The sequence below is a fragment of the Leopardus geoffroyi genome, chromosome C3 (assembly GCF_018350155.1).
Source record: "Leopardus geoffroyi isolate Oge1 chromosome C3, O.geoffroyi_Oge1_pat1.0, whole genome shotgun sequence".
Lineage (NCBI taxonomy): Eukaryota > Metazoa > Chordata > Mammalia > Carnivora > Felidae > Leopardus > Leopardus geoffroyi.
In genome coordinates this window covers 105220165-105364343 of record NC_059338.1, presented here as the reverse complement: position 1 = coordinate 105364343, position 144179 = coordinate 105220165, and the positions used below count along the sequence as shown (strand labels likewise).

The window sequence follows — 144179 nt, the reverse complement described above, 5'->3', positions numbered from 1 at the left end:
TTAAACAGACCTGCTTCCAAAGAACCCGCTTTCAAAAATTGAATGACCCTGAGGCTCAAAAGTCCCAAACTGGCACCCCCTACCCATCTCTATGGTCATCTCCATAAAAAATTCATTATTCCCAGGGTGCCTGCGTGGCTCTTGATCTCATGGTTGTGAGCTTGAGCCCCATGTTGGGTGGAGAGATTAATTAATTAAATAAAAACTTTTTTAAAAGTTCATTATTCAAAATCAAGGGAAGAAAACAAAAAATAGGTTCAAAAGAGTTTAGCTAACCTCATGACTGGCAGATTCATAAAAGATTGCTAAGGGATGTGGGGAATCAGCAAATTGGAGAGGAAACTCTTACCTCCTCAGGCAACCCTTTCTCTCTTCCTCCTTCAGCTATTGGGTCCTTGCACCATCCGGGGTTGGGCATTGAACAGTATCAGTGGAGTGTGGCCATACGGCACTGTCTAGATTTTCTCACTAAAACCCAACAAGGCCATAGGGTGCCTTTGTGTGTCTCAGAAAAAGGTACCGCTTCCTCAAGACACCTTCCTGACGCTCGCAGGAACAATTGAGCAATAAGCAGTCACACTACAACCAAGCTGTAAATGGCACCCCCACAGTTGTGCAGTGCACAACCTGCACCATCACATGCAGCCACCTCAATGAAAGTCCTCCATTGATCCTTTGAGTTTCACCTTGCTCTGTCTTTCCCACTTCAGACCATGGCCAAGGTTCTCTTTTCCTCTGGGGGGGGGGGGGGTGGTTTGCAACTGGTCCTTGTATTAGTTTCCTAGAGCTGTGGTAACAAATTACCACGAACTGGGTGGCTTAAAACAACAGAAATGTATTCTCTCACAGAAGCTCAAAGGCAGTGTGTCACATGCTCTCTCCAGAGTCTTCCTTCCCGGCCTTGTCCAGCTTCTGGTGGCTCCAGGCCTTCTCTGGTGCGAGGCCGCATCACTCCAACCTTTGCCTCTGTCTCCACATGGCCTTCTCATCCGTATCTGTGAATTATCTTCTGCTCAAAGCACACTTGTCATTGGACCTAGTACACCCTGGATAATCCATGATGCTCTCATCTCAGGATTCCTGATTACATCTGCAAAGATCCTTTGTCCAAATAAGGTCATAGTCCCAGGTTTGGGGGATTAGGACACGGACATACCCTTTGGGAGGCCACCAGCCAACCCACCAGAGTCCTGTTGCATGAGTGTCTTGATTGCAACCTCCAGCTGGTCACACTCAGCAGGCTTCTGACAGATGAGTTGTCCTCCAAACTAGACTGAACCTAAAGGAGAAGTTCTCTCCTGCTACCGGGAGATACACCTCCTCCTGTGCAGGAACGAGGACACTCATCCATCCCAGTGCAGTGGAGGCCGGCTCTCCTTTCCACCTAAGGATCATCTGCAGGGTCCCCACGGCTTCTCCAACACCCGGCACAGGTTCCCTGCCATGTGAGCATCTGCAGATTTCCAAGCCACCCATGCCACCCTCAGCCAGCCTGCCAAGGCTTTGGGAGGACAGTGGGGTGATAAAGATCGAACTGCAGATGTGGGGTAAGAGGGAAGGGGAGAGAGAATAATCATGATAGTAACAACATTGATTGCTACCGACACTTACATGGTGCCTGCCGTGGGCCAAGGCTATTTTCCATCTTTTAGGACTGTTACCACGACAGTCCTTGCAACAACCTTAAGCAGTACGCTTCAGTAGATGTTCTCAACCCACATCAGAGTCAAGGGATCTGAGGCAGAGAGAGATTAAGTAACATGCCCAAGTCTGATAAGTTTCTGAGCCAGGATTAGAACTCAGGCAGTCTGGCTCCGAAACCCACACTCCAGCCAAGAAGAGACATGGTGTAGGCCGGATGGTTCTGGAAACTTGGAGGAGCTACGAATGTGAAAGAAGAAAGGCGCTTCTGAGAAGCACAGCTGAGTTGAGCCTCAGCAGAGGAAGTGCAAGGAGGGCTTGGAAGTCCATTTTAATGACTTTCCTGATAGACAGCGCACTTCTTTGAACAGACCTTGGGCAAAGAGCTGCGTGGGCTGTCCAGCCCAGCCTCCAACCCCTCCTGTGTTTCCCCATCCAGCCAACGTATACGCAGGGCAACCAAACGAATACATGAGTGAGGTTCATGATTAGGAGAAGGAGAACTCTCTCTCTTCCCTCCCAGCTCACCCTGCTCAAGCCTCCCCTCACTTTTTCCCCACCATGCTCAGGACTGGAAGTCTTTTGTCATCTTACTGCTGTGAGGTGTTGAGGGGGGGACGATTAGTTGAGGCGAGGTGGTGTGAGAGTCAGAGAGCAATGGAAACACTGAAAGCCAAAAGGGGAAAACAAGGAAGGCTTGACTCCCTGTGTGCGGAGAGATCTGAGGAGGGCTCAGGTGGCGGGGATAACACCCAGCATTCCTTGTAGGTGGGGAGGACGTCATGGGGGCCTATATCCCACAATCTGACCAAACTCAACCAATCACATGGTTAGATTTAGGAGTTTGATCACCAGGGAGTGTGGTTTTTAGTCTCAGGAATTACCAGGTGAGTCGTGCAAGGGCAGGGACTGGGGACAATTCCCTGTGTGCTGAAACCACCACAGCCTGGCCCTGAGCACCCACTCGGCTCTGTGGGAGGAGGGTTGAGAGCCCGGGAGATGGAGTTCCTGGTGTAGACACAGAGGAGCACAGCTGTGTCCTTTCAGCATTATTTTCTAGTGGAAATTTCAGTCACAGCCAAGTCTTGGAGGTCACGGGGAAGCCAGGAACCTGACAATAACAGAGTAACAGAGTTGACAGTAGATATTTCCTCCTGAGCTAGACCAGAATTTTCCTGGGCAGTCAAATGGAATAGAATGGGCCCAGATTTTGGAGTCAGAGCAGTCTGGGTAGGATTTCTGCCCCCTATCCCCCACCCCCGACCACTTATTAATTGTATGCCCTGAGGAAAGTTCCATAACCTCTCTGGGTCTGTTTCATCTTCTGTAAAAATGGGGTTAAAAGCACCTCACAAGATTATCAGAGAGATGTTCTGCTCATAGGCCGTCCTTCCTTTGTTTCTCAGCACTGCCGTGAATGCTCTGGTCCAACATACAAATTGAAACTTCCCAGAGCCGGCCTGCCCTTTCTCCCTCCCTCTCCTGCCCTGTTCACTGGGAAAGGACACAAGAGCAGCTCCCACACAGCCCTGGGAAAGGCCCCGAGGAGGCCTATACTGCATCAGAGCTAGCATAGCAGGGGGGCTGGGAGGCGGGTGGACCTGCTGCTCTCAGGCCTGGGGGTGGGGGTGGGGGTGGGGGGGCTCCCCGGCCTGTGGAGGAGACTGCCGGACTCTCTCACCCAGTGCTTTCTCCAGGTTCCTGGGTACAGGTGTCCACGCTTCGCTTCCCAGGGTACCTTTGTGCAGTGCACAAATAACTCACCCAGCTCGTGCCCCTGCGTAGGCACTCCAACCTTGCAGGAAAGGCCCAGAGATATTCAGTGACCTCAGCCCCAGAGAATGTGGGGGAATTCAGTGTGAGGCAGGGCTGACACAGCCAGACCTGAAGGGGAGGTCAGTGTAGGCTAGGAAGCTTAGAGGGTCAGCTGAGGCGTGGTGCCGTGTTTCCATACCCCTGGGAGTCAGTGTGACCCCTCAAGCCCGTAGGAGACAAGCCAGACACGTTGCCAAACACCCTGAGCCTATCTTCTCCTGCACTGGCAACTGCCCAGATAAGAACTGTTTTCAGGTTGTTTTCAAGGCTTCCTTCTGCAGCCGTTGGGCCCTGCCTCTTCTGTCCAGGGAGACAGGGCTCCGAGAAGAGGCCCAGAGCTGCTTCCCAGGGCCCCACTGCAGCAGCCCGGGAGCGGGGGGGCCTGGCCTCCCTGGAGTCCCCGTGATTTGGCATAGGCCTACCAGCCTCTTTTCTAGAATTCTCCCCTCTATCTTCCCCTACTGGGGTGGATATGGATAACACCTACCCAAGGTTGCCAAATTGAACAAATACAAATACACAATGAACAGTTAAATTTGAGTGTCAGAGAAACAACGAATAATTGTATTAGGATAGATATATCCCATGCAGTCTTTGGAACATACTTCTACTAACAAAATATTCCTTGTTTTATCTGGCTTTCAAATTTAATAGGCCACCTTGTATTTTAACCCTGGCCACACCTCATTCTTTAAATTCTGAGAATGTCCTTTTTCTCTACATCTTATCTGTGGGGAGACAACCGGACATGAGGGTACACGCAAGGCGTTAGTGCTTCTCATGTTTTACAAATATGTATTAATCGGGCTCACCGGTGAATGGCAAACACTCCCAGTGCATGCATATTCTTGACATTGTGTTCTGGACTTGGAGGATGTGAGGTCTGAGGCCCGATCGATTGGGCCAGGGCCCCAGGGGAGCCTCCAGTTTGGGTATGCTTGGGGATATAAGAACGTATCCTGTCTATTTTTGCCTCCTTGTGCAAAAAGTTAAAAGAAATAGCAATGTTCCAATGTCCAGGGTCACAGGAGTAGGGAGGGGCAAGGGCTCCTCCAGGGCGGGCACAGAAGTCCCGGGTCTCTGCCTCTGGGCAGGTGGCAGGTACCTGAGCCACCTTTGCCACAGCTGAGGTGTTCAAATGCACCTCAGCTTGCAGGGTCTTGCCCTGGCAGCCACCTGGTCCCTCCGAGGCCTAACTCTAGGTCACCAGAGAAGATTTCATGGAAAAATGCGGGTCCTCTCCAGGCAGCACCCTGGCAAGGGACTGGCTTGGGCCCTCCCTGCCCTTGCAGGGAAACAGGCTTCCAGCTGCCCAGCCCAGCTGAGTCTGGAAGCTCAGAAGCCAGTGCCATGACGTAGGCCTTCCTCAGGCACACCAGGCAGGGCCTCCTGGGCTGAACCTCCCGGACTCTAGCAGCAGGCTCGCTCCTCCTTCCCACCCCCCACCCCTTCCCATACCTCTCTCCCGGGATTCCCAAGGACTTTGTCAGTGTCTCAGGCCAGCACCACACCCACCTTGACTCAGAGAGTGTGACAATGTACATGCCACTCAGGGGTAGTTCTGTCCAGCTCAGGGCACGCATCTGCCTTCCCTGAGCACTGGCTGGGGAGGCTTTTCTTCCACTTTCCATCTTCTTCCATCTCTATTAGGAAGCACAGTGGTTAAGCTCTCAGTCTCAGACTGACATTGCTGGGTTCCAATCCTGGCTTTCCCACCTGCTCGGTTAAGTTACTTAACCTGTCTGTGCCTTAGTTTTCTCATCCGTGAAAGGGGGCTGATAATCACCCCTATCTCATAAAGCTGTTGTAAGGATTAAATGAAGCAATGCCTATAAAGAGCTTAGGAAAATGTCTGGCACATAGTGAATGTTTACTAAATGTTACTTATTGGCCATTATCTAGATTTGCCAGGTGTCCTCTGTAGGCATCAATATTTTGTCCCTATAGTGAACAGCACCTAATACTAGGCACTAAAGGGAAGCCATATGAAATGGAAGCTGTGGGGGCACCTGGGTGGCTCAGTCAGTTAGGATCTGACTTCGGCTCAGGTCACGATCTCGAGGTTCGTGGGTCTGAGCCCTGCATCGGGCTCTGTGCTGACAGCTGGGAGCCTGGAGCCTGCTTTGGATTCTGTGTCTCCCTCTCTCTCTGCCCCTCCCCAACTCATGCTCTGTCTCTCTGTCTCTCTGTCTCTCTCTCTTTCAAAAATAAACATTAAAAACAAATTTTTTTTGTTTAATTTTTTTTTTTCAACGTTTATTTATTTTTGGGACAGAGAGAGACAGAGCATGAACGGGGGAGGGGCAGAGAGAGAGGGAGACACAGAATCAGAAACAGGCTCCAGGCTCTGAGCCATCAGCCCAGAGCCTGACGCGGGGCTCGAACTCACGGACCGCGAGATCGTGACCTGGCTGAAGTCGGACGCTCAACCGACTGCGCCACCCAGGCGCCCCAAAAAACAAATTTTTTTTAAAGTAAGAAATGGAAGCTGTTGTCTCCATTCTCTGCTCTTGTGTCCCCTTGGAGAAATCCTGAAAGTACCTGCATAGCATTTCTGTTGTGCTTTGTGGCCATCTTTGCATGAATCCTTTGAAGTTTCTTCCTATATCTGGGGGAAATCCCACAGTAGTGGTCCATGCCTCCCCAAGGTAGAAGCCAGAAACTTGATTTCCCAGCCTGCCTTGCAGCAAAGAGGCACATGATATAGGCTCCACCAATCAGGTGCATTCACATGAGACCTTGAAGAAGCAGGAGATACCAGCTAGGTACCTCAAGGGCAAACGACTCTCCTCCATACTTGCCTAGGCTTTTCTCTAGAGGGTGTCATAAACTGAATCGTGTCTACCCTCCCTCAAAAAAAAAAAAAAAAGATACATTAGCATCCTAACCCTCAGTACCTCAGAATGTGACTTTTTTGGAGATGGAATCTTTTCATAGATAATCAAGTTAATGAGGTCATTAGGGTGGGCTCTAATCCAATATGACTGACGTCCTTACAAAAAGGGAAATTTGGACACTGACAGACACACAGGGAGAAGATGAAGGCAGGAATGGGACGCTGCATCAGGCAGCCAAGGAAGACCAAAGATGGCCAGCGCACCACCAGAAGCTGAGAGACAGGCATGGAACAGATTCTCCCTTGCAGTCCCCAGAAGGAACCACGATGCCAAGACCTTGATCTCAGATTGCCAGCTTCCAGAACTGGGTGAAAATACGTTTCTGTTGTTTAAGCCACCCAGTTTGCGGTACTTTGTTACAGCAGCCCCAGGAAATGAACACAGAGGGGAAGTTCCTATGCTTTTGTGTCAAATGGAAACTCCCAGGAGCAGGCAATTTTATCTGGTTTATTTACTGACACATCGATGGTGCCAAAGAAATACATGTTCAACAAATGAGTGTCTTCTTCCTCGTTCACAGCTCAGGCCATACAGGACAGAGAAAGGTCCTACCTTCACAGATGGCGATTTTATCCATTACCATCCAGCTCAGCTGTGGTCCAGGAGGGAACCCACCTGCCAGACATCTGCAGAGCTCCGTGATGCGACGGGGTCTCAGGCCCTGTGCGGGCAGCAGGTTCTGGTGGATGGCCGCCTGGCCTTGTGGCTTTCAGGCCTGGACTGATTACTGAAGAGACTTTAGAAATCCTACTTGCACTCTTTCATTTTAAAACCCATGAGGCTCAGTGAGGGTTTAAATACCTTCCTGACCCATCCCTTACCACGGCATGGCATAGCCACGCAGATAAACCTCAGGTTCTGCTAAAACATACATCAGCATGGACCTTTTCAATATGTCTTCCATGCTATTTTGCTTACCCCAAAGTTTCTCCCTTCCCTTCCCTTCCCTTCCCTTCCCTTCCCTTCCCTTCCCTTCCCTTCCCTTCCCTTCCCTTCTTTCATGCAATGCAGAGTCACAATGAGAAGGTGCCTGGTGGCAGGGAGAGACTCCAAGTTCTAAAGAAAAAAATGATAATTATGCCTGTGGCCAGTACGGTGGTTCTTGTTGCATACTTGCTAGCCTGATTTCTTTGAGACCTAGTCTAATTTCTCCGTGACAATGACTTGGGGGTGGGGGCAAATGTCTGCACAGCATGTTTGACTAGTCTAAGTATGGCTGGAGATCTTCTCTCATTTAGACTGAGTGTATGATTGCATGGATGTGAGTATATGTGTCTGAGAAAGAGAGAGTGTGTGTGCGTTGTGGGGGGTAGACCTAGGAAGGCTCTCTCCCAGAGGACGAAGAGGCAATTGCCCATGTCCTGTGATGTTAAGCTGCCTGCCCAGGCCTCTCTCTATCTTCGTGTGCAGACCAGATCATAATGAGGACTGAAGTCACCCAGACGGGTCACCAGGAGTCCACAGGGCCCTACCCAGCAGGGTTCAGCCTACAGGCCACACCCAAGCCCGTCTGGGAATGGGCCTCCCTGTGGTAAGAAACGTGAGCCTCCCTGATTGCACAGGGGCTAGGCGTGTCCCTCACAGAGCGTCCTTTGTGCCCGGGAGAGGATTGGCCCGGTTTGTTCTGGCAGACTTCCAGGCACTGCCCACCTCCAGCCACCCTGCCCCGGAGCTCCCCGCCTTTCCTCTCCAGCTGGGCCTCCCTTCCTCACAAAGTGCAACCACCTTACTGAGGTGCTTGGGGGGAGGCCTGTGCCACAAATGTGACCCTGGAGCCCCTGGCTAGAGGTCAGGGTGACTCCAAGGACTGCTGTCACGGAGAGGAGAAGCTTCTGGGGCCAGCTCACATGACTGGGGCTGCTGACAGGCCCACCCTGGGGCACCGGGGACAAGAAAGAGCCTGCTGTCGGGATGGAGGAGAGAATACTGGAGCAGAAAAGCCCCTCTCGTTCAACCTGCCTGCACAGGGGTGAGATACAGCATCTGGTTTGCTGCTGGGGAGACACCATCACTGAAGGTCCACAATTACAATTGCAACTGTTCGTGTTCCTTTAAAAAATTAAATTAAAAAAAAGCCCACTAGAAATCTCATGCTTGTCAGAGCCTTCCTCCCCCGCCGTCGGCTCCCATTATGAATCCATGGCATCTTCTGCTGAGAGTTAATTACATGTTGTGTGAAAGATACAGGGCTTCCTTTTACATTTTTTTTTCCTCCTTGATGGGTCCTAACCCTTTCGGCTGTCTGCCTCTGCTTATTCCCTGTGCTGCAGGAAAGAGGGGCACACGGCGAGGAGGAGCAAGCCCGACTTCAGGCCCTGTGCTTCTCAGAGCCTGGCTCTCAGATGCTGACAGCTCAGGGCCTCCCTGCACCAGTGAGCTGGCGACAGCCCTACCCATCCAGGTCCCCCTGCGCCACTGCAGGGAGATCCCAAGTGCCAGGGATTATGACAAAGCGCAAATGGAAGGTGTTGTTTAGGTGCCCGGCACTTCGCCCCTCTGGAACCTACCTCCTTTTGCCCTCCTCCCCCACAAGCAGGGGCATCAGGTGGAGGGCATCCTGAAGCCATCTGCGTGAAGGCACAGAAAGGGAATAGGACCCCTTCCAGGAGGCTTGATTCAGAGTTTCACAGTTGCTCTTCTTCTTGGTTCTTTTCTCCGATTGCTCCCACACATAGCCAGATATTTCATTCTTGAGATGGCTCACCTTTTCTCTTAAGAGGCTATGACCAACTCCGGAAGCAACAAGTGTGGACTGATACCTTGAATTATTGTCTCTTTGAGGTGTTGAATTTCACCTACAGATGACATGGCTAATTGCACAGCTGTTGGGCCCTCTCCGAGCATGCTACAACTCCCCTTGGCCTTGACAAGTCGCAGCACTGCAGGGCTGAAGGGCGCTCTTGGCCAAACCCCGCCCCAAGGCAAGACACACCTTAAAGTGGAGAACTTTCTACCATCCTCCAATATCATTCCAGTAAAACAGGCAATAAAGGAAACCTCAAGGTTGTGAGTTAAAAGCAATCAGGTCTATAATTATGATTCTCAACTAACTGCGCACAGATTAACCACTTTTTAATGGGGCAAACCTTTCATTGCGGGCTGATGTCTTCCTGCAACTACTTTTCCTAATTCCAAATTAGGGCCCAGTCTGGGAATGTTAATTCATTTTAATTATTAGCCTTGCCTAGTTTAAGAAGCGCAATCTGCTGCTACTGGATTCCAAAATAAAATACAAACGTGAATTAATTCTATTCTTCTGAATATGGTGTTTTGCAGCTTCCCGTCTTAGGTACAACCAAGAGTAGACTTCGTAAAAAAAAAAAAAACTCCTCTGTTTGGCTTGATTCTTCAAAGCCCAGTGTAGGCTGAGAGGGCATACATGGCTGGTGTGACAAACCACACTGGATTACTGATGAGTGGGTTGTCCCCAGCCTTTAAGGCAGGGGGAACTCAGCCCAAATGTGCAGAGCCTGTGAGAATGCCAATTCCTGGGCCCTGCGCCCAGAGATCCTGATTTGGTGGGTCTGGGGTGGGGCCTAGAATTCTGCATTTTAAAATAAAAATAAAATAAAATAAAATAAAAATAAAAAAGCACCATGGGTAATTCTGATGCAAGTAGCCACAGGTTAAAAAACTCCAGAGGGCTATGGCTGTGGCTTATAAGCATAGAAATCAGCTGGGCACCCAGCATGCTGCTCTACTCCCAGCCAGAACCTTCCTGGAGTGTATATTCCAGGAAACTATTTATATATCTATTTTTTCAATGACATAATTTTTTCCCCTTGGTTATAAAGCGATTGCAGAGAACTTATATAATGCCATAATAAAAAAAAAAATAACAGCCACTCATAATCTCTCCAAAAGGGGTGGGACTATCAGCATCACGTTGTGGTTTTTTTCTTCTTTGTGTATTTTTTATAAAGTTGACAACATACTGAACAGATCATGTTATTTCATTTTCCCTCGTGTCACTATTTTTTCCTGAATATACCATTTCTGAGGCTACATAATATCCCCCTCGTGTGGATGTGACTTATTTTAATAACCACCCTTACCTGTTAGATGTTGAACAATAATTAATGATTGTAATATTGAGTCAGATGTCTCTACGCATAAAGTTTTATCAACATTTTTGCTGACTTCCGATAGCTAGGTTCCTAGAATTGGATCACTGGATTAAAGGATGTGAATGTTTTTGACGCTTCTGATAAAGAGATTGCCAACGTGCTGTTCCAATTTGCCCCCTCGCTGGCATATAGTGGAATGCCCCCGTGTTGACTAGCCCTCAGCCTGTACCACAGCCTGTTACCAAAGATATTACTCTTACTGTATGTTATGAGTTGAATTATTTTCCCTAAAAAAAAAAAAAAAAAAAAAAAAAAATTTGTGGAGTCCTAACCTTATTTGGAAACAGGGTCTTTGCAGAGGCAATCAAGTTAAGAAGAGGTAATTAGGGTGAGCCTTTGTCCAATATGACAGGTGTCCTTACTAAGAGGAGAATGCCACGTGAAGTCACAGATACACAGGGAGGGCATCACGTGCTAAAGGAGGCAGAGACTGGAGTGATGTTTCTGCGTGCCACGGAATGTGGCCTGAAGCTAGGAAGCGACAAGGAAGGCTTCCACCCAGAGTCTCAGTGGGAGCATAGCCCTGGTGACACCTTGATTTCAGACTTCTAACCTCCAGAATTCTGAGCAAATCAATTTCTGTTGTTTAAAGCAAGTAAATTTCTGTAGCACTTGGTTATGCATTCCTGGGAAATGAATACACGTGTATTTCCTGGATTGGTGTCACCTCGACCAGAAACGGCTGAGGTGCAAAGGACAGAAGAGTGTCCAGTGCAGCCAGTTAATCTGTCCTTCCCGGGAGCATTTCCTGCTCCTGTGCACAGGAGTAAGAGTCCAGGGCCCAGCATGGGACTCTGGGGCCCATAATCCATTAGAGCATCTATTTCCCTCAGTCACATCTCATGGTAGACGGGCACACAAAACATGAACTTTGCATTTTTCTTTCAAACTCTTGGATTGGACTCAATGGAATAAGGATTTATTGGGCTCTTTCAACACCTCCTGGATTAAAGCCTTGTTCAGCGGTTCAGACATGCCTAAGTGTCGGCGCAAAGGTCATCTTTGTCACTGATAAGGCCTCAGACTGATTCAGGATCAGGTTTCTCCCAGGCCCCAAACCCACGATTGGTCAGTAGATTATGCTGCAATTAAATTCCTTACTTCTAGAAATGTTGGTCTTTACTCCACTGGCTTCTGAAAAAAAGCCTGTTTCTCTCTCAAGTTGACCTTCTTGACCCTGGACATAACCTGGACCTAAAGAACCCCAAGTGGAAAAAATTATACACGCTAAGGAAGTTTTTACACCCACAGTTTGAAAATCTAAAACACGTTAAACTACTCTTTACTGAGCATCCCTGACTTCTGGTCCTCACAAGAGCCCTGTGGGTGTGTATAATGATCTCTGTTTTACAGGAAAAGAACCCAAGGCCCCAGCAGATCAGCCGGCAGATGGCCCAAGGTAGCAGAGCTCAGACATGGCAGAGCCAGACGTGGAGCCAAGATTTTCTAAAACAGTGTCCTGGGCCCTCTGGTCTATTATGTGGCCAAGGAAGGCTTAGGGAAGGTTAGCTCCTCAGTGGAGCGATAAATGCTACCAGAGCAAGCCAGATGTTTTGAGGAGTTATGCCCAACTTTCGGAGGCAGATATTCCTAATTTAGCTCAGTCTCATGCCCAAATTTTCTGGTATCTGCAGTAATACAGAATTTTGTTACATGACCCCTGAAAATAGTCTAATCTCTGCTAGTTCATCTTTTGATCTTATATCTCACTTTCAATATATCTGCTCCACAAGAGTTGCCAAAAAAAAAAAAAAAGTAAGCCCTCTAAATGCAGATGAGGACTCTTACATTTAATGGAATGCTTTGAAAAAAGTTTTGTGATGAGACAGAGCCCCTCAGGGGGGAAAAGAGAGAGAGACAGCCCCTAAAATTTTTTTGTATTAATGAACGTATTTACACATGACATGTTAGCTTTAACGAAGTCCATCGGTATTCTTGAGTATGGACTTACACACGATGGGCTAGCTCTAGTGAGGTGCCCTTATATTCCACTGGCCCTCTGCCCTAGTTCCAACTGCTAAGGGAAGGAGCAAAGGCTCTTCCTGCCGAATGGCCGCTAGGAATCAATGAGGATGATGAGCCAGGGGGCGCAGAGGCTGAGCTCAAGCCAAGAGCAGACTGGGTCAAAACCCAAGCTGAGGCTCTCATGGAAGCAGACACGGCAAGCAGGAAGCCCCGTCAGACACAAAGGAAGAGTATCAGGCCAAGCGTGGGGCAGAGGAGGGCAGAGATGACAGCTAATTCGTTTCTTCAGGGGTTCCACCAAGGGGGAGCTGCAAAGATGAAACCCTGGGCCTCCCCGTGGGCCTCCGGGTGGAGAAAGAAGTTGAATTCAGCAAAACTGCTCAGGCCAAGCAAAGCAAAGTAAGAGTTACGTGGATGCGTTTAGAGCCAAGTGCACTCAGGCAGGCAGGAGAAAAGAGTTTTGCAGAGAAAGTGGCAACTGAACTGGGCCCAAACCAGAAACATGAAAAATCGGAATGTGAAACAGTGGAGGAGGCAAATCCTACCCAAGGGAGTTCTCAGCCTGAAAAAAAAGATGTGGAAGTTGGGGGTGGCAGTGTCTGTGGCTTAGGTATCCGGCCACAGCTCCCCTCCTGCACCTGGCCTTAGCTCCCAGGATAACCCCCACTGGTCCAGCCCACCAGCTTCCCCGAAGGGCCACCACACAGGGCCCAGGACCTTCCACCACTAACACTTTCCATACCAATCCCTGGCCACTATTTCTGCCCTCTGATGTCACAGGGCTCTGCATCCTGACCCATCTCGGCAAATTAGACCTCTCGACTTCCCAAGAGCTGTCATTCTTAACTCTTTTCTGCAGAGGCCTATAGCGCAGAGCTTCCCAGAAGTCTGGTTCAGTGCTATTTTGAGCGGGACTGGATTGGCAGAAATGAGCCACCCACCCGCACACTTGGGAAAAGGCTGCCCAAGGAGAAGGGGGCCAGGAGCTCCCACTCTGCACGAGTTTGAGTGAGGGTCATATGGGGCAAGCAGCAGCTCACGTGGCCCCTGTCGAGGCTGTACCCACAAACAGCTCTGGACAGATCCGGGCGGGTTCTGTTCACCCAGCTGTTGCGCTACTTCTCCTGCAAGATGAGACACGGACACCCCCCTCCCCGGGGTTGGCATCACTTGTTGAGCCGTGGCTTTGGAAAGAACAGCAAGTTAAATCCCGGAAAGAGACTGAGAATGAAATCCAGCTGGAGGCCCACCAACGACAGTTGTGTCTTGCTCATCCTGGCGGCCACAGCCCCCCTCCTGCACCTGGCCTTAGCTCCCAGGATAACTCCCACTGGTCCAGCCCACCAGCTTCCCCGGAAGGGCCACCACCCAGGGCCCAGGGTGGTGGGGGCGGGGTGGGATGGACAGGGAGTAGAGGAAGCCCAAGCACCTGTGGGGCTCCTCTGCCTTCCTTCCTGTCTGACACGGGCAGGGAAACCTATCAGGGTTAAAGCAGCTTCCGGGTGCCTCTTAGGCCACTGCAAGTGGGTGCTTTTTAAAGGGTCTTTTGTCCTCCGTGAGCACCCTAGAACCACAGGATGCAGCCTCCCTGAGTGGTTACTGAACACCGACTCAGGGGCAGACCATAGCGCCCAGAGCCGCTACAGCCTTGTTATCCAGACCTAGGCCAGACTCCTTCGCATGTCTCATTCCTGCCTACAGCTAACCCGTCTTCTGTCCTCAAGGGGCTTTGACCTAACATCTCAGGTAGGAAGCAGCTCACTTTCCCAGGAGCCCAGTCATGTTCTTCACACGTTCTTAATATTCTTCCTTCCTCTTTTCATACAGCGGCTTCCTTCCATCTTCCTATCACCACCCCCTTCACTAAACCACCACCCACCTTCTATTTCCTGAGGTTCTGGAAAGCCTTTCGGCTAGGATACACGTCCTCTTTGAAGGGTGTGAGGTGGGGGGAGTCACCAGCCTCAACCCCATCCCACCAGGGGGCAGGGGAGGGAGGGAGGCTAGGCCAGTGCCCCTCTTCAGGCTCGGCTAGAGCCGCTCCCACCGAAGGGAGCTGGACCACCTCCTCCAGACTCACGAGCTCCCCGGTGCCCCCGGGGCCAGGGTGTTCACCCGGGCTCCCCTCCCTCCCCCGGAAACTCGGCCTGCGGCCTTTCCCAGCATGCCCCCCTTCCCCAGGCCAGTGTGGGGCGGGTCCAGCCACCCACCCAGAGCCGGCTTCAGCACGTGGCTGTGGGGCGGCAGGTTTCCTCTCCGCCCGGCTGCACCGCGGGGCGGTTCTCACCCTCTTTCGCCCCTACCCCCCGTGACTTCTTGTAAAATGCTGCGCCCGTCCCCACCCACCTCCGCCCTCCCGCGGCTGCCAGACCGGGGCCGGCCCCCCACCGCCTCCCCCGGAGGCAGCGCTTTCTCCGCCCCTGGCAGCGGGATCCGCTTCGGAAACTGTTGACTCAGAGGGTGGCCGGGCGGCCAGCGTCTGATGTCAGCTTGGAGTGGGGCCAGGGGAGAGGGGGCGGGAACGCTGGGGGCTGGAGGCGCGGGGCGCGGGGCAGGGCCCACGGGCGCCGGGCCGCGGCGGGGGGCTGTGCGGCTCGCTCGGCGGCTGCGGCGGCCCGGGCGCCCGTGAGTCACTGTGCGTCACCGGAGCAGATGCCCGGGGCGGCCGGAGGCTCCCGGGCTCCCGCTGACTCATCAGAAAGCCCTGCTGCACAGCCCGGGGGGCGGGACGGCGCGGCGGGGGACGGGGAGGGGGGGGGAGTGAGACGAAAGGGGGGACGGAGGGAGTGAGGCAGGGGACAGAGGGAAGCAGGGGGAGGCAGGGGAAGGGGGAGGCGGGGGTGTGTGTGTGTGGCGGAGAGGCTCGGGCCGGCGGCGGCCGAGGTCGTCTGAGGCGCGCGGGGCCGGAAAACCCCAAGAAGGCGGCCGCGGCGAGGGCGCTGGGGCCGGCTGGCAGCTGCAGGGGTCACCTGCAGCGCGGACGGGCGGCGGGCGACCGGAGAGGGAACAAGTCCCCGCCTCCCCGCAGCCGGCGCGCCGCGTCAGGGGCCTACCCAGCCCCCCGTGCGCAGTCTGTCCCGGCGAGCGGGCCCCCGCAGGGTGCGGTGGGGGCGAGGGCTGCGGGAGGCCCCTCGCCCCATGTCGCACACGCCCAGCTATCGGGAGAAGGCGGTCCCGAGACACCAGGGCTGGCCTCTGTGGCGCCCGAGGTCGCGGGGTTCTTCCCTCCGCCCCCTAAGAAAGCCTTTCTGTGTGTCTGGGAAGAGACAGCACCAGCATGCAGGTCCTCGACCATGCATTCCTGGCCTCACTCTTTATACCCCTTCCCTCTCCTGGGGCGTCTACCCTGGTGCTGTAGCCACCACGTGCTGGGTCAAGGCCTGGTTCCAGGGCTTTGCTGTCACTGTTGGCTACCTACAAGACCCCGTGGCTCTCAGAAAATTGAACAGAGGGACCAGAGAACTTCAGGAAGGCTCATGAGCCGGGAGAATTTCTCTGGGTGACTGTCCACCCTGTCCTGCAACAGGGATAAATTCTGTAGCATTCAAGAAATAGGAGACTCTTCTATGCAAGGCGCTCCCCATCCCCTGTGACAAGTGGGGGAAGAAGAGGCACAGAAGAGTCTAATGGTTCTCACTCTGCACCATACAACCTAACCAGGGAGGCACCCAGGGCACACGTTGAGCAGAATGGGGGTCAGGGGTAACAAGAGCACACAGAAACCCTGGTGGAGGCTCCCTGGTGGGGCTGGCATTAGGGTAGGGACCTTGAAGAGGAATGATTTGAACAGATGGGGAAAGGACATTCCAGACAGAAACAAATGCCTGGAACCAAAACCTAGAGGCGGGAAGGAGCAGGGTGAGTTCTGGGAATGGCAAGCAATCTAGTTGGACCGGAAGAACGGAGGCTCACAGGAGCATCAGCGGCTTGGCCCAGCAGACAGATGTGGATCTCAGAAGCAGGCACAGTGGCCCAGAGGGACCTGGAGCCACAGGGTTCCGCCCTCTGCCCCAGGGCACCGAGTCATGCCAGTTCCCAGACAGATGGATTCCTTCCAAGAATTCCATAGTCCTGCTCAGTCACAGCTGCTGGAACCTCCCTGCTTTGGATGGCTTTTATTACTTGGTGTCTAATGCAAATCCTCTTTTGTTCAGATTTCAAACTTTCCTATTCTGTCCCTTGATCACTATCTAGATGTATTGCTCTCCCTCAGTGTTTCTCGATCCCAGCACATTAGAATTACCTGGGGGTGCTTCCGAAAACAAAAATTTAGATGCATGGGACCCCCTCCCTGAAATTCTACTTCCTTTTTCTGGGGTGGAGCCCAGGCATCAGCTTTCTTTCAATGGGCAGCCAGGGATGAAAAGTACGGATGCAGATGTCACCACTGAGTGCGTCCAGGTCAGGCCCACCCTCAGAGTGGGGCCTCCTGGCCTTCAGACTTCCCAACTCCGACAAACCCGGAGAACGGCCTTGGCAGGTCTCCAGGAGCAGTCGGACTCCCTGAAGCTGGAGTTGAAATGTGTTTCCCAGGCATCCACTCTGTAGCTGAGCCCAAAGTTTCCAACAGGAAGGGAGGGTGAGGCTTCTGTTTGCTTCCCAAGAGGCAACTGGCGTTTTAAGAGCCAGTGATAGCTAGCCACCATGAGCCCCACCAGCAGAACTGGGCATCAGTGGGACCTGCAGGCAGGTCCCATTGACCCCACATGCCTGGTAGGGGGCTTAGATGTGGCACCATCTCCTGCCACACCGGCCCTCAGAAGTAGAAGAGCACCACTGGGGATAGACTGGGGACCCGGCCTATAGGTCCTCTCTTTCTTACAGGCAAAATGGAAGGGATGGTTCCTGCCCCTGTGAGGATCTTGAGCTAAGTCACCTCAGCATAGGGAAGGTTTTCAGTAAACATTCTCTTCTTCCTGTTTTGCTAGTAACTCTTTTCACAAATGTAGGAAAACTCTCCAAATCTGGGCCTCACAACTCCCTCGGTATTTGTCCACCCCCACCTCCCCAGTCCACAGCTTTGGGGAGGAACCTGAAGCCATATCTAAGGCCCTGTGGTAGGAAGGTCAGGCTTAGGAACTTGGCAGTGGCCTCCCTGCTGCAAGGGAAATGGCATCGACTAACAAGAGGGTAACCAGCCAACCTCTCCCAGGACTAAGAAGCAGAATTATGGCCTTGAGTCCAGGGAGGATTTAGACCTAAAGGGAGAATTTCCTGACAAATGACAATGTTGCCTATAGGACTCATGGAGTCCCTAACAGTTTGAGATCCATCCTGAGCACCTGACCCTGTCCCCACCAAGCAGTGTTGTTCCCATTTGACAGCTGAGAAAACGGAGGGTGAGAGACATTCAGTAACTTGGTGAAGCAGCCACGTCCAGCGGCAGGCGGCAGGAAGGAGACTGGAATCTGAAGAGCTGCAGTTGAAAGTAGTGTGGCCATCTCTCCCTGCCTTTGGACTCTTCAAATATCCTAGGATTTTGCGTTTTTCATCTCAAGCCTTGCACCCAGAGTCCTAGAGAGGCCACACTTAATCCTACGGTGGGGGCATTAAACCCAAGGGGAGTCAATGACATGCTGGACACTCTTCTCCCTTTGAATCCCCATCACGCTAGAGGAAATGCTATAAAGGTAACCAGTGGTTACTGGAAGGTCTTTCCTGGCCAAACTGAAGGCAAGCTAGAGAGTGTCCAAGGTCTCGAGAAATGCAGCAGAGGCGCCACGAGACGGCCCTTTGTCGGATTTCCGCATGGACAATTCTGTTCTCCCTCTGGATTCTACCGGGCACCTCTCCTTACAGCGTCGCAAGCTTCCCGGTGTGGAAGCTCCAATTTTACAGATTAGAAACTTGAGGCTGGACAGAGATACCACTGGGAAACAACTGTGTCTGGATGGGACGCCACCGGTTCCCTCCCCCGTCGCGTCCCGAAGCCAGGCCCGACCACCTACTGCGGACAGGACCGGTAATCCGGGCGCCCTCCCAGGTCTGGCCCTCCGGGCTGCACGGCGGCCCAGGGCGCGGCGGGGCAAACAGGACGCACCTTCTCGCCGCGCGCGCACAAGCCCAAGCCTAGGGCCGGGGCCCCGAGCGCCGGGGAGGAGCCCATTTCCCTTCCCCTTCCCCTGGGAACCGGCCGCTGGCGGTGGGGGTGGCCGCTGCCCTCCCCACCCGGCCCGGCCGCCAGGTGCCCAGAAACTCGGCCTCCCTCTCCCGCCCCCGCGGCTGCTCTCCGCGCGGCCCGCGTCTCGGCGGTCACGTCTCCCCATTCGGCTCCAAAGTACTAGTCAGCCGCTGCCCCGCCGACCCGGCAGAGAGGCGGGGGCCGGGGGAGGGGAAGGGCGGGGCGGGGGCGGAGGGGGCAGGGGAAGGAGAGGCGGCCGGGACGGGCGGCTCAGTGCGCTCGGCCCCCTTTCCCTCCCGCTCAGCGCGGGCGCGGGCGCGGCCGGGCCCCGCCCACTGTGCCCCAGTCGGCCCGAGCCCCCGGGGCGAGGCGTGGGCAGGGCCGCAGCAGCGCGGCCACCGCCCCTGCCGGGCGCTCCGCGGGCGGGGGGCGGGGCGAGGGGAGGCCCCGCCGGGGAAGCCGCGAGGCCGCGCTTCTGGAGCGGCGCGCGGGCCGGTGTTGCTGGGGAGAAAAGCGCCGCCGCGGCCCCGCCCCGAGCCCAGGGGGCGCTGCGCCCTCTGCTGGTACAGCCTCAGAACTGCACCTACAGCGACGACCGGCCTTTGGACCCTGAGGGGGCTGCTCGGGTCTGGTCAGTAGAAACTACTGGTTAATTAAAGATCATAATCCCCCCCCCCCCCAAAAAAAAAATCCGATTTCAAAATCGAGTCCTCGGCATTTCAGGAAAATTTGGAAATTTGGAGAAGAATAAAATCACTCATAGTTCCTGTATCTAGAAAGGAACACTGTTAGGAGTTTTCATGTCTACCCTTACGGTGCTTCACATCGGCAAATCTGTGTGTGTGCACTCTTTATAGAATAAAAAACACAATATTGCCAGCTCTGTGAACGCAGAGGCCTTATTTTATTCATTGCTCCGTCCTCAGTGTTTAGAACACTGGCAGCATTCTAGATGCTGAGAAACCATTCCTCTCTATCTACAGGGGATCAGGCTTTAAACGCTATCAGGATCGTCGTTGTTATCATGCTTAAATTTTCTTTTATGATCCCCTGACCCCACAGATGTGAGTATGAAAGGGATTGATGGTAAAACGGTCCACTAGCCCTCGTGGCAGATGTGCTTGGGGTTCACAAGTATTCACAGTACACATATAAGGTACCCCCCCCCCCACACACACACACCTGGAATCTGGACAACACCCTGTAATCAAACACACGACTCCTGCAGCAAAATGCATGGCTATTCACACCAAGTAGGATACACAAACACCATAAACAGCTGCATGTCAGTTCAGTCAAGTTTTGAGGCCAAATGGGTTTTCGCCAAACCAAACTAAAAACTTTGGGTTTCCCGAGCAATTTGAATTTTGAATTTGTAGACACTGTGGACCCTGCACCAACCTCTGGCCACACCCGAGGGTAGACGACACAAGTCTCTGCTATGAGCTCATGCTTTCCCGTGCGCCTGTCTCTTGCATCCTCGGTGTGCCTCGTAACTCCAGACAATTGAAGTGCCAAGTGATGAGATGTGATTGAATCTGGGATGTGGGATGTGAAGGAGTGGGATTTAGTGGGGTTGGACTTTTGGACATGGTCACACCTCCTTCCCTACTCGCAGCTGCCTTCGAACCAATGGACCTCAGCACGTGTGCGGTCACGTCTTCTTCCTGGACTCGCTTCCAGAGCGAAGCTGGCCCCAGTGGACCTCCCCTGGGGATTTTGAAAGAGAGGAGCCCAGCTTCCCCCGAACACCCCCACCCTCCCAGAGCACTACCGGGACAAAAAGGACACTGCTGTAACTTCTCAAGAAAGGTATGGGAACCAAGGCATTCATCTCTGTGGCCTTTGTGTCTGGCATGTCTCCAAGCTCCAGACTGAAGATCCAACCTCCTACTGACATTGCCACTTGATTCCCACCCCCAAATTTACCTTAAATGTGATATGCCCAAGACCACACTCACAAACCTCCCCTCAAACCCTGGTCCTCTTCTGTTGGGACCCGTGTCAGTGATGAAGCCTGTCATCCATGCAGTTACACCAGCTAGAAACTTGGGCATCTTCTGCTTCCTTTTCCTCCGGCCTTTTTTGGGACTCATCTCATGTCTTTGCCCATTTACCTCTGAAACAGCCCTCCCACCCTTCCCTGCTCTCCACCTCCACCTCTGCCAATGCAAGGGCCTAACCAGTCTCCACTTCCAGCTCTCGATTTACTCAGGTCTTTTCTCCACAATGCAACGTGACGAATGCCTTTGAAATACAAACTCAGTTATGTCACACAAAGACACATTCCAGGGCCACCAGGAGCAGCTGCCCAGGAATACGAGCTCACCTCGGATTCTGCGGCACGTGACCTGCAAAACGCACATCGTTTGACAGCTCTGAGGCGCACCCCACCCGTAGCTATAAAAACGGTAACGTCTTTCCCATTTCTCCTGGAATAAAAATGCATGGTGACTGCATTTTGAGCCTCTATAAGGCTTTTATAATTGGCCGCCTTCCTCAGTCCCTCGAGTTTCCACCCCAGGACCTTTGCACACGCTGTGCCCCTTACATGGACCATTCTCCCTCCATCTCTTCACCTGTTTAACTCCCACTCTTCCTTCACATCTCAGTGCAGCTATTCTCTAACCAGGAAATCTTTCTAATCAAGCCAAATGCCCATCGAATGCTCTTCAACACCAGGTGCTACTCCTCCATAACCGTGACTCTCGTAGGCTTCCATGTATTGGCTCGACACTCATCTCCCTCAGGATACTGGCACTTCTGGTTTGCCCATAATGGTGTTGCCAGCACCTGGCCCAGAGCCATAAATATGTGTTCGGTAAACATGTGAATGAACAGATGATGGCTACCCTCCCTGTTTGCTCACCTCTGGGGTAGCGTGTGGCGTTCTGCTCACCCATCTCAGGACAAGCCCAGGAAGAGAAGCAGAAGCAGAGGAAGGAGGGGGAGTTTGTGAGTTCCGACAAAGAGCATCTGTTATGTGCCGGGCTCTGGGGATACGGAAAAGATGTAGCCATGTCCTCAGGAGATGGCACACTGAGAAACCAATTCACGGAATGCCTTCAAGATCTTAACTCTTAGGGGCGCCTGGGTGGCGCAGTCGGTTAAGCGTCCGACTTCAGCCAGGTCATGATCTCGCGGTCCGTGAGTTCGAGCCCCACGTCGGGCTCTGGGCTGATGGCTCAGAGCCTGGAGCCTGTTTCCGATTCTGTGTCTCCCTCTCTCTCTGACCCTCCCCCGTTCATGCTCTATCTCTCTCTGTCCCAAAAATAAATAAACGTTGAAAAAAAAAAATTAAAAAAAAAAAAAAGATCTTAACTCCTAAATCACAAAAACCAAACCCATGGATCTTGCAAAGCCACAACCACACAGGGAACTTTCCCCCACAGACAAAAGGTCCCTTCTTTGAGCCCGAACCAATCAGCAAAAAATCTCCTTTCTCCCCACCAACCAACCAGTCCTAAGGGTTCCCTGCTTTATGAGTGCCTCAACCACCTCCGAAAAGCCCATCCTAACCCTATCAGGTTGAGAGGCTCTGAAGGCTTGCCTGGTGTAGGAGTTCCTTGCATGTGTCAAGCTAAGTAAACTTGGCTTGTGGGGCCACACGCCTGTCCTTGGCGGGCCTGGCATTCTAGCTTGAAGGAGTTCAAAACCCACCTGGAAAAAGCCACGCAAAAGTTTACCAACCACATCCCTTGAGCATCCAGGTCTTCTAGCCTTTTGTTACATTCTCACACCCAGGAACACCAGCTCACATTGGGCTCAGGGGTCCAGAAGTTGTCACAGTACCTGGAAACCTGCACTTAGTTTGGGATTTACAGTGGCAAAGGCTGTTGTTTCTAGTAGTGGGTATATGGGGGAAGGTGGGGAAAGTGAGGCAGGAATGCCTGCTTCCTCCTAGCTCCTCCCCACTACAAACCCCACTGTAGCAATGCAAAGGGTGGAAAGGCGGGAGCACTCTTGAAGTTCAGAAACATGAAAGAACATTAGAACTTAATATTAAGTGAAATCAGCTTAAGCACATTGGGGGGAAAAATGGGGTAACGTCATAGGCACTAAGCAAAAGGTAATCCACGAGCGCCATCTAGTGGGAATATCTGTCACTGCCGTCCTCCCCGTAAACTAAGCTGTGGTGCACCGCGTGAGATACCAGAATTTTTCCCATCAGGAAGTAGACCCGCCTGGGTCCTCATCAGAGAAAACTTGTTGAGCTTCATTACCCCTATCGCTGCGCTCTGCGTTGTAAAAAGGAAGCCAAGAAAGCCTCACTCATCACCTATAGGTGCTTTAAATTTTGTTAAACTTCTTTAAAAATTTGACTTAGATGGGATTTTCCTCTAACTATGGCTGCTAGGAATCTCCGAGCCAAAACGGGGCCAATCTTTATCAGGACCTTACAATGATCACTTTTGTATTAACCCCACCTTCGTTTTATCTCATTTTTATGGTTCCCCCCCCCCCCCAACGCCCCACTTCATTGCCGTTTTCCTTATCTAGTTTCTAGCTTACATGAAAAATATTTTTTTCAAATCTTTGGGAAAAGTTGGAGTCATCCGTATTTCACACAGACTCCCCGTCACCTTCCTAAACATCTTATCCAGGAGTCATCAGGAATGAGAGGGTTCAGAACCCCAGGATACATCAAGCTAAAATTCAGTGAGCAGAAACAAGGGAGGCATAATGGCTACCACATATCGAACCTTTACTATACACTGGGCACTTTTTTAAGCACTAAATGCAAAATTCATTGAATTCTTACAATTTTTGTAGGTGGGGAAATGAAGCTCAGAGAGTTTGGGGGCAGTTTTCTATGCAGCATTAAATAACTAATATGCCCTTTTTATGGAAGAGGTAACTGAGGCTCAGAGAGGTTACATAACTCGTCCAAGGGCACACAGCTAGTAAGTGGTAGAAACAAAGTTGGAATGCAATGCCCCAAGTCCACATTCTCAAGCTCCACTGCTTTATGAGCTCTGTGTCAGACATCAGCCAAAGCCAGAGTGGGGGGAAGCGGGGCTCTGTTTTAGGGTCACAGGCTGGAAGAGGAACTTGCCAGCAGAGAGGGGTGGGGGCTGTGATACAGTCACCTGAAGTTTGCTTGGTATGTGATTGGGGTTGTGTGGATATTAGTGTCGTTTCCTCCTGCCCAGCCTGGCATCCTGGACGAGAGATATGGGGCACCTACAAGGTCAGACCATTTGCTCGGCCAGGTCCAAAGATCCAGCAGAAGCTGGTTTGTCTGTCAGACATTACCTAGAAGTCAGTTGAAAGGGTCAGTTGAAAGAAGTCAGTTGGCTCCCTGGAAGGGAAGTGCCACGTGGCAGGGATTTAGGGCTATTTTGTTTACTGTTGTCCGAGTGTTAAGAGTGTCTGGCCTCTAAATATCAAAAGGTACTTGGAGAATAAATGATCAACCGAGTGAATGAATCAGTGAAGTTGGACCCTCCCTCAAGCTTTGCCCTGCAGGAATCAAGCTATTTGACAGGTGATGAGGGATCTCATGGGATGGGTAACAAGATGGTTCCTAAGGCCGACTGAGGCCTGCCTGGAGAGCACAGATCCCAAACAGAATCTTCCCAAACAGAAGATTGTAAAGTGGCCCAGTCATCCCATCAGACCAGTGACAGAAGCCCACTTTGCAGCCCTAAGGATGGTGGGCTGAGGGGGAGTTCTAGGGGCAAGGAGACCAGGTAGGAACTATTGCAATAGTCCAGTGAAGAGACAGGAGGGAGTCAATCTGGCAAGTCTCTAAGAACCAGGCGTGGTTTCTGGTGTGCCTGTTGCCCTCACCTGGGTGTCTGGGTAAGTCTGGTGCTGCGTATCCTCTGGGTCACGCAGTACATGGAGGTGGTCAGCAGGCTGGAGCTGGGAATGGTGAGTGAGGTACAAGGAAATGGGTGAGGGCCTTCTGAGCTGCTGGTCTGGGGGCCGGGTTACGGGGAGGGAGACGTTAAAATGCTGGGAGTGAAAAGTGGCCACTCAGACTGAAGAAAACTAGTTCTTGGACAGAATCTCATGCCCTCAGCTACAGGTGCCCTCTGGGCTAGGCCATGGAGGTCTGCGCCCTGGGCTTCCCCTTCCCCTAGAGAACCATCTGGAGAGTTGCAAAGTAGCCACACCCCTTTGGTACAATTCGAACCCACCATTTCCAGGTGTACCCGAGGGCTCACCCGAGGGGTGGACTCACTTCAGAGCGTCTCTCTGGATTTTCTTCTCCGGAGTCACAGACCCCTGTAACACTCAAAGCCAGTTCACTGCACTATTGGAGGAAAAAAAACGATTGGAAATGGCAGAAGTAAAATGCTGGGCCCTCAAGTGTTAATGAAGCCATACTTTTCCCAGGAGGAAATGGAGGGCTGGAATGTTGAGGTGGAAACGGAGGTGTCTGGAAGCCAGCGCCACACGGCATTAAAAGCATTTGTCAAGAGTTTTCAGGTGATTTTTAAAAGCGGTCTTCTTTATACCTTTCTGTATTATTGGAATTTTTAGAACAAAATCACTTCATAATGGGAAAAAACAAAGATCTCTGTAGGAAAAAAGGAAGATAGACAAGACAAAGAAGGAAAGCTGGAGAACGTAACAGGCAATGGAAAGGGAGGGGACAGAAGAAAGGAGCAGCCGCTGAGAGGAAAGGAGTTGACAGGCAGGCACACTGAGGCAGTCAGGCCAGGGTCCCAGGGTCAAGGTGTTGCCCCATTCGGATTGGCAGCATACCTGTTGTTAGTCTTGTACTCCTAAAATTCATGTTGAAGTCTTAATGCTCAGTACCTCAGAAAACGACCTTACTTGGAAATAGGGTAATTGCAGATGTAATTGAAGTTAACATGAGGTCATTAGGGTGGACCCTAATCCAATGTAACTGGTGTCCTTACAAAAGGGCAAATTTGGGCACAGACGCACATACAGGGAGAATGCTAGGTGTACGTGAAAATGGCCATCTACAAGGCAAGGAAAGAGGGAACAGATCCTTCCCTCACAGCCCTCGAAGCAACCAACACTTACCCTGACCTTGGAATGCTAGCCTCTAGGACCGAGACAATGAATGAATCTCTGTTGTTGAAGGCCCCCAATTTGTGGTACTTTGTTACGGCAGCCCTAGCAGCTGCTAGACTTCTTAGCAGAAGCTGCTTTTGACCTTAAACAGACATTAAACACGATCTAGCCTTTTTCTTTTAAGGACCGGATACTGTGGTGCTCCTCCAAGGTTTCCTGCAAGGCTGATGGGACTCATCCCCCACTACCAGGAGTATCAGGTGCGTCTTAAGACTCACAACTAACGGCTTAAGACTCGCAGCTAATGGCTTCATTCTCCACTTGGAATTGGCTCACAACATTGTCCAGAGAATTGTCCTTTGCCACAGGGAACTGCTCACCCAAACTTAACGTCTTGCAAAGTGCAGCCCGTAGCCAGCCAGTGACTGGCTGATACTGTGATACAAAGTCCCAGCCCCCGCTTTTCAATTTGTTTTAACTCTGAAGAGCCATCCTAGCTCCAGGACTGCCTGTAGCATCAGCTGAGGCCTCCTCTGGAACTGCATTGTTGCAACTTCCTCCTCTGTCCATTCCTGCCTCCCATCTCCCAAGAGCACTTCCGACCAACATTCTGCATGTGGCTGTGCATCCGGGAAACCCAATTGAAGACAATGACACAGGTTTATCAAGTATTAAGCTCAAATCTCTGCTCTGACATGTTTTAGCCGTAAAAATCTCAGGCTAATTCCTTAACCTATCTGGGTATCCCAGATGTCTTCAAATGCAAAATCAAGGAAGTTAGAGAGAAACCCTTAGGACACTTGGAGCTTCTCATTTGTGTCACACAATAGTGTCCCGAGGCTGTTGAGATGTTGGTCCTTACACAGCTTAAGCCTAGGCTTTTAGTTCCAATGTCTGTATCCTTTTTTAATCTTCTCGATTGCCGCAAAACTGCCGTCACTTGAGAGTAGGGTTGCTGATAGCTAAGGCTTGAGCCTAATCCTTTATTATTGGTACTTTTCAACCCTACTCCCTCCTGGGAGGTATTTTGAAACCGCTTTGTCCCAAGGTGATTGGTTTTATTAGGGATCAATGTTAAGATAATTTTGCACTGACAAAGTGTTGTGCTCTAAACCCCACATTTTCCCCAAGGGCCCATGGTACAATTTCAGTGCACTTTTTTTTTTTTTTTTTTTGAAAGAGAGCACAAGCAGGGGAGGGGCGGAGAGACGGAGACACAGAATCCGAAGCAGGCTCCAGACTGAGCGGTCAGCACAAAGCCCAACGCAGGGCACCAACTTTGGACTGGTGAGATCCCAAGACCTGAGCCAAAGGGGGACGCTTAACCAACTTAACCCAGGTGCCCCTCAGTGTAAACATGTTTAAGTAAGAATGTCAAGTTAGAGCAAAAATGTACCTAAAAGGGAGGGGGCAATCGTGTCATGCTATTTGTGAATATTTTCCTCCTCAATATGAACTTATGTCCAGCTCTATACCCTAATGCCCTCCCCCTTCAGTCTCTCAACCCAGTTCTTATTGGGGCAACATGATATAACACATTCATAAACATTTTTAAATGCTTTTCTTTTGGGAACCACTAAAGTTCTCCCTCTCCCAGCAAACTCTTGAAGTGTTATTACATCTTTTTTTGAGAGAGAAAATCCAAGCAGGGTCCACACTCAGCACAGACCTCAGCACGGGGCTCAGTGTCACCATCCAGAGATCATGACCTGAGCCAAAATCAAGAGTCGGAAGCTCAACTGACTGAGCCACCCAGGCACCCCAAGTGTGTTGCATCCTTGTAGAATTAGAGGAAACTGAACTTGGAAAATGCTCTTGCTTCATTGTTGTTGAGAACTTAAAAGGAAGGAAAAATATGAGTAGGTTTAAGTCATGAAGAAATCAGGGACAGTCTCCTGGATAAAAGATACTGCACCCTTAGCTTGGAAATTAAAAAGTTGCCAAAGTGAAAAATAGACTTGGAATATGGAGCGGAGAAGACCTCCTAGAAAGCAATTTGAGACACCAAGTGGATGGGAGGAAATCAATAAAACCCAGAGAATTAAAATTCCTAACCTTTAGTTGTATGTCTTCTGCATACTACTGCTAAAAATCGAGGTAGTGTCAAAATTGTAGATATAGGCACACACCGGACAGCCTGGCACCATTATTTAGGAAAAGCTTTTAAGTTATCTGGCCCTAAATTGAATCTGAATAATATCCTACTAGTTTACTACAAGATTTTCTTTTGCACTCTTACAAAATCTTTTGAGGGGTGGTGGGTACACCAATGCACAGTTCATCGGTCAACTGCAGATTCTTTTTAACTTCCCATAGTTAATCCAGTAGTAATCTTCTCACTAGGCCATCAACTGCACAGGTTTTAACAGGCATAAGCAGTGTTATGGTACAATCAGGATTAGAAGGACCAATTACCAAAGAATATGCATTTGAAGTCAAGATAGGTCAAGGGATGCAGAAGTTAAGAGATGGTTCTTACCTGCTCCAAGACAACACACAAAATGAGCATGTTGGGTAGGTTAAACCTTCTACTCATTGCCATTAAAAAAAAAAGTTTGCCATTTTCAACAGATAAAACATAAATCCTTCCACTGTGCAACACTGGACAGAGTGCCTGTAGCAGTTCTGTCTTCCCCTACCTACACTGCATTCTGGGTGAAGATAAAAAACTGTGATTAACATACATGTAACACCCACAATCTGTAGTAAGCAAAGGAAAAACAAAGTCCTTCACTAAAGAGTAGGCACTGCTACTTTTCAAGTTAATTTGCCCAAATTGATGATCATACGTTACCAGAATTTCTTCAAACTTAAAATGCTTTCCTATTTCTATACTTTTGAAACCCCATCCTGAATTAGCAACAGACCTAGGGGAAAAAATCTAATCCAAACCATCCTTAACAAATTTGATCGCAATCCCAGCAGAGTAAAAAGGCTTCAGAGATTCGTACTTTTGCTATCAAAAGACCAGAACAAGGTTTTTTGTTTTGTTTTGTTTTGATTCCTAGGCTAGGTTTATTCTCATTATGAAAGCCTCAATCTGCAAATAGACCATTCTTTTATTGTGCCTTCAGCATGGACAAGACAGGAATTATAAAGTATTTGTAGGATTTATTCACAACTTGAATGGGCAAGACTACGGATTTTTCTCCTCTTCTACTGTTTTAGTCAATTAAGCAAGTATTCTTGCTATATAACTGGTCAAGTTGCCAATATCAACAGTGAGAAAACACAAAGTCCCCAAAAAGGGACAAAAAGATTGAACAGTGGCTTTTTAAACACAGTATTTTCAGTGAATGTTATCAGTGCCCACATTTATTTGGAATATCTATTGTAATTCATATAAATCAATTTCATTTAGTTTTCAGTTTAAAATTATTAAAAGGCTCGTGAATTAATGGATCAATCTAGAAAATGTGGCCCTGGAAACATACTCATGCTCACGTATGTATTGAACTTTACCAAAATCTTCCATGTGTAATGCCCAGCATGTTACCGGATTTGCTACTTTATAATTAAGATTCTGAAAGAATAATTGGAAGTTCATAATATTCAGAGTTGAAATGCAGAATTAACTCTTTCACAATAGAAGCCAAAGTAAAACATGAGGAGGAATAAAAACATTTTATCTGTGTATTCAGAATCACACACAAATTACCTTTACAGTTCAATTTACTATATAGAAATCATTTGGGTTTTATATTTTCAGTTAAATTCTGAACTGAGATTACAATATTGTTTAAAAAAAAGATTGTTACATTAATTCAGTACTTTTTAGCATACCAAATTGAAATACATTAGTTCAAACCTCAGATTTTATGGCAAACAGTCTTCAAATACAATACAGACATTTCTTAAGGTTACCATTTCATTCACATGTGGTATTTGCTACTCTGAGCTGTATACATAGAACAGCTCTCCTATGAATATGGCAAAGTTGACAAGCCATGAAAACTCAAAGCTGTTTACTCAAGCCAAGAACTCAAAGTTGTACCATCTTCTAAAAGGTCTGTCAATTCTGGACCACAAAGCACGACATGTAAAGAAGGTTGGGAAGAATTCCTCCTCTTTGTTACGGTTAAAAAAAGTTGCATGTAGCTTGGAACTTTGCATAAAACCCCATATTATGCCTTGGTAAAGTCCAAGGGTAATTAGATGACAATGGACTGGGGTCTTAAATTTAATTAATAGAACCCATGAAATTCAAATGGGCATCAATCAAATCAAAAAATATTAAGCACCTACTGGTTTAGATTGAAATTTATTAGAGATTCATGATCAATTTCTTTCCACCTTGAAATCAAGGTGTAAAAACCAGCTATTAAGTGCATTCCAAACTTCTCCTATGTAGCACAGGTAGAATTTTCTGTCCATTGGCACCAAAGTGAAGTCACATTTCCTCTTGGGAGACAGAAATTCCACATCTGAACATAGAGTAAGTTAGGAAAAAATGACCCCTGTTGTTTGTATTTTATTACTATTGTGATTCTGAGATCTAGGATTACTAATATACTAGCAGTGAACAACGTAAACGCCTGGCAACAACTGTCAGGTTAGTAACGCTAACTCCCTTCCCCCAGTCACAAGATTTTAGTATGAAAAGAATTAAAATTACTAAGCTGAATGGGAAATAACAAGGAATGGAGAGTAACTAAAACAAAGCAAACTCCTAAAGTTTGAAATCATTGCAATTGAGAAACTGAGAACAGGTGTGCTTCACCCCACCCCCTTACAACTCTGAATTTAAATAATGTTCCGTGCAAAAGAGCATCAGGTTTCTGGATATAGATGTAGCCCTTCTTTAAGTTTTAGTGCGCTGCAGACTCTTCTGCAATTTTATTTCCCTCCCCCCAAGTTTATTCAAAGTATTTAATAGAATCTTCCATTTCAGCCGAAAGATTTGTAATTCAAAGATTTACTAAGGTATTCTATGCATTCTATCTATACAGAAACACCTATTAATTACTACAATCAGTTTATGCAGAATTAACATTTTTGGTGTTAAAATTGTTAAAACATCATGCTTACTGCACAGACTCTCCATAATGAATCTGAACTTCACAATGATTTACCAAACATTTTACTTAAATTACTAATTAAATAACTGAAAAAATGTACTGAGCCAAACTAAACTTAAATGGGCTATAAAGGAAAAACAAAAAATAAAAAAACCTTCAAAACAGTCCATATACACATCTATTTCAAAACTACCTTTGCTAGCTAGCCCCTTTCCCAAAGTTTTAGCCTGAAAAAACAGTAAAATCTACACAAAATTTTATTGCAATCATACAAGGGTTACATTAGGTCAAATACAACAAATACTATGATGCAATTTTACATTTATTAAACTACAGTTCAAAGCACAAATTTACACATTCTAAATACACTAAACGTATCTAATGAAGTCACACTGGTCTTCCACTGACATTTAATATATCTGGGTGAAAGACATTAACTTTACACGACTTTTTAACATGAATCCTTAGTATAAAAACTGTGTACTTGTATGTAAACGATTTAATGGGGAACCCAATTAATGGGCTTCCATCTCCACTAAGTCATCCATTTTGTTGCATATTTTATTTTAAATGCTTAAGGGGTAGGACAAACTGGTTAAGTTTAAATCTGGATACATTATCTAAATCTCCCAATTACCCCCCAATGAATTATAGATGAAAGCTGATTTTGTCTGGTCCCAAACAGCTATTACTAATAGATTTTGTTTCCAAGAGAATTAACAGAATAAGATTGTTTGAATTTGTTTCACACTGGAATGTAGACCAGACAAGCTTAACCTGCAACTTCAGATCTAAAGAAGCATTGACGCCTGTTTAAGCTTCAGAGGAAAAGCCATCTTCTTGGCTCAGCTGAATGCAAGAAGGCACAAAGAAGAAGTTCTTCATCATTGTGTCTGAAGTAATTCCAGCATCCTGCATCTCATACCTAACATTTAAAAAAAAAAAAAGTGTAATTCTAAATTTAAGCACAAAGACCACACTACCACATAACAAATGGACAAGACTATAAATATAACTAGTCTTCCAATAATCCTTAACAGAGAGAGGGGCACTTTACTATTTATTGCTTGTTAGGCATTTGTTACAGAATTAAAATTATTAGCCAACATCTTATGTCATCTCAAATATCCAATCAGCTTTAAAATGAAAACAATACCTTACCAATCATTGAATGACATCATGTAGTAAATCGCTGGCCTCTGAAAATCATTAAAAGCAGATGGTTCATGGAGAGAATCTGCTCCCATGTTATCAAAGATAAGCCAATCTCCCACATTCAGCTCAGGAAGAAGACAGTTTTCCACAATTTGATCAAGCTCATCACAGGATGGACCCCAAAGGCTGCTTGTAAACAGAGGCTCATCTTCCTTGTATTTCTGTAGGAAAAGGTTTTATTTCTTCATTAATTTTTACTCGTGTTCATGCAGGTAATGAATCTGAGGGAGGATGAGAGCATTTTTCACTGGGTCAGACCCAATGCACCTATGAAAGGCAGGCCTGGAGCCAGGTGCACTGGTGCTCCTTCTTAACTCCATCTAAGGAGGGCAACTCCTCAAAAAAGGGCAACATTTCCCATCCTAAAGTATATCTCCAAAACTTGGGATGCATCTTTAAAAAAAAAAAAAAAAAAGGGGCTCAGTTTATAAACTGCCAAATAAGCAGCTCTGGTATTTGTAATAAAACTTGCCTTGTGAACCTCTGGAATGGTATTTAAGTCCTCAGACAGTTTACTTGCAAAAGAACCATAAACACCATCATTCATATAATACATGAAGGCTGGTTCATCACTTCCGGTTTTTTCTACTGAAATAAAGCAGAAAAAACAAAGATGAATTTATATTGAAATTTCTAATAGAGTTACTATGCAAGGCATAGCAAACAGACTGAATATTTATAGAGCAGACTTACAGCTTTCACATTTCCCAAATATTTAATTTAAAAAAATATACTGACATACTTTAAAACTGTTAGCCTAAAAAACTGAAAAGACATTTCATTACAGGAAGATAACCAATAGACATGAAAAAAGTTCTCTACAGAAGTTACCAGGTAAATGCAAATTAAAACAATGAGCCATCACCACCACATACCTATTGAATGGAGAAAACTAAAAAGTGACAATACTGAAAACATCCATGAAAGCGGGGAAACAATCAGAACCTGCACATATATACCACCAGGAGGATAAAATACCACTGAAATCTTCGGAAACATCTACTCTGTGACCTGGCAATTCTATTCTTAGTCATTTCCCCCAATGAAATGAAAAATGTCGATAAGACTTACACAAGATTAAGTTTTACTCATAATAGCCCACAACTGGAAACAACCAGTTGTTATTCATTGTTATTCACTGCCAAGGAGAATGAATAAATTGCATATTCACAGTGGAATATTAGTACTGAACGTGAAAAAAAATTGTTCAGACACTATACTGAGCTGTCCTAAAATATATGCTAGAGGATTCCATTTATATGAAGTTTGAGGATAGCCCAAACTAATATATGGTGGAAAAACCATCAGAATGGTGGCTATCTGGCAAAGGAACAAAACTGGAGGGAAATTCTAGGATATGAAATTTATGTTTTTATAGGGATGTCAATATATGCCTTCATTATTTGTCAGATCGTGTATTTAAGACTGTACTCACTGAATAAAAAGGACATGTCAGAAGTAGTGAACACAATCAATACTCTTCTTGGTTTTTAAAATACCACTCTCCATTAAAATGAATTGGAGCTCTTTGGAGAAATGGCCAACTCCAGGTCTGAGGCAGGGTAAGAAGAGCTTGGAACATCTTGATGTACCAGAAAGTAAAGAAGCACTCAGGAAATGATGGGGGCATGTCAAAAGGACCCAAATTTTGGGCAGTAAATAATGAAAAGTAGTAGATTACATAACCTATTGAATAAGTACCTAGGAGTCTAAACTAATATAAATAGGTAGGAAGGTAGAAAGAGAAAGCTATTCTTAAACTGAATAATGAAGTAAAAATATGAAGAGAAAAAGGTTATTTACAACAATCTTTCCAATTCATTATGAAGAAAACTCACTTGATACCATCTTAACCAAGTGATCAAAATGTAAAGTTCCTTGTATCCTTGCAGCTCTTCAAGTTTGAATTTTTTTTTTTTAATTTTTTTTTTTTTTCAACGTTTATTTTTGGGACAGAGAGAGACAGAGCATGAACGGGGGAGGGGCAGAGAGAGAGGGAGACACAGAATCGGAAACAGGCTCCAGGCTCTGAGCCATCAGCCCAGAGCCCGACGCGGGGCTCGAACTCACGGACCGCGAGATCGCGACCTGGCTGAAGTCGGACGCTTAACCGACTGCGCCACCCAGGCGCCCCAAGTTTGAAATTTTTAAAAGACTATTTATAGAAAAAAAAACTTATTCCCGTTAATTTAAGGAAAAAAACTATAGGAATAAGTCTTCTTAATATTCAACAGTCCTTTCTACATTTTTTTTTTCCCCAACGTTTATTTTTGGGACAGAGAGAGACAGAGCATGAACGGGGGAGGGGCAGAGAGGGAGACACAGAATCGGAAACAGGCTCTAGGCTCTGAGCCATCAGCCCAGAGCCCGACGCGGGGCTCGAACCCACGGACCGCGAGATCGTGACCTGGCTGAAGTCGGACGCTTAACCGACTGCGCCACCCAGGCGCCCCCTTTCTACATTTTTTAAAGTAGTATTTGTCAGGAAGACAGACTGACTAGTGCCTTTTTGTTGGTTTGACAAGCGAGATTAAGACTGTTGGCCCTTGTTACAAAAGAAAGCATAAAGTACATTGTCCCCCATGAGTAAAAGTTCCATGACAAGAGACATTACAATAAAACACCAGTTCTTAACAAGATAGGAGAATCAATCAGCTGGGGAAGCTTACCTAAAATATGCTTATCAAAACACCAGAACCAAGAGTTAGATTCAGGAGGTCCTTCACAACATATAAACGTCCATGTCCTACAGTATTTTACACTTGACAAGTATCTGATCATTTCAGGTCATTTGTAGATGAATTGATCTAACAGAAACCAAACTATAAGGGGGCACCTGGGTGGCTCAGTTGGTTAAACGTCCAACTTGGGCTCAGGTCATGATCTCACTGTTCGTGATTTCAAGCCCTGCATCCAGCTGTCAACACAGAACCCGCTTTGGATCTTCTGACCCCCACCTCCGCCCATCCCCTGCTCACACTCTCTCAAAAATGGGGAGGGGGAAAAAAAAAAAAAAAAACTTACCTCCAGAGGAAAATTTATCATTTTCAACAACTTTCTTTGCAATGATATTAACTGCAAGTGTAAATGCAGAAGACACATAGTAGCTTCCGGGTTCTGAAATTATCTTAATGCCAGATCCTTCAGGAAAGTAGACATCCAACAAAGGGCTGATAACATGATTAACCTATAAATTTTAAGCCCCACATTATGATTTCAATATTGAATTAGATAATTCATCACACAGTCATGTTCTATAATCTAACCCTAGCAAATCAGTTTCTAAATATTATAGAATGAGGGATGGAGGGGAGAGCAAGAAGGTGAATAGTAACATACATGTAGATATAACAGCTTAAACTATCCAAATGATAAATTCATTTGTGCCATCAAGTACCCCTAAGGGCAGAAATGCAACTGTATACAAATTTTTTTGTAAGTAAGTTATGTTAGTGTTCACAGAATTTTATTAAGCTTTTCAAAATTAGCTAGGTCTTCTCATTGTCTCTTTATCTTAGAATCAAATTAAAAAATTTTAAAAAATATTTGTTAGAGCATGCGAGCGAGAGCAGGGGAGGGGCAGAGAGAGGGAGACCCAGAATCTGAAGCAGCTCTAGGCTCTGAAACTGACATGGGGCTCCAACTCACAGACCATGAGATCATGACCTGAGCCAAAGTCGGATGCTTAACCAACTGAGCCAGCCAGGTACCCCAGAATCACTTTTAAACAGATAGTACAGGGTTTATTTCCTGCCATTGTTAAACTCTAGTCTATATCTAAAAGAATGAGATTATTCCAGCACGTCCATCCACTGAACAAAGTTTACCTCTTCCAACTGAAATTCAGATCCTGTGAAGCCTCCACCAATGTCTAACATGTTCATTGTGAAGCCAAATTCTCCCTAGAGATAGGAAAAAATACTTCAAATGCTTATCCAAATTGTTATGGCTACAAGGACATTTCAAACACCCCTTCCCAAGGAGGTAAATAAGATCTGTTATAATCTTTAGTATAGCAAGTGCTTTGGTCTCTATTAACCGAAGAAGGTTTACTCAATGGTATATGTATACAGTACAGTCTTCCTGAGGTCTGTCCTGGCTTGTAGTCATATGCAAACAAATTACTATTTCATCCCTTTATCTAGTTAAAAAATGTGACTGTATGGAACTGATTATAAAAAATGATGCAAATGTTTTAAGTACATGAGGGTACTTCAGAGGTAGTAAAAACACTGGATATTAGTCTTAAATAACACCCTGGCTTAAAACATCGAAATAACGTAAGGAAACAACTTACAGCCATGTCAAACACACATCGAGCATCAGACAGAGCATGTACATATACTTGAGATTCTTTGCAAGTACTTGAAACATGAAATCTGGAAGAAAGAGAGTAGTAAATTTAAAGCAACAGCACATCTTAGAGGTCCTTCCTGTCATTCTTTTTCAGTTCTCATTTACCAGACGTAACATTACCAAATATTTAAAGAACTGGAAGCACACGCCTCTAATTATCCAAGTTACAATAGCAGTGTTTTTTTGTTTGGTTGATTTTTTTTGTTTGTTTTTTAAGAAAAGGCAATGTATGGGTAACACTGTAATTTTACAAAGAGTAACACTGTAATTTTACAAAGAATTTAACAATGAGCTGTCAGGCTTCATAACTATCAGAAAGGGACAGGCTTTTATGTATATGAAGCATCAAGCACCACTAATAAAACTGGGTCACAAAATCTTTAATTTGAATGTACAATTTTATCTGACAAAATATAAAAACGTGTCTATTGTAAAATACAAAGGTACTGGGTGGCTCAGTCGGTTGAGTGACCGACTTCAGGTCATGTCTTGCGGTTTGTGGGTTTGAGCCCCGCGTCGGGCTCTGTGCTGACAGCTCAGAGCCTGGAGCCTGCTTCGGATTCTGTGCCTCCTTCTCTCTTTCTGCCCCTCCCCCACTCATGCTCTGTCTCTGTCTCAGAAATAAACATAAAAAAAAATTTAAATACAAATGTACATTAATTCAGCTGAGTAGTACCAACACTTGTTAATGTTACTTATTAAGAGAAACTTAGAGACTTGTAACAGAATACTTAAGACTATGGCAGTGGTTACACAAATCTTTTAAAATTCATACAAAGTCAAATCCAAAAAGTCAATTTCACTGAATGTTCCCTTAAAAAACAGAAATACGAAAACCCTCAAATTGGTCAATATTGTTACCTAAGGCAGAATTAAACTTAACAGTGGTGACTTTTTAATCCATCTTTACGAACAACTTAAAAAGCAAGACTTTGCATTGCAGTGAGACTAACAGTGGACTGGCAACTCAAAAAACGTGGAGCTCTGTGCTCCAAATTTGACCCAGACCATAGTTCTGACATCATGATCAAATCATTAAATCTCTTTGGGCCTCAGTTTCTACACACATAAAAATCAAGAAAAGTGGAACAATGTCTGATTTATTGGAGTGGCCAAGAGATTAAGATGAAAAGGAAAAAAATTTAAAGATGGGAAAAAAAATAAAAGCACACAACTCAAATGAATGCCATCTTGGTATTCATTAGAATTCTAGTACATCCTCTCCCTTCAATTTAAAAAAGCAGGGGGGGGGGTTTAAATTACTAATTGAATTTTTATTTACTATTTTATCTCTTAGGGAAGGGGAAGGTATAGGCACAAAATTACATGAAGGATAAAGCATATTTAGTTGTTTTTCCTAGACTAAGGAAAAAAAATACATTAAACTGAAAGTTGAATCTATTAGAGTTCGTGCAAAAAGTCTTAGAATAAATCAGAAAGACAAAGATTTATCACCATAAAATGAAATTTAAAACAAATACTCACTTAACCCCAATAATTTGGACATCAAGTTCCTTAGCACATTCCAAGAGATGCCTACAGTTCTTCAGGGTAGTGCCAAACTTCATGTTACCCTCTTCGCCTCCAATATTATCTTCTGTTGCAATATGTAGTAAGACCCTAAGAGAAGGGGAAGATGATTGGGGCAGAGTTGGTTTACATCATCATCAGCACATGTGAAGCCTGAAGATTGTAGAAGTATGTTGATTATGTTGCCAGTGCTCCCAAATCCAGCGACGGTTGAATCAGTGAACCTAATGAAAAACAATCCTGTACAGAGAAAAAACTAGCCATTAGGGCCTAAAGCATGAAGCTCACAAGGACGGGAATTTGGAAAATGCAGGAAGTTAAGACTCTGTTGTAGCAGCAAGAGTCAGTTGGGCTCTGTAATGAAAGACGACATTACTTTCAAATGAAGTCCATCAGTCCATAAAACCACCTAGAAAGACTAAATTGAACAGCAATGCCATCATTGTCTTTCGGATGAAAATATCAGGGCTTTAAATGTTTCAAATTTCCTAAATTGTTCTAGCTACCTAAATTTCCACCACTTACTCTGAGAACTCCTAATAATCTCATACATCTTACCAGAAAATTGGCAAACTTGGGAGTTATTTAAGCATCTAAAACAGTAGCCTTTTAAATACTGATTCAACTCTATTTGGTATTTCCTTCCAAATCATGACAACCAAGACAAAATGATCAAGACTGTCTCAGGAGACACACAGTAATCACAAACTACTAAAACCCAAAATATACAAATGCTGTTTGTAAAACTGTTTTCCCAAAGAAGTCCTGATGAGTGACTGATGATCAGAGGGGCCAAGTCTGATAAAAGCAAAATTATTCTTCCTATAGGTATAAATAATCAGCTCTATCAAGAATATAACATCCACTTTACAATTAACAAGGTAAACATCCCTAATCACTGCTGTCTTTAAAAGATCACAGAACAGAAAGATTTTTTGAGAGAGACAAGTGGTTCACTAGAATTTTCCCCAAAAGGCCTTTATTCAAAGTTTTTTAGAGTAATCAATCCTGTCAGGACACCTAAGAGTACCACTGAAGTCAATAAGAAAATTATAAATATACAACGAAAATATGGATATGATACACATTTTCAGGAACACAATGCATTAAAAACAAGCAATTTTGTATTAATACACTACACTTTTAGTATATCCTAAGGTCTTTTTGACGTACCAGTTCATGACAAGATTAAATCTGCTTTTTGCTTTTAAAAAGTACACATTTTAATTTAAAAAATCTTGAGATGCATGCAGGAACAAGTACAAAAAAAAAAAAAAAGTAAACTTCCTATGCAAAGAGAAGAGTGGGCCTTAGAAAAGAAACCCCTTGAATCTACAGAGTAGGCTCCTAAGACACTGTCACTAAGGACAACCATTTAAGAACTACAGCTAAAGGCAGACTAAACCCTCAGCTAACCAGGAAAAAAAGCTGACCAACACATATCCTGTTCCCAGCATGACAACTAGTAGGGTTGATATGATTATGAAAATAGGCTGTGGCCCTCATTTTATTACCTCAAGAACCCCATTTTCTTCCTCGAGTTCAAGATTATAAATTCATATTCCAAACTGCCCTTATCTCCTCCCAACTCTACAAGAAGGATCAGAAATAGGTAGCCAATAAGGTGCTATCAGCATTTTCGATATAGGAACTTATTAAATAAGTTAAAAAAATAATTACAATACAAATCACTACTCTACTAAGCATTGCCTTTTCCCAGGCCAAAGACAAACCCAAACCCTAAAGAGTAAGATAAATATTCCCATGTACTTAGTTTTACACTTACTTGGCATTTGGGTGATTACGTGCAATTTTCTTCAATTCAACTTCATTGTCACATGTCATGATGTTCACTCCAATTTTTGCTGCATACTTTATTTGAGACACTTGTTTGCAAGGACTTATGTAAATGATGTTTTCTGGAGATACACCCAATTCTTGCACCAAAGCCATTTCAGTCTATAAAAATATATTTTAAATAGTGTCATCTAAAAAGCAAAATTTCTATTACCCCTTTTCATTCAATTACCACTTTATAACTTTTATTTTTTGGCTAAATTTAAATCATATTAAGTTAAATTGGGATTGCATAAAGTCACAGTCCTTATTCTGGTAACACTACTCTGTGTTAAAATCCTTTTAAAAGCTATAATTACCACCAGAGAAATCTCCTGGTTTAGAATTATTTTGCTGTCATCAGAAGTAATGGTCTAGCTCTAGCCTAAGAATGAAAAACAAATAAAAAGTTGTTGACAAAAGATAAAGCTTTTCAAAATCTCCTCTCACTGAAACTTTCCTTTCATTGGTACACTTGAAAAGTTTGTAAATTTCCATCAGGCTGCGAATTTACACAAGAGTTTAAAAACACCCAGAAGAGAAACTTCCTTGCAATTTTTCTAACTGCTGTAACCAAAAGTTAAAGTGAGTTCTAAAATGTTGCAGTTCGGTGACAAAATAATGAAAAATACTCACTTTACTGGAACAAGCAAATCCAGTTCCAAGAGCTGCCAAAATCTCAAGTACAGCTGGAGTGGAGTTGCACTTTACTGTGTAGAATGGCTTTATCTGAGCCACTACATTCTGCCACTGACTGTGTTTCTTCACAATCTTTCCAAGATCTCCCACAAAAAATGCATTTTTCCCTGTCTATTATGATCACACACAAAAAAGAGAAATAATAAAGGAACCATTGAAAACAGAGTACCAAAAGTAGTAAAGAACTCCCTTTTCCTCCATAAAGGAGCGAAAATACACATTTACACACACTACTATATTTAAGGCTTAAGAGTAATTAAAGCTAAATAGAGCAAATACAGGAGAATCCAAATACCTTTTTCTTTTTAAAACTTGACTTTTTGCTGTGCTATGCTGCCATATAACATATTCTCTTCTTTGCTTTTTCTAAAAAAACTGTATCAATTGTAGTGACTTTCTACTTTACAACTGCCTCAGTTTGGGGGAGTAAAGGAGAAGAAAACCACCTGTTTCCTTCCATGCTTTTTTCCTACACTGTTTAAAACTACTCTGGTAGTTCAGGACCTGATTTCCTAATACAGTGAGTAGAATCAGGAATGCTAACCAAAATAAGCTATGTATCTCCATTATAAATTGCACGTAAGGACAGGATGGTAAAACGAGAAAGCAAGGACACTAGGAACCGATCTTTAAGGTGACAAAGCTGGTAGTCTGTATACAGAGATGGCAAAATTATATTAAAAAAAAATACAGAAGTACACTAAATACCAGCTGAACTGGAATAAGGATATTCTTCCTTCAAAACTAAGAAAACAGATTTTAATTAGGGATCTGGGGAAATCTGTAATAATTTTAACATGGCTACTCTAGGGTAAGAGAAATGACTGTAACATGTCAGGCAGAGAGAGCATAAATTATTCAATGTTACATGGCAGACCAAATAATCTTATTTAGAATACACAGCTATTGTTTGAAAAGCCAAGACAATATTACTGTTTTCTATTCCTTAATACACATTTGAAAATGTACATTATTGGAAAATACTGATCAGGATATAGACATGATTGGAAATTAAGGTTTTTGCATAGCAGATATGGGACAGTTGTACTCAAATTACTCCATTCTTTCAAGATATACCATCCCTAACGTTCTAGAGACAGAAAATTTATTTTTACTTTAACATGGAAAAAACAAATAAGGCAATTATTATGGCGACCAGCAAACTGGGATTAAAAAACAACAACAACAAGATTTTCAGCTCTAACCGCCCTTGAACCATACAATTAGATGACACTGCTAGGAAAGAAGAGGGCTGTAGACTAACCCTCACTAAATGTGGGATAATTCAACATTGTGGGACAAGAATGAATGAAAGGAATATTTCGAAGATCATTATCTGGCCCACAAAGAATCTTGCAAGAGTTAGAGGACTAAGAGAAAGGTCAGCATACTTCCACGAGGAGGTTCCTAGTGACCTAAGAGAAGGAACTGCAGAATGGCATGGCTATACAATTGACTGAACAGTATGACAAGTGTCACTTTTTTCCCCAAAATTTTGATGCCAGGGGAAAGAGATTTGCTGAGGTATGGGGAGACTGGAGCACACGTGTAAAGGTCAACAAAAGTACTTTGGTATCCTATTACTGAACACCAATAACGTGAAAATCTTTCAATAAATTTGGGGAAATGGGAAATTAGCTCCAACAAATTTTATTAGCAAGATAATAAACAAAGATAGTTCTATTAGTAAGTACATAACAAAAATAATCTTAAGTAGCAATGAATATGAGTCAATAGAAGCTGACATCTGGCGCCAGAGAGTAAACATTTCAGTGTAAGTTACCAAATTCTTAGCCAACATACACGACCAAAATTATATTAAATATAAATTAAAATCTACTCAAGCATATAGTTGAGAAAAACGGAGTAAAAAGCCATAGTGATTACGAGGAACATAATCAAGAAAACAGACCATACAAGAGCTGGGCACAGCAGAGAAAGATTAAATTAGAAAGGCACTTGTTTAAAAAAAATTTTTTTTAAGGTTTTATTTTTAAAAAAAAAAAAATTTTTTTTTTCAACGTTTATTTATTTTTGGGACAGAGAGAGACAGAGCATGAATGGGGGAGGGGCAGAGAGAGAGGGAGACACAGAATCGGAAACAGGCTCCAGGCTCTGAGCCATCAGCCCAGAGCCCGACGCAGGGCTCAAACTCACGGACCGCGAGATCGTGACCTGGCTGAAGTCGGACGCCCAACCGACTGCGCCACCCAGGCGCCCCAAGGTTTTATTTTTTGAGACAATGTGAGAGACAGAGTGCAAGCAGCAGAGGGGCAGACAGAGGGAGGCACAGAATCTGAAGCGGGCTCCAGGGTCTGAGCTATCAGCCCAGAGCCCGACGCCGGGCTCAAAACTCACCAACTGTGAGATCATGACCTGAGCGGAAGTCGGACGCTTAACCGACTAAGCCACTCAGGCGCCCCAGAAAGCCACTTGTTTTAATCTGGGCTAGGAAGAAAACCTCATCACTACGCAAGGGAAGTGGGAGTGTCAAAGACAACCTGGAAAAGCGAACATCTGAAAAAAGTACTTTTATCAGATTAACATCTCAGAGCAATGTTTTAGAATTCAAAAATTTGTAAACACTGAATTTGAGAAATGTGAAACAGCACACTTACCAGGGTGTGCTCATAAACATAATTATCAATCACATTCCCAAGGTTTGTTCCTTCATCCAACAGGCCAACGGAGTAGTTTGCATCGTCAATAAATCCTTTCATCTCAGCCGTATTCCACAAAGCCGAAAGTCATAAACCAGGAAAAACAAGAGACGGGCCACCAAGCCTTATGTCTGGGTCCTTAGAATATGCAACAAACTGTCAAAATAGAAGTTATTTTAAAGTCTGTATTATTTCACTATTAACCTTATAATGTAGGGGATGTCAATGGAAGCATGCTAAGTGCCTAAATTAGTGAGGAATCTGTATCACTTAACACTTGCAGAAACACTGGATCATTCACTATCTTTTAATGCCCATTTTATATATAGTGAATGTGTATTTTATACATTTAAAAACCAAGCTCAGTATGACATAGTTTAAGATAATCCACATATGTGCAATTTATCACCAGTATGGTCACCTTATTGACGTGGAGTTGCAGACCCAGCCTGTATTATTTCTTGTTTTATCGTTCTTCCATAACACAATTTTCAGTGAAAGCACATCCTCATTTTAAGTAAAGGAAGCTAGAGAAATATTATCTGCAGCCAAGAAATTAAAATACTAGTCTAAGCTTCAATATACTGCCAATCACCTCCCAGTGTGTTAGCAGGTAACTGTAGATAAAGGTCTTCTAAATTCTACAGGAGGGGAAAAATGAAGTAACAGAAATGGATAGAAGTGGTAGAGAGTCACTTTAGTGGACAATCTGTAGCTTTGATACAGACTGTCTAGGTCTCACCTCAAGCTCAAATGGTACTGGCTACATCAGGTTAGCAATGTAATTCTCTTATGAGTTAAGCTGACTTAGAGAAATAGAAGTCAGAAAAATCTGGTCATGGCTATGTCATTTAATAGCTGTTAGATCCTAGGTCAACTTCTCTGAACTTCAGTTAATTATCTTAACTACTTCCTCAAAAGGTTGCTGTAAAAAAAAAAAAAGAAAGAAAAGAAAAAGTATAGCATATGAATACAAAAAAAAACCCAAACACTTGTTTAAACGTGTTGATTCAGAATAGAGCTAAAATTAAGTTGCCAATTGCCAGTAACACAAAAATGCCATCACAATTTAAAACTAGGCACAGGCTAGGCACCTGGTATATCCTAGACCATTTACTAAGAGCTCTAAAGGCTGACTAAATCCAACATTTCTCTTAGCAAAGAAATCTTTCCCCTCACTACCCCAGATCACCCATTCTCCTCAGGGCAGCATATACTGACATAAAAGTTTATCTTTGCTGAATTCACTGGTCCTTAAAGGTTACTTTAGGCAAGCATTTAACATAAACAAAAAGTCCGTTAGCAAAACAAGTCTTCCAGACAGGATACTATTTATTGTCTGGTACTGACTTCTGGTTACATTAGTAATGGACACAGACCAGCTATTGGCAACCTATTTCAAAACTTGCACAGCCTTTCCCATGTCTTTGATTCTCCCAATGCTATTCTATGTGCCAGTGTTCACTTTCTGTGATGGCCTTCATCCTAAGGTATACTCCATTTCAATGGTTCCCAAAGTGCATTTTTGAATGCACCAGAACAAACTCATCAGTAGACCATAACATTAGATTCCATGAAATAAGTTTTTTAAACTTTTAAAACATCTTCATCTCCAAGAAGTCAACTACATTCAGTTTAGCTCATCAAATCTCCTTCATGCAACAGCAGAAACAGAAAAGTTTAGAATATTTTTATTTTAACAAAGTAATCAACTTAGGCATATCTACATTAGACTTAATACTTATGCAGTAAAGTCACATTGTAGCCTGGACACTCTCTAAAGGTTGTTATACCAGCAATGATGTAAACCTGCGCCCAGGAAGCAGACATTTTAGGCCTGAGGATACAGATTTATTTTAAACAACCTAACTCCAGTTACAGTAACAATTTCGGGGGCTATTCATCTATGCACTAAGGGAAACAGAAACAATAAAAGCTACTTTTTAAAAAAGATCAAAGGTAAGTATAAGAAAGAGTACAGCAGAAACCTTCAGTTCAGTTTAGCATCAAAAATCTTTTTGGTCCAACAGCTTTCACTTAATTCTATTAATAATGAAAAAAAGATCTTCAGTCTAATTTTTCAGTTCATGAAACTCTTAAGTCTGTATGTACTATTTACCTGGGAACTAAGTTAGGAATTATGGACCTCTACAGGCAACTGCTGCCACATGCAAAAGTCATTTACAGTCACAATGATATGTACCCTCAATTTCCTACAGCTGCAGTCCTTACAGAAAGGGTGATTTTCCTCTAGTAGTAGGATCCTCAGTACTTACAAAAACATCCATCTTACCTGTTGAATGCCTACATTCTTAACAGCAAAGATGTTATGGCAGTGTGCCAAGCACTGTTCTAAGTACTTTATCTATACAACTGCCCACATTTTAGAGGTTAAGACACTGAGGCACAAAACAATTAGCTCCAGAGATGCTGACGATCAAATTATGTTTAAAAGGAAAAAAGTCTCTCCAGCACCCCTAGAAAATACACGATTGCTTTTTTGGATCTCCAACTTACATACAGCATAAAAACATCCTATTACACTTATTCATAGCCTTTTAGCCTCTATGACTAGTCTCTAGATTTTAACCTTGCTGTTCTTCTGTATCTTTGGTCTAATTCTCAGGCAAACCCCAAATTTGAAATTATTTTTCCTTTCTTATCCATCATATCAACAGTTTACATGAAACGACGTGCACCCATTTTGACAAACATATATTATCTGTGTAACCACTAACCATAAAGGTAAGTTCCCTCGTGTCCCTTTTACAGTAAATCCCCAAATCCGCTTCAGGTAACCACTGAGCTCTTTCTGCCACTATAGATCAGACTTTTGTAGAAGTGAAATAATTTTAAAACTAAAACAGTTGACAAGTAATGAATAACATGAACCAAAATACTGGACTGCTCTAAAGGATACAATGCTTGTGGAATGGCTGTATTATTATCATTGAAATCGAACTCTCACTTCAAAAGTAACCCTAGTGTTCACTCACCAATCCCTAGTTGATTCACAAAAGGACTCAGAAGGAAAAATAAAATTCATTTGCTATACTGGCTGTACTTAATGAAAGAATTAAGGGACTAACACACCTAATCCACTAAAACAGATGTAGTACATGTAATATTTGATTTCCTTATTTACACTGAGCACTGCAATAAAATTGTTAGGCCGACACTAATAAAACCTATACATAAAAGATAGTGAGCATAAGTGAGCTCTATCTCTTCTTATATGGTCCCTGAAGGTTTTGATACCTCTATATTTCCTAGCTCAGAATAGGTGCTCACAAACAGATGGGACAAAGGACTTCACAAATCTTAAGAATGGGGAGTTCTTAAACTTAGGGTTGGCTTGTGACAGCAATGAACAACTTCAACTTCCAAGTGTGTTGAAAAAGATGGTCCAGTCCATCTTTCACCTTCTCGAAAGGAGCCCAAAACTTGATACAATAGTGACCCACATGTAAATGCAAAGCTCAAATGTCAGTTACCGTTAAAAGCTAAAAGTTAACATGCAGGAAAAACTAATTCTGCTATAGAATCTGCAAAAGATAAAGGCCTTCAGAAGAGAGGTTTTCTAACACATCTTAAGCCGACAAACCCTTTGTTCACATGAAATGTCACCTGGAAACCCAGTATTTCCAACAGCTGAAAAGGCTGAAGTAGGGGATTATGGGTAGGCTGATCTTCTTTCCTACCTCTAATAATTGTGCCCCTCTCTCACTGAAAGAGTCCTAAAAGTAGTTCATAATCCTACCTCCAGAAGCCTTTGACTAATTTTCTTAACATGTTAGCAAAAAATATTTAAAGCTCCACTACCTCAAAAGGGTTTATGTTCTACACTTCTGCCTTAGAGCACTAAAGAAATACTTTGCTAGTTTCCCAAAAAGCATTTGAAGTTACTTGGTAACAATACATTAAACCAAAAATCTATGACACATACAGTATGTTCTATGGACCCAGAATGAAAATAAGTGTGTATGTGTTGTGGGTGAGCAGAGTTTGTATTGTATGCCAGATCACCAAGTTAATCCACCTTAATTTTAAACACCACAGGGAATTTCCAGACACCTCTCCATTAAGAATGGACTCAAACCCAGGTAATGCCAAACTTCTCCCCAATGCTCCAATCCTAGGTATAATTTCCAACAGACATTGCACCATTTTTTATGGCTTATAAATCAAAAATGGGACTGACTTACTGGCTCCAACACATTATGACCCACTATATACTATGGTCTGGTGCTGCTAGACATTGAAGTATTTACATTAAACTTCAAAAAATCTACCCTATATAGATCTTAGTTAGATTCTCTTCAACTGGAGCAAATTCATTTTCCATAAAAGCTCTCAAGTTTATTTTCATCAACAGATACTAGGAAGTATTCTCTACTTCAAGTCTTTAAGCCATGTTCACAACCAAACACCTTATCAATATATGGTGAAAGCAAACTGTTTATTACAGTAGCACAACGGCTGTAATCACAATACTACTTTTGTAAGGAATTTCCTCTTGGATAGCATAGCTGGGAAGAAAAAAAATGTTTAACATTCCTTATTTACACCTTGGTGTTTTCTGGTAATACATCTTTTAATGAAGAGCTGCCAAAGAAACAAAAGGCTCCAAAGAACTGCACACAGCTCCCTGGAGCCTTCCATGAGGCTGCTGAGTCCTCATGTCCATTGAGAGGGTAGCGCCAAGAGAAGTGGCTGCAGCAGCTGGGCACTTGCCTTGTTACACACCTGCTACAAAGGCTTCTATAGTTGATTGTACTTCAGAAGAAACTGATACATCTCTCAAATAATCACAAGATAATTCTGGCAGCAACAGCCCACTTGACACCAAGCTGGATGAATATGAGTCTTGGATTTCTGAAGTGAAGACCTCCCTGGAAGTAGAACAGGGAGAGCTGAAAGGCTGAGAGTACGGTTTCAGAGACATGTAAGCAGGAAACCCAACCTTAATATATCAACCACTTTTCTAAAAGGACTTTTTACTCATTAAAAAAATGAGAACTTGAGACATTTTGAAACTACTACTGTAAAGAAGCCAAAGAGCTTTTTTTTTTTTTTTTTTACATAGTCAATTGATGACTTAAAACTCAGCTAACAGCTTAAAAAGACACAATGCTGTCAAGGTCACCTCTGTATCCTACCACTGATAGAAATGTTACTTACCACACAGAATACCTTTAGAAATAACTGGGCAGGAGAGTATTAGAAGAGGATTCTAAAGGATGACTTTGGCACTATAGATGGGAGGCCTGGAGTAGGTTCAAACCACCAAAAACAGTGCCAGGAAGCTATATACTGGAAATGGTAGGAAGTTCCAATAAACTGTGCAAAGGCAATATGGATTTTTGCCATACTGGACCAAAAATAAGTGATGGAGAATAACAATAACCTACACAGAGTACTTAGGATAATCAGGACAGAGTATGCTTTCATCAACAGTAAGTGGAAAGCCAGTAATGACAACAGGCACCCTTAAACTTATTTTTCAGGTGATAAGGTGGGGGGAAAAAAAAAGAAAAAAGAAAACCCTAAATAACCCTAGAAAAAGAATATTAAAGGTGACTGCTGAAGAATTATTTTAAAAGACAAGAGCAAAAATGAACAGGAGATATTTAAGGATGGGGGAGAAAAACCCTCAAGGAAATGAGCTCAACGGGCTAAGTTTGAAATGCCTAGGTAAAGGCTGCCACGTGAAAGGTCTCACAATTCTAAAATATGTCTTAATGAGAAAACAAAATACAGGATTTTCATACCATACACTTTTACATGTGGAATTGACAAGATTAGCCTTTTAAAAAAAACTGTCTTGACTATCTGATGTAAAGATTAATTTTTTTCTGGAAGAAGTGTATGTACCCTCACTCAAGGAAAATACTTAAAGGCCTTTTGGTAATTAAGATGTAGTGACATTAAAGATAACTACTGTAATCCACATGAACAGGAAATTTACAACCATAGTAACTTCATGCTTTCTAAGCTTTTCAGGTGCAGTACAGGTACAGAATAACTCTATAAATAAATGCACTTAATTACTATTTTGATTACCTTAGAGCAGATCTCAGTCATCTTTCCAAGAAGAAACCTTAATTATCATATATAAAACACATGTGTAATACGATTATTGCAACAAATACAAGGTTGAGAGAGAGAATACCCTAGAAGCCCTATACAGCTTTCCCAGGTGGCAGTGGTTGCATCTCCCATAGAATAAACATGTTCATGCTTTTCCGATCATCATTCCCTTGTTATTTAATATTTATTGTTCTATGTGCCCCTAAACCATTGGCTTTACTGGTTTTGAACTATAAATAGCATCCCTGTTATTCTTCTACCATGACTGACTTCTTTTGCTCAACTTTAGTCTCAATTCACCCATGCAGATAGACATAACCAAAGTGCATTTATTTTCATTTCTGGGTAGTATTCTGTGTAGGTATGCCATTTATTTATCTGAACTGATCTATGGGTTACTTCCCATTTTTTGCTGTATTCTTTATGTTATTTATGACCTAACTTCTATTACTTATGTACCTAAGGGCAGTGCTATGCAAACTCTACTGTAGTGCAAGAGTCTAGCTTGCTGGCTGGCAGTTTAAGTAGCACTGGTCTAGGGCTACATACTAGAAGTGGAACTGCTAAGTTTTTGGTGAAAAAAGGTCATCAAGTCTTTTGTTCATTTTCCCATTGTTTTTTGCTTTTTCTTGTGGGAGCTCTTCATGAATTTAGGATAGCAAATACCTCACTGAGGATTATTTGGGGATGGTTTTTGTTAGATCGTCCATGTTGAACGTACTAAAGCATTTCATCCTACTTTTGGTCATGCCTAAAATAACATGTTTGGTCATGTTGAACGTAGGTGAACTGAAGTTCATCTAGAACCTAGAACTATACTTATTTAGGAGCTCTTTAGGATATCAGAGGGTCCTTGCAGTAAAAAGCCAAGAAACAGATGAGAAATCACATATTCAACATACACCTAATATTAATTTGTCTACATAAGCACATAAAATCATAGTAGGGAATTACATCCTAACAGCATGATAAAGAATTCAAAATATAAAACTGAAAAGCCCCTACAGTTAAAGGAAATTTTTTATTAAATGAAAGGAGAAAGAAGAGAATGCGTAATTTTTATGCTTATTAATCAATGTTTTAAGATTATTACAGCTAATACTACTCACGTTAATAATACCCCATTTGCAACTACGTGGATGGAACTAGAGGATATTATGCTAAGCGAAATTAGTCAGAGAAAGACAAATATCATATGACTTTACTCATATGAGGAATTTAAGATATAAAACAGACAAACATAAAGGAAAGAAGCAAAGTAATATAAAAACAAGGAGGGGGACAAAACATAAGAGACTCTTAAATACAGAGAACTGAGGGTTGCTGGAGGGGTTGTGGGTGGCGGGATGGGCTTAAATGGTTAAGGGGCATAAGGGAGGACACTTGGGATGAGCACTTGGGTGTTATACACAGGGGATGAATCACCGGAACTACTCCTGAAATCATTACAGCACTATATGCTAACTTGGATGTAAATTTAAAAGAATGGATATACTAAATACAAATAGTTTAAGAAGAGGTTTAAAATTAGTCTGACTTATAATCCATAACAGTTCACATCAATGAGAAAAGAAGAAAACCTAAAATATGCACCTATAATGTTGGTTAATATATACAAATAAATAATCTAGTATAGGTGGTAAACTGCAGGACCTTAAATTCAGGAATGTCAGTTTTCCCATGCTACATACAGACTGCTGAATAAAATTCAATAGTTCCTATGGGGAACAAAACCAAAAACCAAAAATAACAATACCCTAAACAATGCTGTCCAATAGAACTTTCTGTGCTAAATGCAATTTTCTTTATCATTGCCCAAAATAATAGCCATTAGCCACATATAACTCCCCAGCACTCACAATGTGGCACCTGCAACTGAGAATGGAATCTTAAAGTTAGTTTTAACTTTTAAAGCTCACCACCCCCAAATAACTTTGATCAAGGTAACAAAGATCAATTCACAAGCTTACAAAGCTAGACTGTAAGGGCACAAAAAGTAACAAAGTAACAAACTCCACAGCAAATTCTGAAGAGAGATTTAAAATGCATGCTTACATAAGATAATGAAGAAAGGGCAAAAAAAAAAAAAAGTTTGGAGAGGAGCATTCAATAAGAATTTGTTCTCTTGGGTCCTTCTCCAAGTCAGTTAGTTCTAGGCATTTAAGCTCTGATCTCATAGTGGCTGAGTATGGCTGAGGCAGGCTGAACGTCATCAGTGTAATCCTTGTAACTCAGTACAAATATTTTCTATTCCTTTCATAATGTTCTTCACATTATTCATTAGATTAAAGGATGGGTAAATCTTTGCTTCAGTTAGCTTGTGATAAATCATTTAAGTGTACATGGATGACCCTGGAATGAAAGGGAAGGACAAAAAATACTGTCTTCCTACGCCTTACCAATGTGAGAGCACTTCACTTGCAACAGCCTCTTTAGGCTTATCTGAACAACAGTCAGCCTAAAACAGCCTACTATTTACCTAGATTTTATAGCATGCAAGGTACAAATAACTTATTTACTCCTATTTGAAATTAAGAGTATCAAAATTTCAGGGGGTTAGATTAAGAGTCTCAAAAACTCTGAAATAACACCAGGTGAAAAGAGTATAATGGAACACAGACTGGTAGCCACTGTTGATTCTCTTGGCTCAACTGTCTTTTGTGATAAATGCAAGAACCATTTTATGCCCTTTAAAAATTGGTCTACGTTGCTTTCCAATCTTTTTGGCCCTCCCAGAGAAGATTCTAAATTTGCTCAAAAGAAAAAAATCCATGTTTTCCAAATGCTGTTTAATCCATTAGCATATTTCCACATTGTTCTTGTACAGAATACTTTTCCACTAATTTACACAAGCAGTGCAGAACCATCAAACACTATTTTATGTATGCCAGGGGATACATATGCCTTAAAAACTGGTATTTCAAGGATAGTTTTATTTGACTTTTTTGTCAAAGACACTAACAACCATTAATGAGTGTTCTGCTGAATTTGCTTTCATCACAAAATCTGTAAATTACCAAAACCAAATTTTTTTCCAAAGTCAAAAACCTGACTTTACTACTGACAATTAACAGCAAAACACGAGGAAACAATACTAGTACATACATACAGAACATTTTTCCCTTAGTTACAATAATTCTAATTTAGGTAGGATGGGTACTATTAAGGCATATGTAAATATTACCAATCAGGAGACAGAACATGAATATTTAAAATGCTGATGATTCAGGGTGCCTGGGTGGCTCAGTCGGTTAAGCCTCCAGCTTCAGCTCAGGTCATTAATCTTGTGGTTCTTGAGTTCGAGTCCTGCATCAGGCTCTGTGCTGATAGCTAGGAGCCTGGAGCCAGTTTCAAGTTCTGGGTCCCCTCTCTCTCTACCCCTCCCCCACTCGTACGTTCTCAAAAATAAACATGAAAAAAAATTTTTTTTCATAAAAAAACAAAATAAAATGCTAATGATTCTTATTAAGTTCCTACATGAACAGTCAACTGACAACCACAAAATATTTTAGACAAATTTTAAGAGCCCATTTAAACAAATCAATTGTAACCTTTTTCTAGATTTAGATACAACTTACTAAAAAGTGTAAGGAAATGATTAATTCAATCTGACTTCATCACCAGATCTGCTAATAAAAAGCAGTTGGTTAGAAGAGAATTTAGTTTTCTGGAAAGGCCTACTTCAGATTTTTCCATCAGGCTTATTAATTATAAAATGGAGCTCTGGCTAAAATAACTTGAGAATCTAGCCCACTGAAAAATCCACTCCAGCATAAAGCCCTAAGGATTTTTTTTTTAACGGCATGCAAAAGCTTTTCCACAATTAGAGGCCCTTCATTAATTTTAGATACTATTAGTGTTAAAACACCTGTCAAGTATCTTTACAGTGCTCACATATTACATCATACATATATTCTAAAGAAAAGTTTTCAAAGAAAAAGCTCTTATATAAGCAACTACCTAAGTTCCTAAATACTTAATAAACTATCTCAAAATTCACATGGTTACCTGATTTAGAAACCTAACTCTGGAGGGAAATCCTAGAGCTCAGACCACCTGCACAAAACTATTGAAGTATTACAGTGTTCAAATAGAGTTCACATAGCTATATGCTTTGCAATGCTATGCAAATGCAAGGATTTCCTACAAAAGCCAGCGTGTTAAGCCCTTTTAATGACTTCTCGTTTTCCAAACAGTATTGTTGCTCCATAGGATTTTAAATATCCAGCATAACAAACTCCTATTGATATCTAAGGACCTTTCTGGAATGTAAAATTTTCTCTTGCCATTTTCATTAATTCTACTCAAGAACCTTTGGGGCCAGTGATCCTTCTGGAATTTAAAATTTCTCAGATTTTAGAATGGCCAGGAGGTGAAGCCAACACCCTGTAATCACAATATTCTTGCAACAAAATTTAGGAATATTGGCACTACATGGGATAAGATAAAAAGAGCCTCAAGTCAGCTCAGATTCAGGTCAAGTTTTTGTTCCCAAATCAGTTTAGGTTACTATAAGAAGGTCATAAAAAAATTTTTTTTAAGTAACTTTTGAATTTCAGAATTATACACATAAGGGATTACGGACCTGCAGCTTTGCAGCAAAGCACCAAGTACTAAAGTTTCCTTCAACATAATACACATTGTACCTGGGCATAGTAAGTAAAAGTCAGTTACTTTGGCTGCCAGAACCTGCAGAATAAGTATCTTTAATATATTCTATCTGTACTCATCTACCCTCAAAGGAGGTGTTAACTATGGATTTCCCAAGTTCACTATAAATATTAAATATAATGCAAAGTTAAGTTTTCATTAGAGAGTTCAACTAAATGCCTGTTTTAATATGACATTCCTTAAATCATGAAGCTTGTTCTTAAATTTCCATCTTAGAATCTATTCATGACTATGTCATCAACTAGTCCCCACCCCAGAAAAGTTAAATCTCCAGGCCAATGAGGGAGAAACATCAGATATATTGGAAACACACAGATGACTAACAAAAATTAAGAGATAACTGACTTGGTCCTGAGATGGCAGCAATAGTGCTTCTCTTTAATATGCACACAAGACACCTGGTTAAAATGCATTGAGTCAGGTTTGGGTGGGGCTGAGATTCTGCATTTCTGTTGTAGTTGATGCTAATCCCAAAGACCACACTACATTCATTAACAAGGGGTGGTTAATACACTCAAAAAAAAAAAAAAAAAAAAAATCATTGTATCAGTTTAGGGCTAAAGGAACTGTTCTAGTTACAGCTGAAATCTAGTTACAGCTAGATTTTAAAAATAAGTAATTTAGGGGTGCCTGGATGGCTCAGTCGGTTAAGCATCCAACTTCAGCTCAGGTCATGATCTCACAGTCCGTGGGTTCGAACCCCGTGTTGGGCTCTGTGCTGACAGCTCAGAGCCTGAGCCTGCTTCGGATTCTGTGTTTCCCCCTCTCTGCCTCTCCCCTGCTCATGCTCTCTCTGTCTCAAAAATAAATGAAAACATTAAAAAAAAAAAAAAAGTAATTTGCTCAAACTCACACAGCTAAGAGAAAGCCAGTAGGAGAAACCCTCTAGTCAGGTTTCTAAGTCAACAGAACTTTCAAGAAATTTTATTAAACTTATTCCCCCCACTCTTTAGCCTTACAAATGTGTTGAAAACACATTTTAATTAGAGAAAACATTTTTATTCGATACGATCTTTTTAACAAAATCAGACTAAAGGAACACTAAACTGATAACCTATGCTTTCCTGAAAATGTCAATTGTTATTCCAAGTGTCTGCACAACTCAGAAACATGCAAACTTTGGGGCACCTGGGTGGCTCAGTCAGTTAAATGTCGGACTCTTGATTTCAGTTCTGGGTCACATTGGGGAGTTTGAGCCCCACATGGAGCCTGCTTCAGGTCCTCGGTCTTCCTCTCTTTGCCCCTCCCCTACTTGCACGAGTGCTCTTTCAAAAATAAATAAATGTTAAAAAAAAAAAAAAACCGAAACCTCAAAACCCAAATTTCAATTGCAAGAAACCTAAAATAAACTATACAAATCCAGCAGCAAATTCAAATTTAAACATCAGTTTACTGTGGAACTGTATTTTGCACAGACATTCAATTCAAAAGTCAAATCCATACATAGAAAATCAAGTACTGGTAAAAATTATCCAAGAAAATCTGTTCAGAAAATAGCAAGCTAGGAGACGTACATATATCATCCCTCAGTAAGTCCTCTGAAAACAACCAATTTTTCCTCACCAGCTGAGTATTACATAAAGTCATCTTATAAAGCAATTATAAACTCTAGTAGTCACTTTATACCTGGCAAAATGGTCATAACTATACAAGAACTAATATTCACCTCTCCTACACCATGCTGTGAGGTATAGCTTCAGTGAGTAGAATGAACAGAATCTTTTACTCTATTTAAAAATGTCTTTTTTTCTGATTAAGCCCAAATACTTGAAAATTTACCAAATGGTTGAATGATGGAACAAGCCACTGCCTACACATTAAATTACAAAAAAAAAAAAAAAAAAAAAAAAAAAACAACCCACCCAAAACTCTCCAACAACTTATATTAAAACCTGGATTAGTAAGATTTCCTAAAACTTGGTCTACAGTATGTACTTAAGTAGAGTAATACTTGTTATATATTTGAAATAAATTTTAAGTGATTCAGTGATTGGTAAACAATGCATATAAAACTGAATCAGTAAACCCTTAACTGTCAAGCCTTTATTTTTTTATTTTTAGAGAGAGCGTGCGTGTGTACAAGACGAGAGCGAGCACACATAGGGGAGAGAGAGAGAGGGAGGAAGAAAGAGTATTTCAAGCAGGCTCCATGCTCAGCTCAGAGCCTGACACAGGGCTTGATCTCACAACCCTGGAATCATGATCTGAATTGAAATCAAGAGTTGAACTCAACCAACAGACTGAGCCACCCAGGTGCCCCTATTTTAGAACTTTTAAAAAGCACATTAAAGATCACTGCATTTTAAGAGGTAAATACAATTTCAAATTCAGAAAAAGAGTGAGCAACAAGAACTCTCCTTTACTTCAATTTTACAAGACCCCCAGTACAGATGTGAAAATACTTACATGGACAAGTTAGGAGATGGAACCCCCCTATCATCAGCTAGGTTCCCAAGGTGGCTCAGCGTTGAAGTCGAACTGCTCTCTATACAGCACTTCTCCTAGGCCCTCTGGGTAGTTGTATACTCGGTCAGAAAGTTCGCCCTAAAGAAGGAAATAAAAGTAGTAGTAAATAGTCATAAGTTTAAAAATACGTTACACTGTGCTTTTCAAGCAAGTTAAATTGATTTATAGATTAACTATGGGAGTATGTTTTAGTTTTAAAAGTGTTTCATTAATCACATTACACAAATAATGTTTTCAAAGGATTTACCATATTACCAAGTACTTTTTCATGTAGTAAAAATTTCCAAGCTCTTATAGTGCAAAGTTCACAGAACTGGTACCATCTTACCAAGTTGCTTTATCCACCTACTCAGTTTCCAGCCTTCATCTAATTTCATTTTTGCTTTTATTTATCCTCCAAAACCCAAATTTCTCAGTGGACTAAAACTGCAAAATTCCCCAAGTACCCTGGTCAACCTGATGTGTATAATGTTCTAGTATGATTTGTAATCTGCAACTACCCAGAACATTTCTTTTACTCTCCAAATTGCAAGTTCTTCTTTGCTTAAAGTATAAAATCTTACTACATACCAAAAAGAAGATCGAGGACTTAATACATTATGAATGTGAAATAACATTTGAGAATTGCCTTATACATTAAGGCAAGTCACTTGGAAGTTTATACTTCTCTTCCTCATACCTAACCTACCTCGCGTCTTTTTACTATCGCTAGAACAACATACAAATGTTAAAGTTCTTAGCATGTTACAAAACGCTAAGTTTTAGAAATGGTTATTACCTATTATGGTTTGATTGGATGGACTTCTCACCTCTTAACTAAACCGCTACACCTATACTTAGAAATCATAATTCAGTGGTTGCTACTTTTAAAGTAATATAACTGGACAGCATTTGTTAGAAAGGGTGATAAGGAAACCAGAAAAATGATCTAACTAGAGATTATAAGGTTAAGAATCAGAGAAATTTCACAAGTACTCTAGGTATATCTAAATCATCTCAAAAAAATTTTAAATTAAAAATAAAGCATCTCTCATCTCCACCAGAACAGAAGCATCCTTGTGGTTCTTTTAGTTTACTAAAAAAATATGCTCACATATTCTTGATGAGTCAAGAACCCTTACCAACATGCAACGGTGATTATAACCTTACATTAGATTCCAAATAATGTACTCAAAAACAAAGATTTTGAGTCTTCCCACACCAAGATAATTTTAAAAATAAATTAAAAGTTGACTCATGCTGCAAAGACAGAGTTTATAAGGAATAGGATAATTATCCTGGGTGAGACACTCTCATCTGCCCGCCCCCCCCCCCCCCCATGTATCCACATCCACACAACTGTTTTGCTTAATGCAACCTCAAGAGCAGTGATGTAAAATATTAAGGATAGTAAACTTCAGACATTCAAAAATTTTCATCATCTCTAAAACATTTCCATCTAGCAACAACAAAAGAAACTAGTAGGAAATGAAAACCCTAAAATATGAAAAGCACATTTTGGTAAAATAAAAGGGGCATAATAGGGTAAAAGAGCTATTTACATACAGGATAAATATTCGTACAGTTAAGATAAACCATAAAGGAGTTACATGAAAATGTGGAGAAAAGGAGGTACAGGAAAAGATAAGTTATTCTCATTTAGAATGGTATGTGTAAATCCTTTGGTTCATGAACACTGCAATCAAGTTCCTTAACTGAAGACAATGTCTCTCGTTACATCTAGGTGAACAGCACAGAGAGAACTAGTCCTGACTGAAGTCAGCAGTAGGTCACTACCACAAAAAAAAAACCAAGCCTCCCATCACTTTTACAGTACTATCCCAAAGCCTAGTACCCCCAAATCATCAGTATTTCTCTGAACAAAATACATTGCATTTACCAATGACTTTTAAAGTCGCTATGTAGTATCCTGTCCCAAAACCCCAAACTCCAGTCTAATGATGAGAAAAGTAGCAGACAAAGCCAAACTGGGCGACATTCTACTGGGTATCTGGCCACTACTTCTCTATGCTATCAATGACATGAAAAACAAGGTTAAGAAACTGTCACAGATCAGAGAGAACTGGGGAAGATATGACAACTAATGTAACATGGTACCCTGAATTATCCCATAACAGAAAAAGGACATTAAAAACTGATGAAATTCAAATAAAGCCTAGAGTTTAGTTAATAGTAACGAATCAAAGTCAGTATCTTAGTTTTGACAAACGTACCACAGTAAGATGCTAATAATGTGAACTGGGTGAGAAGTATGCAGCTCTATACTATCTTTGCAACTTTTCTGTAAATCTAAGATTATTCCAAAATAGTCTATTTTACAAAATCAAAGTATTCACATAATCGGCTACCACTAAGAAATAAAAGTAACAATCTATTGATATATGCACTTCCGATGACTATCAAAAACATGAATTAAAGAAGTTTTTCAAAGAAAAGAAAGCAAACAGTATAATTCCATTTTAGACAAAGCTAATCTGTGGTTTAAAAAAAAATCAGAATCCTGGTTGCCTCTGAAGAGTGGGGGCTTGTCATTTGAAAGGGCAAAAGAGAACTTGAGGTAAGGCAAATGCTCTACATCTTGATAGGTCTGGATTACACAACTCTATTTTTCGTCAAAACTCATCAAATGATATACTTAAAGATCTGTGCATTTTAAGGTTATGTGGATTTTATCCAAAGATTTTTTTTTTTTTTTAAGAAATAACCAGTATTAGGCTATGATACATGCTCATGAACTGAAGTTGGAGGCGTTAAGTGTTCTGATGTCTCCGACTTTGAAACACATGGGAAAAAACCGACGTGAATTGATGAATGGATAGTAGGATAGCAAAGAAAGCAAAACGTTAAATCTAGGAGAAGATGTAATTCTTTCGCCTTCTATGTTTGAAAATTTACTAAGTTAAACGTGAGTGGCAGGAGAAGGCACTGATATTCCATCACCTGTAATCATTAGAAGCCTACCTTTCTACTAAATGTAAACCCCTCAGGGCTTCTTTGTCTTCTTGACCAGCATCTGCACTCTCACATTTGCAAAAAATTAAAGATTAGGGCCTTGCCCGACAATCCTTAGCCCTATTTCTGCCAGATCACACAGCACTTCTCTCTTCCTTAAGGGTCCTCAGGTTTGCACCCAAGCTGTGGGGCTTAAAGGTGGAAACACGAAGACAGTCAACACCTTAACGGGTCCAAGGCACCACCACAAAATCCAGTTAAGTCTGAACATCAATGGGGCTGTAAATTGTGTACCCGACCTCAGGTTTCCGAACCAGCAGGGTAGCCCAAAAAACAAACGCTCAGAATGTATTTTGGGCAAGAGTTAAAACACGTCACCATCATTCCTGTTGGCAGTCAAAATAGTACTCGATAAGCCACCCAAGCCTACCGTTCTCCCTCTCACTGCCCAGGAATCGTGGCGCGGACGGGAAAACGAAGCCATGGTGACTAATCCTCAGGCTCCAGGAGGTGACTGGGGTGAGTGAAGGCAACTTGGCCCAATCAGGAGAGCCGCAGGGGGCGGAGCAGCAGCCCCGAGGCTTCCAGAAGGGGCCAAGGGCCTCTCGCTAGCTACCTGACACCGGGGCTTCCCTGCCTCCGGGCCCCGAGTGGCGTCAACTTTCCTCCACCAGAGGGGGGCCGCACTCCCCGCACCCCCAAGAACCCGTCCTCCTCCGGCAGCTGTCACAGGAGGCCGCCGCCGGGCCCGCCCCGCTCCATTCATAACCTAAGGCCCCGGCCGTTGCAGCCCTTCGCGCCGCCCGCGGGGATCCCGGAGGCGAAGTCGCAACGCGCCTCCGGGCCGGGGCTGCCAGACCAAGGCCCCTCAGGGCTGCAGCCCGGCCCCCTCCCCGGAAACAGCAATGCACCACGGGAGAGGGGTGGGGGCCGCACGCCGCCGGGAAACGACGCCGAACCCCGGCGGAGACCCCCGCGAGCGCCCCCACACGCACACGCCCCCTCACCTTAACCGCGGTGGCCCCCTGCTCCGCCGCGCGGCAGGCGGCCGCCTGAGGGCCCCGAGGCGCGCCCGCCACCCCAGCCCGCCGCGCCGCCGCCGCGGAGACACCGACCGCCGCCACACACACCGCCGTCCGCCATATTCGAGGCAGCCGGCCGCGGGGCACTGCGGGGCCGCCGGCCGAGTGGCGGGGCCCAGTCTGGAGGCACCCGGCAGCTCCCCGAGGCCGGCCCCGCGCCCCCACGCCCCTCGGGTCAGTACTCACGTGAGATAACGGCCCAAAGAGTCGGGTAAAGCGTCTTCTCTTTTTCGGCGGAATTTTTAAAGAGGGATGTGGTTACCTTGAGCAGAAATACCCAAGGCGGCCTGGGCCATAGGCTGCGGGGACGACGTGGGGGGAAAAGCGCGGCACCGACACCAGCTGTGCAGCAGTGGCGGCGGCGGCCGAAGGGGAGAAATAGAACAACAGCGCAGGTAAAAGAAGAATGGCGAGGACTGGGTGGGGAGAGGATTCGGCCTCGTCACACTGCAGAGCGGAGCAACGAGAAAGGATGAGAAGAGGCAAAGAAGGCGGAAAAAAAAGAAACACTGCAGCCAAGCGAAGAGCCAGAGAGTGTGGGAAGGCGGTGCCGGCGACGCCAGTATTTATAGTAAGTGGGCGTGGTCTTGTGACGTCACAGCCATCCGGGCTGCCGCGCGAGTGGGGCGGAGTCGGGCTGCGGCCCGCGGCGAAGGGAGGCAGCGGAAGAGACAGGCGTGAGACGCGGAGGGGGCGAAAGGGGGCGGGGCGGGCGACCCCGAGTGCAGGTGCCGACCGCCTGGTGGCTTGCTGCCCTCGAGCCGGCTGCAGCTCCCCCGCCGCGGAGCTTCTGACGCGCGGACGTGGGCGGGTGAAGGAGAAGAAACGCGGCTCGTCCGCAGCGCGGCGTGGCCCCGCTTCTCCACCCCCTCAGGTGTCTGTGCTCACGCCCGTCGCTGGCCCCCGCTCATTGGGAGCTGGACCCGGGTCTCTGGTGGCCGCAACGCTGAGTTGTGCTGGGTCAGGGGCGGCGGCATGCTTGCGCTGCCTGGAGAGGCTGTAGGGGAGGCCTGTGAGGGCCTTCGCCGGAGCTCCCACTTCGAGTGCGCTCCGCGTTTTGAGGGTTCCATAGGCTACGCCTGGGGATTGTCCTCCCAAGGTGAAGCTCCGGCACTCGAGGGGATACCCCGGTCCTTTCTGGAAAAGAGTTCCTAATGACCAGGATGGGTTCCTTACTCCAGCGCTGGTGAGGTTACAGAGCCTCGTGACCCCGCGAAAATGTCCCTCGTGTATGTTACAATACGGTGCAGTAGGATTTTTTCTTTAAGCAGTGTAGACTCTGTCCTCATTTGAAGGCAGTCACACCCAGTCCTTATTAATCAAGGACCGGTGTTGGAGAGGGGATTACTGATGTTACAAATGCATATTACTTTAATCCCACACGTCTCATTTTCGCAGTCATTTAAATTTTACTACTGCATAACAAACTTTTTTTTTTTAAACTGGGGAACCTGGTACGACCCACATAGCTTTTAATTTATTCTCATCTTTTAAAAATGTCTTCATACTAGTGATCAGAAATCGTGAGTCTTGTGCTAACTCCAACTCACAGTGTCACAAATGAAATAGGTTTTTACACATCGCTTTCAAGTTAACATCTATGAAATTAAGACCTTGACTTTTTTTTCTTTCATTCTTCCCCACCCTCTATTTTGTGAGCAGCATTGTGGTTGATTAATAAATCATAAATTAGGAAAGAAGAGAAAGAGCTTTCCTGGATGGAAAGGTAACAAACGGTAGCAACGCTGAACTGTGGGGTTTTGGAGGAAAGTATTTGGTAAAAATCGGGAGTCTGGACTCTTCCTAATTTCATTTTTCCATATTTCATTCTAATATATCTTGGCTTCCTCTTTCATTCCTTAAAAATTCTTTTTGATTCAGAACATTTATAAACACAGCATTTTACTAGACCCCCCTGGTGGAAGGAGGAGGCTAGAGATGAATACACTACTTGAAATCTTGCTAACAATCTGGCAGGGGAAATAAAACAACTACACAAAATAACGAAATTGTTGATAGATAAATAGGTAACATGCTGCATGGAACCTAGTGGAGGGAGGAAATGATTACAGCTAAATGAAAGAAGGCTGCTGGGGAAGGGTAGTGATAAATTTTGAGAGCAGATATTCTAGGCAAGGGAAACAAGCGAGAGGAGGCACAGAAATGGGCCAGTCTAGAAAACTGTGAGTGGGCTTTCTGGCTCCAACATAGAGACATGGTTGCATGTGAGATTGAGAAGGTAGGGTCCGATCAAGAAGTGATCAGAGCTTGGACTTTATTCTGGAACCATTTAAGCAGGGACATGATATATTCAAAGATGTTTTTAAAAGATTATTCTGGCATCATGGGATTGGAAAAAGGTAGACAGTTTGGAAGAAACAGTAAAGGAGACCCCAAACAATTAAGAAGAATACTAAGGGATTCAGAATGAATGGGAGGGAGGGGTCCCAGGGTGGCTCAGTAGGTTAAGCGTCCAACTCTTGATTTCCGCTCAGGTCATGTTCTCATGGTTCATGAGATTGAGCCCCACATGGGGCTCCTCACTGATAGCCGACCAGCAGAGCCCACTCTGGATTCCCTCTCTCTGCCCCTACCCCCTGCTCATGTGTACACGCTCTCTCAAAATAAATAAACATAAATAAAAGAATGGATGGGAAGGAAAAGGCATAGCAAAAGCAGAAGGTAATCTTGAATGTCAATGGAGGTAAGAAGGTGTCAAATGATTTGGGGATATTAAGTTAATCAACAGGGAGAATTCTAGAATCAGGAACACAGGTAGAAATAGAAGGTCCCAGTTGGGAGGGAAGAATATGAGCCAGCTTTGAGCATAGTTTAAGCTGTTGATGTAATAATGTCCATGTAAAGATGGTCCAAAGGCTCCCATAAATACAGAGATCTAGAGCCCTTTTGGCTATGAATTTGAGAGCAGACGTGATTATTAAGGAAATGTTGAGGTCTACAGGAAAAGGGATATAAGCACAGGACTTCAAGAAATGCCAGAGCGAAGAGAGACTGGCAGAGAAAACCAAGAGGACCAGCCAGAGAAGTAGAAGGAGAATCACAATAGTACAATGTCAAGCCATGTGAGGAGGAGGGTGATCCAAGATGGAACAAATGATCCAGATGTCCCATCACTCAAACAGGATGGGAAGGGTTCTGATTCTGGCAAATGGCAAATCATTGGTAAACTCTGGTCTCATGTTAAGTTTGGATTTTTGTCTCCCAAATTTTTCAATCACAGGAGTGGTTTGGATTTCAGAAAAAGAATGTGGGGATGGAAAGAAGATGGGCTATGAGTGTATGGCAGAGAGAACACTGGGAAAGGTATTGTAGTGATCCATTGAGAAGAATGATAAAGGCCTGAAAAGAAGTTATCTGTGACCTTTAACTGAGTAATTTCAGTGGAGTGGGAGGTACAGAAGTGAAATTTGAGTGAGGAGCAGCTGAAGTGAAGTCACTGAATGTTAACCACTCTTTCACATGGAAAGTACTGGACCTGAGCCTAATTCAACATCATTATACCATAAAGCGATTCAACAACCTATTATTCAAACTACGTGCCCTCACGATTAGTGTTTGTGTATTCAGAATTAAAGAATAGTGCAGCTAGCTAGCATCATTGTATTTTTTTGTCTTTGATGAATACAATAGAACCTTAAAAACTGTACTGCAATGGACTAGCCAACATAGTGTGTAACCTTAACAGAAAGATAGCTTCCTAATGAGAACAGCATATTTAATTGTGTTTGGGGTTTGAGGTTTTGGGTTTTTTTTGCCAAGTCAGGTTACTCATATACAAAAATACAGGTAATGCCAGGGAAAGTATTATTATTAAACGGAGAGCCCTAAGACAAAATGATACGGTACCATTCACACTTAGATCATCCTGGTCTATTGATTCAACCTCATTTGCTTTTGTGCCAATAGATATAAAAGATGGAATGAATTAGATTTCTGATAAAGACAATCACTCAAAAACAATAGGTATACCTAAAACCGCCAGCCTATAATAAAAATATCTTGTCATCACATAGATCAATGTGACAAATGTAAAGAGTACCATTGTAATCGAAGGTAAGAATACCAGTTTAATGGGAATGTTTAAAGGGAGCTTCATAAGCATTTTTTTTTAATGCTTATTTATTTTTGAGAGAGACAGAGACAGACTCTGAGCGGGTTAGGGGCAGAGAGAGAGGGAGACACAGAATCCAAAGCAGGCTCCAGGCTCCGAGCCGTCAGCACAGAGCCCAACGCGGGGCTCGAACTCACGAGCTGTGAGATCATGACCTGAGCTGAAGTTGGAGGCTCAATCAACTGAGCCACCCAGGTGCCCCAAACTACTTCATAAGTATTTTTATTGCAGGGGTACATTCTTAGAGTACTCCTTATTATATAGAAAACCAAAATATATAGGTTTTGTTTTGGGTATTTTTTTTTTGAGACTTTTAAAGTTTTAATGTGAAGTTTTGCAGGAAACGGTAATACTCTCCGAAATTCAAGCATGTTAGAGAGTGCTTTGTAAAAATAACATTTTCAAACTGATAAACAGGAAAAGAAACATGGCAGATTAATAATTTTTCGCCATACTTCCACAGTTCAAGTTTTCCCAGAGACAAAATATATAGGTTTTGAATAGTTAAAACATTTCCCTTTTTCACAAAAGTAGGGGCATCTGGGTGGCTCCGTTGGTTAAGCATCCACTTGATTTCAGCTCGAGTCATGATCTTGTGGCCGTGAGATGGAGCCCACATCAGGCTCCATACTGAATGTGGAGCCTGCTTAAGATTCTTTCTCTTCTTTCTCTTAATCCCTCTGCCCTTCTTCCCCACTCGAGCTCTTCTCTCTCTCTCTCTCTCCCTCTCTTTCTCAAAAAAAAAAAAGTTTATTTATTTACATATGTGTGTAATCTCTACCCCCAAACATGGGGCTTGAATTCATGACCCCAAGATCAAGAGTCGTGCACTCTTCTGACTGAACCAGCCAGGCGCCCCTAAAACATTCGCATTTTAAGACATGATGATATTTCAGTTGTCTACCACATCTTTTGGTGCACTGATAATCTTCTAAAAAGCTAACTTGCTTTTCAAGGACCTGGTGCTCTGGCTTTTATGTACTGGTAAAAATGGCTAAAAGTGTTTCCAAATTACTTTGCAGAGTACAGAGTTCAGATTATATACCATTCTCTCCTTGGATGGAATAAATATAAGGTGCTGTCCTTTATTTGCTAAATATCTGTTGTTGAAAATCCTATAGAGCTGTAATTCCTTTACCCAGGTTGATTTTCTCCTGAGAAATCACTTAATTTGAAAAGGCATTTTTAATTGTCATGTTTAATTTTTTTTCTCACAGAATTTAGGTACCAGGTTGGTAGGTTTCTAGGGCATTCCAATCCAAGTGCCCTGCATCCCAGCACTGACTTGAAATTGCTCATGTCTGTCACCCATCTTTGTCCACAGAATAATTTAACCTATAGAATGGTGTGCCTGGCAGGCAAAGAGTGATAGAGCCCAGATTCAAACCCTGGTGTAAGGGAGACTTTTTTTTTTCTATTTTCATTGGCCATGTATGTCATTAGATATAGGTCAGCATTTTACCTCTCCCAAGTGACTTAGTGTCTGTGATAAGCAGGTCATAAGCAATACAGTGACGTCTTTTACTACAAATGAAAGTAGTAACAGATTACTCACTTAATTTAAGAGAACTGCTTCAGAAACCTATGTAATCAGCCAAAGCAATAATCCAGTTTTGCCAATTAAGTGTAACATACATGACTAGAATAATTGATGGACATAAACCGTGAGTTTGCTCTCTTATATCTTCATCTAATCCTTGGAAGTGAAGAAATCCTTGGAAAGTTAATTTCATTGTCACTTTGCTGCCAGGCATTATCTGATAACAAGTGTTTTATTTGTTAGGTAATGTATAGTAATATAGGCTTGTATCTCTCTGTCTCAAAACAGCTGGCTGGCAGATATTCCTAAACTTTTTGGTTATGGGCATAGAAAGTAGGAGCTCTGAAATCTATTCTTGTCCAGTTTGAATTATGGTTTACTTTATTTTCTTTAATAAATAACCTAGCCAAGGTGCTGTCACGTGAGCACTTACATGATTGTTAGTAACTGCAAGCTACGTTGTATTTAACAAGAATTTTTAAATTACTTTTGTCATTTGAAGTTTTGCAAGTTCCCTTATAAACATATACATCATTCTGAATTTGCCTTATCTAATTTTAACTAGAAGGAGAAAAGTCCATACAAGAAATAAAACTTCAGTTCTTTACCAAAATAGGGAGAGTAGAAATGACTTGCTTTCACAAAAATAATTAGTCTTTTTGTGCCATTCAATCATCTATTGTATAACAATAGTTTTAAAACCTTCATTTAGTCTTGGCTCTGCTTGACTAAGTCACTTAATTCTAAGCCACCTCTATTTCTTTTACAAAATGTATTCTGGGGCGCCTGGGTAGCTCAGTCAGTTAAGCGTCTGACTCTTGATTTCAGCTCAGGTCTTGATTTCACAGTTTGTGAGTTCAAGCCCAGCATCTGGCTCTGTGCTGATAACTTGGAGCCTTCTTGGGATCCTCTCTCTCCTTCTCTCTCTCTACCTCTCCCCCCTCAAAATAAATAAATAGACATTTTTAAAAAAGTATTCCTTATTCCTTTGGAAGAACTTCTTGCCTGCCATACCCTGAGTTCTTCTGGTAACTGCCATCTTCTTAACCCTGGCCTCCCAAGCCGCAGGAACTGGTCTAAGAGTTAACAGCTTCTCATCGTTGGGGGGCAGGGACAGCTTAATAATCATTGGTCCCTATTGATTTTCAGACCATTCTTTCCTTGGTTGGAGGAATGAGGACTGGACAAGGAAATAATTCAAAAAAAAAATTTTTTTTTTATGGCTCAAGTTATCCATATCAGCTGGTAGTTGCCAGTAACCATGGTCCCAGAAGAAATCTATGTGAGAAAAGGAAGCGAACTCATATCATGAAGAAGGGAGAGTCAGCATTCCAGTTGTCCCATTTTTCTTGCTCTTCAGTTATACCAAATTCGTCTTTCTTGTCTAAGTTAATAGCTTTCTGCCACTTACAACCAAAAAATCCAGGCCTACACAAGAGAAAAAAAGATCTTCGTTTCATTCAAAAAGTCAGTTGCACAAGTAGAAGACAGGAGAGGCCTGATTGTTCTCTATCTAAGCAGCACCTAGAGAAGTAGTCGGCCACAAGCCTGCCATGAACCAACAAAAGCATGGAATTGCTAAAAGCAAAAACAAAAACTCTGAATGCAATCATTTGGGGCTGCATTAATAAACATACAAGTCGGAAGGGAGGTAGCAGTTTGGTTTACTGTTTTGGTTAGACCCCAAATGTAGCTTTTCTGTCTTGGGGTTTGTAAACAACAACCAGTTGTAAATAAAGTTCTGTTGTAAAGTTCTAGGTAGTACAGGAGAGTGAAAACTACACCACTTGGAGGAAGATAGCCATAAAGGAGAGGGGTCTAGAAAGCAACATTATCTTTCAATAAGCCTGCCAGGTGGGTCTTACTGTGCCCAGTGTACAAACAAGAAAACAGGAGTACAGTGAGGTGAAGCAGCTTGCTGAAGGTAACCCACCTGAAAAGAGAGGGCCCAGATTCATATCCAAAGATGTCTAAAGCCCAAGGTCCAGCTTCAAGCCCCTCAGCCATATTGTCTCTTTGAACACATCTAGAAAATGTGTCAAGCTCTGTAGAGAGAAAGAAACTATGGTGACAGTACAGATGGCAAAGCCAGGACCAGTGGGTTCCCTCACCTAGCTGTGCTATCTCATCCCTCCCCCTGAGCTTCCACAAGGTTTGGTTTGTGCCTTTCTATGGCCCTTTTAATTACTTGTCTTATGTTGTTATTGTCTGAACTTAGTGAATAAGGTATTAAGCTTCTTTAGGGCAAGGACTTTGATTTTTTTTTTTTTTTTTTTTTTTTAATCTCACAGAACACTCAGCACGGTGCCTTACACAGAGACCTCTAATTACTTCCTAACAATGTGGTAACTGACAATGTCATGGGATGTCTCATGGAGCAGAAATCTGTCTTGCCACTGGGTTTTGCTCAGAGATGCAGAGGAGATTTCTTCCCTGGGAGGATGTTGGACCAGAGGGACCTCTTAGACACTTTCCTTCTTTAATCACAGTGTAGAGGTGAACCATATTCATTGCTATTCATTATATACTATTTTTTTAAAGCAGAATTTGACATTATTTTAACTTCAAACATTATTTTAACTTCACGATGATTGCATATTGACATATAAAGTTCTGTTTCTTTGTGATTTGTTACTTGCTTATACTAAAATTAGGACGTGTTTTATCTGTGATTGGCCATTTTATTGATTCCTTCTCTTCCCCCTGGGAAATCCATAGCCTACAATAGAAGGAAGGAAGGAAGGAAGGAAGGGAGGGAGGGAGGGAGGGAGGGAGGGAGGGAGGAAGGAAGGAAGGGAGGAAGGAAATGCCTGTGTCTAATTTGAGAGGAAGAATGGTATTTTTAAAATAAATTTTAAATTGTAGTCATGAAAGTGGGAATGAACTGTCAAACAAAAACTGAGATGTTTCATATTATTTGTGTACCAAATTACCAAGAAAAGAGTGTTTGCTATTCAAAGAAAGTGAATGAATAGAAAATGAGGGACAGTATAATAGTACAACATCAAGAATGCTTAAAAAAAAAAAAAAGGCCCCATTGTTCTTTGTACACAAAAACAATAGCTCTTAACAGCATATTGACCTCCTAAATCAAATTTGCAGCTGCCAGCAGCAGCCCTTGAGTGGGAGATGATTTAATGCAGAGGGTGTGTGTTGTGGCATGCCTCCTGTTTCCCAGGCACCTTACCCACTGACAGCAGAGTTACATGACTTTGGAGCACTGGGATCCAACATTTAGTTGCTAATACCAAGTGAAATGATGAACTAAACCTTTTAGTTGTTAGAGAACAATGGTCAGAAAAGCAAAATCAGTATTCTTCCAAAACGATGAGCTGGCATTGCTTAGGGCCTCCCAACAGTGCTTCATCTGCCCTCTGGTTGCTCGGATCTGGGGGAGACAGATCAGATTGGGCCAAAGCCCGGGTGATCAGACAGCCCCAGAGATTAATGCAGACTTGCAGGGAACAATATAGGACAACCTGTTCTATAGTGATGGCCCTAGTTCTAAGAAGAGAAGCCCTTGGAAAACCCATTTAATGTTCTGTCAGTTTTGCCACTTTGGGAAAACTGCCAAACTAGCTTATTTAAAGTTCGACCATACTCTTAAACCTAAGCATCCAGAATACCGAGCCTGGAGGTGAAGAAAGCAAGAAGGTGCTAGAATGTGGGTCAAGTATGGAGGCATACAAAGCTCACAGAATTAGTAAAATTAACCATGAAAAACAAAAGTAGAATATCAGCTTTATTGTAATAGAGTAAGAGCCTTGAAATGGGAGAATAGCCTTTTTATTTTCCCTGGGTACATCTTAATTGTAATCTTAATTTCTAAACAATTTCATGCAAGTTTTTACTAGTGTGTTCATAAAAATATTTTTGGAAAACAGGTGAAACTTAGTGCTAATTTAGTAAACTGGCCTATCAAGATCTCATAGACTGAGTTAAACTATTAGGATTTCTAAAGATATACATTAAAACCTTGGTTTGTGACTCATTCCAGAAACATGCTTGTAATGCAAAGCACTTGTATATCAAAGCGAATTTCCCCGTAAGAAATAATGGAAACTCAGATGATTCGTTCCACAACCTAAAAATATGCATATAAAAGTGATTACAATTTTGTAATATAAACTAATAAAGCAAATACAAAATATAAAGAAAAGTAAACAAATTAACCTTCCTGTCTCTTTTCTACCTCTTGATTCAGTTTTCTGCTATCTCCTCCTATGCCCTCTGTCTTCTCTCCTCACTCTATTCCCTCTCTCTTGAATAATTCATCCATTCTTACAGAATTGTTTGACATGACTATTCATGTGACTCGAAAATGGGTATCACCAGTTTTGTTCTGTCACTGACGTGTAGCTATGAATGGCCAACTGCCTCTGACAGGATGTCCTGTGTCCTTTCAAACTCAAGATTTCTTTATCTATAAAATGTGATAGTTGTTCCATTTGGTCAGATGGAGAGTCTCATTTACCTGTATGATTCAAACAAATCTAGGTCCCAAATCAAAGTCATCACTGCCCTCTCCTTCCCCACAAACTGATCCTGTTCCTTCTTTCTCTCAATCAACCAGGTCCAAAATTTTGAAGGCTTTTAATTCTTTTCATCACCTCATCCATATATAAAACAAGTGCTACTTGTTTTCATTTTGAAACAATGTTTTCATTTTGAAACAATGTTTTCATTTTGAAACTTGTTTTCATTTCTTGTCCTTCCTAGTCCAATCCTACACCGCATCATGTTTAGGTAGAAAAATCGATAGCAAGTCCAATCTTTCCGGCCCCTATCCACTTTTTGCATGGGTTTTTCTCACACTAATCTTCCTTAAATGCTGTTTTCATCTGTCCCTCCACTGGCAAAACCCTGTAATGAACCTGTTTCTTACAAATCATGTCTTTTTTTTTTTTTTTTTTTTGAATTTACATCCAATTTAGTTAGCATATAGTGCCATAATGATTTCAGGAGTAGAATCCAGTGATTCATCCCCTACGTACAACACCCAGTGCTCATCCCAACAAGTGTCATCCTTAATGCCTCTGACCCATTTAGCCCATCTCCCCACCCACAGCCCCTCCAGCAACCCTCAGTTTGTTCTCTGTATTTAAGGGTCTCTTATGTTTTGTCCCCCTCCCTGTTTTTATATTATTTTTGCTTCCCTTCCCTTATGTTCACCTGTTTTGTATCTTAAACCCACATATAAGTGAAGTCATGTGATATTTGTCTTTCTCTGACTAATTTCGCTTAGCATAATACACTGTAGTTTCATCCATGTTGTTGCAAATGGCAAGATTTCATTCTTTTTGCTTGCCGGGTAATACTCCGTTGTATATATATACCACATCTTGTTTATCCTTTCGTCTGTCCACGGACACTTCCTACAAATCATATCTTAACTCCTCTGCTGGCTTTTAAATCTCTTCAGAACCCAGCCGCACCCTTAGGAGATAGCCTTGTAATCCCAGCCCAAACCTTCAGCTTTAGTCTGGTTTGCTCAAGGGCCCTCAAGTAATCCATGCTACCGTCTACTTCTGTGATTTTGTACTGTTGTTTTATCGTCTATCCAGATCCTACCATCCAGTGTCCCAGCTAAAGTCCAGCATCCTGTTCAGATCCCAGGAGGCCTATTCCACCGTTCCTAAACTTGACATCACGGGTGTCTCTGGGCCCTTAAGGCTGCTATTCCTCACTGAACCACGCTGTTTGCATATTAGGTAAGTGCCTCAAATGTAAATGCCTCCAGTCACCCATCTTAACCCTGTACACTAGACCTCATACCACCCTGGGCCTTCCTACGCTCATTCCCTTGCTACTCCTTTCTTTCTCATGCCCTTCTGCTGTTTCCTTTGGATCCCCATTTCATGTTGCACAAGCCCTTCACATCCCTAGACTGTCTCCCATTGCTTGCTTTAACTGAAATCTGGTTATTTTACAAAAACAGTTTCCCTTCCCTCAGTCTTGCATTGAGGGATGTTTGTTCTACCAAGCCTCATATACCTGAGGGTCGGGAAGCAGAGTTAGCCATTTCCCAGCTCCTCAGTACTATTGCCAGACCATTACTCTGAAAATAAATAAGAGATTAATCCAGCTGGCACGCCCACTCCGTATCCATGCCTGTATCATCTAACACCTTCCTGACATTCCCATGATAATTTAAAAAAGGGGGGAGCACCTAGTTCATTATCTTTTTTTCCTATATTAAAGTTCCTATATTACAGCTTTAAGACAATTTTCATTATTCTTTCTCTTTAAAAAGATATTATAATAATAAAATTTTCCTATAATCCCATCTATCTCCAATGCACCCCAGTGGTGAACACCATTCCCAGCCTCGCATGGATCCTTCTGAAACCGTAGACTTGAATCTCCTTGCGAGGAACTTATCTTCATAGATACTTTTGGAGCACCTTAGCCTCCCAGCATTTTTACTGCTCAACTCCAGGGACCTTCACCTGCCCTAAAGTCTTCTGCATTAGAGTTCTTCAAACCCAACGTTCCTCCTTGCCCTTCCCGCTGCCTCATACCACCTGCATACTGGCTCCTCAGACATAATTGCCCAATCTTTAAAAAAAAAAAAAATGGACCTGAAATGTCCATAACCTACAATTAACCATTTTAAAGTGTACAATTTAGTGGCATTTCATGAGTTCAAAATGCTATGTAAATACTACCTGAAGTAATTTACAGATTCAAATATAATTGCTATCAAAATCTTGATGGCTTTTTGGGGGGCAGAAGTAGAAAATAGTACTCCTAAAATTCATATGGAATCTCAAGGGACCCTAAATAGCCAAAACAACCTTGAAAAAGAACAAATTTGGAGGACTCACACTTCCTGATTTCAAAACTTACTACAAAGCTATAGTAATCAAAACAGTGCAATCCTGGTGTAGGACAGACATATAGATCAATGAAAGAAAACAGAGAGCCCAGAAATAAACTCTCAATTATATGATTTTCAAATGATTTTTATAAGGGTGCCAAGACCATTCAATGAGGAAAAGACAGTCTTTTCAACAAATGGTGGTGCTGGGAAAATGTACATCCACATGCAAAAGAATGAGGTTGGACCCTTACTTTACATCATCTACAAAAATTAAATGGATCAAAGACCTTAAACTATAAAACTCTTACCAAAAAAATAGAGGGATATCTTCATGACACTGGATTTGGCAATGATTTCTTGGATATGACACCAAGGCACAGGAAAAAAAGGAAAAAAAAATAGACTACTTTGACTTTATGAAAATTAAATACTTTTGTGCATTAAGAGACACTATTAACAGAATAAAATGGCAACTCATGGAGTAGGAGAAAACATTTGCAAACTATATCTGATAAGGGATTAATATCCAGAATATATAGAGAATTTTTATTTTTTTAAATTTTTTAATGTCTATTTTTGAGAGAGAGAGAGAGAGAGAGAGAGAGAGAAACAGAGATGAGCAGGGCAGGGGGAGAGAGAGAGAGGGAGACACAAAATCTGAAGCAGGCTCCAGGCTCTGAGCTGTCAACACAGAGCCCGACACGGGGCCCAGACCCAAGAGCAGCAAGATCATGACCTGAGCCAAAGTCAGCTGCTTAGCTGACTGAGCCACCCAGGTGCCCCTTAAGAGAATTTTTAAAAGAAGAATGTTATCTTACTATTTTTGTGAGCTAAAAGATAATTAAAATGTAAAGGTTTACTCTTGTATACATATACATATATGTATGTATGTATGTATATGTATGTATGTATATATGTATATGTATGTATACATATACACATATACGCACACATGTGTGTATATAAAATAAAACGGAGAAAAGTATATATAAAACTGTATTATATACACACACACAAAGAAAGACTGTAAATTTCATGAGAATTGGGACTGTGTCTGGCATGCATAACATTTTTTCCTAAGGCCTAGTACAAGGTCTTGGCCCACAGTAAGTTTTCAATATATATTTTTAATGAAATGAATGAAGGAAAGAGAAAGAATACTCTAATCCTCACATTACCACCAGCATTGTTTTTTTATTATTCAGATCTGATCATGCCATTCTTTGCTCAGAATTCCTGCATGACTTCCTGCCCAGCATGGACTTGTTTTGTTTTTTTAAAGATTTTTAAATAATGTCTGCACCCAACAAAGGGCTCAAACTTACAACCCCAAGATCAGGAGTCACGTGCTCTCCCTACTGAACCAGCCAGGCACACCAAGTGTGGACTTGTTATGTAGCAGGAAGACCTCCCTCCATCTGCCCTGTCACCCACTCCACCTCATCCTCATCATGGCACAACGGAGAGAATGGCTTCAGCCTTTGTGCTCTTGGTGAAATAGTGACAGTAGATGCCATCTCAAGGATTGCTGAAAGGATGAAACAAGGGAACGTCTGAAAACATCAGGCGTATAGCTGAGGCCAGTGGGTTCATGCTGGCTTCTTTTTCTCTCCCCTGCACCCTGCTCTTTAGCCACACTTTAGTTTTTGCCCTCTCAGAGTCACACGTAATTTGCTCCCATTTTTTGTTCATTCTTTTCCCATTACTTCATGTGTGTCCTCCTGATCTCCCATCTCTCTCTATAAAAGTTAAATGAATACTTCAAGACATATCTCCGTGGGAATGCAAGCTGGTGCAGCCACTCTGGAAAACAGTATGGAGGTTCCTCAAAAAACTAAAAATAGAACTACCCTAGGACCCAGCCATTGCACTACTAGGCATTTATCCAAGGGATACAGGTGTGCTGTTTCGAAGGGACACATGCACCCCCATGTTTATAGCAGCACTATCGGCAATAGCCAAAGTATGGAAAGAGCCCAAATGTCCATCGGTGGATGAATGGATAAAGAAGATGTGGTGTATATATATAAATATACATATACATACACACACGATGGAGTATTACTCAGCAATCAAAAAGAATGAAATCTTGCCATTTGCAACTACGTGGGTGGAACTGGAGGGGATTATGCTAAGTGAAATTAGCCAGAGAAAGACAAAAATCATACGACTTCACTCATATGAGGACTTTAAGAGACAAAACAGATGAACATAAGGGAAGGGAAACAGAAATAATATAAAAACAGGGAGGGGAACAAAACAGAAGAGACTTATAAATATGGAGAACAAACTGAGGGTTACTGGAGGGGTGGTGGGAGGGGGGATGGGCTAAATGGGTAAGGGGCCCTGAGGAATATACTCCTGAAATTATTGTTGCACTATATGCTAACTAATTTGGATGTAAATTTTTAAAAATAAAAAAGAAAGAAAGAAAGAAACACATTCAGGAAAAGAAAAAAAAAGAGACGTATCTTCAGTTGCACTTACTCAGTGAAACCATCCCACTCCCCCAGGAAATATAATCCTTTTCTATGCTTCCATGTAATTTTGTAAGAGAGTTTTTAAGAAACTTTCATAGACTGTTTTATATTACAGCTATTTGTGGACATATCTCGTAGACCTATGTGTCGATCTTCAGAGCCCGACACAGTATTTATTAAATTGAATTGATTTTTTTTGACCAGGAAATTTGGGTCTTAAATTTCATAATTGAAATTACATCATAAAATCATTCCAAATACACTCTACCTATAAATAGTTCCTCTCTTTCTGTGATAACATCCAGCCTGGCAATTTAGCACCCTTGCCACCCACAGCTCTCTGGAAGCTGCACAAGATAATGTGAGATAATGTGACTTCTAGAGATGGGTGGTGGTGATGGTGGGGGTGGGAAATCCCACAGCTGATTGGACCAGGAGTGAGCACACACCTGACCCAGGAAGAACCAATCACTTGCTCAGAAATGACTTGTCTGATCCAGGCTAATTCCTTCATCCTTGGAGAATTTCAGGGCGGAATGCCAATTGTGGGTGGGTGCTGGAACTTAGTGGTCACAGTATAGGTCCAGGATGAGCAGTCCTGTTGTGTGTGTCTCACAGGATGATTGAATGGAGGAAGGCAGGTAAAATGGAGAAAAGGCTGAGCTGGCTCAGGATCAGAGACCAAGGGACCCAGGGAAGAGCCATCCTATTCCTGAGGGTTTCCCAGTTCTCTGGCCAACTTGAAGGAAGCCCGACCAATACTTTGTTTTCTATCCTTGGATCCTGGGAGAGATCTCTGTATACTCAGTAAGTAACCCTTTGTACCTCAGTGGACTGATGTTTCGTACAGTCACATGCATCCTACTGAAAAAAAGAAATTGTTCTGATGAATCAGTTCCAGCCTCTAACCTGTCCAGTCACTAGAATTTATATCTTATCCTTGGCCCTCCCTTACTAGCTAATTATGACTTTGGGCACATTTTTTGTTCACTCTGTGTCTCAGTTTCTTCAATAGATAAAACGCAGTGATTTCCTAAAGTACCATTTCTGTACTTTCCATGCATTATCTCAGGTGCCTTTTTTAAAAAGTTTCTTAGAATACAGGCAAAGAATTTTTCCCGACATTTTACCAACTTCCCCAAGATCTCACAATTAAGTACTAGCAAAAATGGGACTCAGATACCAGTCTTCTGACTTTCTGCTCAGGTCACCATCAGGTGTAACTCAGAGAATATAAATAATTTCTTAAAAGGATGATAAATTGTAGATTGAATGAATGCATGAATGAATGAATAAACAAGCGAATGAATAAACTCTAAGATCTCTCTCCTGAGAATTTTTGTTGAAAGACCTTCAAGTCAGTAAAGGTAACAGTGACTTCATATTTATAGGAGTCCCATGTCAAAATATATTGATACTGGGTTCAGTAGTAGGGACACTAGATGGGATGCTTATCTAGGATGGTAATCAAGTGCTCTATTTAGAAAAATATGCATAATATTCCTACTTGTGGCATGTACTTCATGAGGATTCCAGTTACCATCTAGAAGTTCAGTTTCAAGGTCACAGGCTCAAGACCTTACGTAGACCCATGGGCAACACCCTGTACTTCCCCACTTTAAAATGTGCGCGCTCAGGTCACAAAGAACTTCCAGTTCAGTTCCCCGGATCTTCTTCACACTGTCCCCAAGCCCACAGACACAGCCTGACCAGGTCTTACCACAGACCGCTTCCTTCCTTTCCTTCCCACAGACCAGGGCTGCCTGTTGGGCTGATTTTGCTCAGAGCACACGCCTCCCTTGCGGCCGGGAAGAGGCTGATCTTTGCTGCTCCTCAGAGTTGCCCCTGCACTGTTCTGCTCACAGCCCTGCTGAGTCACCACCCTTTCCTCCCAGCTGCTGCCACCAGACCACATGGCTTCTTTCTCAATTCCAGCCGAAAGAGAAGAGCACGTTATGCAAACTGATGCCAGCACAAGACTGCAACCCCTTTGGTCCCCTCCCACCAAAAAAGCACACAGAGGGCTTCTTATGTAATTTAGGAATTGGCCAACACCATGCTTGCCTCAGCAACACATATACTGAAAAAAAAAAAAGGGGGATTGACCAACACAGCATGTTGTAATTGCGCCTGTGTGAGAAAGAGGTGGAGGGAGAAAGCAGGTTGGGGGCTAGTTCACTGCTGAAAGGGCTGCCCCCCAATTGACCTGGTCAATACGGCTCAGAGAAAATCACCGAGTGTGTAAGTTGAAGAGATCATAACATTACAAGCTCTTTTGCTATAATGCTGCTATCTACCATTATAGTGATATATAATAACATTAGTAACACTGATGTCTTTACTATATGCCATACCTCGTGTTAATTCCATTATGTGCAGTGTGTATATAGTTTAATACAAGTAAAGCCTTTAACATAGTATCTGACACAGGGGCGCCTGGATGGCTCAGTTGGTTGAGCATATAACTTGGGCTGAGGTCATGATCTCACAGTTCGTGGGTTCGAGCCCAACATTGGGTTCCTGCTGTCAGAGCAAAGCCTGCTTCGGATCCTCTGCCCCCATCTCTCTCTCTGCCCCTCCCCAGCGCACCTGCATGCTCTCTCTCTCTCTCTCTCTCTCTCTCAAAAATAAATAAACATTGGGGCGCCTGGGTGGCTCAGTCGGTTAAGCGGCCGACTTCGGCTCAGGTCACGATCTTGCGGTCCGTGAGTTCGAGCCCCGCGTCGGGCTCTGTGCTGACAGCTCAGAGCCTGGAGCCTGTTTCAGATTCTGTGTCTCCCTCTCTCTGACCCTCCCCATTCATGCTCTGTCTCTCTCTGTCTCAAAAATAAATAAAAGTTAAAAAAAAACTTAAAAAAAATAAATAAACATTAAACAATTTTTTAACATAGTATCTGACACAAAGTAAGTGCTCAATGAATGCCAAGTATAGCAATAATATTATCTTACTTATCCTTAAAACCAACCCCAAATCTTTGCTATGCCTTTGATCTTCCATCAGTCATTTCTTCAGGAAATATGTACTGAGCAGTACTATGTATCAAGCACTACGGCCCTGGGGACACATAGAAGAAAAAGCCCATGTGCTTCCAGACATGGGTTCCAGTTTAGCTCAACCACTATCTTTCTGGGTGATGTTGGGTGTCCTCCTTAAGCTTTCTGAGCTTAAATTAGTTCAACTGTTCAATGAGTACAATAATTTCTATGTCATAGATTGTTGATAGGATTAGAAATCCCATCCAAAGAGTTGAACCCAACACATCACTTATACGAGGAGAAGCTCCTAATACAATCTTAGCATCATTTAATAGAGAATTTTTATACATTATGCTTGAAAGAGAATACTAAGAGAGAATCCCTTTTCAAGCTCATGAAGTAATTAGTAGAACCTGGGAGTTGAACCCTCGTCTACCCATAGGCCACGCTATCAGCCAACGCAATTCAAAGTTTGAAATCAGGATTTCTCTGAGACACACTGGTGTATCTAGATTCCACATCTCCCCTGGACAGATGAGGTACCAATATGCATGGAAAGGAGATTTTTTAAAAACTGAGGAATCCAGGAGCACCTGGATGGCTCAGTCGGTGGAGTGCCCCACGTCAGCTCAGGTCATGATCTCACGTTTGTGAGTTCGAGCCCTGCGTCAGGCTCTGTGCTGACAGCTCAGAGACTGGAGCCTGCTTCAGATTCTGTATCTCTCTCTCTCTCTCCCCCTCCCCTGCTCATGCTCTGCCTCTGTCTCTCAAAAATAAATAAATGTTAAAAAAAAATTTTTTTTTAAATTGAGGAATCCAACTCAAGCATAAAATCGAATCCTGTAGAAATCTTCAGATACTTGGCATGACATGAAGTTAAATACAGCAGCAGCCCTGTCGATGGAAAAATCAATAGCTGTGTAGCCAAACAGACCTCAATAAATGCTCCTTAAAAGAAATTTTGTTGTTGTTGTTGATTACTATTCAGAGATAACATTTTTGGAAATTTTGAACAGAATGAGTTGGTAAGGATAAAACCCTTGCTCCCACCCAACCCTCCAGCCCCTTCCCATATCTCATACTCTAAGAACATTAAAGTCTTTGAATCCGAATGATTTGCAGTCCCAAAAAAGAGACTAAAATCAAAACTGACTTGCGGAAAAGCAGTAACTTTCTGACCTCTTTGTACTCACTCTTCAGGGAATTTTTAATGTCTCTTAGTTTTTTTATTTTTCTTCTTGTTTTGGTCTTATATATGAAATATTCCATCTGTGGATTCATTTTCTGGATTCATTCCCTAGAGTTTTATGTTTGTCAGAGCAATGTTTGTCAGACATTTTTTTGTTCCAATCCACAAATATATTTTACGTAATAGCCTAAATGCACATGTATGTACGTATGTATCTAAAACAAAAGTTTCATGAAATGGTACCATACTATAATGTGTGCACTATGATTTTTAGAATTTTATGCTATCTTACATATAAAAAATTGAACCAGAGGTCCAGGGGGAGTAGGGAAGGGATTACTAGGCTGAGCACGGGACACTTGCAGGGCACTGAGACTATTCTGTGTGATATGGTAATGATGGGCACATGACATAATGCATTGTCAAAACCAACAGGATGAATGACACAAATAGCGAACCCCAGCACATACGATGGACATTAGTTAATAATCCTGTATCAATATTGGTCCATCAGTTAAAGCATATGTACCTTCTGTGCCGTTTTCATATTAACCGAAAACTGCTCTGAAGGATGAAGTCTACTAAAAAAAATTTTTTTAAGTAAAATAAAAATAAAAAGTTGCTTGTAGCTTATAACATTGATTTCACTACGCACTAATGGCTCACTCTCCACAATTTGAAAACTTGTGGTCTAGAGAGAGTGCTCAGGCCTTCTAACCAGCTCTATCAGTCCACGGAGCCTGGCCTTAGACAAACCACATGATACCGTGTCTCACCTTTCTCATCTGAAGAATGGGGTGTCTGATCAGATAAATGCCAAGATTCTTGTTGCATCCACACAACTCCTGAAACAGAATGCTACGGGCACCAGTGTCACAACAAAATTTATTGCAACGAGAGGCAAGGCCAACCGATCGGGACCGCCACTCTTGACCAGAGTGCGGTCTCCAACAGCCGGGTACAGAGTTTTTATAGCCGACCACATCGTCTTATCATCACCTGGGGACAGAACAAAGAAATAGTTCCCAGATGGGGGTGGAAACAGTTCAGATATGCCCTTGCCCCAATCCGATCAAACACTAAACCAGTTGATTTTCCTTAAACTTTTGTTCCCTTGATTGATAGGACAAGGCTGTTATCTCTTAATCTACAGTGTTAAAACAAAGCTGTTATTTCTTAAGGCTACAGGTTAGCCCTACACTACAATTTAACCCTTAACAATTCTTCCCAGCTCCAAAATAGTATAAGTAGAAATTCTCATTTTAAACTGTCTTGGAATGAAAGAAAAGTTTATTAAGCAAAAGTTGTAAATTATATATATATATATACATATACATATATATATAATTATGTAAATTATATACAGTTATAAAATAATTTATAATATAACTTATATAAGCTATGTAAATATATATAATTATGTAAATATATATATGTGTGTATATATATATACACACATATATAAATGCTGTTTAGGCCAACTGTATTTTTACAGACATCTCACGGGCACTCTTATCTCTCCTATTTAAAATAAATAAGATAACAGGGCACCTGGATGGCCCAGTCGGTTAAGCTGCCGACTTCAGCTCAGGTCATGATCTCACAGTCCATGAGTTCGAGCCCCGTATCGGGCTTTGTGCCGACAGCTCGGAGCCTGGAGCCTGCTTCAGATTCTGTGTCTCCCTCTCTCTCTCTGCCCCTCCTCTGCCCACACTCTGTCTCTCTCTCAAAAAAATAAAATAAAATAAAAAAGATGAAAGGTAATGGTTTCTGAGCAAAATATATAGTTACATTTGTCTCTGGGTTCCTAATTCACATCCCTGTGGGTGAAGCAAAGAGCATTTGGGAATGATGCAAACGGTACCTCCTTCTCCCCTACTGCCATGGTCTGGCAAGACTCACCTGAACTCAGTTCTCATTGGCTCCATTTGATGTCTGCCAAGAGCTTGCCATAGGCCAGACCCCATGCTAGGAATAAGCCCCATGCTGTCCCACCTCCTGTAAGTTGGGTCAGGACATGGAAATTAGGTTACCTCATCTCAGATCTTTCTTGCTTTCCTTACCCTAGGACCACCTTGGGAAAGACAGCAAACTGGGAAGAATGCGTGTAGGCTCTGGCCCAGGCAGACCTGGGGTGAATCCCAGTGTTCAGTGCTGCTTCTCAGCGGCTGTTGAACCCCAGGTAAGCTATCTAACCACTCCTCTCAAAGTGAAAATGGGGTAATAAAATCCCATCTCCTAGGACTTTCTGAGAATGAAACAGGGAATGGAGCTGACATCCTGGTCCTGCACTATACTGCAAAGCAGATGTCCTTGGAACACCTTCCCCATTTTTCATATTTGCTCTGCACCCTCTGCACCTCACCCACACTTTCTGCAACCAGCAATGTTACAGACCCACCCCAAACACCCAGTGCTTCCCCTACCCATTTGATTTATTTGCCTTATTTTCTAAGAACGGGTGACCCTAAGTGAGTGTGGAACAAATCACCTTGTATTTCTCCTTCTGTGCCAAGAAGTCCTTGTACGAGAACCCAACTGACATCGAACTTCCCTCTAGGGGGAAAAGTCGTCACTATGAGATGGCAGCTCTCTGGGAGGTGCTGTCCCAGTCTTCCAACTTGGTTTTAGTGGCGCCGCTTTGAGGTTGATTGCATGACTAATAATAATGATAGCAAACACGTTATTATTTAATGAAAGTCTCTAGTAGCTGGGCATGTGTTAAACAGTGTATACAAATACCTCTATGCCTCACAACCGTCTTGAAAGGCTAGGCTTTCCCTTTTACAGATGAAGACATTGAGTCTCAGATTCATTTATTCATTCAGGGAAAATTTTTAATGAATGCTTACTATGTGCCAAACATGAGATTAGACGCTGGGGATAGAAAGCTGAGTAACATGTAGTCCTTGCCCTTGGGAAACTTATGGTCTGGTGGAGGATCTGGTGGATCAAGACAATTGCTGTCCTGGAGTTCACCCAGGGAAGGTCGGAAAACACAGAAGATGGCACCCGACCAGACTGGGGTTGGCAGGGAAGGTAAAGAAGGTATAGAAGCCTAAGTCTTTTCTTAAGCCTAGTTGATCTGAAGTCTCTCCCCTCTTTCACCCCCTTTCCCCCTGCCCTTGTTGGCCCCCACCAATAGAATAAACCTAGAACAATATCTCAAAGTCCCATAAGGACTTTTCTGTACCTTGGACTAGCAAATGCAAGTGCCCAGGGACCAGGCACATCTTAACGGGAGTCCCCCAGACAGAAAGTGTGCTAAAACTAGGAGGACCAGATAGTTCATGCCCAAACCAAGACACTTTTGAGAATGAAAGGGACCCTATTAACAATTATTAGGATAACAGGTATAAACTAGGTGGCAACCTGGAACACAGGCTTAGGTTAAATACAACCTAAAGGAATACTTATAATGAAGAGATACAAGTCTATCTTTGGCTGGATGGTTGATTAGTGGGGAGGATACTTGGGGATACTAGATGTCCCTTGAGCCTTTCCACTAAGCAATGACATGGCCTGAGTGTTGGGTCTATTTCTCTGAGCTCAGGGAGGCCCTGCCTGACAGTGGGTGTGGGGTAGGGAGTGATTGCCTTAGCAACAATCATAGAAGCCCCTCAGGAATAGTTACCAGGGTGAGAGCACCAGCCAGGGGAATACCCGAGAAAGAGCAGCCCCCAGCAGGGAGAGCCTCCCTCGCCGCCACCACAACTGGTAATTGGAATCCAGCAATCACTCTGATTGGCGGTAGTGAGCCAAAGCCACGTCGGCCCTCACTGATGCATGGCTGGGCTGAAGAAAGAGCTCATTGAATAGTTCGTGGAAAAGAGTGGTGCCCAAGAGGCCAGGACTGGAGAATGTGGCCGCCTGGAGCACAGCGCTTGGCAGGACATCAGGGCTGAAAGGTACAGCAAAGGCCGCCCAGAATCGGTGCTTGGGGCAGGGTTTTGCATCACAAACTGGCCATGGCAGGGACAGAAGGGATCTCACGGGCCTGGTCTGTGTGTTTGTGATTCACCGCTGCTGAATGTGTCCAAGGGTGTTTGAGCTGCAGCTTGGCCTTCGTGTGAAAGAGAAAACCCAGACCTGGGTGAGCAGGAGAGGCAAGGCCATGCCCCCAGGGCTTTGTCAGCAGCTCCTTGCTTCTAGTTTCCTAGAAGCTCCCTGCCCAACCTGGAGCCAGAGACCTGGGCGGCCAGATAACTTGGATCTAATCCTCAGATCTAATCTGGCTCCATAGCCTCCCAGCTGGGTGAATGAGGTCACAGTGATAACGCGTGATTTACCGTGTGCTTGGCACTGCTCTAATCACTTTGTGTCTCTTTTCTCACTCTTCGCAGCTACTCTAGGTACTATTACTGTCCCCATTTTACAGATGAGGACACTGAGGCACGGGATACTTAGGGACTCTGCTTAAGGTCACAGGGCCAGATGGTGATGGAATCAGGAGTTGAACCTAGCCACGTGACTCAAGCAACGGCGTGTTGGGCCACAGTCTTCTATGCTGGCTCAGGAGTTGTAAAATGGGGAGGAATGTGATGCCTCCTCCCTAGGGTGTTGTGATATTCAAGTGGGGTAATCCGTTTACAACACGGGGCGGTGTGAGCTACTGTTGGTGTGATTTGTCACAGCCCCTCGGAGGCCTTGTCGCTCTGTTTCTTCTCAGTCTCCTTCAGATGACTTTCTGATTGAACTTCACGAGAGTTGGAGCTTCTGGGGTTTGGACACGTTGTCTGTTTGGCATGTGTGGAGGGGCCGGGCAGCAAAGATCAAAACCCTGTGGATAAGTGGGGATTCTCTACTCACCTAAACAGTGTTCCAGGAATCCTTCAAGGATTGAAGGTTATGTTTAGTCCTCTGCACCGAAGTTTAGAGGTTCTTCTGTAACTTTGTTTAACTGCTGAAAAAAAAAAGAATCTCCATAGCGATAACAACAACCCTCCTGTTTTGTTTTTGTTTTTGTTTTTTGTGGCTCCCATGCACACACAGAAAAACAAAGAAAAGTGATCAACTGAAACTACTTGTATCCAAGGCTCCCATATATAAGGGAAGGAAAGCTTTTCCCTCCGGGGGCAGGCGCAGATATATAGAGGCAGGGGTGGAGGTGGGCTTCCCACCATCCTGGTGCCTCTCTCCAATTCCAAAGCTGAGGTAAGACTGAGTGGCCCGAGAGAAGCCCCAGGGAAACTCCAGGTCTTCCTTCCCTGCATACCAAAGAGATTCTTGGTCTCCTCTTGAGGTAGGCAGCCCCTCCGTGCAGCCCAGCCCTTTTGTTTTTCTTAAATGTTTATTATTTTTGAGAGAGACAGAGACAGAATGCGAGTGGGTTAGGGGCAGAGAGAGAGGGAGACACAGAATCCGAAGCAGGCTCCAGGCTCCGAGCTGTCAGCACAGAGCCCGACGCGGGGCTCGAACTCACAGGCTGTGAGATCATGACCCGAGCTGAAGTCTGTCGCTCAACCGACTGAGCCACCCAGGCCCCCCAAGCCCAGCCCTTTTGTGCGGAGAAGTTCCTGCTCGCTCTCCTCATAAAGAAGGAACGTAGGAGCTTGTAGATGCGGAGACGCTGGGGTTCTTTTTTCGATTTTGGATTCCTTTTCCAGTCCTCTGGGGGCTCATATGCCCCATCGTCTGGTCAGTAAGGAGCTGCGCTCCAGGACACTCAGGTGCTGGGACCAGTGGGCCGCTTCTGAGATTACCCCAAGAGACCTGCAGAGGTTTGGCGGGCTTGAGGATTAAGGACAAGAAAAGAGTCCACAAGCCAGCGACTCAAGACTTCTCCAGCCGTCCCGGGACCGCTCTGGTTGCTAGAGGAGACTGTGCAAGCTTGGAAGCTGTGGCTGGGTTTGCCTTTCCAATCATCTCTACTTCCATTTTTATGCTCTGCAGGGGATGGATGGTGCTGGTTTGCCTTCCTCCAGAAATGTCCACGGAGGGGAACAAAGGAGAAGGAGCTAGGAAAGATGAGGGGAGAGGGAGAGGAGGAGAAAAACCCATAGCCAAGATTGTCTTAGGAGATTTTTTCAGGGAAGGTTAGTCTACAACCGCCCCCCACCCCATCACGAGTTTTGTTTTTAGAGCAGATAACATATCTGTGTATGTATAATTACAGGCCCACTTAGAAATGCCACAGGGAATTTTGTGTCTTCCTAGATCCCCCTTTCCCTTTTGCTCAACAGAAAGCTTCGTTTGGGTTGCACAAAGCAACAGAGGAGTACTGCCGAGTCCTTATGGCCACGTTACCTCCGACTTTCATGAAGCTGGGAGGATGGAACTCCATACTGCCTGGTGGGAGGAAGGACCTCAGGGGGCCTTTGGGCCCCAAAGGCAGCAGCCCCCGGGAACTCCGAGAGGGTCTGGGTCGCCTGAAACTGGCCTGTCTTAAAAGCTTGCCCTCAGCAAAGAAAGGCTGGATTTGGCTAAGAGATAAGCAGGGGCACGTTTGACCCTTTTGTGTCCTTCATTTGATATTAATATAACTAGACAAGGAGGGAGGAGGCTGACCTCAAAGAGATAAAGACTGTTTTCCTATGAGTTAAAGGACCCAAGATCTCTTTGTTTTGTTTCTGTCTGGAAGACTCGAGCTCATTCCAGTCCCGTGAAAGGTCGTCAAATACCCGGCCGGCCGGCCCCGTTGTAGTAACTGTCTCTGTGAACTCACTTCAGAGGACACCATTCTGCTTAATATTGGCGAGAGGCACCTGGGTTTGTTGTTGTTTGTTTTGTTTTGCAAGAGTGGGTATGATGCACAGTTGAGAGTCTGGTTACCCTGGTGCCAAAGACAAATCCTAGTACCGCCTGCTTCTGGCTCAATTGTCCCCAGCCCTCGAGAGTAATTCAGTTAGAACACAGAGAACAGAGAGGCACTGACTTCCCCCTTCCCGTGGGTGGGTTCCATTAGGTCTTTCCCCCCCCCAGATCAGCCAATAGCAGAGCCTGGCATCTAGGACCCTGCCAGGCTGTCCTCACTCCCACCCCACCCCCCCTTCCCCCCTGGTTCAAATGACTTCACAAAACAGCAACAGTTAGCTGCCTGGGGCAAATGGTGCCCTACAATCTGGACAGCTGGAACAGTTTGTCACGAGCTGGTTTGTAATTTTATTTGTGAAATGTGTTTGTTTGTAATTTTAGATGTACCTGCACCCACCCGGATTTCGGCACTTAGTAATTATCCCACTCCTAAAACCTGGAGTCCAGGAGGAAGGAGGGAGCAGGGCTAGGGATTCAGAAGAGCAGCTGCAGGGCCTGGCTGTGCTAGCCTATGCTGGCTAATAATAGCTCCCAGTTATCTCACCCCAGCTCTGCCAGGTATGCAAGGGCTCCTTTATCTCCTGTAATCCTCCCAACAGCCCTGGAAGGTGCAGGTGATCCCCATCGTGATGAGACGGAAACTAAAGCTCTAAGAGAGGGAGCGATCGGCCTAAACTCACCCAGCCAGTGACCGAGAGCAGGTTCGAACTGTCCCGATTCGGCACTTTTCGGCATCAGGCTGCACGGCTGCTTCAAGCTGATGAATTTAACAAGAGTGGGTGCCAGAAAGGCCAGTTGAGCCAGGAAGGGAAGCATTGCCAAGATGCCAAACGCAAAGGGGTTTGAAACCTGAGAACTGGCAGTTTACCACTGGGAAAACACAGGGCGGGTGGAGGTGTTTCTGGGACACCAGGCAGGGACGCAAACAGCAGCCGCCTCACGCCTGTTTGGAAGCACCCTTGGCCACTCCCTGATACTCATTTGGGAATCGCAGGAGTGTAGAGAGCCACAGATGGGTGTTTTTTTGTTTTGTCTTGTTTTGTTTTACAATTTATCTTAATGTAATCTTGCAGGGAAAGGCTGGTGGCAAAACATAATGAAGCCGATGTTGCTGAAGTCAGATGCAAGTATAAACTGGTCTTCTTCCGAGAGATTTTGAATGGAATGAGTGCCCCTCGCCTGGGTACCTCCCAATACCCATTCCCAAGAAGCCCCAGTGAAGCTTCTTTATCCTTCTCCACCTCCGCTTCCTATTCCCACCCCACTGGCTCCAGGTGTCTCTGTGTGATAGTGAGGGTGGCCACTCCGGTAAGTGCCAACATCAAAGCATGCTGCCACGTTATCTTCTCGCTCACCACGCGTCCCGACGTGCTGCTTGGTGGACCTGGGGTCATGCTCTCCATCTGTCTCTCTTTGATAGGTACATTTCTCTTCCATCAATGTGTGTTCCGTGGTTGATGAATCCAGAGCATGACATGTATTTCTAAGAGAAGGCTTACCCTACGCCAGACACTGTTCTCAGCCCGATACACGTATTAACTATTCATCCTCACAAAATAGCATGAAGTGGGCAGTGCCATTGTCTCCACTTTACAGGTGATAATAGTTGAGGCCCAGGGAGGTTAAGCTCCTTGCCCATGTCACACAGCTGGTGAGTAGCAGAACCAGGGCAGGGATCTGGGCCTCCTGACTCTAGTGCTCACATTCTTAGCTGCTCAGCCATAGTGCTTTTGGTCTGAGCCAGGTGTTCATTCATGCATCTCTTCCTGGGCGTTCCATGGTTGGGCCGCTGCCGCCATATCTGGCTCTTGGCTGCAACGCTGAAATTCTATCAGATTCCCAGGTGAATGCCATGCTATTTTGGGCAGTCAAGGAAAATATCACATAGTGCTGTCAATGCTCTCTGCAGGGCGGCTCTGAGGGATTCATTTTCCTCTGGGACAAACTCTTCTCCTCTTTGGATCTGGGCACTGTGACTCAGTTTCTAATGTTATTGAATATGATGCTGGACAAACTGGAAGCATCACTACCTATTTGTAGAACATGCAATCAGCCATCTGGGAAAGGCACAGAGTAGAAAATCATAACAGGAGCAGTGTCTGGGGTCATTCACGGGAACACGCCAATTCCAGAACTTAAGAGGCACCTTGGAAGGAATGAGGATAATAATAGCTAATGCTTATTAAGCCCTCACAACGTGCCATCCCTAGTCAAAGCACATTCCAGGAAGTATCTCATTTAATCCTCACCGCAGCCTTCTGATGTAGATCCTATTATTATCCCCCTTTGGCAGATGAAAAAAATGAGACTGAGAGAATTGATTTGCCAAGATCACAGGGCTCATAAACAGGAGATCCAGGATTCAAAAGCAACCAGTGGCTTCAAAGACTGATCTCAAACATGGCGCTACAACTGATGCTATTTTCTTAGCCGCAGCTCTATTTTGGGGAGATGGGGATTTTCAACCATCTCATCATCAGCTACATTGCCTGCCAGCCTTGAATGAATGAGGCCCCAGAAACAAAATGAAATGAAAGGCTGCCCTGAAATAATGTGAAGTTCCCAGTTGGGGAACAGGGTTGGGGAGGGCAGAAGTTGGGATAGGATATCCTCAGGTGGGCACTAGAAAGGAATCAGAAGAGTCTTTCTCAGTCAACATCCAAGGAAGCAGGGGAAATGGGGAGGGACAACCCAGGGTCTTTCCCTTGACCCTCTGAGTTCTGGTCATCCTTCCCCACCTGCCTTGACCCCACTGGATGCTCATTCTTGTCACCTGTTGCTGTTGGTTGCTTGCCCCCATTTCTGAGGTGCTGACTGGAAGGAATCATGTCTCCCAGCTGGCAACAGAGTTTTCATTTTAGCATTCAAAAGGCTGGACGTCACCACTTTGGTGACTACTAGTTGTAACATTGCTACATTCTTTTGAATGGAGTTTAAAATTTTCTCCACAAATCATGTATCTGATAAGGGATTAATATCCAGGATATCTAAGGAACCTCTACAACTCAACAAGAAAAAAACCTGATTAAAACATGAGGCAAGGACTAGGGGCGCCTGGGTGTCTCAGTTGGTTGGTGTCCAACTTCGGCTCAGGTCACCATCTCATGGTTCATGAGTTCAAGCCCTGTGTTGGGCTCTGTGCTGACGGCTCACAGCCTGGAGCCTCCTTCGGATCCTGTGTCTCCCTCTCTCTCTGCCCCTCCCCTTCTCGTTCTCTCTCTGCCTCTCTCTCAATAATAAATAAACCTTAAAAAATTTTTTAAACAAAACAAAACAGGAGGCAAGGACTTGAACAGGAATTTCTCCAGAGAAGGTATACAAATGGCCAACAAGCACATGGAAAGCAGCTCAACTTCTCTAGTCTTCAGGGAAATGCAAATCAAAACTACACAACCCATTAGGATGGCTCTCACCAAAACAAAACGAACCGAAACAAAACAAAATGTTGGTAAGGTTGTGGAGAAAGTGGGACCCTTGTGCATTGTTTGTGGGAATGTAAACTGGGGGAGCTGCCGTAGAAAACAGTTTGGCGGTTCCTCTAAAAGTTAAACATAGAGTTACCAGATGATACAGCAATTCCACCTCTGAGTATATACCCAAAAGAATTAAAAGCAAGGCCTCAAAAGGTACACCATTGTCCGTCGCAGCATTATTCACAATAGCTAAAAGGTGGCAACAACCGAAATGTCTATCGATGGGTGACAAGAGGAACAAAGTGTGGTATATCCACACGATGAAATTCGGCCATAAAAAGGAATGATGGTCTGGTACCTGCTGCAACATGGACGAACATTAAAAACATCATGCTCCATAAAATAAGCCAAACACAAAAGGACAGATATTGTTTGGTTGTACTTGTATGAGGCACCTAGAGTAGGCAAATTCATAGAAAGAGAAAGTAGAATGGAGGTTATCAGGAACTGGAGGGAAGGGGGTAAATGAGAAATTTAGCGGGGGGCAAAGTCTCTGTTTCGAATAACGCACAAGTTGTGAAAATGGGTAGTGCTTATGCAACATTGTAAATGTACTCAATGCCCTTGAACTCTACTCATGAAATGGATAAAGTGGTAAATTATGTTATGTCTATTTTACCGGAGTACAAAACAAAACAAAACAAAAATCACACAACAAAAGTGTAATGCAAAAAGTTCTGTGGGGTTTAATCATCCAGCAGTTTATAATTCCATTAGCATTCACCTCACCTACCCTGCAGAGAGGAGTACCATGTGAAAACTACACTTGGCTCTCTAACTGGAACTAAAAACACCCCTACTCTACTCCTTGGATTTCCCCCAAAGCGAATCTGTCCACACGTGGTTGCTATTGGACCCTACCTGTTGCTACAGTATCACCATGCTGTTACCAAGAAATGTGACATGTCCTGACTTTCAGAGCATTCACATAGTGCATAAAACCACTCTGTGCCTTGGTATAAGGCCACATCTCCTTCAAGTACTTAATCATTAAAAAAAAAAAAAAAAAAAAAAGTAAGCTAAAGATTTATCTGGCTACAATTTAAACTCCAGTCATTGTTTAGTCAGGGACAGAGCCAATTGTAGTGTTTAAACTTCATTGTTATTTAGACAGGGACAGAGCCAAGTTTGCAGAATTCTGGAAGGCAAGCTTAACCTTAGAGTACCTTAGCAGTTGTTCTCTGTGGCCGGTCCCGAGGATTTAATTTGAAGCAAACCGTTCATCCTTTTACAACCCAAGGTTTTTTTTCTGTGTATTGGAAATAGAAAGACGAAGAGAAAAGTACAGCATAGGGAATACAGTCAATAATATTGTAATAATGTTGTGTGATGGGGGCACCTGGCTGGCTCAGTCAATAGAGCATGTGACTTTCGACCTCAGGGTTTAAGTTTGAGCTGCACATTGGGTATAGAGATTACATAAAATCTTTAAAAAATATATAATGTTGTATGGTGACAGACGGTAACCACACTTATCATGATGAGCATTGATAAAATTGTGAAATCACTATGTTGTACACCTGAAACTAATATAACATTGTATGTCAACTATACTTCAATAATAAAAAAAAAAAATTGGGGGAGCAGGCGGACGGGTGGCTCAGTCGGTTGAGCGTCTGACTTCAGCTCAGGTCACGATCTCACCGTTCGTGAGTTTGAGCCCCACGTTGGGCTCTGTGCCGACAGCTCCAAGCCTGGGGCCTGCTTCAGATTCTGTGTCCCCCTCGCTCTCTGCCCCTCCCCCGCTCATGCTCTGTCTCTCTTTCTCTCTCTCTCAAAAATAAATAACCATTTTAAAAAAGCATAAAAAAAAATGTAGAAATAGTGCTAATAGAGTGAAGTCAGTGTTCATAGGCATGTGTCCAAAGTATTGTGGGGTGAAAGGTCATGGTTGGGGGCAAGAAAAGGGGCCAACATGGGTCACAGACAAGATGGCATTTGAGCCAAATCCTGATGGAAGAATGGAGCTTTCTGGGGTGACAAAACAGGAAGAGGGGCTTCAGGGTGAAGGAATGGCATAGGTGAAGTCGTAGAGTGTGGCAGGATGGGCCATTCGGAAAACTCCCAGCAGCCACGTGTGGGTAGAGCAGGGTGCGTGGGAGAGTTTGAAGAAATTTAGAGGTTATCATATGCTCAGTGGGCAACTGCAAAGGACATTCAGCATGGAGGGGAGCTGGAGGGGCACGATCTGGTTTTCATTTCCAAAAAGAAATTTAAAAAAAAAAATTTTTTTTTTTTAACGTTTATTTATTTTTGAGACAGGGAGAGACAGAGCATGAACAGGGGAGGGGCAGAGAGAGGGAGACACAGAATATGAAGCAGGCTCCAGGCTCTGAGCTGTCAGCACAGAGCCCGACACGGGGCTAGAACTCACGGACCGCATGATCATGATCTGAGCCGAAGTCGGCTGCCTAGCCGACTGAGCCACCCAGGCGCCCCCCAAAAAGGAATTTAAAGTTTGGTGGATGGATTTGAGGGATTAGATGCTTGGCACACGGAAGCCAGTTGGAGGCCTGTCAGAGTTGTGAAGTGAGAGGTAAAGAAAGGCCAAATTTAAGAGCGAGTTCAGAGGTAGCAGAGGCAAGATAATAACGGTAACTATTTTACTAGAGGGAGGTCCAAACTGAGGCCACATTTCTTTGCATCTTGGACTTATGTTACATTCAGGTGAGTCCCACAGGGCTCCTGTGGGAGCCCCAGCCGGGCATAGGAATTGGGTCTGTAACTGCTGCTTCCCCTCCTTCCTCATCTCACCCTTGCCCAACCTCCCTGAATCATTTGAAGACCTGGTTTTTATTTGCTGATTTTAATGTATTCGATTTTATTTTTTGACTCCGTTTTACAGATGCTTCAAAAACCAAGAAAGTGTAAGAAGACGGTGAAGTGTTCCTCTCACCTGTCCTCCATCCGCTCAATTCTACCACGAAAGGTAACCACTGTTTCTAGCTTCTTATGTATCCTTCCAGAGATAGTTTTCAATGTATATCCAAGAAAAGAGGATGATACATTCTTCCTTTCCTCCTTTTATTTCCTTTCCTTCTTGGGGATCCTTCTTAGAATAAGTTTAGGAATCCTAAGAGACCTCATTCAGTCTTAAGGAGTCAGTCCTGGCTACCATTATGTCTACTGATAAGCCTTTCTCCTCCTTTGCTGTTTCAGCACCTAAAGGTATAAGGGCCCCAAAGCAGAAAGGCATCCAGCAGGACGAGGCCTTATCTCATCAGCAGGCCCTGTCCATGCCTGGGCCTACTGCAGTAATTGAGGTATGCATGCTGGCCAGCACCAGGCATTCCAGGCGAGACCCTGAACACGTTGGAAAGAGCAGACATCCCTGAGGCCTCCAGTCTCAGGCTGCGGAGAGAGAAGCCCCGTGTTATGCTTAGATACGACTGCTCCACAGACAAGGGGACCCACGTTTTCAGTGACCATTAGCCATTTTTCCCTGGGCCCACCCGTGAGATTAAGCAGCGAGACCACAGGGGATCAGCCCTGGGCACTGCTCCCAGAGTCAGCTTTCCAAAATGGAGCCCCACTCTGACCCTGAGCCTGCAGAGGGGCACTGCTGGCTGTTCTTTCCTGCCAGCCGGCCTCAGCTCAGGCCACCTCGGTCTGCACCCCAAGGCCACCTCGGTCCGCACCCCAAGGCCATCAGGGATATTACATTAACTTTGAAAGTAAAAGAAGAGCCTATCGGTCTAACTGTTTCCTTCCAGAAAGTTCTTGCAGGTTGCAAACCTGTGTGCCTTTGAGAGGAGCACCACCTCCCTTCATGCACAAAAGCAGCTGAGCCCTGAGGTCTTAGGGACAGGGAGAGGTATTTGATTTCAGATGGTTCTTTTCAGTGTGTTAGGTGGGTAAATTTGTAATAATAAAGGAGGGGGACTGAGTTTGGGGAGGGCCTGGGAGGTGAAATCAGTCCTGAACATGTTGAGTTTGTCCCTGTGATCTCTCAGCCTCCTATTATAAACACAAATCCTGGTTTTAATGAGGTTTCAAATCTGCCCATTATCGAATTTTCTCAAGTCTGTACCTTTCATGGTTAACTTTAAGCTCCTCCTGGATTTTCTTAACTTAAGCAAGTTTACGTATACAGGCTGTGCAAAACAAAAACCAAAAAACAGGGGCGCCTGGGTGGCTCAGTTGGTTAAGCGTCCGACTTCGTCTGGGGTCATGATCTCATGGTTCGTGAGGTTGAGCCCCGCGTCGGGCTCTGTGCTGATGGCTCAGAGCCTGGAGCCTGCTTTGGATTCTGTGTCTCCCTTTCTCTCTGCCCCTCTCCCACTTGCGCTCTGTCTCCTTCCATCGCAAAAATAAATATTAAAAAAAATTAAAAACCACAACAAAAAAAACCTCCCCAAAACTACACCGTACGATGCTCATGGTATACAACTTGACGCCCACCAAATCCAATTATAATAGTGTTTAGTAACCTCACACAGATATTTCAATGCCAATGAAACATGGCACAGGGCAGCTGTGCCAGAGGCTATCATGCCATGTATATAACTGGCATTCAATAACTCTGCTCCAGTGTTAATAATAGCTAATACTTATAAATACTTACTAGGTGCCAGACATCGGTCTAATCATTTTACATGCTCTATCCCTATGAGGAAGGTATTACTACCGTTGCTGTTTCTACTCTTATTTTATTTTCTACAGCACACAGATGGCAAACCTGAGGCCCCTAGAGGTTAAGTAACTTGGTTTTCATCAGTTACTCTGTTAGGATATCAGTTTGGCTGCTAGCAGGGCCCAAAGTAACAATGGCTTAGACAAGACAGAACTTTACTTCTCTGTCACGTGGGTGTCATGGTGAGCGGCCCACGGCCGAGGACGCAGCTCGACCTTGTCGAGGTGGCAGGCTTCTTTCATGTCACCCTGCCTTCCTGAGGGGCTATGCGATTCGCCCTAGTCAACGAGGGAGCGACGTCTCTTCGGTTTTCCAGCTGAGGAAGAAAGGAAATGGAGAATCCAGCCGCCACTTCGAGGGCGGCACCTGGAAGTTGTGTTCAGATCCCAGTGGCCGGATCCCCCGGCTGGGATCTGGATCCCAGTTGTGTTCAGATCCCAGTGGTCACCCGGGACTATGCCTCGTTGCAAAGCAGGCTAGGAAATGTAGTATTTATTCTTGAAGGCCACATGTCCAGTTAAAATTTAGGGAAGAAGGGGAGAATGGATACTGGAGAACAAATAGTGACGTGTGTATAACTGCACTCCTGATGCCTCTCTTTTTTCTCATCCCTGTAAAAACAACTTTGTCTGAACCTCCCAAGACACTTGAGACATGTTTTACACAACCAATTTTAAGAAAGTATTAATTCAATGGAGCATTCCTGGTGTGGCTCTTTCAGCTGTGCAGAATGCCACAGCAGTGAGGAAATTGTTTGTTTCAGAGCGGGAGATGCCAATGCAATGACAGACACTTTTTTAAGGCATGTAGCTGGTGCCTGTTAAATTTACATTTCCTGACATTCATAATGGCCCGTTAGCCACTGGACGTGAGCAGAGAGTTAGTTAATACCCGGGCCTTCATTTTCATAGTGTGCTTAACAATGCAGAGTGCTTTTAAATAATTATTTCATCTAATCTTAACAATAACCCTATGAGATCGGTAGGGACATCTTGGCAACATAAGAACATCCTAAACGTCATTCTCACAAGACAAAGGCCTACTCTTCCTACTTTAGAACACGGGTACTCCCTAGTAAGTAGAAAGCACACTTACATTATTTTATTAATTTATTAATTAATTTATTTATTATTTTTTTATTTGGTGGAGGTACTGGGGATCAAACCCAGGTCCTCATACAATTAAAGTTTATTATTTTCAACAAATATTCACTGAGCCCCTCCTATGGGCCAGGGTGCTGTGAGATGTTGGGGAGCCACAGATGAACAAGACACAGGTGCTTCTCTCAAAGAATTCCACCTGTCAGGGGAAAGATGCGAACACTACCCTCCATCATCTGATGCTAACGGTACCATAACGGATGGTTTCGGGGAAAGCAGGGTGGGGAAGAGAAGGATTCAAAGAATTGGAGGGGATGCTTTTGTTGAGTCCTGAAGCATAAGTAGGGTTCCGCCTGGCAGGGAAGTGCAGGGAGGACATTCTAGAGAGTGGTCACAGCATGTGTGGGGGACAGAGGCACAGACTACCTGATTTCTACAGAGAGTGGAGAGAAGTGGGTGGCTGGAGCGTGGAAAAGGGAGGAGGGACACATTTGATTAGGCAGATGGAGGAGGGCCTTGTTTGCCCTACTGCTGGGTCCGGATTAGTCCTGCCATTCAGAGAGGTAAAGAATAGATCTAGTTGGCTAGAAATCCAGACTCCCGTGGCTTGCTGCGTTGGGGAAGTTACTTAACCATCACCTGTAAAATGGAGGTAATACTCATACTTATGGGTTAGTTTTGAGTATTAATAAGCTCGTGTATGTAAAGTGCTGAACACACAGTAAGTGTTGAGTAACTGTTAACTTTCCTCCAGCTAGTATTTCTTTAACTTTTTGGAATCAGACTTCCTGGAGAATGGATGAATCATCTCCCTACACACAATATTTTGGGTATAATTTAATGGAGTTCACAGATCCTCTTAAATTAGATTCCAAGATAAAAATCCTGACATTTTAGAAAAGATGATTTTTTTTTTCTTTTTTTCTTTCTTTCTTTCTTTCTTTTTTTTTTTTTTTTTTTTTTTTTTGGAGGGAAGCACTGGATACTAGAGAGAGGAACAATCTGTAGTTCTCAAATCTGACTGCCTACTGTAATCAGTTGTGGAAATTTTTAGAAATACCAGTGCTCCAACTTCACCCCTCAGACATTCTGATTTAATTGGTCTACATGAGCCTGGGCATCGGGATTTTTTAAATCTTCTAGGTGATTCCAATGTGTAGCCAGCTTTGAGAACCACCGAGTTAGGCTACTGTTGGTCAGGTGAAAAAAGGATATCAGTCTCGGAGGAGGAACAGAGAAAAAGAAGGAAGATTTCGGAAACATTTTGGAGATAGACTCTACAAGGCTGGGTGACCAATTAGATGTAGTGAGAGAGGAGGATGTGAGGTTATTCCATTAAGGCAGACAGAAGGGGAAGAGGTGTTTGTCTTTTTTTATTGCTTATTGCCTTTTCTTTAATACAAAGGAGATGGGCATGAGCCAGGAAAAAAAAAAACAACAGTTCATTCAACAAATAGGTACTGTATATACATTTATCAAGTGCGAACAGTGGGTCTCAGTTTTGCTTTGGATGTCTCCAGTATGGCTGCAGAACATGGAAATGTCACATAGGCAGCTGCAAATACCAGTTTAAGCTGTCATCAGCCATCAGTTCATGACCATGTGATTGTGGAAGCATAGGGGTGAGATCATCCAGGAGAGGGCAGAGAAGGAGACCAGACCACCAGTTGTGGAACTCAGAGGGTTCTGGACCCCAAGGCCACACTGAGGGAGAGGAAAGCATTTGTGTGGAATGGGGAAGGAGGCGAGAGTTTCCAGAAGGAAGGGGTGATCATTGTGTGAAACGCAGCACTGACACTGCAGAGCCAAGGGCCTCGAGGGGCAGGCCCTGTGTTTGATAGTTAGGAGGTGGCCGTGGCTTTGGAGACAGTGGCAGGGACAGAAGCCAAATTCCAGGGGGTGCAGACGAGAAAGAAAGTGAGGAAGCATGGGCATTGGTGTAGGAAGTTTGGGGTAAAAGCAATGAAAGCAGTAGCTGCAGGGGAGGAAGGGCGGAGGAACAGAGCTTTATTTTAGGTTGGAGTGGCATTATTGTAGTCTGAGGGGAAGGAGCCAGGCTAGAGGAAGCCATCAAAAATGCAGACGAGGGAGGAGACCGCTGTGGAGCCAGGACTCAGCTCGGGAGTCCCAGGGCCCACAAACACTGGGTGAAGAATTCATTGTTCTTGGAGAGGAGTAGGGATGCTTATTTCTTCGAGGTGAAAGTGCGCAAGTTTCCAGAATGGTACAGGCCTTCTGTCTGAGAAGCCGTCCGTGGTCATTTCTGAATCCCAATGTGGCTTCCTCCCTTGTCCCCTTTCCAGGCCCAATTCCCAGAACTCAGTCTGTTTCTTTCTCCCCTCAAATGCTGCCACCACTCCAGGACGTGAAGCTGGCTGGACAGACAGAGCTGTAATATCTGGGGTTTCTGCCCTCTTCACTTTCCCAGGAGAAAAGCACTTGGAGTTGACAGTTGATCACGATGCGTGAGAACCTCGATGTGGTTATACTTATGGATTCTCACAGTGTTCTTCCCCCACTTTGGCTGGGTCTACTTTTCCTTTCCCAGGGGGTGCTCTTCTCTGCTCTCTGGGTCTCTCATACTGCACCTTGCTTCCAGTTATGTGGCTTGCCCACTGCTTCCCCTGCTCATCCTGACTCTACATGTTGGATGCCCAGGGCTCTGTCCTCTGCTGCTTCTCCTCCCCAATTACACTCTCTCCCCGGGCTACCTCCTCCTGTCCTGTCACTTTAAATTGCATCCCAGGCCTGACCAGTTGCCCCAACACCAGAAGTCACCACCTCATGACCGACATTACTACATGCCCACAACATGCTCACCACAGAACTCTGGATTTTTCCCCCTCTATCTGCTCCTTCTCTTGTTGTCTACTCTCAGCATCTGTCGGTGGCATCATTTCTTCAGTTGCTTAACCGAAACCCCAAAGCCATCCTTGATTCTCCTCTTTCCTTCATCCCCCAAGTGCAATCCGTTACCAAGTCCTGTGGGCTCTACTTCCGAAATATGCTGAAATCCGTCCACTTCGTCCATCTCCAGTCTAGACCAACGCTGCTCACAGTGTGATGTGCAGACCAGCAGCGTCAGCACCACCTGGGAGCTGGGTTAGAAACGCGGAAATCTTAAGGGTCCTCTCCAGAACTGGAAACTCTGGGGATGGGATCTTCCAGAGGATTCTGATGCCCTAAAGTTGGGGAAGCACTACTGTGGTCCAAGCCTTCACGGTCTTCAGTCCAAGCCGCTTCAACGACCTCCAGCTGATCTCCATCTTTGCTCCCTCGCCTCACTATTATCTGCTGTCCTCCTAGCAGCCAGCGATTGTTCTTAAACACAATGGAATCAGATTATGTCACACACATACACACACTCCCATCCCCCCACACTGGTTTAAGACCTCCTAGCTCCCCACCGAGCATGGTGGAGTCCAGGTTCTTTCCTGCTCCTCAGAGCCCTGAGGCCGGCGCTGGCTACATCCCTCACAGAACCTCCCTTCTCCTTTCCCTGGGCTCCGGGTAAACCGGCCTCTGCCTTTAGCAGATGTGCTCAGCCTCTCCCCGACTTGGGACCTTGGCACTGACTGCTCTTCTGTCTGCAGCGCCCGTCCCCTGAACCACACCAGCTGGTTCCCTCACGTCATTGGCTTCTGAGTGTCACCGGCACCTCTTCTAGAGAGGCCTTCACCAACTCACGCACCCAAAGTAGCCTCTCTTCACCAAATGACAAGGTTCTAAGGCTCTGCACAGTGTTTGTTATCATCAATGTTTTCCTTGTTTATTTATTGCCCAATATCATAATGTAAGTTTTATGAGGCCAGGAGCCTGGTTTGTCTTGTTCACTGCTGTTTCCGAGGGCCTGGTGCATAATAGATGTTCAATAAATGTTTGTCGAACTAATGAGCTTTACTTCTTCCTTACTCATAGGCCTGTGGTTGCTATCGGTGAACCGAGGTCTGCTCCGATGCCCAATGGCTTCTCGCATGTGGCTGCATTCCTCTCTGTGTCTCATCTCTGTGAGCCCTGGGTCTGTGTGAGAGTGCGGTCTCTGAAGAGCATGTCTCGAAAGGAGGCTGGGACGTGAGAAGACATAACCTGCAAGGAGGTAAGGGTGTGAGAGAACATTAGTAGGCTACCTTCGTGGAATTTCGGGGAGGGAATCTGGGAGTTGGTGCCCAAAGGCCTCTGTTTTTGTTGTGTGGTTGCTGAGTAGTAGGTGAAGTTGCCTCGTTTCTAGGAACACAGACTGTGGTCAATGAAGCCTGTGTTCAAGCCCTGGCACGACCATTTATTGCTCTGCGACCCTGAGTAAGCTACTTCCACGCTCTCTGCCTCAGTTTCCCCATTTGTGAACTGGAGACAGTAATAGTACCTACAACAACAGGACTGTTGAGAGGCGTAAATGAGATGCCTGTAATATCCTAGGCTGGTAATTACCTAGATGGTAAGCCACCCCATAAGCATTAGCTATTAGTATTGTTGTTGTTTATACTGAGAGAGAAAAGTATGAATAGTACTTGAGGACTCAAAAAAGAAAAAAAAAAAGAGAGAAAAGAAAAGAAAAAGGAGGAAAGAAAGGAAGGGCAAAAAAAAAAAAAAAAAAAAAAAAAAGCAGGGGTGGGGTGGGAGTATAGCCATACTCAAATTAAGAAAAATGCAAGCCAGAGGCCCCTGGGTGGCTCAGTTGGTTAAACATCTGACTCTCAATTTTGGCTCGGGTCATGATCTCACGGTTGTGGGATCGAGTCCTGTGTCCGGCTCCGTGCCGACAGCGCGGAGCCTGCTTAGGATTCTCTCTCTCTCCCTCTCTCTCTGCCCCTCCCCCACTTTTGCTCACCCTCAAAATAAATAAATAAGCTTTCAAAAAGGAAAAAGAAAAATGCAAGCTAGAGTTACACTGAGATGTCTGTCATTCATCACCTTCCCAATTGGCAAAGCTTAGAAAGTCAGCTAACAGTGTCGGTGGAGATAAGAGGAAGCTGGTGGAAGGATGAAATGGTACAACCACCTTCCCAGAGAGAACATTGGCAATAGTTCACAGTTTCACATGAACATCCGCATTGGCTCAGCTAATCCACTTCCAGGAATTTATGCTACAGATATTCGGGCACTCGTGGAAAATGATGTCTGTAAAGGTTATTCCTTATGGCCCTGTTTGAGTATCAAAACACTGGAAGCAGCCTCTATGTCTGTGAGCAGGGAGTTGGTTAAACACATCATGGTGCATTATATAATGTAACCAATAAAATGAGAAGCTCCTCTATGCACTCATTTGGAACACCCTCCAGAATAGATTAGCCGCTAAAAGCAAGGTGCAAGGTCCGATGTATAGTTGGGTATAGCAAAAAGCAGGCAGCGGCGGGGGAGGGGGGAATGTACATATTTATGTGTTCTTTTGTATAACCAGAACTCTGAAAGGACAGAGTAGTAGAAAAAAATTTTATTGTATACTCTTTTGTATCTCTTGAATTCTGAACCATGTGAATGCACTATCTGTTGAAAAGATGTCATTTTGGGGGCGCCTGGGTGGCGCAGTCGGTTAAGCGTCTGACTTCAGCCAGGTCACGATCTCGCAGTCCGTGAGTTCGAGCCCCGCGTCGGGCTCTGGTCTGATGGCTCAGAGCCTGGAGCCTGTTTCCGATTCTGTGTCTCCCTCTCTTTCTGCCCCTCCCCCGTTCATGCTCTGTCTCTCTCTGTCCCAAAAATAAATAAACGTTGAAAAAAAAATTAAAAAAAAAAAAAAAGAAAAGATGTCATTTTGATTTTTAAAAACTTAATTGTTAGCATTAACGCTCAATGCTTCTTGTTAGCTGATGACTAGTTCTAGGAATGGTGACTCTCTTTTAAGGTGAATCTGCCTTAATGTCAGAGGGAAGATCATTGATAACAAAGGTACTAAATATCCAGACATTCTTTGGGTTCTGTGCTTGATGGTCTAATAGTTGGCTTGCAAGGGAGATGCCCACAGGCAGATAATAAATGAGGTAATAAACTGTGCCTGTGGGCATGTATATCAGCTTGCAGAGAATGTTCTGAATTTCTCCTAAGTTTTTGAAAACAAATTTTTCCCTCTTGCATTTTTTTTTTCTAGTATTAAAAACAAATAGCATGTATCTGGACGTTTTAGAGCATTATGGTTTTAAATGTGCTCTTTTGGAAAGAAACAAGAAAAAAAAGGGGAATATACTTTTCTTTACGTTTCTTCTGCGTTCCTTTTAGCTAGTGACTGTATGCAAGAACCTAAAGCTTAAAGGAAGGTGAAGTCAGCCTTTCCAAAGGGTGCTGCCTTTCCATTTTGAGAGTTTACCTATCGTTTATCTATTCTTTTAAGTTTATTTATTTACTTTTGAGAGAGAGAGAGCAGTCAGAGAGAGGGAGAGAGAGAATCCCAAGCAGACTCCTCACTGTCAGTGTGGAGCCCAGCTCAGGGCTTGAACCCACGAACCACGAGATCATGACCTAAGACAAAGTCTCAGCCACCCAGGCACCCCTTATCTATTTTTAATTTAAAAAAACTTAAAACAATTTTTTAAATGTTTATTTTGAGAGAGAGACAGAGACACAGAGCATGAGTGGGGGAGGGGTAGAGAGAGAGAAGGAGACACAGAATCCAAAATCCAAAGCAGGCTCCGGGCTCTGAGCTGTCAGCACAGAGCTCGATGCAGGGCTTGAACCCACAAACCGTGAGATCATGACTTGAGCTGAAGTCAGACACAACGGACTGAGCCACCCAGGTGTCCCTATTTTTTTATTTTGAAAGATTTTATTTTTAAGTAATCTCTACAACCAACATGGGACTTGAACCTACAACGCCTGAGATCAAGAGTTGCATGCTCTACCGACTAAGTGGGAAGATCCTCAAGCCCTATATATTCTTTTCCTTGCCTCTGACTTCTTTCTAACCCCTTCACTCCCAGGAAGTCTGGTTGTTGGGCATCTACTACCAAGGCCTCAGGGAATATACATGGGTGTTGACATTAATTAGTTGATTATTTAATTCCATAAACATTGGCTGGTTTCCTACTATGTATCTGGCACCCTATCAGGATCTAGAAACTAAGGCGTAAGAAATGATTCTGATAGTTTTGCCAGATAGCTCACAGTCGTTTGGGAAAACAGAATTATAATACTGTGTGAGAAGCACAGGAGTGATCTGTATGCACCAGAAAGGGCCACCTAACCCAGTTTTGGAGGGAGAAGGGTATTAAGGAGGAGGCGTTCCTGGGGAAGTGAGGTCTGAGAGGCATCTTGAAGGATACGTGGAAGTCGGCATGAGGGGAGAAGGCTCTGGACCGTGAAGGGGGACAAGTCAGGCTTGAGACTGGAGGTGAGGACTAGACTGAGGAAGAGCCTTCCATGGTGATGGCATTGGTAGTTGCACAAGAGCAGAAGCTTGAAAGTGTGTGTATGTGTGTGTGCATGTGTGTATTCCCTCAGTTTAATTAGGGCATGATGACGTACTCAGCAGGATGTGGCAACAGATGAGGCACTAGAGGGTTTCAGGAAGGAGGAAATAACCAGTAATGTCAAATGCAATAGAGGGCCATCCACTGACAAGTAGTAGGTCACAGGTGACCTTTTCTTTCTTTTTTTTTTTTTTTAATTTTTTTTTTTTTAACGTTTATTTATTTTTTTGAGACAGAGAGAGACAGAGCATGAACAGGGGAGGAGCAGAGAGAGAGGGAGACACAGAATCCGAAACAGGCTCCAGGCTCTGAGCTGTCAGCACAGAGCCTGACGCGGGGCTCGAACTCACCGACCGTGAGATCATGACCTGAGCCAAAGTCGGACGCTTAACCGACCGAGCCACCCAGGTGCCCCTCAGGTGACCTTTTCAAAGAAGCATCTCATGAGCCATAAGGCCCTGAGCCAGGTTCTGGTACATTGAAGAATGAAAGAGAGAATGTAGGGCTTAGATAATAGTTAACATTTATTGACCACGTTCTGTATGACAAGGTTCTGTGTTGATGCATTAATTCCTAGAACAACCTAAAAAGCAGGTATTATCCATAGCCTTATTTTACAGAGGAGGAAACTGAAGCACTAGAAAGTTAAACAAAAGATCCTACAGCTAGAGATGGCAGAACTGGGAGCTAAAGTTTCCAGAATCCAAACTTTTGACCACTAGAAAGCTGGAGTTCCAGAAATGTGGCAGTTGCTGGAGAGCGACATGAGGCCAAGGTTATTAATTTTCATTATTTTTTAAGGCTGCTGGAGATTGGAGAACATTTATAGACTGAAAGATAGGTGCCTGGAGATACGGAGAGAATGATGATTAATAGAGCAAGGTCCAGGAAGATAAGGCTAAACTCTGGATGTGGTGATAAGAATGTCACTGGTAACCTTCGAGACCTCAGTTTCAGCAGCGTGGGGGCAGGGAGCGGGGAGTGGGCATGTGGAGGAAGGCCAGGTGGAAGCAGAGTGAGGAGAGCAAGTCCTGGACAGCTGCCACGAGAGCAGAGGGGGTAGGGATGGCCGTGGGTAGGATGGAAACAGCCGACCGCAGACACAGCAGAAAGGCACATGAGGGTGTGACTCACACAAATCTGTGTTTCAGAAAATGTAAAGTTCAGAAACTGGTAGTCCAGGACTTAGGGTGACTGCCTGTCCCAAGGAGCGTACAGGCATTGAACTAGAAACGATACTTAGATCGACCTCAGCTGGATCCCCAGGGCAGCCTGACATTTTCCATTCCTCAAACCTCTTCACCAGAGTGGTCGCCTAACGCTAACTAGCACATTAACTATAATCCTTATTATTAGCCAAAAGGTGCTGGTTTGCGATCGGCATTTAACAATTCTGAGTCATGTTCTGATGATGACAGCCGCTTGCGACTTGGTCGTTTGCTTGTATTAAGCACCCGATTACATGTGTTCAGCCGGCAAAATGCATCAGCCCCTGTACTTTTTCACAGTGAGTGAGGCTGGGCCATTCAGTGACCTGTCTGATCTCTGTGTCTTAGCCAGGAAGCTTCACAGCCAGGATGTAAACCCACATCTATTAGACTCTAAAACCAATAGCTCGGCCACCATGCAAATACACCTGTAATCCACTTTTTCCATCAGATTTCTTTTTGAAGGGTTTTATAGGAGGAATTTTATTTTCTTTTTCAATTTTTTTTTAACGTTTTATTTTATTTTTGAGACAGAGAGAGACAGAGCATGAACGGGGGAGGGTCAGAGAGAGGGAGACACAGAATCCGAAACAGGCTCCAGGCTCTGAGCTGTCAGCACAGAGCCCGACGCGGGGCTCGAACTCACGGACCGTGAGATCATGACCTGAGCCGAAGCCGGCCGCTTAACCGACTGAGCCACCCAGGCGCCCCAATAGGAGAAATTTTAAATGAAAGGCTTAAATGAAGACTCTCCAAGAAAACAGGATATAGTTGCTGTTTTACACTTGCTTCAAAGTACATAAAATACCTTGTTTTTAAACTTTAAGAATTTTTTCATTAGACAAAATTCAAATGTGAATTTCAGATAAAAACCACACAGAATTAACTGTCAAATATTGCTACGTTTCCCCTTAGACTTTCTGTAGGATAAACAGCCTGAATGTGTATATATGCGTGTGCAGCTATGTATTTTTAAATGTACATTTATTTATTTTGAGAGAGAGGGACGGAGAGAGAGAGCAGGGGAGGGGCAGAGAGAGAGGGAAAGAGAGAATCCCAAGCAGGTTCCACCCTGTCAGCACAGAGCCCGGCACAGGCCTCAAATTCATGAACTGTGAGATCACAACCTGAGCCAAAATCAACAGTTGGATGCTTTGGGTGGCTCAGTTGGTTAAGGGTCCGACTTCATCTCAGGTCATGATCTCACAGTCCATGAGTTTAAGCCCCACGTCGGGCTCTGTGCTGACAGCTCAGAGCCTGGAGCCTGCTTCAGATTCTGTGTCTCCCTCATTCTCTGACCCTCTCCCACTTGTGCGTGCTCTCTCTCTCTCTCTCAAAAATAAATAAACATTAATCAAATTAAAAACAAAAAGAGTTGTACGCTTAACCGACTCAGCCACCTAGGTGCCCCGTATTTCTTTACATAAAGAACATCATTGTGAACACATGCACACATAAAAATATAGTTTCAACACCATTTTTGATACCTGCCTTGAAATACTTTTATAACAGACTTATCTGTGCCACAGCGTGCCTGGGAAGAGAAATGATCATGAATAAGAATATTTTGCAATTTACTTAATAGATGCTAGGAGGAAGTCTTTGGATTTTTTTATAATTTTTTTTTGAACGTTTATTTATTTTTGAGACAGAGAGAGACAGAGCGTGAACGGGGGAGGGGCAGAGAGAGAGGGAGACACAGAATCCGAAACAGCTCCAGGCTCTGAGCGGTCAGCACAGAGCCCGACGCGGGGCTCGAACTCACAGACCGTGAGATCGTGACCTGAGCCGAAGTCGGACGCTTAACCGACCGAGCCACCCAGGCGCCCCGGATTTTTTAATAATTTGTATTGCAATGTCCTAACTGTTCTCTATAGATAGGAGGATGGTAGAGGATAGGGTTAAGCATAGAGGCTTTCGGAAGCCAGACTGCCTGGGCTTGAATTCCAGCTCCCAGTGTCCCCATTTATTACTTGTATGACTTTGGGCAACTTTCTTTATCTTCTCATTGCCTCAGTTTCCTGACCTGTACGAAGGGGAATAGTATCTAAATAGTACCTAAATGAGTTAGCCCGTGTAACATGCTAAGAACAATGCCTGGCCCATCATAACATTCAATCAGTGTTTGTGTTTTAAAGCACATTCATCAGTATTATGTAAACATTCAAGCTGGTGAGTCATTTAGTCCAAAAACCCAGAGTCAGTTTGACGCAGCTGGGGCAGATATAGAAGTTTTGGGGGTTGATTCCTGTGGTGGGGACTGGGAGTCTGTATTGTTACAAACCTCTCCAGGTGAGTGGGTCTTAGGATCAGTCAGGTTCGTAAGCCACCGGTCTAGAACACTGGACATAGTTGGACAGAAACTGGATGGTGGGTGAGACCAGAACGATTCAGAACGGTGAGTTTGAGACAGTGCCACTAAGACACATAGTAGCCTTTTGTTAGTAGCATAGCAGGGTGATGTGATATTTAAAATTGGAACTTTGTCAGCTGAGAACCAGTTGAAAGAGGGTCAAAGTAACTGAAAAGGCGGAAGAAACCTTAGTTAGAGTAGGTTTCTTTCTGAGGTTAATCAGAACTTTTTTGCAGGGATAGTTTTCTACTTTTGGTACTTTTTGTTTTTGTCTAGATGATGATGATGATGATGATGATTTTTTAATGTTTATTTATTTATTTTGAGAGACATAGAGAGAGAGAGAGAGAGAGAGAGAGAGACTGCTTTGGTGGGGGAGGAGGGGGCAGAGAGAGAATCCCAAGCAGGCTCCGTGCTGTCAGCACAGAGCCCAATGTGGGGCTCAGTCCCACAAACCATGAGATCATGACCTGAGCCGAAATCAAGAGTCGGTCCTTCAACCAACTGAGCCACCCAAGCGCCCCTGTCTAGATTATTTTTAGAAGTACTCAGAGATACACTTTCTCCTTCTTATGATACAAGCTGATATTTATTTAGCATGTGTTGGGCACTGGGCTAGCAGTTTTTAGGTTTTATTTCATGTAACCTTCCAGTTAGCTGTATGAGGCATGTACCATTGTTCCTGTTTTACAAATGAAAAAAAAAAAAACAAAACAAAACTCTAAAACTTGGGGGAAGTTAAATAACTTGCACAAATTACAATACCCATTTTCTCTTTCTTCTTTAGTAACACAAGGCCAATTATATTTGGGGTGGTAAGGCACCCAGTGAAAAAACTGCGTTTCCCAGTGCCCCTTGCCAGTGGCCGTGTGTCTAGTTCTCGCCAATGAAATGCAAATGAGAGTACTATGTGGGTCTTCTGGGAAGGTTCTTTAAAGGGTATTGACTGTGCCCTGAGGTCCTTCTTCATCCCTCCTTCCTGATGCCTGAAACGCACATGTGGTGCCAGGAGCATCAATAGTCATCTTGGACTTTGAGGCTATAAATTGTGTGTGAGATGATGATGGAGAAAGAAGGAACTTTGGTCCCTGATGACTGTGGACCTGCTGTATCTGCCCTGGGCTGCCTAGCTCTGACTTATATGGGAGATAAACTTCTATCTTACTGAAGTTTCTCTTACCAACTCGTAAGCACAATCCTAATAATAGCTCCTGCTTATATTGTGCTTTATTAAAGCTAGCCGTCTGCCACACACTTTTCTAAGTCGTTTCTATATATTTACTAATTTTGTCCTCGCAACAATCCCATAATGTAGGTAGTATTATTATTCCCATTTTGCAATTGTGGAAGTGGAAGCAAAGAGAGGTCCAGGGGCTTGCCCAAGGTCACATAGCTAGAAGTGGCAGAGCCCACATCACGCAGCTAGTAAGAGTTAGACGTGGGAGTAGAACTCAGGTCTGTCTGACGCCCAAATCCATGCAACACGTGTATTACCCTTGTAGCAACTGTAACTGTCTGTGTGGCCTCCTTCATGCTCAGTGTGAATGTGGGGCCCTTTGTGCTTCTCCTTACCTTAATTTGACCATCTGCTTTAACTCACAACGTGGAGGGCCACTAGCTGGGGGACATGAGAAAGACACCCATGGTTTCTCCGGAAGATCAAAACAGCCTTATTGGGACCCACCTAAGGTCCCTAAACTCCTTAGTGAAACCTCCCAAAGAAATGCCATGGATGGATTCCAAAAAGTTAATTATTTTAAGAAAGCCTTCATGAAATCCCGTTTGCCATTACTGCCATTACAACATTGTTTGGCTTCTTTCATCAAGTAGAACCCCGTCATAAACAGAATGGAGCGCTCCATCCACCCGTCCGTCCACTCAACAAACGGTCGGCAGCTGCTCTCTGCCAGGCACTCTGCCCGGGGGTGGGATAGCGCAGCAATGACAGGCATTCACATTCTGCAGAGAGCGAGGCAGAAAATTAACAAACACACGAGAAAATATCAGGTACGTGCAAGGGCTACAATGGAAAGTGGAGGCTCCTTTAGGAGGGTTTCACTGAGGGGCAGATATTTGAGCTGAGACTTGGAAGTGAAAAGGAAGTTGCTGAGAAGATCAGGGAAGGGCCCTCCAGGCTGAGGGAACAGTGATTCCCTGCGGTCAGAACGAGTGTGGCATGTTCAAAGGACAGACAGCCCATGTGACAGGAGCAGGAGCAAGGAAGAGTGGGGCGAGGTGAGGTCCGAAAGTTTGATGGGTCAGATCATGCCAGCCGTGAAGGCCAAGTTAGGGGATTTTACTCTAAGTGACAGGGAAGCTACTGGACGATTTTAGGCAGCACGGCGGATATTTGTCACTCTGGCTGGCCCGCAAGCAAAAGTTCTTACTGGCGGTAATCACAAAAAGCCACGGAAGGCAGGGTCCCAGTTCTCACAATGGAAGCCAAGACTTAGAAGGGATAATGTCTCCCCTGACACTTAGAACAAGGCCAATCAGATGCTCCAGTGTGGGACTCTGAATCATGAGGGTGTGTTTCAAAGGTACAAGGCCAGTTAGAAGTTATTAGGTGGCCATGGTGCAATCAGGAGCGCACAGAGATGAGTGTCCAAGGGCAGCGGAGTCCAGACTGCGGTGATCGATGGCCACTGACACGTGGCTGCCCTAAGTGTCCTGGGGAAAGGAAATCAGGCCCTGCCTCCTCAGCAAACCGTTCCAGGAGCTTCACTGTGCAAGCCTTCCTCTGTACTTTGTTCCCCAGTCTTCCTCTGGGTTCTCTGGAGTTCCCGAGTACCTTCAATAAATTCCTCTTCTGTTTGAAAGTTAGCCAGTGCCGGTTTCTGTCATTGGAAGCCAACCGCCTTGGCTAGTACAGCAAGGGAGGGATGCAATCTGAGGCACGTTTTCAAAAGATAACTGGCTGCTAAGTGGAAAATGGATTAAAAAGGGAATCAGCCAAGGGCCAATCAGAAACAGAAATCACAGGGGCGCCTGGGTGGTGCAGTCGGTTAAGCGTCCGACTTCAGCCAGGTCACGATCTTGCGGTCCGTGAGTTCAAGCCCTGTGTCAGGCTCTGGGCTGATGGCTCAGAGCCTGGAGCCTGTTTCCGATTCTGTGTCTCCCTCTATCTCTGCCCCTCCCCTGTTCATGCTCTGTCTCTCTCTGTCCCAAAAATAAATAAAAAAACGTTGAAAAAAAATTTTTTTAAATAAAAAAAAAAAGAAACAGAAATCACAAGTGGGTATTTCAAACAGAGGGGCTTTAATATAAAGAAGTGCTTTCACAGGCCTCAGAAGGATGAAAGTAAAAGGAAGAATACGAGAAAGGAAGAGGGTAGTCACCCAGGGATTAGTAACTGCAGAAGGGGCGCTCCTACCTCCTAAGGCTGGAGAACAGGTCATGTCACCTGTACCTAGGAGCTGGGAGGAGGGACTCCATGGCCCTACCTACTCCAAGGAAGAAACGACCCAGTATTTGAAGAAGTCATGATATTCAAATGACTGCTGTTATCAGTAGCTTTGATATGTATGAATATCGCCTGGATCCAGGAACAGCATGCCTTCCATCCCTAAGCATCATGCACTCCTTTCAATGGCGGCTGGCTCTTCCCTTTATGTTATGACAGTTTCTGGAGGGTCAAACATGGTCATATTGAAGTGGTCGTTATTGAAAGAAAAAAGATGGCAAGAGTTGATTTGCGATTAGAGATAGAATTGCCAAGAATTTCCTGCAAGAGCTTGGGTGTGGATTTAGTGTTAACATTATCAAGACAGCTACTGGGTACCCACTGTTGGGCAGGGAAGAGCCCAAGAGGGGATGGAGAAGCACCCAGAAACTCAAGCAGAGGGAAGCTGTTGGCACCTCTTGGCCTGATAGAGCAGGGCAGGGAGCTACAGTCAAGGAAGAGGAGACACCAAAGGAGCTAAGCCTCCCATGGGAGAGTAGGTGCCCGTCTCAGCCTTTCTCTCCCCTCATTCTCAATCTCCTGCTGTATCTCCCAACTGAAGACCAGAGGTCAGAGAGTCCAGCACTGCAGGGGGTGGAGACCACCCTTCCAGGCACCGCGCAGGAGAGACAATGGATCAAAAAGAGAATATCAAATGTATACCTTGTAGGCAATGACTTTTTTCTCTACTTACTACATTGTATTTGTATGGCCCCTGAATGTCTAAGGTAGTTTCAAATCGGTTATTTCATTTTATATACCCAAAAGTACTTGAAGGTTAATTTTATGTGTTGACTTGACTGGGTCACTGGGTGTCCAGACATTTGGTCAAACATTATTCTGGATGCTTCTGGGAAGATGTTTCTGGATGAGATTAACATTTGAATCCATAGACTGACTAAAGCAAATTGCTCTCCCTAATGTGGGTGGGCCTCATCTAATCCGTTGAAGGCCTGAATAGAACAAAAGGGCTGACTCTTCCTTAACTAAGTCCTCTGCCTGACTGCTTTCCAGATGAGGCACCGGGCTTTTTCTTGCATTTGAACTTGAATTGGAACATTGCTCCCCTTGGGTCTTCAGTCTGCTGGCTTTTGGACCAGAAATATACTGTTGACTTCCCTGGGTCCCTGGCTTTCTGACTACTGATCTAGGGCTTTGTCAGCCTCCATACTCATGTGAGCCTATCCTTATAATAAACCTCTCTCTCTCTCTCTCTCTCTCTTTTTCCTCCTTCTATATTCTCCTGTTGGTTTTGTTTCTCTGAAGCATCCTGACCAATCCCTATGAAATAGGTGGGGAGGTTTTATCTCCAGAAAGAGGCAAATAGGACTGTTTGGAAGCCTTAGTAAAAGGACAGAAATTATAATGTAGGTGTTAGCTCTCATTCCTTTGCACCATCTGTTTAAACTATGTTCACTCTGTTTATGGAACTGTCAATAGTGGCAAAGGTCCCAGTGATCATTTTTTCTAAACAGCATCTACCCACTCAGCCAAATAAGACCTCGAAACTCCCTCTCTCTTTTCTTCCCAGCTAAATTGCTACCAAACTTTCCAATGATCCTTTTAATCTGTTCCCTTGCATCTTTTGCCATAATTTAGGCCCTCCCCTTTCTTCCCTGGAGTATGCTCACAGTGAGTACCTACACATCTGTGTGATTGTTGATTAAATTTATCGCCTGCACCAAGCTTAGGGTCCACAACCCACTATTGTGACGCTAACTCTGGTCACAACATATATGTCTCAAAATATTCGTTGTTTAATCGTCTTCCTGTCTAGTCTCTTTCTGTCTCTCATCGTGCTGCCAAGAGTGAACTTTTTGTTTTACTTGTTTTAAGAGTGAACTTTTTTTTTTTTTTTTTTTCAACGTTTATTTATTTTTGGGACAGAGAGAGACAGAGCATGAACGGGGGAGGGGCAGAGAGAGAGGGAGACACAGAATCGGAAACAGGCTCCAGGCTCTGAGCCATCAGCCCAGAGCCTGACGCGGGGCTCGAACTCCCGGACCGCGAGATCGTGACCTGGCTGAAGTCGGACGCTCAACCGACTGCGCCACCCAGGCACCCCAAGAGTGAACTTTTAACATGCAAATATGACCTTTCCATTTATCTGTTCTTCATTCTAGCAGAAGTTGTGAACTAGAGGCCTGTGGGCAAATCTAAAGATGTTTTGTGGGGCACCTGACTCAGGCGGTTAAGCATCTGACTCTTGATTTCGGCCCAGGTCACAATCTCAATTACAGTTCGTGGGTTCAAGCCCCGCGTTGGGCTGTGTGCTGACAATGAAGAGCCTACCTGGGATTCTCTCTGTCCCTCTCTCTCTCTGCTCCTCCCCTGCTTGTGCGATCTCTCTCAAAGTAAATAAATAAACTTAAAAAAATAGTATTTCAAATCTCTTTAAAAAATTAAAATAAATTAAAAATTTTTGAATAATTGCCAACTCTAAAAATCTGGGTCTTTAAAAATCAGGAATTTAAGCTTTTCTGGGCAAGATTTGGTAACCTGGGCAAGTTTCCATGTCTTGTTCTGGCTTCTAGAGCCTTCTATTGTCTCACCCTGCCTCCAGTTCCTCCTGGGCTCCAAATTCGCAGAGATTATTTACAGGGGACGACAGTATGCCTTCCCGCCTCTGTGCTTTTGTCCTGGGAAGTGTTGGATACCCTTCTGACCAATGTCCACATGTCATCATCCACCTTCTGACTTCTGCTCAGCCTACAAGATGGGGCTTGGTTCTTCTCCTCTAGGAAGGCTTCCTCCCTGACAGTAGTCATTCCTCTTCCTAATGGACTCCTCACATTGTTTTGGAATTATTTGCAACTTGTATGGCCTCTTTTACCAGATTAAAGTAGTAATACAATTGCATTTCTTCTGTGTGTTAAATAAATTGCTCATAGCCTTCCTTCACTAATTAGTGGGACTCCAACTTAGAAAATGAACATTAGAAAACCTCATCATGTTGATAATTCCCTAGTAGGCCCCTATTTTACACTATGGCTGATGCTGTTACTACTCTGTAGGGTTGAAATTGAAAATTGGTTTTCGGGGCGCTTGGGTGGCTCAGTCGATTAAGCATCTGACTTGGGCTCAGGTCATGATCTCGTGGTTTATGAGTTCGAGCCTCGCGTCCGGCTCTGTGCTGACAGCTCAGGGCCTGGAGCCTGCTTTGGATTCTGTGTTTCCCTCTCTGTCTGTCCTTCCCTCACTCATGCACTCTCTCTCTCTCTCTCTCTCTCAAAAATAAATAAACTTTAAAAGAAAGAAAGTTGGTTTTGTAAAATAGTATGTTTATCTACTACAGGGATGATAGCCTTGCGAGTTCATATTCCTCAACTGTCCTCTGAGGGGAGATTCCTTCGGGGTTGTCCTTAGTTAGAAATGTTTCTCTTTGACTCTTTAACTTACAGTCTTGTGCTCATCCCTCCTCTCAAAGCCCACCCTGCATACCAGGTCGGCTGGGACAGGAGGGGCTTTCCAGGGACTCCCCCTTTGCCCTCGTTAAGTTCCTCTTTGGGGCCTTTTTCCCCTGTCTCACCAGCGGACCTCAGTAGGGACCATCCCATTTATCAGAGAGATTATAATAACATTGAACCTCACAAAGGAGAGGGTCCAAGCCTCTATTCCTCTCTTCCTGGGAGGCTCCTGGTCTACTATGCAAAATACCCTTTTTCTCCTCAGCAGGCCAACTCCATACACGGGAAGAATGGGGAAGGCCAGGCTTTCTTATGCTGAGAGGAGTGTTCTCTCTTCCTTTAGACCAAAGGGTGCCTTCTTTCCTATATTTACACAAAATAGAGGGACTCTCCAGCTGATTCTTCAAGCAGAGACTTGCCAGCAGAGACTAGTATGTTCTATCTGGAGAGCAGGCTCTGGAAATTTGTGACTATGACAGCTTTACTCGATAAGAATTTTTTTGATTTGTACCTTGTCTTAGGTGGGGTTTTCTGTAAGATAGACTTAGAGGTGGAAATTTGCATGCAGACTGTTTTGGGGAGAATGTTCTCAGGAACAACACCTATAGGTGAGAAGAGAAGCCAGATTGGGCAAAGGGAGGGGCTGGACTGTGATACAGTTGTAGCAAAGACCTCAGCTGATCCCACAAGGAGCTCTGGGGCTAGGATGACCCTTCAGTGTTATCTCCAGGAGGAAGTTGGCCTTATATCCTCTCAATGACCAGTCATTGAACAGTCGAGGATGTGGACTGCCCCGGCTCTCGAGGTCCCTTCCTTGGGGAAGGCAGCTCCCATCAGCCAAGGGCATTTTCTGAGGGTAGACTCATCTGTGACCCTTTAACGTTAACACACTCTCCACAAGCGGGACCAAAGCATCTCAGTCTTATTTATTTGTTTGTTTGCTTACTTACTTATTTAAGTAATACACCCAACCCGGGGCTCAAACTCACAACCCCGAGATCAGGAGTCACCTGCACTACCAACTGAGCCAGCCAGGTACCCCAAAGTGTCTCAGTCTTGAAGGGAAAACCTGGCAGTGCACCACAGTGCCCACTGTATACTTATCCCGACACAGTTTATTTGTAGCTGTCCTCTCTGCTATACCCTAAGCGTCTTGAAGGCAGAAAAACAGGTGTGCCCAACCGAGTACCTGAAATATTATAGCCACTCGATTAGTAAGTAACAGATGAAGAAATGCATGCATGCATGAATGAATAAATGCATGCATGAAAGAGTAAACAGAAGGGCAATGGTTCAATAATAAATTATTATTAGTTGCATTTGTGCAGAACTTTACATATGCAAATTATTCATCTAAATTATGTTATAAATATGTAAGTGCTGCAAGCAATAATTTCTAATAAAACCTGTCATCAAAATGAATTAGTAGTTAGTGGGCACAAACTAGGAGCACGACCCTGCATTAGTCAAGCCTCCCAGAATGCATCTGCCTTAATAGTAGAGCTACCTAAAGGTTTCAGAGCTGACATCCTAATTCATCTCTTAAATTGCTTTTTAGACCCTCTACTTTGTTAGGTAAATTTCCTCTCATCATGCCTAAGTCCTGTTTTCATTATATACTGTTACCAAAGTTTATTGAGCATTTTATCCTTTCTGTCAACTGTCTTATCTTGGCTGTTTTTGCATCTCTTCTGATGTTTGTAATCTTCTCGCCAGTAGTCCAGTTTCTCGTGCACAGTTTTTGTTTTGACTCTCCAGAAGAGCAGCTCCCTTCTTCCGGGAAAAGCCCTGTCACAACCCCATGTAACCCTAGTGAGTCGGGGTTGTCAATCATAGAACCCTGCCCGCCAGGCCACAGTGATTGGCTCATGGGTGAGCACATGACCCAAGCTGGACCAATTACAGTTCTTCCCTGGGAACTTTTTTCTACCTTAGGGAAAAAGGAAAAGAAGCCAGGACAGAAGAGGGCTTTTTTTTTCTCTCAGCTTGTGGGGTTTCTTGTCAGGGTGCACAGAGCTGCCAAAGACCACCCACCACTACCACCACCCTTGAAGGAACCCTCCAACAACAGGAGAAAATGAAGTCAACTCAAGGAGAGAAACAGGATGAGGGGTAGGGGAGTCCTGAGACCTTTCAAATCCCTAATTCCGGGAGCCGAAATCTTAGAGACTCCCTGTTTCCTGAGCTCTCAAGGCTTAGCTGTCAAATTCTTCCTTCATCCTGGGAGCCACCTCAGTCTACTGCCAAAAGTCTCCCTCTCAGCTTAAGCTAGTTTAAGTTGTGTTTCTATCACTTCCTACCCAGAGACTCCTCCCCCAATCCCCTCCTTTTGCTAAGATCACTTTGTAGCTCATTGGATTTAAGTGTTAGTCTGAATACTAACCTTGTGTTATCAAGGCAGGCCACCTACCAGAGGTGACAGAGCACAGGGTTTAAGAGCATCAGCTTAAGAGCCTTGGGTCCACAGCCTCTCTTCACCACCAACTAGCTAAGTGACCTAGAGTAAGGTCCCTGAATTGTCTCTGCCTTAGCTTCTCATCTGTACAATTTGCAAAACTGTAAAAGGGTCATTGTGCACATTAATGGGACTATATCCTTACAGTTCTAGAACAGCACCTGGCACATAGCAAGAACTCAATAAATACAGCTTTTAGAGTCTTTTCCCTCTCTGGTCATCGATGTCTCTCATGGCACCATCACCCTGTGGGATTCAATACACATTGATTCAATACAGGACCTCAAATTTCTTTCACTGTTACTTTCAGATTGTTAAATAAGTGTCTACCTTTGACATTTCATGGCCTTTTTCTTGGACCACGTTCTCCGTCTTTTTCTTTCTGCCCATGGTTCCATCCCAATTTTTGCTCCTTGGTGTTCCTTCTTGGTTCTTTTTAACAGCATCATTGTCTTCCTTCTTTGCAAAATACTTTTTATTATACTCACTCACTGGAACATTCCTACTACAAGGAGCAATTTGCTGTATGTTTATTTTCTCTGGAGTCATCTGTCCTTTATGGAAACAGAGTTATTTATCAACCTATGATTGAGCTCTTCCTGGTTTGGTTAGGGCATGCTGCAAACTGCCCCTATAATTGCATGGCCCTGTGATAATGCTTTTTTTGGCCAGGACACAAACCACAGTCAAAAAGGTCTTCCTGAGTTCCAAAGGTCAAGCAATTAGAATTTTCTCAGGCTTTTAGAGGAGTGGAAGCAAGGCCTCTCCTCGGGGAGCATTTGTTGGTCATTCTTTAAATGAGTGCTGGGCACCTGGGTTCTAATCCTGGTTCTGTACCTCCTCTCAGGGTACCTGACCTCTCGGAGCCTCAGCTGCCTCATGTGCTACACGGATTTACAGCACAATACCCTGATTTTGCAGGAAAGATTAAAATGAAACAATACGGTAGTTTGTGAATTGTAATGTGCTGCCTAAATGGAAGATGCTATTAACGCAAACTTTCGTAGGAACCCGGTGACAGATATAAAATAGGCTCTTGTTTTCTTTAATTTCCTTTGCACACAGGACAAACTCAGGATACTTTGGTGAAAAGCCACACTTAGGATTTTCTTGAGTAAGCCAGAAAAATGTCCCTTTAGAAGCTCCAGAGAAAAGACACATCAAGGGATACTTTCAATTTGTAAACCTCACTGGGGAAAAGGTTTTAGGAGAATAGAAAAACCCACGTTATAGCCTCTCAAAGCGGCCTTCCCTTATTTTATGCTCCTTGCCATCATTCCTGGGTCCTCCATTCTTGCCCAACTAGGCCTGGAAGTGTCATCCAGAAACTCTCTTGCCCCATCTAGCTTATGTAATACAGAATGGTCTAGTGCCCACCTCCAGCCCCACACCTCCCCCCCCCCCCCAACCTTCAGTTGTTATATAGGCTCAGATTTCCCCCACCTGCAAGACGGGAATAGTTAAATCCAGAACGCATGCCTGGACAGAACATTGTGGGAATACAGAGAGGTGACTAACGCTGCCTGGGGAAGAGGGGAAGACTTCACAAAGAAGCTAATTTTAGAGCTAAATCCTGAAGGGGAAGGAGGTGTTGCCACAAGGTAAAGGGCTGGGAAGGAGCCCTGCTCCCTGTGCCCCAGCAGAGAACAGCTTGCCTTTGACAAAAGCATGAAAGAACTTGCTGTGCACAGGAAACAGCAGGTAGTTGCTCCTGGCTGGAGTCAGGGCTGTGTGGGTGGAGATGGGCCTGGTAAGCGAAGGCCGATGGTTGGGGAAGGGGCTAGGGAGTCCGGGCCATGCCAGCCTGCAGCACCCACTGCTCCACAGCTTCCCCGAAAGCTGCAAGGAGGCATCACTTTTCGGTCCCAACCTTTGAGAGGCAGGAGTTAAGAACACGTCCAAGGTGAGCTCCCTAATCAGTCTGAGGTGTCAGGGTTAGGGTGGCTTCATCTCCCTCATATTTTCCGTCGTGAGTCCTCCTTAGTCTTTCTCTCTGGGGACAGAGGGCCTCTTATGCAAATAGGACGCTGGTGGCCTGCTGTAACATCCCAGGGTTGCCGGGGTCAGTATTCAGATCAGGGTTTCACTTCTCCTCTGCTGTGCCCTAGCTGCAGACGGCCGCTGGCCAGACACTTCTCCCTGCCGGCTTCCACGTTGGTTAAGGGGCTTTTACAAGAATTAGATTATGTGTGGGCTCCTCTGCTCCCAGGCTTGCCTCTTTCCCTGTGATCCCTGTCTTGGTGAAAGACGTCAACATTCACCCAATTGCTAAAATCAGAAACCTGAGAGTCGTCCTTAACTAATCCCTCTTCAGAATACCCATCAGCTGGTGCTGTCAGTTCTGCCTCCAAAATCTACCTTTTCTCTCTCCGCCTCTCCTTCCTTAGTCCCAGTCTTATTTGACTACCAGACCATCTCCATAGTGTCCCAACTGCTTTTTTGCCACTCGTCACCGCCACAAAGTAGCCAGAGCAATCACTTTTGTTTGCTTTGTTTTTTGTTTTTTGAGAGAGAGAAAGAGAGAGACAGAGGGAGAGGGAGAATCTCAAGTAGGGTCCACACCCAGTGTCTATCTGGATATCATAACCATGTGCTCATGACCTGAGCCGAAATCAAGAGTCGGATGCTTAACTGACTTGAGTCATCCAGGCGCCCCCAAAGCAACCATCTTAAAATGTTAATCAGATGTATCTCTCCCCGGCTGAAAGCTCTCCAGTGGTTTTCCATCTCACTGATCATAAACTCCAAAGGCCTTACCCTGGGCCTCCAGGTCCCATAGGAGTTGGCATCTGCCTTCCTGTGCCCCGTCCTCATCACTACTTGCCATCCATCTCCACTAGCCTTCAGACAATGCCTAGAACATGCCAAATGCAAAGCGCTTCCATGCCTTGAGAACTTGTCCTTCGCATTCCCTTGAGAACTTGTCCTTCGCATTCCCTCCTCTTGAAATACACTTCCCCTGACTTTTCATATATCTGGTTCCTTCTTGGCTGAAATGTCGCCTCCTTGGGTTGTCTCGTCTGTCCTCCTTGTCTACAGTAGGTCCCTCTATTTTCCTCTGTCACCATATCCCTTTCCTCATAGACTGATCACAGTTATCATTACTGATCATTACTTATTTACTTGCTTGCTGTTTTAGGTCTCTAGGAATAGATCTTGAGAAGAGCATTCAGGTACAAGTGACTTATCAAGGAATGATTTCCAGGGGAGATGGCTAAGGGAGTGGCGGTAGCAGAGTAGGAAGGGGGAAGAGGACAGAGAAGGGTGGGATTTCGGGTAAAGCCCCAGCCTCAACCTGATTCCATAAGGCAGCTCAACAGCATAAATCCTGCCTAAATTTATCTCAACTTGAAGCAGATGCGCCGCATCTTCCCATTCCTTCACCGGTCAGTCATTGGCTAAGGGTTACTGGGGGCGGGGTCAACACCCAAACACTTCCAACTCCCTGCAGCTGCCCAAGAGCAGGTGTGGCCGTCAGGGCAGACACACACAGGATCCAGAGCAGAGGCACACAGAAATAGTGGAAGGGATCCCAAGGAGTAAGGCTAGGATAGGATAGTACTGGCTACACTTGCTGATTGACTGCATCCTGCATAAAAAAGGAAGTCCCCCAGAGCAGATACCTTATCTCCTGTTCACTCTCATATCACAGGTTCTATTTGCATAGCACCTGCCACATAGTTGGCAATCAATACATTTTTTAAATGAATGAACGAATGAATGAAGCTCCCGGTACAGTATGTGGCATAAAGAATGTTCAATTAATATTATTGGAAATTACATGCTTTTCCCCCCTGCTTTTAGGTTTATAACCATAAGAGAGAGATGCTTAGGCATTGGGCTTCAGAAACGTGGGCTATTAAGAAAAAGTTCTGGAAAGAGAGAGACTGACCCTGGAGAGGCATCTGAGGTATTAATAAATGGATATCTCAAGTATAGTTGGAGGCAAGTAATAGAGGTGGGCAGGGGAACAGGGAGAGTCTAACCTCCGGACAGTTGCCCACGTCAGGAAGTCACAGCGTCAGGGTTCCAGGCAACACAGGATCTAATCTCATGTGAGAGAAGGCAGGATTTCAGGGCCTCAGTAGAACAGGCTTGGATTCAGTACAAAGATTTGGTCCTGGCAGGACATGGGAGCACAGAGATCAGATAAAGCAAAAGCCCAGGCCCACATGCTGTGGATTAGGCACCTAAAAGAACAAGGTGCAATGATGCTTTCTGGTCACCCAAGTCACAAGAGTTCTGTTACAATTCCTGGTTGCAAGGTAGGATGATTAATTCATCTGAGGACCCTCTCTGTCCTGGGCAGACCAGGACAGTTGGTCACCCTATTACAACATGTCACAGGTTGGGTTGCCTGGGGAGCGGACTCTGTGACAGAGGTCACCTTGCAGCAGCTACCCCAGGGAGTGGTCTTGGGATCACCACCTAAGGAAGGGAAAAGAAGAGACAGAAGCGGGTGTGGGCAGAGGCAGGAGATGTGCTGAAATGCATTCTGGGTAGAGGCCTCAGTCAATGCCATGGAAGGTTCTGTGGCTGGGATGGACCTTCGGAATTGACTTCAGTTTAGTGTTGCCAGATTGACCGGATAGCAATACAGGATGGCCAGTTAAATTTAAATCTCAGATAAATAATGGATACTTTTTTTTTTTTTTTTTTTGAAGATTTTAAAGTAACCGCTACACCCAATGTGAGGCTTGAACTTACAACCCTGAATCAAGAGACACCTACTCTACCGACTGACCCAGCCAGGTGCTCCAACAATGGATAACTTTTTAACGTAAGTATTTTCACACAGCACTTTTAATATATCTATACTAAAAGAGTGTATCACTGTTTATCTAAAAGTATCTGAACATTGTGTATTTTATCTGGCAATCCCACTTGAATTGGGGTAAGGGGCCAGGTCTTTCTGCCCTATTTTGACCAGTCCCTGGATTCACACTGGTTCAGTAAAGCAGGCGTGACCTTAGGTAATGAGGCTCTTCAGCCGAGGCCGTCCTGAAGCAAGCTGACAGCTGAGGGCCTCCTGCCAGCAGCCCACTCAACAGCTGAGAAAATAAATCCTTCAGACTTGAAAGGGATTTTGGAGAGCCCATCACAGTGTCTACACAGAAACAGGCTCTTGATAACTTGTTTACCGGAAGGTACTAGAAGGGTAGTGTGTTCACAAAATCAATGGGAAGATGGAGAACGGGGCTCAGAAAATAGCCACGAGAGCTGAGCAGCAGGAAAAACATGTCAGGTCACCACAGGAACAACAATCCGAGTTGTGGAGTTACAACTGTAGACGCCACAACCTGTTTTCATCTTCCAGTGGCTCCCAACCCTGCAGCCACCATATTGAATAGTGTGCCTGCACTGGACTGCTGTGTCAGTCCTTAGAGAGGCCACGTCCTGATGTGACATCTGATTGGCTACTTGGGATCACATGTCCACCCTCCGGCTCCTGTGGTCCTGCTTTCCATCTTGTCTGTCACAAATGTGAATTTTCCTAAAAAAATAAAAAGGTTACACCAGGGCCTGGTGCTTGGGGCAATATTAGGGGCCGGCAATGTCTCTAAGACCACCTCATGGTTTGGATTAATCCTCTTCCATTGGCCCCATGGAATGTGATCACAAGACATGGGAGAGAAAACCATGTGTGATCACAGAAGATTTGATTTTCTCAAATATGAGATACAGACAGTCAGGGGGTTACCCTAAGAACTCTAGGAGCAGGAATGAATCTAATTATGTACATGCTTTACTCAAACCCAAGTGTGACTTTACAGTGTGGAGAAAAGTGCCTTTCTTGTGTGGAATTTATTTTCTGTGGCTATAGGACCAGCCTCGCTGTATTTTATATCTGAGAGTGAAGAGAAGACAGAGCACTCTTTCAAATAATAGATAATATCCATCCCATGTTTAAGAAATATTCTTAGGTTTGTATGCTAATATATCAGCAAGGAGTATTAAAAAAATGGGACATTTTTGGGGGCGCCTGGGTGGCTCAGTCAGTTGACTGACTTCAGCCCAGGTCATGATCTCACAGTTCGGGAGTTCAAGCCCCACGTCAGGGCTGACCGCTCGGAGCCTGGAGCCTGCTTCGGATTCTGTGTCTCCCTCTCTCTCTCTGCCCCTCCCCCGCTCATACTCTGTATCTCTTTGTCTCTCAAAAAATGAATAAATATTTTTTTAAAGATGGGACATTTTACAAATGAATGAGTTTGGAAGGACATCCTAGCAAAGGTGTGTAGAGGCTTTTCCAGAATAGGTTTTAGTGGGTAGATGTGACCTGGTGGGGTCACCACACCTCACAGGCCCTCAGTTCTGCAGACTCAGAAACTTTATTTTTTAATCTTTCTTCACCCATGCGTTTATCCACCCATCTTTATATCATCTATGCAGCCATCCAAACATCCATTCAGCGAATGTTTATTAAGTATCTGGTATGTGTTAGACATTGTGGTTGTACTGGGGACGCAATAGTGAACACGATAGTCAGGGTTTTACCTTGTGTATACATTCTACTGGGGAGACAGACAAAAAAGCAAGTAATCAGACAAATTAATTTGCCTGTTTTCATCTGTACGGAAGGAAACAGGAAGCAAGTAAGAGGCTGAAGTAGAAAATAAAGGGTGGGGAGCTGAAGACACTTTGGCCCAGAGAGGTTAAGAACCTTAGTCAAGATCACATGATGGGAGGCGGAGAGCTGAGATTGGAGCCTGGCAGGCTGGCTTTGCATTCACACTCGAAACCACCACACTGCCTCATACAAAATCTCTGTGTCCGATTTCTCTTTTGTGAAGGAAGACCTGCATGTGTCCCCCAAACCCCTGCCCCAGGTTGCTGGTTCTTTTCTGCCCTTGTCCTTCTCACTGGTTGATGAGACCCATCCAGTTAACAGAATTTGTCCTGAGTTAATGCCCACCCCCACTACACGTCTTTAGCTTCACATCTCCCTGCCTACGGTGTGCTTGATAATACCCGTCAGAAGTATCAAGGTCATCAAGAATAAGGCAAGCATAGATGGCAGCTATATTTGTGGTGAGCCCAGCTTCACATACAGAGTTGCCGAATCACTGTGTTGTAAGCTTGAAACTAATGTAATGTTGTGTGTCAACTACACTTCAGTAAACAACAAGGAACCCTGAGAAACTGTCACAGAGGAGCCCAAGGAGACGTGACAACTAAATGCACTGTGGGGGCACCTGGGTGGCTCAGTTGGTTAAGCATCTGACTCTTGATCTCAGCTTAGGTCTTGATCTCAGTGTTGTGAGATCAAGCCCCACCTTGGACTCCATGCTGGGTGTGAAGCCTGCTTTAAAAACTACCATACTGAGGGTATCCTGGATGGGATCCTAGGACAGACACAGGGTCTTGGGTAAAACTAAGGAAATCTGAATAAAGCGATAGTCTTCAGTTAATAATGTTTTAATATTGGTTAATTGTAACACATGTCCCATACTAATGCAACATGTTACGTGTAAGGCTGAGGTATATGAGAAATCTGTTCCAGCTGCTCAATTTTTCTGTGCTTTAAAGATTTTTCGGTAATGTAAAAGTGTTGTTAAAAATGAGGTCTATTTTTTAAAAAATTCCAGGTGGTTCTTGCTTCATAATGGGTTTAAGAATCAAGTGTATCCCGCCCTATTTCCCCACAAACCGATGTTACCAGCTTTGTGGGCATTCATCATTCATTTCTCCATGCCGTAACATCTGATGTAGACACTTCACATATTTGTACTGGGGAATTATGTTATATTTTATTTTAAGCTTTTTAAAAAATGTATTTAAGTAATCTCTACACCCCCTGTGGGGCTCAAACTCACGACTCTGAGATCAAGAGTCACGCGTTCTTCTGATTGAGCCAGCCAGGCACCCCTCATGTTATTTTTAAAATGAAATTATATCCACCTCTCTAGATCTCATTCAACAACAAATATGGAAATCTTTCCAAGTCAATAGAATTCATTTTTTTAAACGTAATTCTTTTTAATAGGTGAATACTATTCTTCACGCAGATGTACCACAAACACTACATTAATGGGCTTTCATGATGTTTCCAAATTTTGCCACTATGAATGTTTTAATAAACATTCTGGTTCTATGGAATATCTTGCTTGGAGAAGGATTACTGGATCAGAGGGTATATTTTTATTGTTTGGCTTATTAAAATATACATACAGAATCAACACATTAAAATATAACATATATAAGTTGTACACCTTGCGGAAATTTTACAAACTGAATATCCCTGTATAACCGACACCTGGATCAAGAAATAGAAGATTACCAAGACCTTAAAAGCATGCTGCAAGGATCTATGTATTTTAAATTTTAACAGAATCGCTTGATTGCTTTCTAACGTTTTTTAATGTTTATTCATTTTTGAGGGGGAGAGAAGGCACAAGAGGGGAGGGGCAGAGAGAGAGGGAGACACAGAATCCGAAGCAGGCTCCAGGCTCTGAGCTGTCAGCACAGAGCCCAACACAGGGCTCAAACTCACAAACCATGAGACCTTGACCTGAGCCAAAGTCGGCTGCTTAACTGACTGAGCCACCCAGGAGCTCCTAGATTGGTTTCTAAAAACCTTCACAATTCCCAGCAGACAACCGAGAACATCCTTTTCCCTCCCTGCACCGGGCTACAAGCTTGATCAAGTTTGGTGGCCTCAAGCTGCACTGTCTGAAGTAGGACACAGAGCCTGAAGGCCATTTGCAGTGGCCCGGGAATTGCTGTCTTTATCACTTTTTAACTTTTCTTGTATTTGTGAAACTGCATCACACTCCTTTGTATGCATTCCTCCTAGCAATTGGAACATGGTAAGCAATTGGTAAACCCTCAAGAAATATTGATGGAAGGGCACCTGGGTGGCTCAGTCAATTAAGTGTCTGACTCTTGACTTAGGCTCAAGTCAAGATCTCACAATTTGGGGGTTCGAGCCCCACTTCCAGCTCTGTGCTGACAGCATACAGCATGCTTGAGATTCTCTCTCTGCACCTCCTCCCCTTGGCACATACACACTCTCTTTCTCTCTCTAAAAATAAATTTAAAAAATATATACATACGTATACACACACACACACACACACACACACACACATATGTGTGTGTATTTGCTGATGGATTGTTAAAATGATAAAAACATGTCCCTTCTTCTTCTCAAAGAAGTTTCTAAAACTTTACCTTTAGGGTTTAGTAGTGGATGTTTTGTTCCATGCAGAGCAGAAAGAAGGTGGAATTTGCAACCAGAACACGTGAACGCAGGCTGCAGTTATGTGATATCTGGAGATCAATGTGCTCTCTGTGAGTCACAAATTGCTTAGTACGTAATACAGAGAAGAAAAAGAAAACCACCAGCAATTATTCCTACCTCACAATTATAAAAGTAAATTTCAAGAATGTATTCGAAAAGCTGTTTGTAAACTGACAAATGCTACTTATATAATATCTATTAGTCTTGATATATTTTTATTGATTATTAAAATACAAGGTTTAGGGGCGCCTGGGTGGCGCAGTCGGTTAAGCGTCCGACTTCAGCCAGGTCACGATCTCACGGTCCGTGAGTTCGAGCCCCGCGTCGGGCTCTGGGCTGATGGCTCAGAGCCTGGAGCCTGTTTCCGATTCTGTGTCTCCCTCTCTCTCTGCCCCTCCCCCGTTCATGCTCTGTCTCTCTCTGTCCCAAAAATAAATAAACGTTGAAAAAATAAATAAATAAAGTAAAATAAAATAAAATACAAGGTTTATTTCTAATTCCACATTTAAACGCATATTTTATTCCTTGAGCATATATTGCCTTGCTCTTCTTATTGATTTGAAAAGAAACTAAAAAATATTTTTCTTTGCTACTTTATTTTTTTTTCTCTGTCTTAATGCAACTACCAGAAGAGGCTTCTAAAAGCTTACGACTTTCTTGTGGGCAGTGAAAGAGTTAAATTTCAGTGACCTTCTGATTGGATTGAAGACAATGAGAACTGATGTCTCTGCCCAGCCCACCCACCCTTCTGGGCCCCCTTCTTCACCTTCTTCTGCCCATTACCTTCTTTGAAAGGCTGCTACGGTTCTTTAAGCTCTTTGACCTTGGGCTACAGTGGCTGCCTGTTCCTTCTTCCTGAGGCTCATCCCCCCCATACTTCAGTTATTCTCCTATTATATTGTGATTTGTGATAATGTATGTCCTTGGTATACACATAGATACAGAGTATTTACATGATGTTTTTACTTTTTTTAATTTTGATTGAGATATTTTACTTTTTAAAATTTTGATTGAGATATAATCAATATATAATAGTGTGTGAGTTTCGTGGTTGATCTGATACATTTATGTTTGCCACATGATTACCACTTTAGTGTTAGCTCATACCTCTGTCTGGTTGCATAATTATTTTTTTGCCAAGGAGGTAATTTTTTTTAATTTAAATCAGCTTACTTTTATAAACTTGCATACATCTGTACCATGATTATATCAATTCATTTTGAAAACTGTGTTTCACTGCTCTAAATGGGTAGTTCAGTTACTGCTAACTGTAAAGACAAGTAGTACAATAGAGATAAAATAACGTCATTGAATTCCAGCTAGATAGCATGACTAACTGCAGGCCTTGAGCCCTAAGACTGTTTTATGTTTATTTTTTTTTTTTTAATTTTTTTTCAACGTTTTTATTTATTTTTTGGGGGACAGAGAGAGACAGAGCATGAACGGGGGAGGGGCAGAGAGAGAGGGAGACACAGAATCGGAAACAGGCTCCAGGCTCTGAGCCATCAGCCCAGAGCCCGACGCGGGGCTCGAACTCACGGACCGCGAGAGATCGTGACCTGGCTGAAGTCGGACGCTTAACCGACTGCGCCACCCAGGCGCCCCAATATATCAATTCATTTTGAAAACTGTGTTTCACTGCTCTAAATGGGTAGTTCAGTTACTGCTAACTGTAAAGACAAGTAGTACAATAGAGATAAAATAACGTCATTGAATTCCAGCTAGATAGCATGACTAACTGCAGGCCTTGAGCCCTAAGACTGTTTTATGTTAAAAAAAAAAAAAAAAAAAAAGTGGCGGGTGCCTGACCGGCTCAGTCTGTAGAGCACGTAGATCTTGATCTCTGGGGTCATGAGTTCTAGCCCCACGTTAAAGGTAGAGACTACTAAAAATAATCATTTAAAAATTAAAAATAGCAAGTGTTAGGAGTCTTGAAGGCAACTAGTGGCTGAGGCTTCCTTCTGGAAGTCATCAAAAAAGGTTTAAAAGGAAAGTTAGAGTCTGTTGAAGCAGCCTACACAATGCAGCTGGGGCCAGGTGATGGTAGGGCCCCAATGCTGGGGCTCTGGGTAGATGGGAACTGGCTGGGAGTGCGAACCTTGTACGGCAAATCTAAATCTTAAAGGAAAAGGAAATGCTAAATGGTACACATCAGCTTAGAATCATTACTAAAGCGTAAGTGCACACACACAAAACCGCAGCCCCAAGGCTGAATCAAAGGAGAAAAATAAATGACCCTTGTTGCCCCTGACTGCCGTGGAACTCTGTGAATCACTTCTTTAGAAAACAGGCACGAATGTTCCAATTAAAGCACATTTTTGCTAATCTGGTAGAGGACCATGATACAGATGTTCACGTAACCATTTCCCTATTTAGAATGAAAATGGCAGCAAGAAGAAACAAGCACGATTGATTTTAATGTATGTCCAGCTTCCTACAGTATCTTGGGTCTTGTCACTCATTACCTTTCAAGGCCTTCAAGGGCAAGAGTTGAGCCTTCCTTAGTTTCTTTGAAACTCCTCCAAGCAAACAACGAAACGTCCTGCAGGCAGTGAGCCTGGATTGATACGGACTCGTGTGAACCAAAGTCTTCAAAAGTGAGAGGTAGCAGTCGAGTGGGAGGACTCCTATTTAGGTTTTCTTTACTCACTCGGGGTCGGGGTCGTCCCAGGAGCACAAATGGCCAACAGCGAACAGCGAACAGCGTCTCTGCAGACAGAGCATTCTAATCAAGCTCTCTGCATTAGAATGCTAGTTGGTATTTGGTGACTAGCATTCAGTCTTATGCATCAGCCTAAATTAAAGTGAAGGTCGTCAGGGCTCCCCTCCTCCCATTTGGTAAGAAAGTGACCTAGTTAAGTATAGGCAAACCAAAGCTGGAGGGCAAAATCTCATCCTGTCACCTGTTTTTGTATGACCTTCAAGCTAAGAATGGTTTTTATGTGCTTAAGTGGTGGAAACAATAAAAACGTATTTTTATGCATGACACATGAAATTATGTGAAATTCAGGTTACAGTGTCCAGGGTCAGTTTTATGGGAATGTGACCACACTCATTCATTCATATATTGGCTTTGGATAGTCTCCTGCTACAATGGCAGAGATGTTGTGATTAAGATAGTATAGCTTAAAGGGGCGCGTGGGCGGCTCAGTCGGTTGAGCATTCGACTTTGGCTCAGGTCATGATCTCACAGTTCGTGAGTTCGAGCCCCGCGTCAGGCTCTGTGCTAACAGCTCAGAGCCTGGAGCCTGCCTTGGATTCTGTGTCTCCCTCTTTCTCTGCCTCTCCCCCACTCACACTTTGTCTCTCCTCTCTCAAAAATAAACATTAAAAAAAAAAAAAAGATAGTATGGCCTATGAAGCCTCAACCATCTACTCTCTGATTCTTTACAGTAAAAGTTTGTGGCTCTGACCTAGACCATTAGTTTCTATATTGGCTGCACATTGGAATCATTTGAGAAACTTAAAAAATACTGATGGTACTGATGCTTGGTCTGATTCTGATTAATTGGTCTAGAAACTGGGACTTTTTTTCTTTTTTTAACATGTATTTATTTATTTATTTATTTATGGTTTTTTTTTTATTTTTTTTATTTATCTTTGAGACGGAGAGACAGAGCATGAGCAGGGGAGTGGCAGAGAGAGAGGGAGACACAGAATCCGAAGCAGGCTCCAGGCTCTGAGCTGGCAGCACAGAGCCCGACGCTGGGCTCAAACTCACGGACCATGAGATCATGACCTGAGCTGAAGTCGGACAATTAACCGACTGAGCCACTCAGGCGGCCCCAACATGTATTTATTTTTGAGACAGAGCATGAACGGGGGAGGGTCACAGAGAGGGAGATGCAGAATCTGAAACAGGCTCCAGGCTCTGAGCTTTCAGCACAGAGCCCGATGCGGGGCTCAAACCCACGGACCGTGAGATCATGACCTGAGCTGAAGTCGGCCGCTTAACCGACTGAGCCACCCAGGCGCCCCTAGAAACTGGAACTTTTAAGAACTGTCTAAGTGATTAGAATGTGCAGCCAAGTTCAACAACACCTGACCTGGACTAGTGCTTCTCAGACTTTAATATGATCTGAATCACCTGGGATCTGGTTAAAGCACAGGTTCTGATGTAGTAGTCCTGGGAAGGGCCTGAGATCCTGCATTTTTAACAAGCTCCCTCGTAGTGCAAGGCTGCTAGTCCGCCGATACTGCTTCGAGTAACAAGGTCCTATTCTAGTTTCCCCCAGAAAGAAAGGGGGAAAAAAAACCCAACCCTTTCCGTGTGTCTTTTATCTTCCCTTAAATATAGGTTAAAAGATGCCACAGAACAAAAATGGCTTATCTCACAGATTTCTTAAGCAACCTCAGTAGATGGGAAATTCACCCTGTAAACTGAAAGGGATTTTGATCCTTTCCCAAAAAATAAATGGCCTTGAATACCTGCCTTCACATCGATCTATTAAGACTTCCCATTTTCACTGAAGCAGTGAAAGAATGATTACAGCTTTCTCCTTTCACCCTCCTGTTCCTAGGAGAAAGGTTTTAAAGAGTGTGTATAAAGAAATCCTCTGTTGGTTAATGGCCTTGAAATTGTGTGTGGATTAACAATTAGTCTGAGTCCAGTGACTGGAGGAACAGCTCCCAGACTGGCTGGAGTTGAACTTTAGGAATTAACTGGTGGAATAGAATGTCTTTCCGGGCATGGAATGTTCTGGAATCTTAGTTGCCCAGCGTCATTTGAAACCCCTCTGGGGTAAAATTGAAGAAGGAGACACTACGAAATCCCGTGAAGACCTTTATCCCTAACTTTTCCACTCTCTGCTATGAAGACGATTAAGAATTTCAGAATCCCTTTCCCTTATTTTATTAAGTCGGTGGACATATCCTTTTAAACACTTTGCTTACCAATTGCTGAGGGTTTATCACCCTAAAGCTGTTTATTGTTGGGATCTACTTAATCTTCTGAAATACAAATATGCTTGGACGATAAATGTTAACATCATGGTGATGAGTTCTATGGAAAAAAGTTCCACTTCCTAGTTCCTGGTCTCTGAAGTCAAAAGCCATCGCAAGGAAACGATTTTATGGCAGCCCTCATCTGCATAGGAGAAGTCTTCTTTCCCTAAGTGTCAGAGGTCTGCTTTTGAGTTGACTGTGACCTGACCGAGACTGAAACTTTGATGACTCAACCCCATATTCCACCCTGCAACTGAACGCCCCGTACAGAATGAAGACCCCAGGATGCCTTAAAGTTATGGTAGTTAATGCGACACGGGGAGGAAGCAGCTCAGCTAGAAACACCCCTGAATTAGCCCGCATCCAAGCAGGTGTCAGTCTCTTTAGATATACCCTGCCCCGCCCCCCCCCCCCCTTCTCCACCTCCAGCCCCTGCTGTTTTTAGAATTTCTTGAATCAGATAAAGGAAAACAATAGTGAGAAGCAGAAGTTTCAAAACATGTGTTCTGTGGTTTTATTGAGATATAATTCACATGCCATAAAGTTCACCCATTTCGAGTGCACCACCCAGTGGCATTTAGTACACTTACAGAGTTGTACAACCATCAGCACCACTCTCATCACCCCCGAAAGAAACCCTGTGTCCATGAGCAGTCACTCCCCATTTCCGTCCTCTCTCCCGCCCTGGCAACCACCAATCTACTTCCTGGCTCAATGGAAGAGGAAGAGGAAGAAGGTTTTTGTAGCCAGAATCCTGGGTGCTAGGTTCAAAGTGTAGGACCCTCAGCTAGCTCTTTTCCTACTTCACGTCTATGGGCGTCAGTTTCCTCAGCTGCCAGATGGGTGGTTCTCAGTCTTGGCTGCCATTAGAATCAGTTGGGGAACTTCGAAGACACGCCGATGTTCAGGCCCTACCCCTAGAGATCCTGATTCACTAGGTCTGGGGTGGGGGCTTAGGCACATGAAATTTTTTTTTAATGTTTATTTTTGAAAGAAAAAGAGAGACAAAGAGTGTGAGCAGGGAAGGGGCAGGGAGAGAGGGAGACACAGAACTCCGAGTGGGCTCCAGGCTCTGAGCTGTCAGCACAGAGCCAGACTCGCGGCTCAAACTCACGAGCCATGAGATCATGACCTGAGCCGAAGTTGGACGCTTAACCGACTGAGCCACCCAGGTGCCCCAGGCAAGGGACATTTTTAAAAGTTCTGTGAGGCACATTTATTCCAAGGCCTTGCTATCAAAACGTGGTCCTGGGACCAGCTGGGAGCTTATTGGAATGCAGACTCCCAGGCCCCTCCCCAGACCCACTGAATCAGTACGTGGGCATTAACAAGACCCCAGGTGATTTGTGTGCACAGTCCAGTGCAGAGAGCTCTGCACCAGCATCCCATCCAGCTCTAACAGTTTGCAGCTTTGTGATCCCTGCTCCTGCCTTCATGGGCCACCAGGTGATTTTAGTGATCGGTTCCCACAAACCAGAGTTTACCCTGAGCTGGAAAATTGGCTCTTCGTCTGCTTGCTGAACAGGATATAGGAATATGCCATTGGCAAAGCCTTACAAGAAGTTTGTTCAGTGATAGTTAATTACACAGTAATTTGGAAGAACATCAAGTCATTTTAGAGTTGTTTTATCTACTGTCCAGAAGCAAAGAATGGTATTTAGGTCTCCACCTGTTGCCAATTTAGTATTCTGTACTTAGCAGACATCATGTGTCAGGCAAGCCGTCAGTTTTCATTTAAGGCTGTGCGAGCAGGGGCGCCTGGGTGACTCGGTCGGTTGAGTGTCCGACTTTGGCCCAGGTCATGATCTCGTGGCTTGTGAGTTTGAGCCCCGTATTGGGCTCTGTGCTGACAGCTCAGAGCCTGGAGCCTGCTTCATATTCTGGGTCTTCCTTTGTCTCTCTCTGCCCTCTCCCACTCATGCTGTCTCTGTCTCTCAAAAATAAATAAACATTAAAAAAAATGTAAAGCTGTGTAAGCGGAGTTTCTCAGCCACGGCTGTCCATTTGAATCGCCTGGGGAACTTTTAAAACTCCAGACAGCCAGGCTCCCCAACCCAGACCAAATAAGCCAGAATCTTGGGAGTTTTTATTTTATTTTTTTAATGTTTATCTATTTAGAGAGGGAGAGAGAGTGTGTGCATGAGCAGGGATGGGGCAGAGAGAGAGGGAGAGAAAAAATCCGAAGCAGGCTCCACACTGTCAGCACCGAGCCCCACGTGGGACTCGAACTCACAAAACCTTGAGATCATGACCTGAGCTGAAACCGAGAGTTGGACGTTTAACCGACAACCACCCAGGTGCCCCAGAATCTTGGTAGTTTTTAAAACTCTCCAGGGGATATCATTACCCTGTTCAGGATGTACTGAAAACTCCTGGTTTTGTCCCTTCTTAAGGTCTAAGGCTGTTTCGAACACGTTATCTTTGGTCTGTTCAGTACCCATGTGCTGAACATCTTCATGTCTCAACCCCACCAGTAGGACTTGAGAGAAGGAGCCTGCCAGTCCCAAAGACGGAGAATGCAACCACCTTGATGGTTTGCTTGACCAAGCTTCTGACAGTGGTAACCCTGACACTTTGTATCGTTTCTCCAGGGTTCCACGTGCAGGAGAGAATCTGCACTGTCAGTCTCGGGAAGTAGATCATTTAGATATACGGGTTTGACTCTTTTGGTCCTCACGTCCATGACGACAGCACTAAAAAGTGAATCAGTCAAAAGATAGGTACTGAAAATGGTGCCCAGCATGAAAGGGAGAGGCTGGAAGAAGAGGCCTCTAGGATCTGACTGATGAAATAAGGCATCCATAAATGGGACAGTTAGCAAGCAGTACATGGAAAAATGCAGTCAAGGGTCCAGTGTGTGGTAAAATCATCAAGGACTGCAGAAATTCAGAGGCTGTGAAATCAGTGCCTCTGGAATAAGATGGAGAAGCGGCATAGCAAAATTAGCTCATAGAGGGGCGACTGACTGGCTCAGTTGGTGGAGCGTTTGACTCTTGATCTCGGGGTCATGAGTTCAAGTCCCGTGTCTAGAGTAAAGTTTAAGTGGAAAAAAAACAAGACGGCTCATGGAGGGAGTGAGGATGGTGTTCTTAGACTATATATTACATAGCATACTATTGGCTACATTTACTATGAGCCAGGCATTGTGCTAAATGATTCCCGTGTATAGTTTTATTTACTCCTCTCAACAACATAAGGTAAGATACTGTAGATGATGAGACCGAGGCAGAGAGAAGTTTAACTTGCCCAAGGTCACGCTGAACCTGGTCTATATGATTCCCAAGTCCATGCACTCCACCATACCATATGTGTGCCAGCAGGCAGATTCCTGACATTATATATATATATATATATATATATATATATATATATATTATCTCATTTAATCCTCAAGATAAGAACGCTTGCTGAGAGGCAGCCCCCGTATTCTCAAGTTCTAGAAAAGGAAATTGGGACACAGAGAAGTGAGGTAGCTAGCCTGAGGTCTAGGGTTACCAGATAAACTGCAGAACAGCTAGTTAAATTTGATACATAACAACGGTTTAATATAAACATTTCATGGGATGTACTTATACTAGAAAGTATTCATTGTATATCGGGCAAATCCAAATGAGTCTCCTGTTGACATTTGTTTGTTTCTGCTAAATCTGGCAAGCCTCCTGAGGTCACGTTGCTGGCAGGTGACAAAGCGAGATTTGGATCACGTGGTCAGACTCTAGGGTCCACACTTTGAACCACCGCGTTTCGGCGCGGCAGAGTGGGTTAGCATGCACGGGAGGAAGGGAGCAGACTTGCCTGCTTGGCTCCGAGGTGAGGCTGAGGGGGAGTGAGAAAGAAACAGCAGTGGAGTCTTCCCCTCTCCCTCACCTCCTGTGCTCTCCTGCTGCTGCTGCTGTCCCCACCTGCTGGTGGTACAAGAGTTCAGGGAGCTGGGCAATGCAGCCTGTGCTAATAAATGCTTGGTGCCGATGCCAAATCCAGAAGGAAAAGGAAAACCGGAAAAAAAATAAGAGAGAGAGAAGGAGAGGGGGAGAGAGGTAGAGGGACGGTATGAGATTCTGCAGGCACTGTCACACTCACCCCTCCCTTTTTAAATCACAGAGCCACCCGTGAGGATACATGCCTATGCCTGGAAAGCGTCACAGCATTGTGTGGCCGAGCCACAGAGGTGGCAGTTACGTGACCGTCTGATGGACCACTATTGACCAGGGAGCTCTCTCAGGGAGCCTTCTGGACAGTCAGCTGACATAGACCCAGGGCCATGGGCCGGGAGTGGGGCTTAGGCCAGGAGGCCTGAGAAAAGTGGGACATCTCCAGGGTAGATGCTGAGTTCAGCAACAACAACACGTACCACCTAGGCAGTCTGGCTCATCACCATGAGCAGCAGGAAGCTGCAGCTGCAAAAACGAACTTTTCTAGTTCGTAGTGAAAAGGGGGTGAGCACTTGCGTCATTGAACATCAAACATATCACAAACACGAGAGCTTAATGGGGCCAGTGTGATACTCAGGAAGAGGCAATAAAAAATTGGTAAGAAGGTAAGCAGAAGCAGATAAACTATTCCCTGTTGCGGAGGAACAGGAATTCATAAAAGAATTCACTGGGTATAAACTCACATTTCTGTTTGAGAAAGCCGCGCATTATGTTGTGTAGTTTGTGTTTAGGAGTGTTTTAAAAATTATGTTTATTTCCTTTTGTCGTTTTCCGGAGACCTGAGTTAAAGAACCCCATGAGATAGGGTATCTATGAGCATGACCGAAATGGCTGAGTTGTGGCCCAGAGATGCCAAGCATTGGCCGTTTAGAGCTCTTTTCAAGACTGTCTTGAAAATTTATTGACCAGTCACCTTCCTCCCAGTCTCTCTGTCCTCTGGCAATTCCTGCATACTGCCGCTAGAATTTAGAGGTAAATCCTGGATGGTTTAGATTGCTATCAATTGCGTAAAAGAGAAAGTTGCAAAAGTTCAATGCCTTTTGTAACCTCTTTCAAAACCGCTTTCCAAATTGGTTCAAGATCTGTTTCTCCCAGTACAGGCTACATCTATCTCGCCTTTGTGGATTTTCTCGTTCAGACCGTGCAAGGTTCTCTGGTTCCATCTCTTTTCCAGACCCTAACTCACACTCTTCAGGACAATAGCCAATTGATCACCAGACATTTTTGGACCTCCACACCTTAGAACGTGCTGTTCCTTCCATCTGTCCTCCAGTGGTATGCTGGAGCTGGCTCTTGCCGGCTCAGGCACATCTCTGGTCCCAACTCTGCTCAGTGGCATCCTGTTGGTACCCTGAAATCTGCCACAGTAGGAGAATGTACGCCGTGGAAATTAGCAAATCCTACTCGTCAGAGCTTCCTCCCTCCCCCCACCGCCCTTGGAGTTCCGGTTGTTAAACATTCACTAGCACACTGCCGTCACCTCCTTCTCTCTGCCTGGAAGATTCCTACTTATTCTTCAAGACAGAGTGCTTCTCTGTGAAGCTTTATTTGACTCCCACAGAGAAACAGGGAGAAGAAAGCAACCCCTCTGTGCTGTGCCTCTGGGCTGGGTGCTTTACATACATAATTGTCATGTCTTTACTAAAGCAGTTGTATCATATTATAATTATTGGTGATTGCCTCCTTGATAAGTGCTAAGTGTAAGGATTGCAGTCTATATTGATCTGTAAAATTTCAAGATACCTTGAAAGTATCTTTTATAAATAGTGAGTTCTTAGTGAATGTCAAGTATTTAATTAAGCAAACACTGGGAGGAAAAATTGGATTGCTTTGTTTCTTCTGTCTCTGTTCTGCCAAAGAGTACCCCCCCCCCCCCCCGCCACAATCAAAGCTGAATATTTGACCAATGTCTTCTGCTGGGTGACTTTTTAAAATTTACAATAGGGGCGCCTGGGTGGCGCAGTCGGTTAAGCATCCGACTTCAGCCAGGTCACGATCTCGCGGTCTGTGAGTTCGAGCCCCGCGTCAGGCTCTGGGCTGATGGCTCAGAGCCTGGAGCCTGTTTCCGATTCTGTGTCTCCCTCTCTCTGCCCCTCCCCCGTTCATGCTCTGTCTCTCTCTGTCCCAAAAATAAACGTTGAAAAAAAAAAATTTACAATAAACAAATTTATACAAAAGTATCACTAAGTATTATACTTGTGGCATGTTTACAAATGTAGAAGGGGCTGTAGGGACTGGTATATAAAGATGGAAATTTTAGGGGCACCTGGCTGGCTCAGACAGAGCATGTGACTCTTGATCTCAGGGTTGTGAGTTCGAGCCCCACATTGGGTGTAGAGGTTACTTAAAACTAAACTCTTTTTAAAAAGATGGAAATTGGGGCGCCTGGGTGGCTCAGTTGGTTAAGCGTCAGACTTGGGCTCAGGTCATGATCTCGTGGTCCGTGAGCTCGAGCCCCACATCGGGCTCTGTGCTGACAGCTCAGAGCCTGGAACCTGCTTCAGATTCTGTGTCTCCCTCTTTCTCTGCCCCTCCTCTGCTCATGCTCTATCCCTCTCTGTCTCTCAAAAACAAACACACAAACAAACAAACAGAATATTAAAAAAAAGATGGAAATTTTAGGTCTATGGGAGGCAGGTGGGGAAGGCATTTTTGGTCAGAGGCGCTTTTTAGTGTCCTCTCTTATTAAATCTGTAGGGGTAAAAGACATGCTTAGCATCATACCTGGCCTGAAATATGGACTTTATAGGTAGCTACCACCGCCACCTCCACCCTCATCATCATCATCATCATCTTCTTCTTCTTCTTCTTCTTCTTCATCATCATCATCATCATCGAATATTCCTGAGGAACAGAGCTAGGCAGAGCTAAGAAGCCATTTGATTGACCTGGAGCTCTGTGTGGAAGCTTGCAAACTCCTTGTTTTGCCCTCTCATTTTCCCTTAAATTTATTAAAGCATCGAAACATTGTGAAGAAAGCTTTTTTTCTTGTGGCTGTTAGGATGCTTTGTACATACGCCTCACCGCGCCCCGCCCCCCCCCCCCCCCACCTGCCAGTGGGAGAAGCAAGCGGTAAATATTACTTTGATCTGATCTGAATAGATGGAGTAAAATGATTGGCTGAAAGGACCTTCCCTGTAATTTATTCAAGCCAACTTAGCCAAAAGCTAGGATGTAGATGAAAGGTTATGTCACATCATCCTTACGAGAGCAAACAGTCTACGCAGAAGCAGCAGTAAAGTTTGCCCGCTGTATTCTGATCTTACGGCTACAGGAATAAGTATTTTGCAGTAACAGTGAAGTATTCTGATCTTACCACTCATCGGTCTCTGTCCAAAGGCCAGAGAGTTGCAGCAATAAAATCAGAACAGAGACAGTTGTGGGTTATGAAGGGGGTTTCATGCAAGAGATGAGACCTGCAGCAGAGGGAGGGATAAATTACGAAGGATGTCCTGAGGGAAGAAAGTTAACTGGGGTAAATATTTTGAATCGCATTTCCTGCTCTGTGCTTTTACAAAAACGGCATTTGGCAAAAAGCATTCTAAGACCAAAGAAGTTTGGGAAATGGTGCATATATCCACCTTGGGTTACGCTATGTATCATAGGCTCTGGGAACACCTGAAGTGAAGAACCCTGATCAGCTCTGTTTAATCTGTTTCCCAGCTGTGCTTGATCGGGGCATCTCCTTTTGGGGAATACCTATTAACATCTTCGAGAATGTTCAAGTACCATCGGGCCTCAGTTGGGACACACTAATTTACAGGATGTTTCTGAAAACTAGCATTTATTTATGCCTTTTTTGAGACCTCAAAAGAGTCCGTCTCATCCTCAGTTCACACTACCTTATGATCACAATTTCAACAGGGCTTCTCGTGTATTTTATCTTTCCCCTTTATCCCCAACCCCCCACTCCCCACCGCAAGTACCCACGTTCATGTGTTTATTATGTTCCTTAAATATGCCTTTATCTCGATTAAAACAGAGAGGGGGGCAAACCATAAGAGACTCTTGGAACAAACTCAGGGTTGCTGGGGGGGAGGTGGGGGGCGATGGGTTAAATGGGTGATGGGCACGAAGGGAGGCACTTTTGGGGATGAGCAGTGGGTAGCATATGTAAGCGATGAATCATTGGGTTCTACTCCTGAAGCCAAGAGTTCACTGTCTGTTAACTAACTTGAATTTAAATTTAAAATAATGTACCTTTGAGAACTGTGCTGCTGCCGAAGCCCAGAGACTTCGGCCGGTGCCAGCCCGCCCCAGAAAAAGTTCACGGGATCGTGTAGCAGCAGCGTTTCAGGGATTATGGCAAATCACAACATATATCTGGCACCAGGCTTCACCCCCAGCGACCTTGTTCCAGCACCAGCAAATGTGGCCGTTCTCCTGGGTCCAGTGGGGCCTTTGCCTGTAGGGAGCCCTTCCAGCAGGGGAACCGCCTCTCCCCGTGTGGCCTGAAGACCCCAGACTTGACACGGCTCCGGAGGATTCGCCTTTCTCACCAGAGCTCCACCAGGCCTGATGCCTGGAAGGGGACAACGATGGATCAATAATCTCACCAGGGTAACATCTGGAGAAACTATTGAATACAGGTGTGAGAATGGTGTTTTGTGCCTGTATTGTGGGTTTCTGCCAGCCAACATTCATTCATTCATTCAGTCAGTCAGTCAGTCACTCACTCACTCACCCATTCATACTTCTAGCTAATAGTATCGGCTACAAGTTACAGCCAAAGCTGCTCACTACCAAAAAAAGGCGGGGAGCTGTGATAACGTCTCACAGACCAACTATAACTTCCTCTGGGAGAAGGAACCTACAGATCTAGAGATCTCTAAATTCTGTCCTCTGGGAAAAATGGAATTTAGGCAACATTTAGACTGTGCATTCAGGGTCCTCAATCTATAGGCATGAAGCTTTGCTTATGACACTTATAAATGCCTGCAAGCCATGAAGGTTAGTCAAGATTGGGCTGCTGCTGCTGCTGCTGAAAGAGGGGAAAGGCAATGAGACTCTGGAAGCTACATGGCAAATGAACCACTTGTGTCTTTTAAGATCTACTGGAAAATCCAAGAGTCCCCGTCAAGGGGGCCACTCCAAGACATCCCTGACGAGGCAGCTTTTCTCCATGAGCCCTGCACTGTGACAGGATATAAGTCCCATTTGGAAGAAATCTTACACCCAGAAACACACTCTCCCGTTGATCTTTGTCTTTGAAGTGTGGGTTCACCCACAACATGTGACTCAAAGACACATAAAAGAAGCGGCAACCCCCATGGCCACGGATAAGGTCATTAACTGGTGAGAGAGGTTAGTTTGGAGATTAGTCACACCTCATGCAGGATAACCTTTGCCATTCTGTGCCCACCTTCATTACAGCTAATTTCAAAACAAATCCTTTTCTTTTTCAAGATGTTTAAAAAAAACAAAGCAACAAAAAAATCTCTGGTCAATTTACATATGTGATTGTATCAGCCTTCACAAGAGTTCAGGCTCATAGCTGGAAATTTGTTTTATTAAGTGATTTGTTGGTTTACCCTGTGATCCTTGTTTACTCCTGATTATATCTCTAATGCAAAGAGAACTTGGGACCTTCAGTTTGTAACTTTATTATATTTTGGCTTCCAAAAATAAGATGGCTGTGGATTTGTGTATCTCCTCTGAAAGCGTTAGTGTTTGCACTTAAACCCCAATGTTTATAGCAGCGCTTTCAACAATAGCCAAATTATGGAAAGAGCCTAAATGTCCATCAACTGACAAATGGATAAAGAAGATGTGGCTTATATATACAATGGAATACTACTTGGCAATGAGAAAGAATGAAATCTGGCCATTTGTAGCAACGGGGATGGAACTGGAGAGTATTATGCTCAGTGAAATAAGTCAGGCAGAGAAAGAGATATCATATTGTTTTACTCATATGTGGATCTTGAGAAACTTAACAGAAGACCATGGGGGAGGTGAAGGGGGGAAAAAGTTACAGAGAGGGAAGGAGGCAAACCATAAGAGACTCTTAAATACTAAGAAGAAACTGAGAGTTGATGGGGGGTGGGGGGAGAGGGGAAAGTGGGTGATGGGCATTGAGAAGGGCACCTGTTGGGATGAGCACTGGGTGTTGTATGGAAACCAATTTGACAATAAATTACAAAAAATAAAAAACAATAAAAATAAAAATAAAATAATGTACCTTTATCTCATACAAGATAGTGTTTTGTGCATATGTGCTTTATGTTTTATTTTTTCCTCTATTTTTTTTCTCACCCAGTACTGTGTTTTAAAGAGCTAAGATTGTTGTCCATTCATCTCATTTGCTGTTTTATCTGCTGCACAGGATTCCACAGTATGCAGCCCACCTACTTATCCATCCCTCCACTAATAGACACCAGGTTTGATGGCGTTGGGGACCTTGAGACTGGGACACCAGAACAGAGAGAATAGTCATGTCTCCTAGATAAATAGTTTGAAAAGTTCTCTTCTATTAAATAATGAAATAACCTGGCCAATTTTGGCAAGCTGACCTGATCAAGTCCTGGTCATTATGAAGAGTGAATTTCAGAAGAAATAGCCTTCAAATAATTTTCTAGAGCAGGCAGGGACTGAAGATCACTTGGTTCAGATTGTCCACATCTGCCATCCAAAACTTTCAACTTTATGCAGTTTTCAAGATTGAGCCCTTAACCTTAACTATGACCGTTGAAAATAAAACATTTTCTTAAAAACACATAAAGGAGAAGAAACAGTCATTATAGCTTGTGGCAAGTGGTCTTGAGCTGGGCGTTGAACAGTCTTCCCAGTTGACCACGTCAGGAGAGCAGGGAGGGATTGGCATAAGGTCCGAAAGAGTCTCATACTGAGGCACCTTGACCTTCTCTCGATTACCCACCCCCAGGACCTTCCAGTTCCCGTTTAGTGTGCTAAACAAAGTATTTAATATTAACCCCTGCTTCAGGTAATAACTATGGAAGAGAATCATGGCAAATTGAGAGAGTCAGAGGAATGCCAACTTTAGAGGAAGCTTCTAATGGTGTTGAACAGGAAGTATCATATAGTTCAAGAACTTCCTAGCAATAGAGGCAACTCTTCCAGGTAATTAAAGTACCTGGAATTTGTTCCTTCAACTTGGACGCTTTTTATTTCCTTCAAAAAGTGAGTGATTGCGAAAGTCCTCTCGATACTCTACCACAGTTCTGATGCACCTCAAGAGCTGCATTTCCAGGCAAAGTGTGTAACAGGACACATGGCTTCAGCCTAAACTGTGAAAAATACATATTGAAGAAGTAGAGATTTCCTCAATTCCAGCGATATGTAGATTCCTGCCATAGCCAATATTAATGAACTCCATTGCCAAAGAGATGGCTGAACTTAGAGAATGAACTTTATGTACAACTGGGGAGAGGATTTTCTGCGGTTGGGATTAACAGCCACTGATTAAACTCTTGAGTGAGGCAGAAAAGGTTTATTGGGCATCAGAAGGAATGGAGCTGGTTGAACCACACAGAGAGACTTCTGGATCAGAATGTCTAAGGGTTTTTACCAATTCACTTAAGAGGGATGATGGGTTCATATAAAAAATTTGCATATTATTTGTAGTGTTGCCTCCTGCCTTGAGCTCAGTAGCTCAGTGCCTAGACTGTAGGAAGCATTCAGTATATTTTTAGAATGAATGAATCAATATAAGCAGCTTAAATTAACTGGTGGCTATTGCTTAGACTTCATTTTATCTACTGATTTATTTATATTATTAAGCTCTCTTTTTTTTTTTAGAACATGTTTAGCTTCACAGAAAAATTGAGGGGAAGGTAACAGCGATTTCTCATATAGCCCCTGCTCCCGTACACATGCATACCCTCCCCCATTAAGAAAATCCCCCAGCAGAGCAGTACATTTGTTACAATTGATGAGCCTACATTGACACATCATAATCATCCAAAGGCCATGGTTTGTCTTTGTGTTCTCACTCTTTGTGTTGTACATTCTGTGGGTTTGGACAAATGTATAATAATGTGTATCTATCATTATAGTATCACACAGAGTGTTTTCACTACCCCCCAAAATCCTCTGTGCTCAGCCTATTCATCCCCCTGCCCATCCACTGAAAACCACTATCTTATGATTCTAGTTGGAATTATGCAATATACAACCTTTTCAGAATGGCTTCCTTTACTTGGTAATATGCATTTAAGATTCCTCCATATCCTTTCATGGCTTGGTAGCTTATTTCTTTAGTGCTGAATAATACTCTATTGTCCGGATGAACCACAGTTTATCTATCCATTCATCTACTGAAAGACATCTTGGTTGCTTCCATGTTTTGGCGATTATGAATAAAGTCGCTAGAAACATCCATGTGTAAGTTTTTGTGTGGATATAAGTTTTTGATTCTTTTGGGTAAATACAGTACCAAGAAGCACAATTGCCACAAGGTGTGGTCAGAGCATGTTTAGTGTGTAAGAAACTGCCAACTGTCTTCCAAAACGGTTGTACCAAGTTCATTTTATTATATACGTTTATAAAGCTGTAAGTCGAAGAACCCCTTTAGATACTTATTGGGTGATCCACACCTAAAAACTGTAGTCAAGACTAGTGACCACAGTGAAAAGGCCAGGTGAACGGCCAACTTACGGAAGGAGGTCTTAACAAGGCTTATTTTTGGTAGGACATGTTGCATGTTGGATTATCCTGGGCGGGGGAAGGAAACCAAATGTTGGACCTAGTACCTATGTTTGATTATTGGATTAGAGTCATTTGATGTCTCTTAAATCATAGGAACAAACACCCCCCATGTCAAGTATGAGATCTCCATGTTTATGTCCTCAGCTGAGGGCCTTTTCCTCTGTCCTGGTATGATATAGTCAAACGAGCTGTGCCGAGATTGGCCTCCAGTGTAATACAGCGCCCGGCCACATCTGTGACTCTGTAGCCAAACACAGCCCAAGCTTTCCAGATGTTTCAGCGGAGCACGCAAGCCATCTGTTCATGGGCACTTTACAGAATCATAATGGGAAAGGGGACAGATGCAAGGGCCTGGCTTCCAGCCCCAACAACAATAGTAATGACTTAAGAGGAATATTTATTTTGTATGTTTACTCAGATGTTTGGAAATGAGCTTCAGAAAAAAGTCAATAAAAATAACACAAACTGTGGGGGAAGTTGGAGAAAATCAATTCCTTCTCCCTGGTGTTGAATTATAATCATCCTATAACTTTACACATTTTGAAGGGGGAAAAAAAAAAAACCTTTATTTAAGTGTTTCTACTCAGGCATGAGTCTAAAATGCAGATAATCTCTTTCCACATATATGTTCCATACACACACACCCACATACATATATCTATTCATGTAATATCTATGTAGATACATATAACATAAATCTATATGTATTACACATATACAGATATATACTTCAACATCTTATAGGTATAGGAGGAGGTAGAGAAAATGTAAGTTACCATCTTTGTCCATTTCTGAGAAAAATTTTTATCTTTGGGCACTCAGTATTTCTACTAATTAACCCCTTCTGCCACGGGTACTTAGTAGAACGGCCTGCATGAGGGGCCAGGATACCTGGACTCCCTCACCCTTCAAGCAAACACTGCAAAGAAGTTGTAATCTTGTGAATGCCATTCATTTTTCTGGATTCAGAAACGAATCATTTAATTTTCTGAAATCACATGAGGGGGTTGGACTGCGGTCACATGGAACACCCTGCCAGTCTGACCTCCTTCTTGACCAGCCTTTCCCCTCTGGAGCATCTGAGGGAAGACTGGGTGGACATTGGTGGTCTCTTTGCCATCTGGCATTTTACGTAGGAAGGAGGATAGAAGCCACGCAGCATCCACGGCCCCTACTGTTGGTAACATTCTGAGTTCCTTTAGGGAAGCCATCCCTGCCCATACTCTCCGCCCATGTGCTTTGTCCGGGACAGGCCTGGACATCAGTGCTCCAAATCCTCCAGGACCCATGGCCAGTCCATCAGAATGAGTCCCAGGACTTTGTCTTTCTACCTGAACCTGCAAGGATGCGAAGCTGGTAGACGTGCAGCAATCTTACCAGCCCAGGGGAGTGCCTGGCTCAGCAATGAGCCAACACAGAAGCAGAAGAGCCCAGAGTTGGGCGAACCTAAGAGATCCCGATGACATAGTCTTGAGTGCCCGAAGCCTTGGACTTCTCAGTTCCTTGAACCAGTAGGTTTTCTTCTTGTCTTAACGCACATTGGGTTTTCTATTAATGTGCAGAAAGAGCCCAGATTTTTCCAAATCTTGTTTCAGTAACACCCAATGTTATTAAAAAGGACTCGATAATTTGAAATGTTAACATCGGTTGTCAGATCCTGACATGACAAGGTAGTTTCCCTTCGTTCACTGTCTACTTGAGCTTCTTCAGGTATTTGGAATTTCTTACATAAAAGACATGTAAACTCACGGTTACAAATAATATGGGGCATCTGGGTGTTTCCGTCGGTTAAGCTTCCGACTCTGGATTTTGGCTCAGGTCATGATCTCATGGCTCGTGGATTTGAGCCCCACATCGGGCTCTGTGCTGATAGCTTGGAGCCTGCTTGGGGTTCTCT

General features: G+C 44.0%; 1 protein-coding gene and 2 long non-coding RNA genes across 7 annotated transcripts; 1 reads left to right on the top strand and 2 right to left on the bottom strand.

The window, feature by feature from the left end:
* Window positions 1-815: 815 nt before the first annotated feature.
* Window positions 816-7340, bottom strand: LOC123585636. The gene is made up of 2 exons (XR_006706327.1): window positions 5998-7340; window positions 816-5099 (listed from the first exon to the last, which is right to left on the bottom strand). It is a non-coding gene; the product is annotated as an uncharacterized LOC123585636 (long non-coding RNA).
* A 21829-nt stretch (window positions 7341-29169) lies between these two features.
* AZIN1 (antizyme inhibitor 1) lies at window positions 29170-60682 on the bottom strand. 5 transcript variants are annotated; one of them, XM_045454006.1, is made up of 13 exons: window positions 60324-60682; window positions 56044-56181; window positions 47611-47768; window positions 42835-43032; window positions 40154-40327; window positions 39468-39640; window positions 37637-37771; window positions 36093-36174; window positions 35623-35697; window positions 34820-34982; window positions 32268-32380; window positions 31742-31956; window positions 29170-31505 (listed from the first exon to the last, which is right to left on the bottom strand). In XM_045454006.1, exons 4-13 carry the CDS (start codon window positions 42934-42936, stop codon window positions 31394-31396), a joined length of 1344 nt encoding a protein of 447 aa, XP_045309962.1. In that variant the 5' UTR covers window positions 42937-43032; window positions 47611-47768; window positions 56044-56181; window positions 60324-60682; the 3' UTR covers window positions 29170-31393. The 5 variants fall into 5 exon arrangements, with proteins under 5 accessions (XP_045309962.1, XP_045309960.1, XP_045309959.1 ...); XM_045454004.1 differs by having other exon boundaries at window positions 32268-32383; window positions 60324-60681; XM_045454003.1 differs by having other exon boundaries at window positions 32268-32383; window positions 47623-47768; window positions 60324-60681.
* LOC123585635 lies at window positions 60600-134366 on the top strand. The gene is made up of 7 exons (XR_006706326.1): window positions 60600-60708; window positions 81346-81459; window positions 92349-92432; window positions 99155-99332; window positions 108022-108201; window positions 120163-120278; window positions 133785-134366. It is a non-coding gene; the product is annotated as an uncharacterized LOC123585635 (long non-coding RNA).
* The last annotated feature ends 9813 nt before the right edge of the window (window positions 134367-144179 follow it).

Coding starts and splice junctions, on each gene's coding strand:
- AZIN1 (XM_045454004.1), bottom strand. CDS start 42,936: ATGAAAGGATTTATTGACGATGCAAACTACTCCGTTGGCCTGTTGGAT. Junction 39,641..40,153: donor GATTTGCTTGTTCCAGTAAA/GTGAGTATTTTT, acceptor ATATTTTTATAG/ACTGAAATGGCTTTGGTGCA. Junction 31,957..32,267: donor CCATTCCAGAGGTTCACAAG/GCAAGTTTTATT, acceptor CTTTTCCTACAG/AAATACAAGGAAGATGAGCC.